Source organism: Suricata suricatta, chromosome 5 (assembly GCF_006229205.1).
Source record: "Suricata suricatta isolate VVHF042 chromosome 5, meerkat_22Aug2017_6uvM2_HiC, whole genome shotgun sequence".
Taxonomy (NCBI): Eukaryota; Metazoa; Chordata; class Mammalia; order Carnivora; family Herpestidae; genus Suricata; species Suricata suricatta.
In genome coordinates, this window is record NC_043704.1 from 144,468,934 (window position 1) to 144,613,112 (window position 144,179).

The following is a 144,179-nucleotide window of genomic DNA, read 5'->3' on the forward strand; positions in this document are numbered from 1 at the left end:
GGCTCTGAGCTGTCAGCACAGGGCCTGACGCAGGGCTTGAACCCACGAACCGTGAGATCTTGACCTGAGCCGAAGCCGGGCGCTCAGCCGACTGAGCCACCCAGGCGCCTCTTTGGTTTTAATGCCGGCCCCAGCTGCTATGGTTGTGTAGCGAGTTACCCCAGAATTTAGTGGCATAAAACCAACCACTTACTCTCTTGAATTTTGCGGGGCTGGGATTTGGGCACAGCGAAGAGAGCTTGTCTTTGCACCTGAGTGGCAGGGCCTCCGCTGGGAAGACTGGGAAGCTGGGGCTGGAATGGGCTGGTGTCTCGCTTTCTCACAGGTGACAGCTGATGCTGGCTGGTGGCGGGGACCCTTAGCCAGGGCTGGTGGCCAGACACCTACACGCGGCCTCTCCACGTGGTCTGAGCGGCCTCTCCAGGTGGCCTGAGCTTCCTCGCAAGGAGGTAGCAGGGTCCCAGGGGTGAGCGGTCTGAGGTGGCTCAGACCGGGAGGAAGTCGTACTGAGGGCTGTGACACAGCCTTGGGACGCATTTAGGGTGTTTCCCACCACATTCCAGGTGGCCAGCGGGGCTGCCGAGTTCAGGGGAGGGGAAACCGATTCTGCTTCTTGATGAGGAACAGCAAGGTTCCGGAAGAGTCTGTGAGACTGGAAATGTTGCTGTGGCCATTTGGGGGAAATGCAGTCAGTGGCAGTGCACAGATGGAGTGTTAGGGGCTCTTTTTACGCCTCGTTGCTGAGGCCAAGGAAATCTGAATACCTCGCTGCAGAAAAGTGGGTTAATGAAGCCTTTTGTGCCAGTCCTCCCAACCCCCCAGACCACTGAATCCTGGGAAAGTCTTTACAAGTTGGGGCTTTGCTGATGAACTCATCTGCTCGGCTCGCAGCTTGGGAAAAACAGAACAGGCAGCAGTATCCTGTGAATAAGAACCATTCTGGGAGCGCCTGGGCGGCTCAGTAGGTTAAGTGCCCGACTTCGGCTCAGGTCAGGATCTCCCAGTCCAAGAGTCTGGGCCCCGTGTTGGGCTCTGTGCTGACAGCTCAGAGCCTGGAGTCTGCTTCGGCTTCTGTGTCTCCTCCTCTTTCTGCCCACCCCCCCTTCTCCTTGTTCTCTCTCTCTCTCTCTCTCTCTCAAAAATAAGCAAACATTAGAAAAAAAAACCACACACACACATTCTGGAGCCTGATGGAAAAATGTGAATCCCACCTCTGTGCTTATAGTTCTGCGGCCTGGGGCAGGGACCTCTCCTGAGCCTCAGTTTCCTCATCACTGGAATGGGGGTAATACTAGAACTTACCACCATGCCTGATGAAATTAGCCATTGTGGAAATAACAATCTTACTAGTGTTGTTTCAGCAACTTCTAAAAAACGCTCCTGTCCCAGCAGGGCCTGCAAGCCCCGCCCCTGCTCCCACCGGTCCTGGAGGAGATTCTTGGGCAATCATAGTCCTTTATTTTGTTAATCACCTCGTCGAACCTCTGAGAAACACTGGCTCCTTCTGCCAGTAAGATCGTGGCTATACAAGGATTTTATGCAGTGTTCTAGGATTTATAATCTTAAAAAAAAAAGGAGCATTTAATAGATTTTCTATGTTTTCCCATTTCTGAATTAATATGTTGGCTTGCCTTGATTCTAAGACTTTATTGACTGTAAGACTCACCACTGATTTGGGAATGTAGGGGCAGGGGTGGGAGGTAAAGAGCAGTAATCTTATGTAAATTACCTTCCAATCTCAGCAGCGTCCACACCAAATGCAGGAGGGAGGTGCTGGGGGGATGGCTTACAAATTAGAATTAGGGAAACACATTATGTTCCTTAGAATTTAGAAATAAGAGGAGAACACAAATGGGAAAATTAGAACCTCATGATTAGATTGAGAGTGTCGTTGAAGGACACTTTTGAGAGCTTGGGCGATGCCAGCCGGCCAGCTGGTCTGGAGCGTGGACTGAAATTATTCTGAACAAACTAGAGCACCTGCTCCCTTCACTTAAAACCGAGTTATGGTGACACTCCCCACAGGCCAGGGACTTGGCTTCGTTTTTCTGTGGGCATCCACGTAAGTATATTTTGACATTGTGACCTTTTTTGCCCTGGCATCTTTTTTTATATTTATTACTGTGTTGGGAATATCTTCCTGTGTGATTTAAAGCAAGATTGCTTAAAACTACATTTGTCACAATTACTAGAGTAACACATTTCAGTGTAGACATTTAAAAAATAGGAAGAAAGCACACAGGGTGGGAAAGAAAATCACCCGTAACACCATCATGCCAAAATATTCACAGTTAACATTTTGTCTCTGGTAGTTTTCTTTAAATATATTGTCTGTAGTTTTATTTGGGTGGTGGGAGGAATTATAGCTTTGTGCCTGATTCTTTTTTCTTAGCTAGTTGGACAATTTTATTCATGTGTACATAGTATTGCATCATGAGGATACGCCATAATTTAATCAACATGTACTAGTTTAGTCTTTTTTAACTTTTCCACTTCTATAGCACTCTGCAAATTTACTCTTGTAAATAAATCTTGGCTTATATTTGAATGTTTTAATAGGATAATTTACTAGAGATGATGTCAGTGACTCAAAGTATATGTATATTTTTAGATATTTGGTAGTCTGGTGTTAAGTCTAGAGGTGCCTTTCAGACCCAAGCTCAACCATCAACCCTGCCTGTTAGTTTTTTGTTAATATTATTTCACTGTTTATTGTATTCTTCTTTTGAGTCAAGCACAGAGCTGAACAAGTGTTATCGAATTTTGTCCTCACAACATCCTTCATAGGTATATGATCTGGGTGAAGAAATCGAGGCGTAGAAAAGTGAGGCCACGCAGCTAGAAAGTGGCACCGGCCACCAAGCTGAGGCAGTTGCACCAAAGTCCAGCTGCCTTTCAGAAATAAAACTGAATTTGTTTAGAATCTGATGGCTGGAGCATCCGGTCCCTTCCAGTGTCTGGGGAAGGTCACCAGCCTCTTTGGACTATATGAACAGTCATTTCTAGATGCCTGATACTTAACCCAAGGAGGGACAAAGGCCTGGTCCAACTGAATAGGACAAGCATGCCCGAGTCCAACTCCAGCAGGTCCAGAGTTCCCCTGAAAGATGGATGGTGTCAGCATGAAAGTGATGGGAATGGGCGAAAGGGGAAGGGAGTGAGAGAGCCATGAAGTTCTTTCTGATCAGCAGGCAGGCATCTCTGCCCTCCAGTCAGGCATCTCTGCCCTGACTGGAGAGTCAGCCTTTTTTATTGAAAAAATATATGGGATACAAAACAGGAGTGGCAGCAGTTCCTTAAACAATGATTTCTGATTGACAAATTCATTGGTATGTAAAAATTTCCCAGAACACAGAGCGTGGAGGACTCATGCATAATCTTTATCAATAGTGGTTGAGGTAGGTGACTTAGATGCTTATCACATGGGAAGGTGCCCTCAGTATTCAAATATAAGGCAATGTTCTTAGCATAGTAAAAGCAAAGGTTACTCCTTTGTAAGCAGGGGTCAATAGCCTGTTTTCTTGAGGGGGAAGAAAAACAGGTTTCTCAGGAAATGTAATATTTGCTCCCATAAACACAAAAGAAGAAATTTCTATAATCTCCTTCATGAGGTACAATTTAGCATATTTTTAGCATGAGAAGGCAAGTCACTCGATGCCAGTTGGCACTGTGTCATAGGGGTTGATGCTCAAGCAGAAATGGCAAAGTGGTAGGCAAACAGAAATGGCGGAATGGTAGACAATGGTCACCATCTGACAGCGGGAGCCTTGCAAACCCGCCTTACCTCACAAGGAGATTTTTCTCAATTTATGAGCCCAGAAAACTGGCTTCCGGCACAGGCACACAGGGAAGTTTCATTTCTCAGGCGCATGAGACCCGGAAGGGGGTGACGGCGGATGCCAGAAAAGGGATGGGAGTGAAGTGCTGGAGGAGGGAGGCGCCCCTTCAGTCCAGGGAACAGCAGGGTAGAGAATGCTTCGTGGACAGTCTAGAACTTTCTGATACGGTAGCCACTAGCCATACGTGGCTATTTAACTTTAAATCAATGACATTAATAATTCAGTTCCTCAGTCACACCCACCACATGTCAGGTGCTCCCATCACCTGTCACGTTGCACAGCACAGGTAGAGAGAGCGTTTCCATCATCACAGAAACCTCTGTTGGGCACCTGGCCCTGGATCCGGCTGGCTGAGCGGGCCATAGGGAGATGCCGGTCCGTGCAGGGCCTGGTTCTGGGAGGGGCCTGGTGAATGGCGGTGCTCCCTGTGGAGAGGGTGATGTGAGAGGGCTGGAGAGAAAGATGCCCACTTGTAGGCTGTGCCTCGAGCAATGAGGAGCGCCCACCAGTGCCTCCCTGGGCTTGCCTGAGAGGGGCTGAGGGGGCTCCTTACAGCAGACACCGTCCCCTGAGGTGACCCAAGTGGGTGGCTTACTCCCTGCAGCCTCAAGTCCGCCTCCCCTAGAGCACCTGCCTTTGCCTTGAGTTTTCCCTTTTCTTTTAAATGTTGATTTATTTTTGAGAGAGAGAGAGACAGAGCACCAGTAGGGGAGGGGCCAAGACAGAGAGAGAGACACAGAATCTGAAGCAGGCTCCAGGCTCTGAGCTGTCAGCACAGAGCCCGACGTGGGGCTCGAACTTAGGAACCAGGAATGGTGAGACTCATAACCTGAGTCAAAGTCGGATGCTTAACCGACAGGGCCACCCAGGCGCCCCTGGAGTTTTCCCATTATTTCCACATCTCAATACTGACCAGGTTAAGGTGCTTCCTAGAGAAGAGGCAAAAATAAACAGGATTTCAGAGAACTGTCAGTGAGGAATGGGCTTAAAAGGCTGTTTAGTTCTTAAAAGCTGGAAGTCAAAGGTGTTTGTGAGATTCGGGCAGATTCAGGCAGAGGAAAGGTTTAAGAAGGAATTAAGCTGAAGTGTTAATGAGCTTCTTAAGGAAGGAATGAGTCTCATCTTCCTGACTTTCTCTTTTTCGTTTCTTCTGCTCACCAGGGATCTTTGGCTTGTAAAACCACACCACGCATTTCCAGACATCTCAGGGTCTTGGATATGCTTTCCACAGCCCACTGCCAAGTTGGCCGAAGCAGCTTGGTTGTTTTTCCAGTCTGGGGAAAACATTGCTCCAGAATGTTCCTTCTCTTCTTGGCAGAGGGTTGGATGCGTCGTGTCCAGTCCACCGTGTACCAAGAGCTGTGGAAAGCTGCAGGCAACGCAGCGCCCCCCCCCCCCCCCAAGGGCCCTGTACAGAGGCCCGTGTGCTTGCTTCCCATGGGCTCTCCACTTTGGTGCTTGGGCTTAGTGACTTCCAGGAGCCCAGAACCTAATCGCTTGGTCTGGCTGTGGTTGGAATGTGAACTGTTACACTTCCATTCGCTGTATCTCAAGAAACCAAAAACTGTTGTCTACTTTTACAGGAAGCTCCCTGCTACCACACTGCTGGGATTACCGCTCTATAGTTAAAACTATAAAAACAACCCGGGCGATGGGGTGGCTCAGTCAGTTAAGCATCTGACTCGTGATTTTGGCTCAGGTCATAAGGCTGATCCTGGCGACGGGCTCTGCACTGGCAGCGCGGAGCCTGCTTGGAATTCCTTCTCCCTCTCTCTCTGGCTCTTCCCTGCTCACACTGTCTCCGTCTCTCTCAAAATAAATAGATAAACTTCAAGAAAACTGTAAAAAATTAAAATAACCATTTCCTAACTTATAATGACAAATCTCAATTCCTTTTTCCCTCCCTCCTCCCTTTTAGTTATTAGTTGTTTGCCTGAGCTTATTGGACATCATATTTTTGGCTTTTTATTATGGAAAATGTCAAACATCCGTAGAAGTAGAGAGAGGAGCACGGTGAGGGCCCCTCGGCGGCCCCTGGTGAACGGTACCCCACCCACTCATTCCTCCGTATTGTTTTTAACAGCTTTACTGAGCTGTAACGTACGTGTTGTAAAGGCGTCTAGTTTTACGTGTGCGATTCAGTGATTTTTAGGAAATCGACATTTAGCTGTTACCATAATCCAGTGTTAGGCTATTTCCACCACCCCCAGAAGGTCCCTTGTGCCCGTTTGCTCCCGAATCGTTGTAGAGCAGACCTTCTCCTGTGTTTCCTCTCTTCCCCAAATACTTTAGTCTGTGTCTAAATTGCGAGGCATCTTCCTTGCTCACCATGTTGGCATTTGCTCAGACAGCATCTCTTCTGCTTCTTAGTAAGAGCAAAGCCCTGCATTCAGTGCTCTCTTTCTATAAACCCTGGAGAACCTGAGGGGAAATGATTACGGCACCCACCCCAGGAGTGCTGCTGAGAGTCCAGCCTCCCTCCAAGCTCAGGTCCGTGTTTACCATTGAGCCGGTGCCCTGGGGCCGGGCACTGGGGGGACAGCAGGAATGAGTGTGGGTCCCTACCTGTGTGCTCAGAGGTCAGCTGTGCCCGCAAGTAGGGATGCAGTGGGCAGGGGCCGGCTGGGCTGGGCTCTGAGCTCAACCGTCAGCTCGTCTCAAACTAAAGCTTCGCTGTGCGTGATCTGTATCTGGACGCGTGCATGCAGGTTGTAATTTTCATGGTTTCCTGAGGCGCCCTTGCTTCTGGGGTTAAAGCCCCTGCTTGTTTTAGGATGCACAGGATAACAGTGGATGTCTTGGTCTCATCCCCCATGTAATATTACATCCCGAGTGATGCTTTTCCCTCCTCCCCCACCCCACCCCCCAGCTGCCATCCATCTCACTCCCCTCCCAGGCATGAGTGAGCGGGAATGCGGCCCAGCACAGTGCCTGGATCACAGATCTCAGGAAATGGACATCAAATTGCATTCAGTCATAGATTCATTCATGTATTTACCAAACATCCACGGATAGCATGTGTACCATTCAGGGTTCGGGCACTGGGGAGTGAATGAAACAGATTAAAACCCCCAGCATCGTGGGGCTGATATTCAGGGATGACAGACAAAAATAGTAATAATAAACAGGTAAAGTAGGGGCACCTGGGTGGCTCAGTCAGTTAAGCATCTGGCTTCGGCTCAGGTCATGATCTCATGGTTCATGGGTTCGAGCCCTGTGTCAGGCTCTGTGCTGACAGCTCAGAGCCTGGAGCCTGCTTTGGATTCTGTATCTCCCTCTCTCTCTGACCCTCCCCTGCTCACGCTGTCTCTCAAAAAATAAATAAAAAAAAAACCAGGTAAAGTAAACAGCTTTGCTGGGCAATGATAAGGGCTCTGAAGCAGAATGACTGAATAAGTAGCATCTACAAATGATAAACGAATTACCTTTTTGGAAGCAGAGTACTACAAAACTATATGTGTAGTATGAGCCAATCTTTGAAAAGAAAAACTAATGCATATATGCTTTAAGTATACCTGTTTGGAAACAAATCCTCCCAAATGCCAAGGGTAGTAGTTATTTCTGAGAAATGGGATGATAGGTGATTTCTCTTGTCTTAAAAAAAATTTTTTTAATGTTTATTCACTTTTGAGAGAGAGAGAGAGAGTGAGAGGAGTGGGGGAGGGGCAGAGAGAGAGAGAGACACACACAGAATCAGAAGCAGGCTCCAGGCTCTGAGCTGTCAGCACAGAGACTGACGTGGGGCTTTAACCCACGAACTATGAGATCATGACCTGAGCTGAAGCTAGCCACTCAGCTGACTGAGCTACCCAGGTGCCCCTGAGTTTTATTTTGTTTCTTGAGGTTTTTTTGTTTTTTTTTTTAATTTCTTTAATGTTTTATTTATTTTTGATACAGACAGAGACAGAGCATGAGAGGGGGAGGGGCAGAGAGAGAAGGAGACACAGAACCAGAAGCAGGCTCTGAGCTAGCTGTCAGCACAGAGCCTGACGCGGGGCTCGAACCCACGAACGTGAGATCTGACCTGAGCCGAAGTCGGAGGCTTAACCGACTGAGCCACCCAGGTGCCCCACCTGAGTTTTATTTTAAGTAGATACTTGCATGAGTTGATTTTCTGTAATGAACAAGTATTGGTAGTATATTTGGTTTAAGCAGACTTGACATGAGTACCGTTCCTAAGAGGCCCTTCCAGAGTCGGAGCCCTGTCTCCAGCATGAGGGAAACTGAGGAAAGAGTAGGACTTCCCTTCCATCCCGTAGAGTCCCAGGCAACGTTCGTGCTTGCTCCCAGCGGGGTCAGGACAAAAGGATTCAAGTCTTTGCTGAAAACAGCGGCCAAAAGCTAGGAGGGGGGCCTGTGAAGAGAAGCAGGTCTGTAGGCCGAGCAGCGCAGTGGTTAGATTCAGGGCCCTGCCCGGCATGCCGGGGGCCCAGCCCAGCTGGCTCCTTTGCCTGACTGTGTGACTTTGAGCAGGTTGCTTAAGCTCTCTGTGCTTCAGGTTTCCTGGAGAAAGGACACCGGTAACAGTACTGGGACTGTTGTGAGGGTGAACTTGTTTAAAAATTGAAGAGTGCTTAGCTCAGTGCCTGGAGAGAGGAAGAGTAAGCACTCAGAAAGCGTTGTACCCGTCATTTGTGGAGCAAGTCAAGGAAGGCAGTGTGACATCAGCGACGGTGACAGAGAAAACACGGCAGAGAGGAGACCACATGTGAAACAGACAGGAGGTGGCTGTGGGGACTGGGTACTACCTGCTGGCCAAGCCCCGTGTCCTTTCTTTGGGAACCAGGCCCTTTATCCCTCCCCGCTCCCCACAGAGCTGCGGGGCTTGTCCCTCCTCCCTCAGTGCCAGCGCTCGAACTGACCCCGCTGAGGGCCAGCTGCTGAGCAGGGCGCGGTGCAGACTTCCCCGGGGCAGGCCTTGAGAAAGTTCCTTAAGGAAACTTTAGAGGTAGAAGGGTGGGCGATGCCTCCCCTCCGTGGTGGGGTCTGGCTCACGTAGCCCCCGCCCGTCACCACCTTTCGCGCATCTCTGCGGGACTCCAGCCTCCTGACAAGGAGCAGACGTGATGACGCTGGGGGGTGAGGTACAAGCTCAAGCCACTGAGGCATGGCAGCCCTTCCCTCTGGAACACACTCTTCCCAGAGTCCTGGGAGTCACGCAGACCTGGGCTGTGTTGGGCTCCGCCATCAACCCTCTATGGCAAGTGACCCACCTGGTCCTCCCCTTCCTCACGTCTGTGAAAGGGCCACTGTGCTGCCTGGCTGTGTCTGCGGGGGTGACAAGAGTCAGCCTCACACCATGGGGCAGCTCGGAGGTGCTCTGCAGGCGGTGGCGCCTGCCTCCTCTTGCCTCCTCACCCCGGGGGCTCCCAGTTCACTCCCTGGGAGTGACATGCTGCTTTGTGCATGTCTGGGCAGTGGGCAGTCACCTGCCCCGAGAAGTGGGTCATCAGGAAGGACCAAGGGCCGCTGTGACAACGTGGAGAAGCCACAGGGAGGGCTCGACTGCAAAGGGAAGAGCCTGTTCCTGGGCACGGCAGGTGCAAGAGGCAGCGGATGATGCTTTCATTCTGGAAATTCAATCAGCAGTGACAGACACTAGGAATTCCAGTCAGATACTGAAAGAGAAACACACTAGAGAAACTATTACTTGCAAACATTTGCGGTTTCAGTTTGGTTCAATATGAGGACCAACCCACCAAGTTTGCTACATAATAAATGTCAGTGGTGCTTCTGATCTTTTCTAATATGCTGATGTTTTTGACAAGGTGAGCGTTCTGGCTTCATAGTCTGAGTGTGCCTGGTGACCTTTGCCAGCAACGAGCGGTGGTGACGGGGGTGACGTGGTGTTGCACGGGCTGCCATCCGGGCTGTGCGGTAGAAAATTGATGAGGGACAGAGGAGCATGGCCTGGTCTCAGTAACAAGCTGAGAATGTTCTGGCTCTGTTGCCAAGTAGGAGTCTGGGAACCCGTACTCACCGTCCCTGGGAGAGCCTGCATGCCAGACCTCCTGGGGCAGCTAACTTTCAGCCAACTTTGAGAGGTATTAGAGAGCAGCCTCCAAAACTCCTTCATTTTTTCCCACATGCCAGGCTAGGGCCCTAAGTGAAGTTTAAACAAAAAGCACGATTGTCTTCTCAAAGCACTTGAGCCCAGTAAGGGAGGGAGACGTGTGGCGTTTTTTGTTTCTGTTCAATGCAATAGAGTGTCATGGAGCCGGCACGGAGAACGGCAGGGTGGCCCTAGGAACCGTCCACTCACCCGGCGTTGAATTCAGTCCCTATTTTGTGCAGGCGCTCTGCTGGGAGAGGCCCTAGAGTAGCTGGGAGAAGGGTGGTAACAAGGTGACCAACAAGCAAATACACATTTAACCAAAAACCAAGTAGATAAAGTACCAGCCACAAAGGTTCCATCAGAGAGAATCCTGGGGACCCGCCTGGGGGGCAGCCCTTCAGGCACTCCGGGAGCCCAGTGTGCCCAGAGAGGCAGCAGGAACTGGGACCAGAACCTGCAGGTAGAGCTTAAGAAACAACCCCAGGGCGCCCGGTTTGCTCAGTTTGTTGATTTCAGCTCAGGTCATGATCTCACGGTACGTGAGTTCGAGCCCCACATCGGGCTCTGTGCTGATGGTGTGGATCCTGCTTGGGATTCTGTATCCGTCAGTCTCTGCCCGTCTTCCACTGGCTCACTCTCTCTCAAAGAAACATTTAAGAAAAGAAGACACCAACCCAGAAGCTATAAAAAATAATGTGTAAATTTGACTGCATAAAAATTTTTAATTTCAGTACAACAAAAGACTAAAAATAAAGGCAGCTGAGAGAATATATTTGCAATATCCAGAACAGGCAGTACGTCAACATTCAGAATATAAATATCAAATCCATAATACACTTTTGAAAGGATATTCAACCCTAGTTGAACACACTAGTTATCAGGGAAATGATTAAACAAAAGGCATCGTTTCCTTTCTTTGTAAATGCTGATGATAATCAATGTGATTATCAATGTGATCCTCTATGCAGGGGAATTCATCTTTTTTTTTTTTTTTTTTGGATAGCATTTTGCAGCAAACATCAAAATCTTCGATGGGAGTATGCTTTCACTTCATAATTACACGTCTGGGAACCTTTCAGTGCTGTTCATACGTGCAGAAAGTAGCACGTCCAAGAATATTCGTTTGGAGGATTGTGTGTGTTAGTAAAAAACTGAAGATGTGACAGATGCCCAACAGCGAAAGATTGTGTAAGGTAGTGCTTCCTGACCAGATGCAGTGCACCGCCCTCCCCCGCCCCCCCCATCTTTGCCAACATCTGGAGACATTTTTGGTTATTGTACCTGGGATGGTGCTTAGCAGCACCTGGCCTCCTGTGGGTGGGGACGGATGCTGCTAACCGTGCTGTATGTAGGGCAGCCCCTGCCAAAACAGTGTCCAGCCCCCACTGTCAGCAGTGCTGAGGTTGAGAAACACTGGGTCAGCTAGAGCCGCAGCCAGTTGGAAGAAAAGGGTGAATCTGTACATGAGCTAGTAAAGGCCTCTAGGACGTGTCATTAGCTTTTCCACAGCTTAATATGTGATTTTTATAATACAAGGAAAGAAAATAGCACATTTAAAAAAACCGCCTAATGATCAGCTCTCCCCAGAGGTGACCACTGTTAAGGTTTCTTAGGGCTCCTTCCAGAAACAGACCCGGCACAGACAAGCGCATTTGGTTTTTAATAAGCTGAAGGTATTTTGCCGCATGGTTAGATTCCGAAACCAGTGCATTCATTAATTAGCCGGCTGCTCACAGCCTGCACCTGGGGACCCCTGACATAACGTCTTTTAGGTTATTTCCCCCCTTTGTGTTTTCAAGGGCATTTTTTATTTTTGGATACAGAACAAAACTGTTTGCTGGGGGTTGGGAGGATGGGAAGGAGCTTGTAACCAAAAGGCTGATACTGGTGTGAAAGGAGGGCGCAGAGGAAATAAGCCACTCTCGCATGTGGGTGTCAGTGAGGTTCCACAAGGGCTGTTTGGGGGCGATGACCGGGGGCGGCTGTAACAGGAAGGTGGGGGTCGATTCCCCTCCACCCCAGGGCAGAGTTCGGCCAGAGTTCGAAACCTATCAAATTGCTCCTCTGCCAGCCCACAGCCAAGCAAAGTCATTAATGGGCCTCCTTGCAGATCCAAGTGCATTTTGCAATCACGGACTCGCCCCATCTCTGACTTTTTGAACAAGCCTGGCTTTCATCTCCTGGGCTTTTCCAGAAAAGCCTCTTAGAATTGGGTCTGAGACCTTTTGATGTTGGCTTTCATCAGCTTCTTCTCGTTCCCCTGCCTGTCTTCCTCGCTGAAACGTTATTCCAAGGTCAGGATGAAAACCCCTGTGAGAAGGTGGGGCCAGGTGCCCTGCCCACCTCCACTGCCGGGTTCTCGAAGCCTAAGGCGTCTGGTGCCATCTTCAGCCCGATGCAGGCACACTGAGCAGACCAGACCTGGCAGGAGCACGGGAAGATCCAGCCCGCCGAGAGAATGTTCCGGGCCACAGACTGCAGGCGACGGGGCCCCCTGAACACACCGGAGGCTTCTGCTGCCCAGCTCTGAAGAAGGCTTGTCCTGAAGACTGCCTCTTGAGTCTTCTCTAGAAATGTTCCATCTTAGATTTCAAAATTCTGTTTCTTCCTTGAGGGACACCCACCCAGGCTGAGACCCTGAGGAAGCTGCGTGGCGCCTACTGTAAAGTTAAGACCAGGATGTTTTAGTGCCAGAGTTGGCAGTGCGGGGGGGGGGGGGGGGGGGGGGGGGGGGGGGCGGGGGAGAAGGCTGGGGTGTGAGTGGGAGGGATCTTCACTTTTCTCAAGAGATGCTTCAGGTGTGAAATTTAAACCCTCTGTGGCTTTCACAAAAATCATCTCTTCTTTCTAGTAAGCATTTTGATAGAATAGAGTCAGAAACAACACTGTTTGGGGGAGAAGGGGGTGGTTTCTAATCTAAGATGATTCTAGGGATTCTGAACAGCTCCACAGCTGGTCTGTGAGACCCCGGCTTTGAGTTGGGGTGCTTGCAACGGTACTTTGAAAACCCTGTACATTTGTGTTAGATATTTTATTTTCCACTGTCATGGCAGTTTGATATAAAAGAACAGATCTTTATCAGAGGAGCTAGAGAACACACCAATTAGTCCTTTGGACGGCATCACATTTAAGATCTTCTACACGGAACTACGTCCGCCTTCCAGAAGCCTCAGCCTTCTTCAGTTAGCCCTGCTGCAGTTTGTCTGAATTCTGCCGTGACTTTTGGTTTGCTTCTCTGGCTGGAAACAAGAAGAAATTTGAGGGGGCTGTGGCTGGGCTGAGGGAGAACCAGCACCCAGGGCCTTTTCCTCACCGTGGTCGTCTTGCTCGTTCTTCATGCTTCACTTCCTGGCTGCCCCCAGCGTACTGATCTTGAGGATTCAGGGGTCTCCGGCATTTGCAGAGGTTACCTGCTAGTCTTAGAACTGAGTTCTGAAAAGATTGGTGTCAATCAGATCTTTTTTTTTTTTCTTAAGCACGTTAGCCACGATGCTGGCCATTTAAAGTAGGAATGAATGAATTATTACACAAAAAGGAAGCTTTTAGTTGCATGCATTAGTACACACCATCTGCGGTCTAAATGAGGTTTTCCGAAGTTGGGATTCCCAGAAGAGCACAAGGTAGGCGGCCTTCGGCCAGTTGAACAGGATCGGGAAGTCTTCTTTCACAAGCGTGTTTCCCAAACAGGTTTGCGGTACAACAGTCATGTACTTCCTGCTTCAAGCCCTGGGAGCTCACTGGGGAAGACCTGCCAGACCCCTTTTGTTCATTGGGAAACTCCCACATCCCTGTGTCACCATGAGAAAGGGGTGACTGTCACAGATGAAGAGTTGTGCAAATTATTCTAATCTTTGCATCCAATTAGGCACAAAATTGCCTCTCTGCCTAGGAATCGTGCCGCACAATCCTGAATTCTCTGCATTTTAAGGCAGGCCTTGAAGGGAGGGGTCAGCGCCGAGTGGGGATGCCCCTGGACCGGAGGCCTGCGAATGGGGACTGATACCCAGCAGAGCCCTGGTGATCACACACAGTCCCCAGTGAAGCAAAGCTCCCCTCGGAGCTCTAAGACAGCCTCAAGGCATGAATCATTGTATCACGAAGGCTGGCTGGCTCAAGAGGAACCGAAAAATGAAAATGACGCTTATTGCTCATTTTCTAAGGGGAATACGCAAACGGAGAGGGTCCCTCTATGTCAGAGGCACACTGCCTTTTGGGTTCGACAAGCAGAGCACTCGTCATGCCAGACTCTTCCCTAGCCTTTGTCCCTGCTCAGAGCAGTTTGACAGAGGCTAGAAATGAGGGGCTTGAGAAAGTAGAGCGTTTTTCTCACTAACCACTTTAATCAGCGTTAGATCCATTTTTGTGATTTGACGCTCATTATAGACTCAAATTTTCTTTTCTTACTTTTCTTTTTCTAAAGTTTATTTGTTTTGAGAGAGACAGAAAGAGAGAGCGAGCGACCAGGACAGGGACAAAGAGAATCCCAAGCAGGCTCTGCACTGTCAGCACAGAGCCCGACGTGGGGCTTGAACTCAAGAACTGGGAGATCATGACCTGAGCCGAAATGAACAGAGACTCAACTGACTGAGCCACCCAGATGCCCTGACTCCCATTTTCTACCGCAGATTTTTCCCTGACAGCACAATAGTCTGGACCCCATTTGAGACCAGATAGTTCTTCGTTGTGGGCACAGCTCTGTTCTTTATGGGGTGCTTAGTGGTGCCCTGGCCTGTGCCCACTAGATTCCCGTAGCACCCTCCCATCGTTGTCACAACCAAACCAGACATTGCCAAAATCTCTCTCTCTCACACACACACACACACACACACACACACACACACACCTTTGCTCACTGTTCTATAGGAAAGAAGCAATAAAAAATCATCTTTGTCCTAAGCTAGTTGTACTTTTAAAACAGACCCTCGGGTGGTACGGACATCTGGTGTGTCAGCGGTTCATTCCCTGTGTGGAGTCAGATTTTGTTCTTGTTGAGTGGCCTTTGCAGAAACCGGGGCTCTTCTCTCTCTTCTTCGCATCTGCTGTCCCCATGGTGTTCATATGTTGCTAGTAACTTACCTGACCTCTGAATTCATTGATAGGCCATTATCTTCTTACTTCTGCACACGCGTCCGTTCATGCAGCAGTGCACTCGGCTCTCGCCACGTGCCCCAGGCCCAGTGATGAGCAAGCGCCACCTCGTGCAGCCAGGGCCCCGCAGCGCCTCCCAGTGCATCCACCTCCCTCACCTGGTCTGTGATGAGGAAGGCGGTTCTGCGCCTGCCATGGAGGAACGGGTCCTTGGAGTCCAACAGACTTGGGTTCAAATCCCACCTCCACTGCATATCGGCGGGGTAGCTTTGCACTACTTCTTGAACCTGTGTACCTCAGTTTCCCAGCGTGAACCTGGGGGGTGATTTTCTCCCCGTGGCAGATTTCTATGAGGCTTCAATGAGATCATGTACATCAGGCGTTCGTAAATGGTAAATTATGGTCTGCCAGCTGCTAAGTTGTGACATACCACCCATCTTTGTGGGTGAAAAACAGTCAAATACTGGCAACTTCCTACAATTCAGCCTACTGTGTAAATAAACGGAACGACTCTGCTTGGTTATTTCCCCGCACACCTGCCCCGTCTCTCAGGAGGCATCCTGCTGGCACAACCTAACTCATCTCAGAGGACAAAGCTACTTGCTACAGTCCTCAGCATTTATGCCAGCATTTTTTAAATTATAAAAAAAAAATTGTTTTAATGTTTATCTTATGTTTGAGAGACAGACCAAGTGTGAGTGGGGGAGGGGCAGAGAGAAAGGGAGACAGAGAATTCAAAGCAGACTCCAGGCTCTGAGCTGTCAGCACAGAGCGCGACGTGGGGCTCAAACTCACAAACCTCGAAATCATGACCTGAGCCAGAGTTGGCCGCTCAATGGACTGAGTCAACCAGACGCCCTGAGCTGGCATGTTTCAAAGGCCTGCACTCTGGCAAAGTGTCCTCTCCCAACCTTGCAGCCAGTCCAAGAGGAGATAAGCTGAATCGCAGCAGTGGCTCAGTGTTCTGTTGTTGGCCGTCTGGGTGGCCGTTGTGGCCAGGCATTTCTCTTACGTCTGTGTATTTCCGTCCCAGGTCACTCTGCTGATTGCCTTCATCTGCGTGAGGAGCTCCGTGTGGAGTAGGTACAGTGCCTACAGCTACTTTGAAGTGGTCGCCATCTGCAACTTGATAATGATCCTCGTCTTTTACCTGGTGCACCTCTTCCGTCTCTACCGCGTGCTCACCTGCATCAGCTGGCCGCTGTCGGTAAGGGCGTGGCCCGGCCCGATTCCGGGCACCCAGAAACCAGGATATTAGCTGGGACACCGAGCCCCAACAGAATCTGTCCCATCTGCGCCCCCCAGCGCTCCCCTCCTCTTTCCTCGCGTCTTCCGGCTGTAGCCCTGCACTCCCTGCTGTCTGCTGGGCATCTTGGCCTCGGTCCGCTGGTTTCTAAAACTCACTTCCCAGCCACAGGAAGTGGCTGCCTCAGCACTTATTTTCTTGAGTGACGGAAAATGGGCCATGTGTGTCTGAGTTGGGAGGAGGAATGTGGGAGGAAGAAGCTCATAGAGGCAATAGGTATTTATACTGTTGTGAGTACTGAATAAGATTCATCAGCTAAAAGGGACCAGCAGAGTCTCAGGAAAGATTTCAGAAGTTTCCAGGGTTTTTTCTACCCACTCTATTATTTTTAAATTTTTAATGTTTATTTTTTGAGAGAGAAAGAAAGAGACAGAGCATGAGGTGGGGAGGGGCAGAGAGAGGAAGACACAGAATCTGAAGCAGGCTCCAGGCTCTGAGCTGTCAGCACAGAGCCCAACGAGGGGCTTGAACTCATGAACCGAGAGATCATGACCTGAGCTGAAGTCAGACACTTAACCAACAGAGCCACCCAGGCGCCCCTCTATTATTTTTTTTTTATAAGCTTGATTGACATACACTTCACATGCCATACAATTGCCCATTTAAAGTGTCCAATTCTCCAGATTTCTGTGTTCCCAGAGTTGTGCAACCATCATCATAGTCGACTTTAGAACATGTTCTTCGCTTCAGAAAGAAACTCCATACCCTTTAGCTGTCACCGCCTACCTTTCATCCCCTCCAACCTTAAGCAACCACTGATCTACTTCCTGTCTCTCTGAATTTTCCTCTTCTTGACATTTCCTGGGAATGGAAGCATACGTGTGGTCTTCTGTGACTGGCTTCTTTCACTTAGCAGAGTGTTTTCATGGCTTTTCTGTGTTGTAGCCGGGGTCTGTACTTCCATTGTTTTAACAGCCAAGGATAGTCCGTTGAAAGGATATAGCACGTTCTGTGTATTCTGGTGGACATTTGGGTTGTTTCCACCTTTTGGCCATTATGAATAATGCTGCTGTGAACATTCACGAACACGCGTTTTGTGCGGATGGGTTTTCACTTCACTAGGGAATACACACGAGAGTGGAATTGCTGGGTCCCTTGGTAACTGTGTCTAGTTGTTTGAGGAACTGCCAGACTTTTTCCCAAAGCGGTTACACCGTTTTACATTCCCATCAGCGGTGCTGTAGGCGGGTTCCGGTTTCTCCACATCCTTATCAATACTCGTTACTTTCTGACTTTCTGATTTTACTCACTCTAGCGAGTATGAAGTGGTATCTCATGGTTTTGATTTGCATTTCTCTGAAGACTGTTTAGGTCAGTCATCGTTTTATGAGGCTTTTGGCCATTTGTGTATTTCCTTTAGAGAAATGTCTACTCAGATCCTTTGCCCATTTCTTGATTAGGTTGTCATTTTATTACTGAATTCTCAGAGATATTTTAATTAGAAGTCCCTTACCAGATAAATGATTGGCAGATACTTTGTCCCATTCTGTTGGTTATTTTTCACTTTCTTAATTTTTCTTAATGTTTAGCCGTTTATTTCATGAGAGAGAGAGCGCGTGCACGCACACGAGCGTGGAGGGACAGGGACACAGAGAGAGGGAGAGAGAGAGAGAAATCCCAAGTAGCTCTGCACTGCCAGCACAGAGGGGCTGGAGCCCACAACTGTGAGGTTATGACCTGAGCCGAAACCAAGAGTTGGATGATCAACCCTCCTGCGCCACCCAGGCACCCCTCGTTTTCACTTTCTTGATAGTGTTCATTAAAGCACACGTTTTTAGTTTTGATGAAATCTAATGTAACTACTTTTCTCCTATTGGTGGTGTTTTTGATATAAAATCTAAAAAGCTATTGCCAAATCCAAGATCATGAAGATTTACCTCGATGTTTTCTTCTAAGGAGTTCCATAGTTTCAGCTCTTACATTTAGGTATTTGGTCTATTTTGAATTAATTTTTTGTGTGTGGTGTGAGGTAGGATTCAACTTCATTCTTTTGAAGGAAAGGCTACATTGAAATGTAAATATCCAGTTGTCTGGGCACCATCTGTGGGAAGACTGTTCTTTCCTCACTGAATTGTCTTGGAGTCCGGCTGGAAATGAGTTGGCCATAAACATATGGATTTACATCTGGACTCTCGTTGCATTGATCTTACTACACTGTTTTGGTTGCTGTAGATTTGTAGCCAGTTTTGAAATTCAGAATTCTGAATCTTTCTATTTGTTCTTTGTCAGGATTATTTTGGAGTTTTGCAATTCCATATGAATCTTAGAATCCGCTTTTGGGGTGCCTGGGTGGCTGTTGTTTAAGCGTCCGACTTCAGCTCAGGTCATGATCTCACTGTTCATGGGTTCAAGCCCTGCATTGGGCTCTGTGCTGACAGCGCGAAGCCTGGAGCCTGTTTCTGATTCTGTGTTCTCCTTCTCTCTCTGCCCTGCCCCTGCTCGCACTCTGTCTCGCTGTCTCTCAAAAAGGAATAAGTGTTTAAAAAAAAAAAAATCACCCTTTTAGTTTCTATCAAGACATCAGCTGGGATTCTAATGCAAACGCACTGAATCTGTGGATCAGTTTGAAGAGTATTGCCGTCTTAACAACATTAAATTTTATGATTTAGGGACCTGGGAGGTTTTCCCATTTATTTAGATCGTGTTTAATTTCTTTCAACAATGTGTTGTACTTTTCGGAGTATAAGTTTTGTGCATTTTGGACGGAGGAGCTTAAACTTGTTCCTAATTTTTTTGATGATATTTCAGATGTAATTATTTTCTTAATTTAATTTTTGGATTGTTCATTCCAATTGGCTAGAAATACAAGTGATTTCTGTATATTGATCTTGTATCCTTAACCTTGCTGAACTCATTTTCGATCCAATACACTATTAGTAGAGACCTTAGACCTTTCTAGATACAAGACTGTGCTGTCTATGAATAGAGATAGTTTTATATTCCTTTCCAATCTGGATGTCTTTTATTTCATTTTCTTGTCTTATTGTAAGAAATTAGTTGAATATTGAAGTGACAAGACCACACATCACTCTCTTGTTCCTGAGCTTAAGAGGAAATATATGTGGGTTTTTATAGATGAGATTTATAAGGTTGGAAAAGTTAACATCCAGTCCTTCTTTGTGGAATGTTTTTATCATGAAGGGTGTTAGCTTTTGTCAAATGCTCCTTTGTCCATTGAGATAATCATGTGAGTTTTGCCCTTAATATTCTGTTAATATAGTGTATTGTATGACTTTCATATGTGGAACTAATTATTTCCATCCCTGGGATAAATTTTGTATATAATTCAGCTTATATGTAGCTGGATTTGGTTTGCTAGCAGAGTATTGAGGATTTTTATATTTGTATTCATAAGAGATACTGGTCTATAGTTTTCTTGTGATACCTTCGTCTGGTGTTGTTATCCCAGTAATTTGGTCTCAAAGAATAATGTGGGAAGTGTTACCACCTCTTCTATTTTTTAGAAGAGTTTGTGAAGAATTGGTATTATTATTTATTTATTTTTAATGATTTTTTTTAACATTTACTTTTGAGAGACAGAGACAGTGTGATCAGGGGAGGAGCAGGGAAAGAGAGGGAGACACAGAATCCAAAGCAGGCTCCAGGCTCTGAGCTGTCAGCACAGAGCCTGATGCGGGGCTCGAACCCATGAACAGTGAGATCATGACCTGAGCCGAAGTCAGACCTTAACCAACTGAGTGACCCAGGCGCCCCTGGTATTCTTATTCAAATGTTTGGTAGATTTCTGCAATGAAGACATCTGAGCTGGGTTTTTCTTTTTCTTTTTTTTTTTTTGAGCCTGGTTTTTCTTGTGGGTAATTTATTATTCTTATTAACTCAAACTCTACTTGTTTTAGATTTTTTCAGATTGTTTACTTTTGCTTCAGTCATTTTCAGTGGTATGTCTTTATAAGAACATGCCTATTTCATGTAAGTTTTCTAATTTACTGGCATACCGTTGTTCATAGTATTCCTTTAAAATCTCTTTTATCTCTGTAAGAGCCATAGTGCTGTCCCCTCTTTCATTTCTAATTCCAGTCATTTGAATCTGGTCATCTTTTCTCTCTTTTTTTTCTTAATCAGTGAGGCTAAACTTTTGGCTGTTTTGTTGACCTTTTCAAAGAACTAGTGTTGGTTTCACTAGTTTTCCCTATTGTTTGTCTGTTCTCTAGGTCATTAATTTCTGCTCCAGTTCTTTTTTCCCCTCTATCTCTGTGTTTTAGATTTAGTTTGTTTTTCTTTTTCCGCTGTCTTCAGGCAAAGATTAGGTCATTAATTTGAAGTCTTTCTTCTTTTTTAATACAGGTATGTACAGCTATAAATTTTTTTCTGAGCACTGCTTTAGTTGCATCCCATAATTTTAGTATATTATGCCTTCATTTTAATTCATCTTCAAGTATGTTCTAATTTCCCTTGTAATTTTGTCTTTGACCCATTAGTCAGGAATGTGTTATTTTCTACATATTTCTGGGTTTCCCAAATTTCTTCCTGCTATTGCTTTCTCATTTCACTCTTGTAGCTGAAGAACATACTTCATGTTGTTTCTGTCCTTTCACTTATTGAGTTTTATTTAATGGTTTAGCATATAGTGTCTCCTGGAGAATATTTTATATGCATTTGAGAAGAATGTGTATTCTGTTGTTGGGTACAGTGTTTTATAGATGTCTATTAGGTCTAGTTTCCTTATAGTATTGAGTTTTCTATTTCCTTGTTGATCTTCTCCCTAATTATTCTACACGTTGTTGAAGGTCGGGTATTGAAGCCTCCAACTATTATTTTTTAATTACTTGCTTCTGCCTTCATTTCTGAGTTTTTGCTTCATGTGTTGCTTTGTTATTAGGTGCATACATGTTTATAATTGTTCTGTCTTCCTGATGGATTGACATTTTCATCATTATAAAATGTCCCTCTTTATCTTTGGTAACATTTTTTTTTGTTTTAAAATCTATTTGTCTGACACTCCTCCAGTTTTCTTCTGGTTGCTATTTGAATGGCACATCTTTTCCTTCCTTCTACTTTCAGTCTATTTGTATCTTTGAATATAAGGTTTTCTCCAGTAGGCTAGTTGGATCCTTTTTTTTTAAAAGAAAAGTCCAGCCCGACAACCTCTGCTTCTTGATTGGATTGTTTAAGTACTCACATTTAATGTTCCTACCTGCTATGCTATTTTGAGAGACCTTTCCGTTGTGTTCCTGAGTTAGAAGGCCCTTTTCAAAGTTATGGCACCTTTCTGCTTCTTTCGAGAACAAGCTCCTCTGATAACGACGCTGACAGAGGACAAGCACCGGAGAGAGAAAAGCTGGGGACAAGAATGGGGTGGGCGGAGAGGAGGGTGAGAACGCTGGAATCTTCCATGGGGCACTGTTGGGGCCTCCTCCATTTAGGAGTCTCTGCAGTCAGTTTTCCCTACCCCATGTCGTATTCCTCTTTCTTTAGGAGTGAGAATCCTGGAGGGAGAGAACTTCACTTACTAACCTGCTCTTCAGTCAAAATCTCTGGTCTACCTTCTGATAGCCTTTTCTGGTCTGCAAAGGGGAAGTGGGGGTGTTTGTTTTTGCACAGCTTTCAGAGAAGCTGCCGATTAAAAGTGGAATGCTTTTCTAGAATTTAATAGGTGACTGCCCTGATGGGCAGAACTTCATGAAGGACTGATTCCTCAGTCCTCACCAATGACAACTAAGAAGGAATACACTCTGGATCCCACGGGAGTCCCCTCACAGCCCTAAGCCCCAGTTCCCCCTCTGATCTGGTATCTAATGGGGAGAAGGAAGGATGAGGTGGAAGTCACCTTGCTGCTCAATGACCAAGTTCAGGGTCACTCAGGGTCTGCGGAGATGCCATCGTAAGCACGGAGGGCGAGTGGGTGGAGGTGGATGGACGCACAGGCGGAGTCTGTCCTGCTAGCAAACTCCGCAGCAGAGTGGGATGAAATGAGGACAAAACCCGCAGGCTCAGGTGCCCGAACGCTCGCTGCTCCTCCCCCACAAGCTGCCCCTCCCCCACAAGCACGTCACAGAAGGGCCCTGACCTCACTCGAAGCTCTGACTCCAAGTGTGAGGGGCCGAGCATCTCTGGTCCAACAAACTGCTCACAGAGTCGATGGGCGCCCCTGGCACCAGAGCCAGCACATCGTCAGACCAGAACTTTCTCAGAAGCCGAAGCATCAGACGCACGTCTCTTGGAGGGGCTTTGCTTCTCAGAGCTGGAGCTGCCTTTAAACTCCAGCCTGGGAGCCGTGAGAAGCTGTTGGCTTTCGCTTTGGCCAGACGTCAGGGTCGCGTCTACAGATCGCTCTCAGGAGTGGAGGCTTCCTTGGTGGATATCTTTCCTCACGCGACAAGTGTCCTTTCTCGCTATTGCGTCTCTGGCTGCCTGCCGGCTCCTTTTCTGGCTTGCGGGGCCTTGTCCTGGCCTGCCTTCCGCCTCCGCCGCCTGTGAACTGACTGCTCCTGTCAGGGTTCCTCTCTTCTGGGCCCAGTTGCCTCTGAGAACCAGGAATGGCCCTCCTCACCCACTGCCTTGCTTTGTTTTTGTCCCCAGGAACTTCTGCACTATTTAATCGGTACCCTGCTCCTCCTCATCGCCTCCATCTTGGCAGCCTCCAAGAGTTACAACCAGAGCGGACTGGTAGCTGGAGCGGTGAGGACGGTCTCGGGGAAACTTCCTGAATGAATTCACGTCTAGTGCATTTTCTTCCTGAGGGGCGGCGAAGGGAGTGTTTCCTGGGGCCTTTCTTTCCTAGAGAAGTACCCATCGGTACCCACCTCAATCCAGCCAGCGACCATCTCCCAAGAGCCTTAAACTTGGCCCACAGCAGAGGGTCTCAGCAGGCGGATTTTCTGGGCTTCCGGTGCACGCAGACGGCCCCGGCGGCCCAGCCCTCCCACTGCTTAACTCGGGGCCAGTCGGTGCTATTGCACACGTCTGTTTGAGTCATTTGCTCGTGGCCACCTCAGTGCTGTGTGGGCGAAGGTTCCGAGGCCTGTGTAGGGCCCAGGGGAAGGGTACAGGACCAGTTAGTGACCCCTGCCGTGAGTCCTGGCTTTGCTGGTCCTGATTTATCACAGTATTCTGGCCAGGAAACACTTCCAGACCTTTCACAGGTGAAAATGGATCGATCTGATAGCCTGAATAGAACCATGGAAATGTATAAAAATAGAGTCTGTGGGGGCTGTCTGTGTGTACCACACGTATACATGGTATGTATTTATTACTTAAAAAACTTTTTAATGTTTATTATTTTTGAGAGAGAGACACACACACAGCACGAGCAGGGGAAGGACAGACAGACAGGGAGACACAGAATCCGAAGCAGGCCTCTGGCTCTTAGCTGTCAGTACAGAGCCTGACACAGGACTTGAACTCACGAACCGTGAGATCACCACCTGAGCTGAAGTCAGACACTTAACTGAGCCTCCCAGGCGCCCCTGTATTTATTATTATTTGAAGATTCATAGATTCCTGCCATCTGATGTCGGATTTAGCTAACTGGGTACAGTTGGGTGACCTGTGGGCCGGTACTGATATGCCTCACTGACGAGGTTTTTGAGTTTTAAGAAAAGCTCCAGGGGACAGTTGCTCTTTCATGTCCACGTTATCTGAATTCTCCAGACTTTGGGTTGGGAGTGGTTTAGTGCCTGGAGCTCCACCGAGGGGTCGGGTCCGGCCTACACAGGTGGGCATGGGGCAGCCCGCCGTCGCTACAGAGGGGGGCAGCCAAGCCTCTCAACCCGCAGGCCCTGCAGTGCCTCCCGCAGCCACCCCTCCCCCCCAAGGACAGGAGTGGGTGCCACCTGTAGGGCCCCACCTGCCCCACTGCAGGCCGGCCGGGGTCCGCTGTGCTTCCGAGCCACGTGGGGAGGTTTCCACTGGGTTTTAGGGTTCAGGTTGCACATAACCGTGTTTCTTAGCCCTAGAATTCCAATGAGCCTCACTTATCATACACTGACTGTGTGCCTAGGACAAAGCCTAGGCCATGGGGGAGCCAGAAGAAATAAAAAGATACAGTCCTTGCTTATGAAAGAATGGTAATCTAGTTTAGGAGTCAAGTCCAAGGCACACGAAACAATTAGCAAACAAGCCATTATTGTCCAGAACGGCATTGTGTAGCGATATAATAAACTGTTCAATTATGCAGCGCAGAGAGTTGGGGACTAGGATAGTATATAATGTGCTAATTGTGCAGAACAGACAATGAGGGGCCAGGACAGCCTCCAACAGGCTAATTATGTGGTATAAACAATCGGTACAAAGGGAGCCAAGGAGAGGGACCTGGGGGAAGGGAGCGGGTGTGGGCCCGCAGGGGCAGCCGCGTGTGTGAACCGGCGGCCAGGCTTGAAAAGAGAAACCAAACCCTGGGAATCCTGCCCACAGTCCGCCTGCTCCTGGCTCTTCTATTTCGTGTCGCAGACCGGAGGCCGTTTGCAAGTCTGGGAACACGTGGGCAAGAAAATAGAGCAGCGTTCAGTTGATTCCTAGAGTTCAGATCCCACGTCGGGCCCTCGCTGGTCTGTGGCCCTGAGCAATCTGGTTGACTTGCTGTCCTTTCATGTCTTCAGCTGCCAATGGGGGCGGCGGGGGCGGGCGGGTAACAGCATCACCCAGCTGGCACTGGGCTGGGAGTTTAAGGGATCAGCACACCTAATGGGCTTAGAACACGGGCGGGCACGTAGCAAGTGGTCAGTAAATTATAGTTGCTGCAGCTGCTGGTGTTCACAAGTAAGGAAATGGCTTCAGGCTTCAGAGTTTCAGACAAAGACAGCAGAGTGTGTGCCTGCTTCTCTCTCCACCATCGGGGGTCTCACACGGGGCCCTTTTCCTCTCTGGGCGCCCTGTTCCTCATCTTTGAATGACGTTGGACTGGGCTAGGTCAGCTTTCCTAGACAAGCTAGGTCCGCCCCTTGAGCCTCAGAAAAGAAAGGTGCGCTGCCCTGTGTATTTTAGGCTAACTTTATTTACATATGTGCAAACATAAGACTGTAAATCGAGGCTTCAGCTTCTGGCTCTCACATGGCTATAAAGCGAGACAGCACAGAAAGCCATTAATGAATGAAACGCAAGGCTACCACATCAGTAAGATCCCTCAGAACATTAGAAATTTTAAAACCTAAATTAAAAGTTACAATTCCACCTTTTCTGCTTTCACTAGCCCAGGATCATTAAAGCACGGTGTCCTGGGCGCAGGTGAGCTGTAGACACAAACCCAGACGTGGGCTGTGAGGATGCCGAGGGTGAGGAGAGCCAGGCAATGCAGGCCAGCGCCCTGCTGGGGGCAGCGGGACCCAGGGCCTCGGTCCTGCACCTGAACAAGGACCAGGTGGTCGGCTCACGGACTCCCCAGGCTCCCTCCTGGCCAAGCTGCTCCAGAAACAGGCGCAGGAAGGGCGGAGGGCCCGGGCGGTTGGCCCTGGGCCGCCTGGGAACTTCCTTTGCTCTCTCTCCTGCGTAGATCTTCGGTTTCGTGGCCACTTTCCTCTGCCTGGCGAGCATATGGATGTCCTACAAGATCTCGTGCGTGACCCAGTCAACAGGTGAGTTCTGGCTGCCTGCACACAGATGGTCTCTGCAAGTCCCCTCTGCTGGGGGGCAGGAGGATGGCGTGGAGGCCCGGGCGGAAAGGTGTGACCCAAGGCTCTCTGCTCTAGCCCTGTTTAGACAGCGCAGGACACCCTCAGAGATCAGCCTCTGATGGTGAAGCATCATAACCTGAGCCGAGATCAAGAGTCGGATGCTTAACCAGCCGAGCCACCCAGGCGCCCCGGTGCGACATTTTCTTTAAGTAGGTTCCCTAATGACAAAACTAAAGTGTAGAGAATCTAGAAAATATAAATAAGAGAAACAAAATATTTCCAATGAAAACCATATGTCAGCACACTGCCCAGAAACAGCACCTGCTGGGTGTCTCTGCTGGAAGTACCTCTGTCTGGTTGGACGGATGGACAGATGGATAGATAGACGGATAGACAAATACACAGATACATATGTTGCTTATATTTAAAGGCTCAGACTTCAGGTATTCTTTATAACCTGGTCTCATTCTCCTACTTAACCACCTATCATGCATTTCCCCCACATGTCTGGGGATTCTTCTCCATCACATTTTTTAAAAAGATTTTATGTATGTATGTATTTAGATTTTATTTTTGAGTAATCTCTATGTCCAGTCTGGGATTCGAGCTTAACAACCCCAAGATCAAGAGTTGGTTGCTCTAGGGGCACCTGGGTGGCTCAAACAGTTAAGCGACTGGCTTCGGCTCAGGTCATGATCTCACGGTTCGTGAGTTCAAGCCCCACGTCGGGCTCTGTGCTGACAGCTCAGAGCCTGGAGCCTGCTTTGGATTCTGTGTCTCCCTCTCTCTCTGACCCTCCCCTGCTCGTGCTATCTCTCTGTGTCTCTCAAAAATAAATAAAAAAACATTAAAAAAAAAAAGAGTTGGTGGCTCTAAGGACTGAGCCAGCCAGGTGCCCCTCACATCGCTTTCTTTTAAGTGTTTATTTATTTTTGAGAGAGAGCATGAGCCAGGGAGGGGGAGGGAGAGAGGGAAGCAGAAGATCCGAAGCAGGCTCTGTGCTGACAGCAGAGAGCCCAGCGCGGGGCCAGAACTCATGAACTGTGAGACCATGACCTGCAGTGAAGTCAAACACTTCACCGTCCATGCCACCCGGGGGTCCCTCCATCACATTTAACGGCTCTGTGCTGTTACATTGACTCCAATGCATGTCTGTGTCATAACTCACCTCCTCTCTGGGGTCATTGTGTGTGTGTGTGTGTGTGTGTGTGTGTGTGTGTGTGTGTGTGAATTCTTTGCTGCTAAACAGTATTGTAAAGAACACCCTTGTAAATATATCCCCATACTCATCCCTGATATTTTATCTCTAGAATGCATTCCTAGAAGGAACACTGCTGAGAGCTTGACTCAGTTATTTTGATTAATCCGCTTCTTTCTTTACCCCAGCCTGTCCTTTCCTGGTTCTTTTTCTTTCTCTTAAGAAAACAACTAAAAGAATATCAGAGCATGTACAGTGCATGTCTGAGTTGTTTTCATCAGTGTCCGTTCCCTGTAGAAGTCACTGACAAAAGGGAACAGGACGCTGACGGGAAGGAGCCCGTCACCAGAGACCACAGGCTGTAGGATTCTGTTCGCACGGACTGGGCAGCAGAGGCACATCCAAGGAGGCGGGAAGGCCAGAGGCAGGAGCTGGGGAGGTGACTGCCGATGGGCATAGGGTTTCTTCTGGGAGGGATGAAATCGTCTACGAGGGTGGCATTCAGTGCCCGCCCAGTCCCTTGAGTACATGAAAACTGTGGAGCCTGCACTTTAGGTGGGCGAATTGTACGGTGGGTGGATTTTATCTCGCTAAAGCTGTTTAAGGAAAAAATCAATGAGGGGGCGCCTGGGTGGCTCAGTTGGTTAAGCATCTTGACTCTTGGCTTCGGCTCAGGTCATGATCTTCGGTTCACGGGTTCATGGGTTCAAGCTCCGTGTCGGGCTCTGTGCCAACCGCTCAGAGCCTGGGGCCTGCTTCAGATTCTCTGTCTCCTTTTCCCTCTGCCCTGCCCCTCCCCTACTCACATTCTGTCTCTCAAAAATAAACAAAATTTTTTTTAATTAAAAAAAAAGCAAAACTCAGTGGAGAAAAGCAGAGAATGTAAAAGTGATTGGGAACATCTCAAGGTGATACAGGACTTAAAATTATGCAGGAAGAGCCAACAGAAACCACTAACACCGTGAACGTCCCTCCGAGGATAGGCCTGGTGGGGGGAAGACCAGGGGCAGAAATCCGCCCTCCACCTTGTACTAATGTGTTTTTCTTTTAGAAATATATTCAGGAAGAGAAAACAAATTCCAAGGACGGTTGGTGCTGGGTGGAGGAAGGCGTGCACTGAGCAGAGCTGCGGGGCAGCCTCCTGGTGTGCGGCTTGGCTAACTTGGCTGTTTCCTTCCCAAGATGCTGCTGTGTGAGGACACCCTACGCCCAGCCCGAGGCGCTGGCACGGAACGTCGGGGTGGCCCCGGGAGGGCCTTTGGACCCTCTGCTCCGCGCCAGAGCCCTGCCCCCACTGCTGGGCACCAGAGGGCCTCTGGCGGCCTCCCTGCCTCCCGGGCCTCTCTCAGCCTCCCTTTCCAGTCTTCCTTGGAACATGGTCCTCCCCGCCTGGGAACGACGAGCCACCTCCGGGGAAATCGGGTCTCTCCCTCCTGCTTTTAGAACCAACCGCCTCAGGGACTGGTGACCCCACTTCCCTACCACCACGGAGGGGTTTCTGAATCTTCCTGCCGAAACCTGCTTTACTCCACATTCCTCAGGGGGGTGAAGCTGCCTTAAGTCCTCTTATAAAAACAAAGCCATCTCCGGGGCGCCTGGGTGGCTCAGTCGGTTAAGCATCTGACTTCGGCTCAGGTCATGATCTCACGGTTCATGGGTTCGAGCCCTGTGTCAGGCTCTGTGCTGACAGCTCAGATCCTGGAGCCTGCTTCCGATTCTGTGTCTCCCCCTCTCTTTCTGCCCCTCCTCTTCTCATGCTCTCTTCCTCAAAAATAAATATGAAAAAAAAGCAAAAACAACAACACCGTCTCCTGTTTTATCCAGCCTGGGAAGAAACCCCTCTTGAGGAGACCAGACCCTCTTTCTTAAGTGAGGCGTGCCTCCTTTCAGGCCTCTGCCTTAATGACCAGTGTGAGCGTGTGTGTGGACGTGGATGGGGGGCACGTGTGCATGTGTGTTGTAATAAAAACATTGACTTGGCCAGTTGCGCTAGGACTTCTTATTAGACGAGAAAGCTGTAAACCAGGAGTTGAGTGACAGGGCCCACAAAGCTCATGGGAAAGCACTTGGTGCATCTCGGGGCCCCTCAGTCTGTGTGCACCCCACCCACCTCCCCAGAGATGAGAGCAGTAAAGGATGCAGAAGACATTGGCCCCTCAAGACTTGCATATTTTCAGAGTAAATGGATGTTAAGGCTGGAAGCCAGTGCTGTTCACACAAGACCTAAGGAATCAGGAGCAGCACAAGCAGCCTTCGAGAAAGAAGGACATTCTGGTACCTACTGCAGCACAGATGAGCCTAGATGATGCTGTACTGAGTGAAATAAGCCAGACACGGGCGCCTGGGGGCCTCTGTTGGCTAAGCATCCAGCTTCGGCTCAGGTCATGATCTCATGGTCATGGGTTTGAGCCCTGCATTGGGCTCTGTGCCGACAGCTCAGAGCCTGGAGCCTGCTTTGGATTCTGTGGCCCCCTCTCTGTCTGACCCCCCCCCCCCGCTCGTTCTCTGTCTCTCAAAAAAAAAAAAAATCTTAAAAAAAATTAAGCCAGACACGGAAGGACAAACACTGTATGATTCCGCTTCCAGGAGGTTCCTAGAGTAGTTAAAATTCAGAGACTGAAAGTAGAAGGCTGGTTGCTGGATCCGGCCTGGGGGCTGGGGGGGCAGGGGGTGGGGGTGGGGGGAGTTCACAACCTCCATGCCGGAAGATGGGAATGTTCTGGAGATGGATGGTGGCGGCAGCTCTGCAGCATAAATGAATGCCAATGAGCTGCACCTAAAAGTTGTGAACATGGTTAAGTTTTATGTTACGCATATAAAAACAAAAATTTTTAATGTTTATTTTTGAGAGAGAACAGAGTGTGAGCAGGGGAGGGGCAGAGAGAGAGGGAGACACGCAGGCTCCAGGCTCTGAGCTGTCAGCACAGAGACTGACGCAGGGCTCGAACCCACGAACATGAGATCATGACCTGAGCCAAAGTCGGCCGCTTAACCGACTGAACCACCCAGGTGCCCCGTTGTGCGTATTTTACCACAGTTTTTTGAAGAAAGCAGTACCAGACATTGTGTCCAGGCACCTAAGCAGCTGAAAGCGCTACTTGGGGACTGGGGGCAAGTCAGGCCACACCCAGCCCGAGGCCCACAGCATGGCCGGCACCATGTTCTGACACGCCAGAGAATACAGGCTGAGGGACACGTGTGTCGAAACCAGGCCCTCTTGGGGGCTGCTGAGCCCAGGCGAGGTGCCCGTGTGTCACCCAGACTGCATACGCAGCGCCTCAGCTCCCAGCCTGGGGGAGAACGACTGGGCAGTCAGAGCCAGGCAGAACCGAGTAGAGACAAGGGAAGACTGGACCCTGGAGGGAGGACAGGCCATGGGGGGCCCACGCCGGCTCACTGTGGCAACCTGAGGCCCCAGGAAGGGGTGTGGGCACCTGTGCCTGGAGGGACACCGGGAGAGGAGGCCAAAGCTGGTCTGCCCACATCCTCTACCACAAGCAGCCGGCTCCCTGGCCAGCAGAGCCTCCCTGGGCCGGGCCCACCCCTTGGGGAGGAAGGGATGGAAGGCGTAGAGTGGTGCTCTGCCTAGGGGAAGCCTCTGCCACCCCCGAGAAAGACCGTTGCTCACAGAGGCCCTCCGACATTGCCCGCCCGCACTTCCCCTGAACGCGCTGGCCGGGCGCAGGGAGGCGAGAGGGGCTAGCCGAGTGGGAGTGAGGTTGGCGATGGAGCTGGGCTGAGGCCGGGCCTGGCCGGGGACAGGCCTCTGGGACGGCCGGGCAGGCCTGGGACCCCCCAACGGGCAGCTGGCTCCGGTGTTTGCAGACAGGCCCAGCAAAGGAAACAAGGGTGCTCCTGAGGTGGCCCTGGCCTCGGGGGCCTTGCAGGCCTGTGCTAGCAGCTTCTCTTCCAGACACGTTTCTGCTCGGCCCTCCAGCCAGGATGCTCCAGTGACCTGGGGCTGGCCCATTCGCTGGGCCACCACCTCCCAGCAAGAAAAGCGCAGGTTGGCTTCGGCCTGTCTTTGGGGCGTCTCTCCTGCAACCCCGCTTTCCCAGCGCGAGGTGCACATCTGTGAATTCTCAGAGGGGCTTCGGGGGCTCACGGGCCTGTGACTTGATGTGCGAAGTGTGTGTTAACACAAACCACACACTCGCCCGTTCTCAGTAACAAACACTGGCACCGGGACCCTCCGCCCGCCAGGCCCCCTCACGGGCTCCGTCGCTGTGGGCCGCCCACCAGGGACACTGGCCCTGCGGCCTCTACATGAGGAAGACGCCAAGCTTGTGAGGCAGGCCGCGGCAGGGCCCGCACAACCCAGACAAAGCAGGGGAGCGGACCTGGAGATGAGGCCGCGGCCCCAGCGATCTTACCTCAAACGGTGGGCTACTCAAATAAATCCTATTCTATGGTCTGACTTTACTTTTATTTTTTAATGTTTATTTTTTGAGAGAGAGAGAGTGTGAGCAGGGGAGGGACTGAGAGAGAGGCAGACACAGAATCCGAGGCAGGCTCCAGGCTCTGAGCTGTCAGCACAGAGCCGGACACAGGGCTCCAACCGACCAACCGTGAGATCATGACCTTTGCCGAAGTCAGACGCTTAACTGACTGAGCCCCCCAGGTGTCCCATTATGGACTGATTATATAATAAGTAAATGTTATAAATGTAAATTGATCGTTTATGTTAACATCATACTTCCTGTTTTATATAATGGCGTTTCATATCATATGATCTAGATTGAAAAAAGGGGATTTCTCTGCTTAAAAATAAAAACACGTTCAGAAGCCCCTGGGAGGAAGGGAGCTGCTGGACCAGGTACCCCGGGGGCCTGGACAGAGCAAGGCGACCGGGGTGGATGCGGCAGGACACTGAGTGGCTTCCTCATGGAGACCACCGGGGAGTGACTGGAGCCATGCAAATGAAAAAGAAAGACCACAGTTAACTCCCCGCAGAGGTGTGCAGAAAACGTCGCGGTGTGACCGAGCCCTTGGGCTCAGTTCTGCAGAGCGCAACAGTCAGAATAATGGTCTCGCTGAATATTAATCTGACCCAAACTATTAAAAACCCTCATTGTGCGGGCAGGGGTACGCGTGGAGGGGCAGCAGCCCAAGGCTGCCTGGTGCCCCAAGTGTCGGAGAGAATTTTTAGGCTAACCATTTCCTGAGTTTTAAAGGTTGCCAAATAAACTTTCGAAAGTTTGCGCCCCTGCCGGCCTGGCGGTTCCGGGACGGGAAGGTGTCTGGCAGCAGGAAGTCAGGGCTGAGGCCGCAGCGCACAGAGGCTTCTCAGGCCAGCACCTGCTTCCTCCCGAAACCCCAGGCCAGTGCGCGGGGCGGGGGCCTCCCCGGGGTCCCCTAACAGCAGTGTCGCCTGTTGGCGTCCTGCCACTCGTCGCAGCTGGCCTCAACTTTCCTTTTGCGAAAACAAAACCCTGATGGAGGCCGCCCTGCGCGCCCTCGCCTAGCGGCGCGCGCCCTCTTGTGGCAGCGGGAAGCAGCGCAGCATTTAACCAACGAACAGAGACTGCTTCCCGTTGCCTCACTCCTCCCCTTTTTCCTCTCCCAGCATAACCTCTGGACCTTTCCATCCACCGCATCTTTGCTTTTCTTAATCTGTAACTCGACTGCAGTTACATGGATTGCCTAGAAAGTGCATATAGTTCTGGTAGTTACCTGTAATTAAATGAAACGGTCAACACACTGTAATCTTTTGGGACTTCATTCACTTACCGTTATATTGCTGTAACAGACACCCGCCCCCCTGTATGCAGGCGGTACATCCTCTTGGCCTCAGGTATCTCTTCCTCCAGCCACCACGCGGTGCCGGTCCTGCGAGGGCCTGACCAACTCCATGCCGCGGTGACCACACAGCTGCGCTCCAGGCCTCCATGGGCGCCTCTTGACTCCTGCGGGAGCTTTCCTGTGGATACTGCCGGGGACCACCCGCACCCACACATGTGCCACCTGCGAGGGCAGGGGAGCCTGCCCTGGGGGGTAATACTGGCCAATGGGACACAGGAGTCAATGGATACATCTGTCCTGTCCTGGGACAAACTGTCCCACTTATCCAAGGACAGTTCCTTGGGACCAGGTCACCACCAGTCACACAGTGGTGGCCAACTCAGTAACACATCCTCATATAGGCTGTCTCCTTCTCAGCTTCACTCCTGGTCCAGATGGTTCAGACGGCTCTGTGGACCCAGACAGGAAACATGTGGCGGCTGCAGGAACAGCTGTACTCGGTGGTGGCTTTGGAAGAGAGGAGTGAGGGGGAATCGGAGGAGAAATGCCCATGGCCAAAGCCCTGTGCAAGGCATCTGATCATCTACTTTGGTGGAAGTGCTCCAATGAGAAAATATACAGCCTTGGGGACAGGTGAATGGCCAGGGGCTTAGAAAGAGAAAGACCAATAAGGCCCCCAAGGGGTAGAGGGGGCAGAAAGGCACTAAAATTCTCAACTATGCAAATCATTTGAACAATCCGTGGATTTCCTACAAAATAAAAATCCTGGGTAATGAGACCACTGAATGCCATGGGAAAAAGTAGCCCAGAGAAAACCTCTGCACATATGCATGTATTTTATTAAAGCTCAGGGACCCACAGAATTAAAGGGCCAGGCAGAGCTAGCCTGGCTAGGGGCTGTGAAGGCACACAAAACAGCAGAAGTGAAAACCTGGAGTGGATTTCACAGCTCCCATGGAGCAAAGACTTACATCGGAGCTGATACCACCCGGACCCCGCTGATGAGCGGCAGGACAAGGAGGGGCAGGAATCAGTCTGAGATCCGGTCTCCAGGTTCAGCCGCACCCTGCAGGAAGCCCCGCGTGTTTCTAAACTTATTAGAACCAGCCGTAGTTCTGTGGCTCTGTGGGCGTTAGGTTTGTTTTTTGGTTTGGACTCTGCTCCCTGCTCTTTTGCAAGAATCCTGCTGGCCGGAAGCACTCACTGCGACCCCTTTCGGTGGCTCACGGAAGGCTCAGAGGCCGAGCCAAAAATGGTGTTTACCCATAAAGCTTGCCAAGCACTAACGATGGAAACAGTGTCTTTCCCTGGGAGAAGAAAAAGCACATTGTCTTCTCACATGAGGTTTCATATGGCCAGGGGTGCCGTGCAAAGCTCCAAAGCTTCAAGCTGAACACCCTTGCGGGTCAGCGGAAGGTGACTTTACTGTAGGCCACGGAGGCTTAAAGAGCAGGGTCACGTCCATTTCCATTGCCAACATCGGAGTGAATGAATGTGTTGCTACCATCATCCCTGGTTCTCAGTGTGTGGCCCAGGGTCCCGCTGACGCTTGGTTTTTAGGTCTCCTGTTGAGGGGTGTGGGCAGGGGTGTGGAGGGGGGATCTGCCTGCACCGGACAGCAGAGAGTACACTCTCATCAGTCTGGATTCTCCAGTGACCGCGCACGTGGATGGGACACAGCTCGTATAATGTGAACTCCGGCCGGCTAGGAAAGCGTTTCCGTAATGGCTTTACAGAGAAAACAGCTTTGGCCGCATCACATGCCACCGAAGCGCAGCTGATGACAGATCTAGGTGTCCTGCCCTCCACGCCGCCATCCTGGAAGCTGCGCCACAGCTCAGGGGGCTACGTCACGGTCAAGTTAGGACAGACGTTGTAGTGGCCACTGTACAAAGGAGTGGCCCCACCCCAGAAGGGGCCACTGTGCATATAAGCCGTTAGAGACGACCCATCCAAACCCGGGGACATTCCCACGGCCTCCACCCCGTCGTCAGACACGTGTCCTTTGCAGTGAGGGCGCTGACAATGACATCTTAGAAGCGATTCAGGCAGCAGGAGATGCCTCGCCCTAGAGCCTCCGTCTCCTTCAGACCTCAGGGAACCACAGGCCTGTGATGGCCGTTGACTGGCTCCTTTCACAGTGAAAACTCCTCCACCTCAAGGCCTCTGACCTTTTGGATTTGACAACTTCCTCTTGCTGCTGAGTCAACTGCTAGCGTTACTGAGCCCTAAATGAAAAGTCTCCAATCTGACATTCTCATCTTGTGATTCTGAACTAGATTCCATAGGTGGGACAAGTCCCAGAAAGCCCTATTGTGAGAAGAAAACAGATCTTTAAGGGCCAAACCCAGCCCCTGGGCTCTAACCCTGTTCACAAACAGGTGGTCGTCCACCCACTAGACAGAAATAGTGCTTTCCGTAATGAACTGCTGGTTTACTGAGGGACTTGCCTATCACAGCGGTCAATGATGACTCCCCTCCGTCCCCTCCAAGGCGAGCAGGTCCTCTGCGATGCTGTAGCCATCCAGGGGTGGTCAGTGGGTCAGGACCCACAGCAGTGGACACTCCACGCAATGGGCTGACCACGTGGGACTTTTGGCCACCCCAAGATTTAGTGAGCAGTATCTGCGCAGCGGCTCATGGGCTGCCACTAATGGCCCAGCCGTGTGGTCAGGTGTTTGGGCCACCCGGGACTGGACGGGTGGAGGCCTACCACACACTGGGTGCACCCCTCCCCCGGGGAACACAGAGCTATTTAACTACGGACACAATATTTATGTTGCATGCATGGTGATGTGAAGTAACCACATCTGAGAGAAGCCCTTAGATGAACGTGTGGAAGGTGAGGGACGTGTTAAAACAAGATAAAGTAAACACTGCTAGGCAGCAACAACGCAGTGGTGGGAAGAACTGATGGCCACTAATCCTCAGGTCTCAGTGTCATTCAGGAGCCGGACAGGAGTACTGATGACCCTTGTTTTTCTAAAGTCAAATATGCATGCTAAAAATGTGAGAGGATTACTGAAGACTTTTAGCTAATGAAAGTGGCAGAATTACAGTCACTCTGATAACAGATTCAGAGAAAGGGCAAGGGATGGAAACTTTTCAAAGGTTGACGGGAACCTTCGCGGTGGGAGGGGGTCAGGTGCCAGCATCGGGCCAGTAGGTGCGGGAGGGCTGGTGGGTGCGCACTGCCTGGTGAGGCGCGGCGGCGCCCCCAGGAAAACTTTGGAAAAAGGGAGAAGACTGACCTCAATTCAAGCAAGCTTTCAGAGCTGTCTTTCGCTTTTCTGATCAGAATACCTCATCTTTAAAATAAAGATCCCACCATTTGCAACAACGTGGAACTAGAGGGTATTCTGCTAAGTGGAATTAGAGAAAAACAAATATCATGACTTCACTCATATGAGGACTTTAAGATACAAAACAGGGGAGCAAAAATAATATAAAAACAGGGAAAGGGACAAGATATAAGAAAACTCTTAAATATGGAGAACAAACAGAGGGTTGCTGGAGGGGTTGTGAGCGGGGGATGGGCTCCATGGGTAAGAGGCCTCAAGGAATCTACTCCTGAAATCATTTGTTGCACCATGTGCTGACTTGGATGTAAATTATAAAAAATAAATTAATTAACAAAATTAAATAGTGTTAGAAAATAATAAAATAAAGATCCAATCCTGGACACATGCAAAAATAAAGTATCTAGGACAAATCTGACCAAAGATTTGCAAGACCTTTATGAAGAAAACCACAAACTTTACTGAAAAACAATAAAAGACCCAAATCAGTGGAGATTTTAGGTTCACGAATCTGAAGTTCAGTCATGTATCATTTCCCTTCAAATTAATCTATAAATTCAACACAATTCCAAGAAAAAATTAGCAAGAGCTTTTTATGGAACTTGCCAAATCAATCTTAAAATTTTATAGTAAAACTCTTTATAGTAAAAACTAAAATAACCTTTGTCTCAATTTTACTGCAAACCTACAACTATTCTTAAAAAGTCTTTAAAATAGGGGCACCTGGGTGGCTCAGTTCATTAAGCGTTAGACTTCAGCTCAGGGCATGATCTTGCGGTTTGTGAGTTCAAGCCCCACGTTGGGTTCTGTGCTGAGCGCTCAGAGCCTGGAGCCTGCTTCGGGTTCTGATCTTTTGGATCCCTTTCTCTCTGCCCCTCCCCCACTCTCACTCTGCTCCAAAGTAAATAACACATTAAAAAAAAAATTCTCTCTCCTTCTGACCCTCTCCCTGGCTCAAAAAGAAAAAAAAAAGTCTTTCAATAAAAAGGTGTCAAGAATACAATTTTGAACGTGCCCTCAGATATTGAGACTTCATCAAGATAGACTGTGGTATTAGCGTAGGTATAGAAAAATAGCCGCCAGAAGCCAGGCCCAGCCCCACGCAGAGGCCTCAGCTTGGTAGCAGACAGAGGCGAGGCGGCACTGTCTGTCAGAGCTAAACGGTAAGCCAGGTGCCAGGAGTTCACAGCACACATGGAAGTCAGGGCACATTCAAGCACTACATGTGAAATGCTCATCTTTAAACATTTTAGAAAGCGGCGGGGAACATCTCTGCCCCTGAGGTAACAAGAATCAGTAAGCTGGGTGACAAAGTATCGAGAAGCAAAGTTAAAATACAGAGCCTTTGAGAAGATACTTCCAAGGCACATCACTAACAAAAGGTAACACCCATACATAATATGTCAAGAACTCTCAAATGAGTTAAAAAAAAAAAACCCAACACTTCAGGGTGAGAGAAAGGCAAAGGATATAAATGAGTAACTCATTGATGTGGGGAAGTGTACAAGGTCAACAACCAAACGAGAAGACGAACAGGCTTCCCGGGAGTAAGGGGAGTGAGTGTAAGATAAAATGAGAGACCATTCCAGCCCCCGACTAGCAAAACTCTTAAGCCAAACTAATACTAAGTGTAAGACAAGACTAAGGAAACGAAGCACCTCCGCACACTGCTGATGCGAAGTCTCCTCCTTGGAGAACTGTCTGGAAATACTTAGCCATGTTGGAATATCACACGTGCTGCGATGCAACAGTGTATAAGTAAACACTCTACCTAGGACTCTTGCATGAGATGTTCAAATATGTCTGTTCACCCTAACACTGGTTCGAACAGTCAAAAACAAACCATATTACAATTTTTCTGTCAACAGAGGAAAAATAAATAAATTGTGGCATATTCGTACAAAGGGATGCCAAAGAGTAGTTAAAATAAATGAACTAGAGCTGTATGTATTGGATAAATTTCAAAATACTACTGACTGAAAGTGCAATCTAGGAAAGGGTAGGTCTAGCATAAACACCACATCAGACATTGCTTATGGACACATCTCTCTCTATATGGTAAAGACAATGACAAGAAGACAGATCCACATTCAAGATCGTGCTTGCCTTTGGAAAAGTAAAAAGAGTTAAGGTTCGAGGTGGTGGTGCTTCAAAAGTGAAACTTCATTTTCGTTTTTAACAAGGGTCTTTGAAGAACTTATGGAAAAAGTTACCATCTACTCAAGCTGGGTGGGGTCTGAAATGGGTGTTATCTTCAGTACGTCCAGTACTCGACAGTTCTCAAAAATTAAAGCTAGCCAAATATGAAAGTCTCAGGAAAAAACAATACCGCATTTTAGTAAACCAATTTTCCATGGTACACAGTACTTGTACAATTATAATTTAGTCTAAACATCAAAACTGTTGGTTTTTCTATTTTACATTGTTTTGGGGTATTCAGGCCTACAGACATTTCTTACACTGGGCATTTCATTGGCCCTAGCTGGGGCCTGACATGCTCACAATAGACCCTGTTGAACCCCACGCCCATGGCCCTTCTCTTACTATCAGAGCCGATCTGTCCGGGTAACAGAAGACTATCCGCTTCAAAGGGGACTCACCACCTCAGGAGAGGGATCTGGATTCCTTTAGGCCAGTTTCGGTAATGCCATTCTGCATGTCGGTAAATAATTTAGAAATGGGCACTGAAAGTCCTTTAGTAAGACAAGTAGGTGAAACCCACCGAGGACCTTCTGTGAAAAAGGAACACCTTGGAGATGGAGGAATACACACTCCATTCTCTTTGGACCTTGGACATGGCTGTGCAAGCGGACGAGGCCTGGAGATGGCGCCTCTGTGCTCCACCAGAGGGGTCAGTCCGAGGATAAAACCTCACAGCAGAAGACAGGTGGGCGGAAAAGCACGGAAGTCTGGGTCCCTGATGATACCGCTGAGCCACTGACCTCGGACCAGCCACAGAACTGCCCGACCGGGGCTCATTACGAAATAACTCTTCCTTACTGTTTAAGACCTTTATATTTAGGTTTTCTGCGCCTTGCAGTTGAGACACACTCCCTCCCCCGCTTTTTAAATTTAAGTAATCTCTCCACCCAACATGGGGCTCGAACTCAGAGCGCTGAGATCAAGCGTCACGTGTTCTCCCGACCGAGCTGGCCGGCGCCCCAACACAAAGCTCTTTATCAAAACGACACAAAACTCTGAGGAATGTACAAATCCCAGTGAGTTCCCGAGGACTAGAAAGGTCTTGTTGCTCTCATACAGGCTGGAGGCAGGAATTCTGCAGACGAACACTTGCCGCTTCCCCACAACCCCCCGTTTCGCACCACACGTTCTCAGTCACCAAAGAGCCTTGAAGAGAACGTGCCTGGGTCGTGTTTAGCACCGCTGAGCCACAACGAGAAGTGTGGCGGAGAGTCCAAATGTCAGTATTTACAGGGGTTTAGTCTGTGACATTCCTTTGTAACTCTTCGGACATGGATCCCCTCCAAGTTCCGTTCCAGCGTGTGTCCTGACCTTCGGCCGGTGCCTCGCGCGCGGGCACCACCGTCCAGGGTCCCACGTGAGCGCTGACCAAGCTTGCCCAGCCCACTCCCAGAACTCTGGGAAAGGGTTCATCTTCAACATCAGGCCTCTGTAGTAACAAAACCACTACAAAGGCGTAGACAATAAAATGGATTTATTTAAAAAGAAAACTACAAAATTTGACATTGAGAGAGATAAAAAAAAAAAAAAAAGACCCACAGGATTTAAGTTGATAAATACAAAAGCTGGCTATAAACAATGTAAAAATACATTCCCCAGCCCCCAAGCAGAACGTAATTTAAGTATGGCAGGTATGAAATTCTTATAATGTGTACACTTTCCCTTAAACTCTTTAATAACCATTTTAAAGTTTATTTGTATAAAATATAACAGATTAAATCTAACATGGCTATTATTAGAAAATTATGTGAAATTTCAGTTTACTGTTTGCCCTTTTTTAGACGCAAAAAGGGTTTTGGTCCCAAGTTTTCCTTGAGTCTTTTATTCACCACATGGTCTTTTTACTCAACGCCCTTCGACAATAGAAGAGGGAGGCCAATCAGTCACGGGTCTCAGGGAAAACAGCATGAAGAAAAGTTCTAGAGTGACCCAAAATACCAGCAAAGATACGCTCTCTCTGCGACGGGAAGGATTCGGTGGCAGCTAAGAGGCCTGCTTCCGCACCAATACACCAGATGGAAGGAAGCCCAGCTTCAGACCAAGCAACACTGAGGCTCGATGCCAAAGTACATAGGAGGCCGGCTGGGACACGTCCACCAGACTCAGCCAAGCCCGTGCACGCGCGGGGACCTGAGGTAGCCCAGATGGTTTGCTGTGAAACCCAGCTGGGTCTAGATGATCTTTAAAATGACAGTGGTAGAGTAAGATGTGAAATTCCAGAACTTGCCGACTATAAGCTAGTTCTCCTCTTGGGGACGGTGTACCCCGGGAACACAGCGTCTGTGACAGGGTTCATTATCCCCCAGGCGGGTAGTGGTGACGGCACCACGGGCATGGCGTTCAAACTTGGGTACAAGTGGACGCGGTCCTGAGTCAGTAAGAGAGTCTGTGTCCAGCCCTAATGGTGAATCCTGACAACCATGTTTGCCACACCCACACACACAAATGAGAAATTTCAAAAGGACAGGGTCACTGGAAACATGATTCCACTCTTTCAGACAGAAAACCCAGCCCCCTTGCCTGGAAGACTTCCGCCAAAGTCCTGAAGTGCCTGACGCATCGGCTCACTGCCTTCACACCAGAGTCCTGAGTCAAAAACCTAACAGTAGGCCAAGAAGCCGATAGCCAGGTCACTCTGCGGGCCATGTGGTCAGAAAGGACCTACCAAGTGCCCTGGCTGGCTGGCTCGGAGGCGTTCTTCCAAACTACCCGCACTCATCTCAAGTGGAATGGTGTGACCACCCCCTACACCATCCTCGGTGTTAACCTGGGCAGGACTTGCTAGATACTCACTTTCTTAAGAAGGTCTCCCCCAAAGGGAAGGCAGAGTAATCCCCGGGGTGGGAACAAGAACCCTAAAGATCCTGCTACCTACTCTATGCAGTTCAAAGGGCCCCATAGTCGGGACAACCTAGAGACAAGGGCCATCGCGCGAGCGCCAGAGCCAGAGGCTCAGTGCCGTCAGACAATGAAGCAGTGGATGGACCATGTGGATAAGAGAAAAGGGAGAATCTCAAATAGGTAACGAAATCGAAGCCTGGGGTTTTAAAGAGAGTAGGTTTCAAAGAAAACACTGAATAGCACCTACAGAGCTGAATTAACTTCGGTAGAAACAGCCACATACCAACAAGGAAATGGACCAATTTCTAGCTCCCAGCATGCACTTAGAACTTATCTCTTCAGACGGTGGTAAGTGGTTAAAGCCTGTTTTTAATAATCACTGTATTGTGCAAGAAGTGTATCTTTTTTAATCTTTGGTCCTTAGCCATAAGAGTCTCTTCCATTTTTCTATGTGTTATGTTACATAAAAATCTTTTTTTCCCTCACTTATCAACAACAAAGTGCAGCATAAACACAGGGTTCTGATGTTGTTTCTGCTATACATATAAAATAACAACGCCTCCCATACCGTTTCTATTGTGCGGGAAAGGGCCTCAGAAAGAGTTAATAATAATTATCCTAAAATGTTACAATATAATTTTAAGGCTGAGTGAGATACAGTCAAGCTTGGGTATTATATTCTAGACCAACATTTTAAATAGTGATCTCTTAAATATACATTAAATTTTATCTGGTCATCAAAAAAAAAACCTACTAAGCAAATTAATTTAAAAATAAAACAATTTCTGAACTTAATCATGCTGGCTATACAGCGTAATTTGAAGCTAGGCCTAGTAACAATGAGAGAATAAAATATCATCAGTTGAGCTATGTGATTTAAAGAAAAAAACTGTCCTCAAAACAAAAACAAAACCATTTCATTTGATGGAAGTTTTAACCGTTATTATAAAAAATTTTTTTGAACCAGAAAGTTCTCTGGCTCATCTGCGGTGACTGACACGGAGCCCAGCATGAATGCAAGTGCCTCCCCGCCCTTCCCCTCGCTCCCCAAACAAGTGGGCTAACAGTTACACAGCTTCAGCAAGAGCTTCCGCCGGGGCGCGGGCACTACGCGGCTTGTACCGTATGTGACACCTGTCCCCTAGGTCCTTAAGCATTAAGTGGCTCAGTGGCCTCTGTCCTCCTTGTCGCCTCAGGTTTTCTCATCTGGGACTCCTGTCGCTTCTCCCAGACCATACTGGCAAAGTCACACAGGAACATAAAGCTTGCTAGAAATCCAAATACCTGGGGAGGAGAAAGGGCAAAGGTTATAGGATAGGAATTTTGGAATATAATCTCACACTTCCTACTTGGCTCTGAAATACATTATTCTCAAACCTTAGTAATGAAAAGCCTTTTAAGGTCATCACAAAACTAGACACTACAAAAAGAAATTCTACAATAATGGTGACGAGCTGAAGTTCCACAAAACCGAGATGTCCTGCCTTGTGTGTACGTGTGGGTGTGTAGGGGGTCCAACCTGGAGAACGGAGGTTAACAGATGAAAAACAAAATCCTACAAAAGGATACAGAACACAGGATGGGTAGCAACGGCTACACTGACCCACAGGTGGGAGGAGAGAAATACACGAGCAGGGAGTGAAAATGGTACAAAGGGGCGCCTGGGTGGCTCAGTCGGTTAAGCCTCCGACTTCGGCTCAGGTCAGATCTCACGTTCGTGGGTTCGAGCCCCGCGTCGGGCTCTGTGCTGATAGCTAGCTCAGAGCCTGGAGCCTGCTTCTGGTTCTGTGTCTCCTTCTCTCTCTGCCCCTCCCCCTCTCATGCTCTGTCTCTTCTGTATCAAAAATAAATAAAGCATTAAAAAAAAAATTTAAAAAAACATGGTACAAATGGCAGAAATTCTATTTTGAAGATACTTTTAGGTTAAATTGCCTAAAAACTATTTTCCAGCTGTCACACTGTAATGACACAGCACCATGACACCACTACCTCCTTCCTCTTCCTTAAATCACTTCCTCATTGCACTGTGCTAACACGTGATCATGCATTCTGAGAATTCGGTTAAGAAGAAATCTTCTTCACCAAACCCTTAAAGAAAGGGGGGCCAGGGGTGCCTGGGTGGCTCAGTCGGTTAAGCCTCCGACTTCGACTCAGGTCAGATCTCACGTTCGTGGGTTCAAGCCCCACGTCAGGCTCTGTGCTGACGGCTAGCTCAGAGCCTGGAGTCTTGTTCCGGTTCTGTGTCTCCTTCTCTCTCTGCCCCTCCCCCTCTCATGCTCTGTCTCTCTCTGTATCAAAAATAAATAAAACATTAAAAAAAAAAAAGAAAGGGGGGCCAAAGAACTGCTTTGTAAAGAGAAAATTGAAGTAGGTTAATAGCTAAAGTCCCTTCTGCCTCTAACATCCTATCTCCATGATTTCTATTTTATTGTTGTTTCTTTTTGTTAGTTTTTTTTTGAACTTCCCAGTTAGTTACCATACACTGGAATGTCATTTGCAGGTGTGCGATACAAGTGCTCTCCTTCATCCCCGTCACCTGTTCTCCCCTCTGGTAACCATCAGTTTGTTCTTTTTCTTTTCTAATTTTTTTAATGTTTATTCAAATGTGTGAGAGAGAGAAAGAGAGGGAAGGAGGGAGGGAGGGAGAGGGAGGGAGAGAGGGAGGGAGAGAGGGAGGGAGAGAGAATTCCAAGCAGGCTCCGCCCTATCAGCACACAGCCCATTGCTCAATCTCATGAACTGTGAGATCATGACCTGAGCTGAAATTAAGAGTCAAGACGTTTAACTGACTGAGCCACATAGGCGCCCCCACTGCTCTTGATTTTACTATTTGGTTCTAACTCATCTCTTGACTCTTCACACCCAATCCCTCCACCCTCAAGAATATGCATTTGGCCTCATTTCACTATAAAGCAAACTGCACTCCAAATTCTTTAATTCACCCGAACACCCAGCATATCCGCCCTAAATTTAATTCTCAATCCGACATCTCTAAACCCCAGTCACTTCTCCCCTCTGGAGTCTTCATTTCGGCTTGATGGCATCCTTCTCCTCATTTGGCAAACATATTACATGCTTCCCGGACAGACCAGATGTCACAGTGTCTGTGAGGCCACCCCTGACCCCTCGAGGGGCCTCTGTACCACAGCATCCAGGCAAATGAGTCCCCGATCTTTGCACACATTCTGTATAATTTCTTCTTCTTTAGTTTTTTTAAAATTTGTTTTTAACATTTATTTATTTTTGAAAGAGAGACAGAGAGAGTGCAAGCTGGGGAAGGGCAGAGAGAGAGAGAAGATGACAGAGAATCTGAAGCAGACTCCAGGCTCTGAGCTGTCAGCACAGGGCCTGACGCAGGGCTTGAAACAGTGAGATCATGACCTGAGCCGAAGCCGGATGCTTAACCGACTGAGCCACCCAGACGCCCCTTCTTTTTTGTGACTGACTCCCTCACTCATTTAAGTCTGTAAATTTTTTCATAATAAGTTGTAAAAGGTAATTTCCAGCATATTATAAATACTGAGTTTTTATTTATTTTTATTATAATATCAAGTTTTTAAACTATCAATCACTCTTAAATATATCCAGTGAAATCTAAATATTGTAATAGTCTAACGTATCACCTAATTATACAAATAAGCTTTGTTTTAACAACTTGGAATTTTATGCCATGCTTTTTTTCCCTCTTCAGCTCAACTCTCCTCAATTCTACTTCATTGCCTACAAGGATTTTATAGTAATAGATTTCGATACCTTAAAACATTTTACTGATCACCCTATCATACTCCTCTGCAATAAGAATACGTATGTAAACTAAAATTAACCATAAGAGTCTATTAAAACCTAGATTTTCCTCTTCATGTACCCATTGGTTCATGTACCCATGCGTAAATATCACTTGTTGGCTCAGCACTGATTTGATTTCTGTTTTGTTCTGACATGTGTGCTAACAAACTGCCCACGTGACCAGGTAGATATAACCTGCAAGCCTCTGAACTCTCGGGTTTTCTATAATTAAAAGTAGTTTTAACGATCTATTAGCTGACAACTCAATTAACCGTAACTTCAATTCCGTTATGAACAAATATTGCTGACTGACAAGAGGACTTGTTACTATTGGTTGTTCACATTCACAAACCCACGACATGCCCCCCGATTTGTAATTCTGAAATCCAAAAAGCTACAGAAACTCAAACGTTTTCCTGATTTACTTGGCTCAAAAGTGACACCAGGCAGAACTATTTACAGTCTTTATCCCCTCTACTGTTGAGCATTCATGCTTCAGAATGTTAATATGCTTGGGTTACAAGGTCTGCCCCAGGCCCTTTGAAGGGGCCGTGAAGTACAGTACATGTGCAGTACTGCCTTTCTAGAATCCAGAATACTCTGAATTTCAAACAACAACAACAACAAAAATCTGGTCCTGCAAGGACTTCAGATAAAAACAGTTCCTTATCAATCTCATCAAGCAGGCTGAACCTTTCGGTCATTTCTCCCGTGAATTCTCTACACCCAGTGTGGCTGTTTTACACCTGGCACATACGTGTGTTTTTGTCGGACTGTAAAACAGAAAGTAAGATAACAAAGTCAGTTCTATCCCTTCCATTAGCAGTAACACATTCGTATGTGGAGTGAATGGGTTTCCATGAACAAAATTCAATCAAATTGTAAAGACAAGTTCTAGGTTGCTAAGGCTATTTATATTTATTTGCTCTTAGGTCCTCCATTCAAAATAATACTGAAAAGTGAGTTAAAAGACAAACAGTGCTCCCTATTGTGTAACCTTTTAGTACTTTCCAAGTTCCATATTTCTAAGGCAACAAAAATTAGTAAGGGTTCAAAATACAAGGTACTCACGGTGGCCGCTGTCTCAGCTGGGGTCCTGTCATGTGTGGAAACGAAAATGATGGATGCCAACAGAAACACACATCCTGTTCCCAAAGTAATATAGAAATCCTACACACGTGCACAAAGAACACAGTAGGATTAGGTTCATAGAAGCAAATGTTTCTGGTTTTTACTTTTAAAAAACTTTAGTGACAACAGCTTTTTCATGCAACCCAAACTTACACTCTTCAGCTTCTAACTTTTCTGGAAGTCTGGCATTCCCTAGTTACCCCGTAAAGGAACGCTATCCATACTCTGGACGGGACATACTCAGTTCGTCACAGGATAATCTTTCAATAAAACAGTTCCACAAAAGGTCATTTGTGTCTATGCATGTGTCTTTTTCTCTAGGACATATTAAAATTTCCAAAGCCATTTATTAAATGCCATCTTACTTCCAGCCAAACCCCCCAAAAACCAGAAACAAAAAAATTTTTCTTCCCTTTCAAAGTATAGATGGTTCCTGACTTAGGATGGCTCAGCTTATGATTTTTAGCTTTACGATGGTGCAAAAACAGTATGCATTCAGTAGAAACTGTACTCAGACTGTGAGTCTGGCTCATCTCTGGGCTGGTGCTGTGCAGGATCATCCTCCTTTGTGCTGCTGGGAGGTGGCGGCAGCAGCTCCAGGACGCCCCCGATCGTGAGGGCAAACCACCGGTCCGCTGACAGCCCTTCTGTATCCACACAGCCACTGTGCTTGTGACTCTCGGTGTAGTATTCAATGACATGAGTCAACACGTTATTATCCAATAGGCTTTGTGGGAAATGATTCTGCCCAAGCGCAGGCTAATGTACGTATTCTGAGCACACTAAGTGATGTTCGGGAGGCTAAGTGTATTAGATGCACTTTCAACTTATGATATTTTCAACTTACGATGAGTTTTATTGGGACGCATCCCCATCGTAAGTGGAGGAAGATCGGTATTCTACGCTAGGATGGCCTCGGAGAGTACTTCAGTGCTTTGAAAGCACTCTGGGAAAGAGAGCATCAGATGAACCACCTGTCATTAACTAAATAAAATTATGCCAATAGTATGTTTTTTAGACCCATGAGCCTTCTGGAATAATATATTGCTTTCAATCGTTCCAAGTAAGTAGCCAAAATGAGCTTGTATGATGAGCTTATGTGCTCTAAAAAAGCGTCCATTGCTCATCATAATGCAGCCCCTGACGCAAAGTTGTCCCTGGGGTCCCGAGGGCTCCCAGGCATTGTCTGGTCAGGCTCCCACTCAGATGCCCGACAACAAACAGTGCTTGACATGCACACTCGATTCAGAGGAGAAACCAGTGAAATGATGGTGATTCCTAAGAGCTGTAAGTCTGACGCTTGCAGGGTTTTTTGAAATGCAATCTCCACTAACCCTAGTATCAATAAAACTATCCAACACAGAATTCCTATACTGTCAACGGTTCACTTAACATTTATAAAATAAGAGATTCCCTTTTTGCTTCTCAAAGAGGTGTTTTTCTGTAATACTTTGTTTTCTCTATTCCTTTGAATATTATTTCAGATCTGTCATCGGGACACGTAAAGGAGCGGTCCCGTATCGGCCGGCCCAAACGCTGCATGCGTGGGCTCATCAAAGGCTTGATGGACATGATTCAGACTTTTTCAAAGCTATTTCTTTTTAACTATTGTGGTACAAATGTTTTGGTTTAAAAATTTTTCAACTTAAAATAATTATTTTAGAAGAAGGGAATAGATCTTACAGCACAAAATTTAAAAGTTTAGTACAAGAGGGTATACAGATAAAAGTAAGTATCTTAGGTGTGTATTAATATATGACCCGATGTTTACTTCTCATTAATTTTTAAAAACAGACTTTTACTGCTTTGTATTTATCTTGGTATCACATTTTTTAAAAATACTTTTTTTAAATAATCTCTACACTCAACGTAGGGCTTGAACCCACAACCTCAAGATTAAGAGTCACATGCTCTACTGACTGAGCCAGCCAGGTATTCTTTATAATTAAAAATCTACCCTCGTTTTTGTCTTTTCCCTCAGAAATGTGAATTCCTTCATAGGTCGACCCTGCCACGTACAATTCTTCACAAACCACTCCTGCTTACTCCACTTCTACTGAAGCAGTACACTGCCCAATTCTTCCTCCCTTACATGCAGCAACTGTGTGAATCACCTCCCGTGTCATCTCACAAAGCCGCAGAATACTCAAATAAAAACATGGGCCAGCAGACCATCTTTAGAAAGTTATGTTCATTGATTTTGTGAAAATAAAATTCCCACGTGTGCTTTTGTTAAGAGGGAAATTTCTGAACAATGAGTTCAACAAATGCCTCCTTAAATCCACTTACAGACAACTTTCTTCATAATGAAAATCAAAACCGTAGGTAGAATTACGTGGTGTTTCATTTTAAAACATTTTATTATTGGGGCGCCTGGGTGGCTCAGTCAGTTAAGCACTGACTCCGGCTCAGGTCATGATCTCACAGTCCGTGGGTTCGAGCCCTGCATCAGTCTCTGTCCTGACAGCTCAGAGGCTGGATTCTGTGTTTCCCTCTCTCTCTACCCCTTCCCTGCTCATAAAAAAAATTTTTAAAAACCCACTTTATTATTATTTTTAAGAGAGTGCACACACACATGGCGGGAGAGGGGCAGAGAGAGAGAGCTAGAGAATCCTAAGCAGGCTCCATACCCAGTGTGGAGCCTGACGTGGGGCTCGACGTTATGACCCTGAGCTGAAATCAAGAGTCGGATGCTTAACCAACTGAGCCAGCCAGGTGCCCCTGTGTGGTGTTTCATTTTAAAAGTCCCAGAAATATGTCACACTAGTTCATCACTCTCGTATCTTAGTCTAATGCCTGGCACAGAACAGGTACATGATGAAAAACTGCAGAGCCCATGAGTGACACACTGAACCGTGAGAAATCAAAAGTGACAAAAATCCTAGTTTTTAAAAAAAACCTAACGTGAAGAGGGTAAACCACCACGAGCTGTAAACTACTGGCAGTGCCTGTCGCTCTCCTTCTCACCCACTACCCCGTCTCCCCCACATCTGGCAGGCCGCAGGCCTGGAACAATGGGTAGTGTCTTCTCATGCTCCTGAGTTGTGCAAGCCTTCCTAGTTTGAATAATACAACACACAGGACTCCAAATAGCTATGCTCTGCAGAGGGACGATATGTCTCCATGCTTACCGATGACTTGACTTTGACAGCGTCGACTCTGTCATATACCGGAGTGCAGTACACGATCAGAATGAGGAGACTCAGAAGAAAGGCACTGCAGCTCACAAACTCAAAGAAGTAAAGTCCTCCACACAAAGTGCACTGTGACACGACTTCCTCGCAGATGAAGGCCAGAAGGGACAGCAACTACAAAAGAAACGAGTCGTTTTTCTTAGGTGTTTTCCAGAGAAACCGACAGTAACCAGAGAACACACCTCTTCACGCAACTCTCTGCAGACTGGAGACGAGAGCAAACACGATTACTAAGCGCAGCTGGTCCTCGCAGAGCATTCGATCCAGGTGCCTCGAAGGCAATCAAGTACACAAATAATTAACTACCAAGTGCTAAAGGCCAAAATGGGCGAAACAGATCGTGTCGCTATCAAAGCGCAGAGGAGAGGCCCTCAACTGGGGGACAGGAAAGGGTTCCCAAAAGACAGGAGGGTCAGCTTCGGGGGTGAAAACCAGGGAAAGAAGCTCGAGGCAGAGAAGCAGTACACAGAAAGACCTGGAGGGGCGAGTGCCTGGCACCCCTCCCCCTCAGTGCACACACAGACCCCCACCCCCCGCCCCCCAGAACCGTGTCAGTGAGTTGAGTCCACGTGGTTGAAGTACCCAGTGTGAAGGAAGGGGACGGCAGCAGGAAACGGATTAAATGAGCCTAGAGAGGTAAGAGAGGCTACACCTACATGTCCTCTTTTACTGATGTAAAACTCTGGATTTTAACGGTTTTAAAGCAAATGAGCACACAATCAGGTGTACGTGTTTAATAGTTCTTGCTGGCTACAACATGGAGAAGAGACTGGGGGAAGGGCAAATCCTAGGGTGGACATCTAGTTAGGAAGCGGATTTGGGCAATCAGGGGAAGATAGTGACCAGGTAGTAGTATCAGAGAACAGTTCCTGAAATCACTGCAAGATGTAGTAGAAGCCCTTATCAGGATGAATTTAAATAGAGGAGAGGGGTGCCTGGATGGCTCAGTCGGTTAAGTGTCTGACTTCAGCTCAGGTCATGATCTTGTGGTTCGTGAGTTCAAGCCCTGCATAAGGCTCTGTGCTGACAGCTCGGAGCCTGGAGCCTTCTTCGGATTCTGTGTCTCCCTCTCTCTCTGCCCCTCTCTCACTCACACACTCTCTTTCAAAAATAAACATTCAAAAAATAAATGAATAAAGTAGGAAGTAAGATAACAAAAAGGCACATTTATTCACCAAACTTTTGAAACAGGGCTTTTCCCGGAGTTTGAGCCTCCTGCCTGGAGTTCCACACCATGTTTTCTACATTCATCACTTTCACTGTCCGTAACTACCACTTCAAGACTAACATTTAGTTGGAGGAGAGCAAGATCTTGGACACGTGAGAAGCAGAGTGCAGAATCCTTCTAGATTTGGACAAGTTTTACTAGCCTTTGACAATGGGTGCCTTACTCTAACTTCATAACCCAGCAAATACTTGAGTAACTTATTTTTTGGACTTGACAAAGCATTCAATTTAGTTTTCACAGGAAACAATCCTTTTCACACTCAGTTTTAGTCTGTGTGATATTTAATTCAATGTCTGATGATAAAAAGTGTTGGGGCACCTGGGTGTCTCAGTTGGTTAAGCGTCCGACTTTGGCTCAGGTCATGATCTTGCGGTTCGTGGGTTTGAGCCCCATGTTGGGCTCTGTGCTGACAGCTAGCCTGGAGCCTATCTTTGAATTCTGTCTACCCCTCTCTCTCTGACCCTCCCCTGCTCTCTCTCTCTCTCAGAAATAAATAAAACATTTAAAAAGAAGTGTTAATTAGTAGTAGTGTGAATAACTCAAGTTGACGGATGGCAGAGGCAAGGGTGCTCAAGAGGTCCTGAAATCACTGTTGCACTATATGTGAACTTGGATGTAAATTAAATAATTCATTCATTCATTCATTTAAAAAAACAGTGCTCATGAGGGGCCTCAACATGCTCGAGGGTGCCAGAAAGGCATGGGTCAGAAGGCTGTGCCCTGAATGGTCACTGGTTCACTCTGGTTAACTGGCAACTCCATTCAATGCAAGCACTGCTGCTGTCATATGTACATATATATGTGTATATATGTATCTACGTATATATATATATATATATATATGTGTATATATATACACACACGTGTATATGTATGTATGTACAGTCCTGGGGCCTCCTTGCAGACAGAAGTGTTGGGTTTATTTGTTTGTTTTTCTAGGAGGCAAGGGTGCTGGAGAGAGAATACATTCAGTTTTAAATATGCTGGGCGGGGGGGGGGCGGGTGGTACCTGGATGGCTCAGTGGGTTGAGTGTCCGACTTCAGCTCAGGTCATGATCTCAATGTTCGTGGGTTCGAGCCCCGCGCCGTGCTCTGTGCTGACAGCTAGCTCAGAGCCTGGAGCCTGCTTCTGATTCTGTATCTCCCTCTCTCTCTGACCCTCCCCTGCTCGTGCTGTCTCAGTCTGTCTCTCAAAAATAAATAAAAAACATTAAAAATAAATAAATAAATAAATAAATATGCCGGGTATGAGGGTTTGTGGGAGAGTGAAGGAAGGTTTCTAGGAGGCAAAAGGGTATACTGGTCTGCAGCCCAGGGGAGAGCTCTGAGGCGGAGATGGAGACGTGGGCCTCAGCCAGCGAGGTCACCCAGAATAAAAGCGCTAGCTCAGTGCAGAACTCAGAGCAACCCCAAGACTTGAGGGATGTGCAGAGGTGGGGACATCAGCAAAGGACAATTAGGAACAGCAGTCCAAGGAGGTGGGAGGATAAGAAAAAAGGATTTCTACCAAGAGAAAGTAATGAAGAATGATGCATGCGACTTAAGGTCAGGTAAGAACAACACTGTAACACTTACATCATCCTGAGCTACAAGGCGGCTCTGGGGACATCAGGAAGCGCCCCCCGCCCCCGGCAGTGAGGTCAGGCACGAAGGCTAAGATTACAGTACCTCGCAGTGAGATAGAGCCAGCACAGTCACGAGGTATAGCTTGAAAAGAGTGGCCAGATAGGGTACTTGTGGATGAGGTCAAAGGGACGGGAATTTCAAGATGGGAGAGAACTGAGCATGTTTAAAAATAGGCAGAAACCAATAAGATGGGTGGGTCTCAGGACATGGAAAAAAAGAGGCTCTCTAGAGGTAGGATTCGGGGCTCATGTTTGGGACTAACTCTTCTCTAGAAATAGGAAAGAAGAGAAGAGAGGTTCACTTGGGCAGGTTTGTGTGGGTTTTGTGAAAGCTAGGGGCGTTCCTTTAAGCGTTAAGACCATCAAGATGGCTGGTGACCTAAATCCAAGCCTACTGGGAAATGCCCTTCTGCCCCTCGGGCCGGGAGAGGCAGCCAGATATATTAGTGGCACCAGGAGGGCTACCCAAAGCAGCAGATACATTTCGCGGCACAGTATAAAAATGCTAGCCTGCAACATGTTGTCACCAAGAGGAAGTCAACGGCCCAGCCACTCTGGAAGACAGGTGACCAGTTTCTTAAAAACTAAACAGGCGACAGCCATGTGATACAGCAACTGCGTTCCTACCTTCTCCAGGAGAAATTAAAACTCATTAGGCAAAAACCGATACATGAACGTTCGTAACAGTGTTGCGTGTATAGTTCTGGAAGCTGGGAACCACGCAGATGCGCTCGCACCACTAAGGACACTACACTGTAACATGGCACGCTGCCGAGCAATAAAACAGAACAAACTTCAGACACACAACAACTTAGATGAATCTGCAAATTACGCAGAGTGAAAAAATTCCAAGACTCCAGGGTTCCCTGCGACACGGTCCCACTTACACAGCATTCTTCAAATAACAAATTACAGAGCCGGAAAACTAATTCGTGGTGGCCAGGGCTGTCAAGGGGTAGCATGAGGGAACCCTATGGTGACAGGACGTTTCTGGAACAGTTGTGGTAGCGACTCTAGGAAGCTACACGTGATAAAACTGCAGAGAAATGTACACACACACAGAGTGCAGATGACCTCTCTGTACATTTTGCTTCACAAGTTCCTGTGAATCTCTAATCTCTTCGAAATAAACAGTTAAAAAGAAAAAGGTCAAACCTAAATTGGTATGAAGGCCTCTAAGGGATTTCCCCCCTCCAACGAAATTCTGAAACGAATCTACAGATGGATAAAAACAGACCTTACTGCTATGATTTCCTACCAGTTGGTGAGACATAAACTGGTCCGGTCTACCCCAGACAGCCTCCTCAGAGAGAGGTCAGGTAAGGCACTGCCGATCACTGCCCCGGGACACAAAGTGCACATCAAGGTAAATCCCAGAGAGTCATGGTGTAAAGGTACTTCCCTGGTCTCCTGAAATTATAATTACAGGATGAGTTTTTAGAGGACTACAGTATAAGAAAATACTAAATGTCTAATACTCCATTTGCTTTATTCTTGCCTCTATGTTAAAGCTCTCCCAACTTATCAGAGTGTCTCTATGAGAAATCTGCAAAATATACCTCAGGTGTATAAGAAGTCAGTTAACTGTGAGAAGATCTCAGCCTCAAACTCTCACCGGGGTCTGAGAATAGCTGATCGAGAACCATCCTTCTTACAATGATTAGGTTACCGGGAGCGCTCCATCCGTGTAAGCTACACGACAGTAAAATCTTCACGGAGCTCCAGCCTGCTTGTCTGTTCCTGGCAAGGCCGTGGCAGGGTCTGGCTCAGTGAGCAGCAGTCAGTGTCTCCACGACAAGTCCTGTCCCGAACTCATTCACATGAGTCAGGCTCATGGACCGTAAGCCTCAGAATCTGCACAGACGTCCTGAGAGACTAAAGGGGCACAATACCAAGTTTGGGCATTTCCTAGTTCCTATTCCCAGTAAAGGCCAAGAAATCAGCACCACAAACCATATTCAGTATGAAGTTTTCTCCTGACTCCCCATCTGTCGGGTGCTCCCAACCTTCCTATATAATTTCCCACAGTACTATATAGTACCTTCAGGCTATACACCTGAAACTAAGGTCAATTATACCTCAATTTAAAAAAACTTCCTGAAAAAGTGTATTTGAGTATTATTGATCCCACACTGTACTATGTATAGGAACATGTAATGACAGAGCAACAAGATCAGTGTATAAGAAAACAACACGCCTCATAACTGAGCATCCATTATCTGGAAACTCAGGGAAATCTCAGGAGAATGTGGGGATCCACCGAACGGTAGTGGCTAGAGAAGGATAAGTGGAAAGGCGAGACTCAAAGCAGGGCCAAGAGACAAAGAACAGATTCATGAAGGCACGAATTTGCATGGTAAGCCCCACAGAAATGAGGCAACTGACCTAACTGGGTGGGGACTGATGATAAAAATGCTGAAGAGCCAGGCGTGGCTCTGTGACCATCTGGCGGAGAGTATGAACTTCTGGATGAAAGCGACAGGGACCGCCCGCCTGGTTGATCTGGTTAGAAGACCGGAGGCACAGAGGACTGGGCGGGGTGTGAAAGAATCTCTCAGTTCAGGAGCAGGAAGGAAAAGAGAAACTAGCCCCTGACAAACAAGTCACAGGAAGTCTAATACTTCTTAGGAAAACTCAATAAACCAGTAAACGGGGTGGGGTGGGGGCACCCGGGTGGCTCAGTCGGTTAAGCGTTTAACTCTTGGATTTCAGTTCACATGATGATCTCATGAACCTTGAGACTGAGCCCTGTGTCCGGCTCTGTGCTGACTGCGTAGAGCCTACTGGCAATTCCCCCTCTCTCCTTCTCTCTGCCCCTCCCCGACTTGCGCACACTCTCTCTTTCAAAATAAACAAACAAACTTAAAAAAAAAAACTATAGGAGCACCTGGTGGCTTAGGTGGTTAAGCGGCAGACTCTCAATTTCGGCTCAGATCATGATCTCACAGTTCCTGAGGTCGAGCTCCGCATCCGGTTCTGCGCCCGTGGCTGCTTGGGATTCTCTTTCTCCCCCTCTCTGCCCTCTTCAACCTCACACACATGCACTCCCTCTCTCAAAATAAACATTTTAAAAAAGCAAAAACAAAAAAACTATGTACGTATACTCCAAATCATTAATCAAACAGTGAAAGGGGCGGGGTGGTGGCAGAGTGTGGCTTATTTTATTTTAATTGTATTTTCTAATTTATGTCTATTTTTTGGTAAATAAACACTTTTTGTAGGAAAAGAGAAAAAAATTTGATGTGAAAGTTAAGGGAAGTAATAATTTCAAGAAATGGGTAGTCACCAGCATTAAATACCAAAGTTAAGGGATAAGAGGTAAGGTCGCTGAATTGGGGAAGGGAAAAATGATGAATGTTAAAAGTAAGTTGAAAGGCTCAATTATTATTTTCTGGTAAACAGTTTTACTGTCAGTAGCGCGAAGACCTCACATTAAATACTGCTTAAATGAATACTAAGCTAAGTGCCCAACAACAGTATGCCCAGCGCAGCTGCTTCTAATGACGTAACATTTTACCCAAAGAGAACTACAGGAATTGCCAAGTTTTCGGAGCTGAACAGGCACAGTCTCCCACTCTTGTGTCTACAGGTGATGGAATGAATCTCCGACAGGCCAGGTCCCACGCTGGCCAGGCACAGCCCAAACTCCAGGTCTCCTGACTCCCACTCTGTGCTTTCTCCCCCCCCCCCCCGCCGCCCCCATAAAACAGTTTATTAGGTTCACTATTGTAGATCTGTGTAGGCTTTCCCTGTAAGACTGGGTTTTCGAAGTTACAATCAGAGTTTTGTGCATTTCCCCTGTTGCTGTTAACTGTTACATTAAAACCAATGTGCCAGTGTCAACACATTTGGGAAATCTTAGTGACTAAAACATGGCTTACTCACAGTTCTAGCGATTCAAACATTCAAATAATGACTACCCGGTGTCTCTCTCCATTTCAGTTTCACTACCCTTTCTGAAACTTGAGTCTTCCTTAAAAATTAACAGTTATTAAACACTAAGTCTCTTTCATTTAACAGACTACAACTAAAGCATTTCTCATAAGAAGAATTTTTTTTTTTAATTTTTAGAGAGAGAAAGAGCATGAGTGGGGGAGGGGGGCAGAGGAAGAGAGAAAGAGTCTCAAGCAGGCTTCTTGCTCATCAGGAGCCGATAGGGACTCGATCACATGACCCTGGGATCTTGACCTGAGCTGAAAGCAAGACTCTGACACTCAACGACTGAGCCACCCAGGCACCCTAAAGAGGACTTTTTAATGTTTGCCATTCATTGTAAAGCTCCAACTACAAAATTACATTAATTTGTGAATTAATGACCTTGTTACTAAAAACCTGTAATCATGTGTAAGGTCCAAGTAAACAAATCTGTCAGCCTGAAGTTACGCTAAGCCTCCCTTGACTTAGGCAAATATTGACTCTCACAAAGGTTCAAAGATAAAATCTGCTGACATTATGGACCTTCCTCAAGGTAAAAATAGAGCATTTCAATTTAGTACAGATCACTTTTCGCATTTAATGGTGAAAAGGACACCATTATAAGATGAACTGCTTCTAGGTGATTTGTTTCTTGGCACCTACAGAGTGTAACACTATTTTATAACTTGATAGACTTAAATCACTGGTGAATTCCAAGTCAAACTGCTTGCTTGAAGAGTCACTATAATCACAGTACCGTGCAGCTCAGGACACTCAACTGGTACCCTGAACACAATGTCAGCCTGTTGCAGAGAGAATACTGCACAGATTTAGATCACTGCACCCGCTTACAAGCAAGGAATGAGGTGGCCCAATGTCAATGTTCCCCTTAAGCCTTCAAAATTAACAACAAAAACTTCACGCACACACACATATTAGCATAAGGACCAATCTAAGGGTAAAATAAACCGATAAATAAACTGCATAAATTTAGGACTGCGATGACTCCTTACACTGGATTCCCAGCTGAGTCTTTCTTTCTTTTTCAGCTCTGGAAGAGACAAGCCTTTGACAAAATAAAGGTTTTACATGAATGGTAGTAGACACAGCTATGTAACTCCTAAAGTACGTAACTCAAGAGCTAGTCATGCTCTTTTATCTTTAACCTCTCCTTCATCTTGTAGGCTCCACTTTTCTATCCCTTTCTGGTGTCCAGCTCTGTACCAGCACCCTGCTCCCCCCACCGCCCCTGCCACGAGACTGAGATTGATAAAAATCTAACACAGTGAAAAGAACCTCGGAGGAAATCCAAGTCAGTCTCCTTGAACTCTAGGAATGTCCTAAGTACGCAGAGTCTGACTTTTAAGTTTTAGAGTAAGAGTCCTTTCTCTGTTGGGGTTTCAGAACCTGATAATATTTGGGGGTCTAGAATAACGTACTCAAACACAGAAATGCCCCACATTTTGGATAAAATGTCCCAGGATTTCCAGGTCCTTTGTTAAAGTACTTCCTCTTCCGATTATGGGGTGCTCCAAGGAAATAGCAGTTTCCTTATTGGAGCCCAGCAAATCTACTTAAAAAAAAAAGTTACCTAGGGGTGCTTGGGTGGCTCAGTCAGTTAAGCATCTGACTTGATTTCAGCTCAGGTCATGGTCTCAAAGTTCATGAGACTGAGCCCTGAGTCGGGCACTGCGCTGACACTGCGAAGCCTACTTGGGATTCTCTCTCTTTCTCTCTCTGTTTGCCCTTGAGCTGCTTTCGTGCGCACCCCCTCTCTCAAAATAAATAAATAAATTTTAAAAAATTAAATAAGTTATCTAAGGTAAAACAACCTGAAGGCAAAATGTGGCTTTTAAGAATGTGCTTTTGCTTTAGCAAAAAAAACTCTGCCTGTTGCCTCAGGCTGGATGAGTTTTATTTCACATATAACTTCCTTGGGACTTCCTGTGTAACTCCTATAGTACATACTATTGTGAAAAGAAAAAGGGCATTATTGAAACAAAGCAGGAACTAAAAGACAACAATCAAAATAGAAAGCAATAATGAAAGATCTTTTTAAATGTATATTAAAGAAAGCATTTTTGGAGCGCCAGGGTGGCTCAGGCGGTTGAGCCTCTGACTTAAGCTTATTAGGCCATGATCTCGTGGTTCATGAGTTGGAGCCCCGCATCAGGCTCACTGTGGTCAGGGCTCTCTCTCCCAGCCCATATGCTCTCAAAAACAAATATTAAAAAAAGAGAGAGAGAGAAAGCACCCTTACAGCATTACATTTCCCATAAATAAATAAATGCATAAGTCATTTTACTGCCCTTTGCTTTTACTGCACTTGGCAGATACTGCATTTTTCAAATTGAAGAATTGTGACATCGTGGAGTCAACCAAATCTATTGATATCGTTTTTCCGACAGCATTTGCTTACTTTAGGTCTCTGGGTCACACTGTGGTAATTCTTGCAATATTTCATTTTCATTATTATTATATTTCCTATGGTGACCAGTGATCAGTGAACTCACTGAAAGCTCAGATAATGGTTAGAATTTTTTGGTGATAAAATATTTTAAATTAAGGAATGCATATTTTTTTTAGACATAACGCGACTGAACATTTAATAGACTATTTAATAGTATAGTGTAAACTTAACTTTTATATGCACTGGAAAACCAAAAAATTAATTAGACTCGATATTCAGTTTATTGCAGCAGTCTGGAACCCAACCTTCTGTACCTGAGATATGCCTGTAAATGGATTTCAAAAAGAGACATCACTTTTTATTCTTTCCCTCTTTCTCCAAGCTGGAATAGTCTACCAACTTTTGCAAGGCAAATTCATCTGCCCCTCTTCTCCACATCCCAGTAAAAAGTCTACCACCAAAATCTCTGGTTGGATTCTTTTCTGGGGATATGGAACTAAAGTTTACTAAAGTATAAATGAGGTAATGAGAAATTTTACTGCAGCTCTGCCATTTCTGATCAGAAAGGAAAAACAGAACTAAAAATAGGAGATTTAATAGACAGGACACCAATATTGATGATGTCTTTAGAGCAGCAAGAATATTTCAGATGAATGCTAATTCTTTTCTGTTCTAAAGAGTTCTATTTATGTAGAAACATTTTAGCTCTACTGCAAAGGAACCCAGCTGATATCTAATAGTCACATTAGAACTGACAGAAGAATAGAAAGAAACTCTTCTGGTAGAAGGTACAACTGATACAAAGAAACAATGGCAGGAGGGAGCCCCTGCCTGGTAAGAACTGAAAGGCTGCCAGTGTCCAACAACCTAAAAGGAAGCTGGAGAGAGAGCGAGCCAGACCTTGCGTTCCAGAGCCACACTGTCACCTGCCTCGAAGTGATTTCCAAACTATTCCCAGATGTAATCGTTCTGACGATGAATAAGCAGCGCCAGTTTTCTGACAGCTATTTTTCTCTTTAATAAAAATAGGCCATCTGAGTTCCAAGAATGTAAGTTCTGGTTATCAGAATTCTAAGAATTTAGGTTCTTCCTAAGGAAACCAACCGGCTATTTTTACTTGAGATGATTAAACCAAACAAAACCAACTTACAAACATTCTAGGCAGTCTGATTTTTCCCCTTCCAGAAAATGGTCATCTTGGTTAAAACAGAACTTGGGATGTCAGTATGTGTGTAATTTGAATTAAAACTCAAAAGTGTTTTGATATGTTCACTACTAGGTTAAGGCACTTCTACTGCCTCAAGTAAACGGAAACTCCGTGAAATTGCAGGAGAGGTATACCGTGCCCTACTTCTGCTACCTGCCCACGAACACAAGCTGTCCCTTTCACTTGGTACTTCGTACGTACACACGTATCGCTCCTTCAGAAGTAATTCTTTTCCAGTCGATATAAAACATCGCGGAGACGATTGAATACACTCGTCTCAATACCGTGAGGAGTAACGGAAGACTTTGTTCAACAAATTAAACTGCCCCCATGGGCCCGTACCAGGAAAACCGCAAGAACCGGAGAAAGATAAACACACAGCACTTCGTAGTCTAAACCCAGGCACTCTGGGCGATATTGCAGAGTAACAGCTGGGAGAAGAGACGAAGGTCGTTAACAGAAGATGGAGTGAGAGAAGGCTAAGCGGCTGACTTGGGTTTTCCGACGCATTTCCTGGACCCGCGCGCCTAACACGCTCCGGGGCCCTAGGTGGTCGTCAGGGAGCCAGCCGGGGAGATTCCGGGCTGGGAGGCCGCCCGGCGGCGGGAGGTAACGCCCCCCTTTCCAGCAGAGAAAGAAGGAACCGGAGGTGTGGAAACCGCCGCTTCCTGAACCGCCAGGTCGAGGAGAAGCAGCTCGGCAGCCTCCCAAGCCCGCGGGCCGACGGCCCCGGGGTCAGACCCCCTCGGTCCCGGTCCGGCTGGCCCGCTCCGGCCGCGGACTTACCAGCTGCAAGACTTTGAGCAAGCGCCGGTGCAACCGAAGCCGGCCTAGAGAGAAGTAGGCGGCGAGGCCGCTCCGGGCGCCCCTGGCAGGGCCCGGGTTGTCCTCCGTGGTGGGGCTGTACACCGCTCCATTCTCCATCGCCCAGGACCGCGGTGGCCGCACAGGTGGCGCCGCGAACTACACCGACTCCCAGGGACCACCGGCGGAGCCGTCACTTCCTGGGCCTCCGCCCACGCTTCCGCCCCACCCCGCCGCGCCCCGCCCCGCCCCGCCTCCGCTCTGGCCCCGCCCCTTCCCCGCTCCTCCCCTGCCGCCCTAGGCCTCATCCATTCACCAGACTTCCTAAAGATCTGGGGACTTCCTTGCAGAGAACAGTTTGTCCTGAGGACCGAGGAAGGGAGGAGAGGAGATAAAGTTGGAGATGTAGGCAGAGGCCGCATAACGGAGGGGCCTTGCAGAGCAAGGAGAGAAATTAGGTTTTATTTTAAATGCAATGGATTGTCTGAAAGGACTTTTCTGTATTGCTGCCTCCTTTTAGGCTTACTTGTCAAAATCACTGAGATTACTTGTGTCTTCTTTGGTCACCAGCTCCAACAGTCATATATTTTAATTTTGTGTGAACTTAAGGAAACTCGTCAAGGAATGTAATTATATTTCACCACCGTAGGTTGTTTGAGTTACATGACAGGCACACATTTTCTCAACAATATAATGTAGGTATTATCAGTACTTTCATTTAACAGATCAGCCAACTGAGGCCAAGAAGCAGAATGTATCCAAGCTCAAACAGCCTGGGGTAGCTGGAATGCAGGTCTACGCAGTCTGACTCACAACCTTGTTGCTAACCACGAACCCAGCAAACCTCAGCCCCTGACTCGTGTCTCCGTTAGGGCCTCAAAACCCACAGAAGAGGAGGGAGGTCACTGCTGCCGTCTACTTCCATACTGAATCTGCTCTTCTCTACGGCCCTAGCCTCCCCTCCTTCCAGTTGTAGAACAAAAGCTCCTATTCAAATGAATGGAGACAGGCAGATACTACTCCGCGGGGGCTGCGGCCAGCCATGCCAAAACTACCCTTGTCTTTGATTAAACGCATTCTAAATGTCCTGCCAGGACCAAACAGCCACCAATGCTGTTCAAGCAGAGGAGGCCGCTGTGTTTTCACCAGAACGACAAGGACTCACTGCCCTGTTATTCTTCAAGTTACCATCATCCCAAATTAGACACTATCCTTGCCTGAAATTTACTTTGAAATTCATCCCCCAAAATAAGACGGGTTGATGAGCAGAGAGATGGATAAAAGGACAGACGTGTGATAAAACTGACGCAGTAACACATCAGTGGTGTAGTCTATGGGTGTCCACTGTCCTTTTTTGTTTAATTCAACTTCTCTGTGTGTTTGAACATTTTCAAAATAAAATATTTTGGGCAAATTATATTTAAAAAACAATAGCAATAACAACTTAGGGGCACCTAGGTGGCTCGCTCGGTTAAGTGGCTGACCCTTTATTTTGGTCCAGATCATTGTCTCGCAGTTGGTGGGATTGAGCCCCTCATCGGGTTCTACACTGACAGTGCAGAGCCTGTTTGGGACTTTCTCTCTCTCCCTTTCTCTTTGCCTCTCCCCTACTTGTCCTCTCTCTCTCTCTCTCTCAAAATTAATAAATAAACCTAAAAAAAAAACCCCAAAAACTTTGAGCAGGGAAAGAAGATGGACAGATCTCTCAACCCTTGTGGTTTATTTAAGATGCATTTGGGGAATGCTATAAGGTGTCTGCTTCTCTCTGAATTTAGAAGAGGATAAGAATTAGGCCTGTGAGTCACAAACTTCGGATGCATAAGAATCATCTGGGAGGTTAACCAAAAATAAAGATTCTTGGAGATCTACCCCCCACCCAGATTTCTGAATTTGACTGGGTCTTGGAAATATAATTTTGTAACAAGTTCTCCAGAGGATGCTGGCAAGAAATCCGGAGACACACTGCTTTATAATGTGATAAGAATGAAAGACATTAGGTAGGAGACAGTCGATGTACCATAACTCCCTTTGTCCTGATTGCTTGGGGGTGCCCAAATCGATTAGATTAAGGCACTAATATCCCTCCCACTTAAAAAAAAAGCCCACAAAACGTGCGCATCATTTATGTTTTCTTAATAGAAGACCAACCAAAGAGTTTAGGGCTTCATGAACAAGTGCTTGTGTTAGAGAGCCCATTTGATGGGCACACCCACATGGAAAACTGTCATGTTTGTTCATGAATAAACAACACTGAAGAGTCAAATGCTGAGTCTTGCCACACTGAACTGAGAAAGCTTATTTATGGAGAAAAGATATACCAAAGAGAAAAAAGAAAGACTCATTTCAATTTTGAAGACTATTCATTTTTCTCCTTTCATATTAGTTAACATTTTTTAAAAATGAAGAATTAGGAAACATTCACAAAAAGAGGTGGATGGGAAAGTATAGTTTGATGAGATTTTAGACATTCAAAAAATAATTTGGTGCTACTTTTGTCAGCTGAGATTTTGATTTTTCAGGAGCCCCTACTCAAAAACATTTACTGTCCCTCTTGTCTATATAAGCACAGTTAGGCAATAATGTGGATACAAAGTTGGATCATAGATGAAGTCCTACAACAAGGCCACAGAAACATTCATAAAGGACCATGTCACAAAATAGTGATATGGGCCATAAAAGAGAAACAAATGTGCTGAGAATTGAGAGCAGAGAGAAATCAATCACTTGTGGCTGAAAGGATCAGCATGCTGGAGCTTCAAGCTGGAGGTTAATGAATATTTACATTTGGGGGGCACCTGGATGGCTCGGTTGGTTAAGCAACTGACTCTGGATTTCAGCTCAGGTCACGATCTCATGGTTCATGAGTTTGAGCCCCACATCAGGCTCTGTGCTGACAGTGTGAAGCTTGCTTGGGATTCTCTCTCTCTCACTAAACAAAAATTAAAAAAAAAAAAAAAGAATACTTACATGTGGACATGCAGAAACGGGACAGAGGGTATTGTAGGCAGAGAGGCAATGGGAAAGAGGGCAGAGGGATGCACACAGGCACAGAGAATGGAAGGGAGGAAGGAAAAAGATTAGTCAAGGAAGACAATCTTGGAGTCAAATTTGGAGAGTCTTAAAAATCAGGCTAACGAAGTGGGGCTTTCCTTTTATTAGTTGAATACTGAGGAACCACCAAAGGGGTTCGGGTTAACGAAGTGAAATAGCCAGAGCTCTTCCTTGGGGATCTTTTTCTGCCAGCCTTATGTACACTGGATAGGTTACAAAGAGCCACATAGGGGTTGTTGTAAAAGTTCAGCAAAGAGGAAACAGGGCTTAAACTCAGTAGTCATGGAAATAGAGGAGAGGGGCTGGCTTGAAGAGAAGCTGTGGGAGGTAAAACCAGTGAGATCTGGTTTGTCTGAAGAGGAGGGAGGAATTGAAACAGGTGCTAGGGTTTCAAGCCCTTGTAACTAAGAGACTGAAGGAAGGGTGATGACAGAGACAGAGAACCTACGAGTAATTAATTCTTGTCAAGTGTCAAAGTATAAATTTCAAAGAGTTAAAAAGATGACTCTCATACAAGCATGCTTGAAAGATTTAATTTATTAGTAATTAGAAGGGGCGCCTGGGTGGCTCAGTCAGTTAAGCGTCTGACTTCGGCTCAGGTCATATCTCATGGTTCGTGAGTTTGAGCCCCATATTGGGCTCTGTGCTGACAGCTAGCTCAGAGCCTGAGGCCTGTCTTCGGATTCTGTGTCTCCCTCTCTCTCAAAAATAAATAAAACATTAACAAATATTTTAAAATAATTTATTAGTAATTAGGACAATGTAAAAGGTTTCAGGGGAGGATATGAGACCTTGATATGTACATATATGTATATATATGTACATAGGTATATATATGTTTAAAAATATATAATTAGGGGTGCCTGGGTGGCTCAGTGGGTTGAGCACCAAACTCTTAGTTTCGGCTGAGGTCATATCCCTGGGTCGTGGGATCAAGCACAGTGTTGGGCTCCGTGCTGAGCATGAAGCCTGCTTAAGATTCTCATTCTCTCTCTCTCTCTCTCTCCCCCCCATGTTCCTCTCCCCTACCTGTGCACACATTCTCTCTCAAATTAAGAAATATGTGTGTGTATATCTACCTATCTATCTATACACACACGTATATATAAACAGTGAAAGGGAAAAAATGCTAGAAATATGTTGCTAGGTTAGATGCAAAACTGGCTATAAACATACAATAAAATTGTTGCTTTTGTGATTGACTCTCACAGAGAAAAATCATTTTCATCTCTACCAGACAAAAATCCCTGTAGCTAATCAATCTTCTTTTTTTAAAAAAACTTTTCTTTATTTTTGAGAGAGACAGCATGCAAGTGAACGACAGATAGAGAATCCCATGAGGTGCAGAGACAGAGGGAGAGAGAGTGAAGAGCCCGGAATGGGACTTGAGAGCTCAAACCCCAAAGTGGAGTTTGAACTCACCACCTGTGAGATCATGACCGGAGACGAAGTCAGATGCTTAACCAACTGAGCCGCCCAGGTGCCCTTAGCTTATCAGACTTCTGTAATGAATACCTAACTTCACAGACCCTGGGCTTCACTCAATAATAAATAGTCACATAAAATTATCTTTCCTTAGATAAACAGTGACCCTTTTTCTGGGAAGGGCCAGATAGTAGGTTTCAGGTTATGAGGGACATGCAAATCTCTGTTACAACCTCTCAATTCTGCAGTTGTAGAGTGAAAGCAGCCATAACTGATATATAACTAAATGCTATAATGCAGCCATATTTCCATAAAACTTTATGAAATCAGGCATTGGGCTGGATTTGGCTCATAGCTTGCTGGCCCTGTTCCAGTTCAGTATTACTCGAACTTGAATGATGATCATCAGTCTCCTGGAGGGCATGTCAAACCACAGACTTCGGGGCTCCACCTCCACGGTTTTTGACTTGGTAGATCTTGAGCAGAACCCAAGAAATTGTACTTCTATTAAGTTCCCAGTGCTGCTACTGCTGCTGGTCCAAGATCACACTTTGAGAACCACTACTCTAGTGTGATATATGGCATGTAAAGGATCCTCAATAATTCTTTGGTCTCAGTTCCAGGTTTTGGATCATTTGTCTTAACCAAAGGAGAATGAAAAACTCAGGTTAGAACAGAGGTTTCAATGCTGGGGGGCATCAAGTGGAGTTCCTTGAGCATTGGAAGAAAGAAGTCATTTGGGAGACACCCATAGAACGGACAGAAGCATACAAATGTTAAAGGGAAACACCCCTAGAAAGAAGAGGATTTAGGCCAGAACTCTGAAGGGAGTGGGAGAGAAGGTAGGGAGGCGGCAGAGAAATAAGAGTGTTTAGACAGGGAGAGAACACAGGAAGTGGTGTCGTAGAAGGCAAAGAAAAAAAATCTTACGTTTTCCTCGCCAACATTTCCAAACACCCGAGTGGACATGGATGCCGGATATGCAATAAAAAAGTTTGGATCAGAGATCTTCTAGGGGTAATAGCTTATCAAGCTCCTTTCCCAAGAACACTAGAATAGAGAGGATAAGCCATAAATGGTCAATCTCCACATTTCATTTATACCAGCAGAGGGCTGCAAGGCCAAAGGAATGCTAATAATGCTTTCTGGTCCAGGATTTCTCCCCTCGGCAAACAGTTAATTTCTCAGTAGTGTTTGGGGGTGGGGGGGGCGTGTGTGTGTGTGTGTGTGTGTGTGTGTGTGTGTGTGTGTATAAAAAGTTGTGGATCACTTAGCCTTCTTGCTCTCATTTATCAGTTGGGTATTTTAGTATAGGACAGTTTGATTCGTTGGGTGAGAGATGTGATGAAGACATGTGGCAGTTTCTGATTGCTGGAAGACAGAGCCTGGAGGCCAGTCTGGGATTTGGATTACAGGAAGTCCCTGTCACCACAAGGGAACCCTTAACACAAAAACGTGTCTCACAGTGTCATTAAAGATGACAGAAAATTGTCTTAGGATCAACATTGAGGATGTTGATTAAAGATTATTTTTTGTAAATGTGAAACATTAACAAAAACCTCAAAGGAAAAACCTACAAAAAGGTACACTTAGAGAAGCGTTGCTAAGTCTTTCCAACTCATTCCCACCCCACCTCCCTCTGCAGGTAACAAACTGTGATGGTTTCCGGTTATGTTTCCTGTGTTTCTTCAGTGGAAAGAGACGGATACTCTCCTGGAAGTTGATCCATATCAGTTCATGGAAATCAGCTTCGTCGTTTTTCCGAAATAACTGCGTGGTACTCCATTGTGTGGCTGTACTACAGTTTATTCATCTAATTTCCTATGTACAGCCATTTGGGTTGTTTCCAACACTTTGCAATTATAAATAAGACCACATGAATAACTGTGTACTATTTTTGTGTTGTCAACTATGAACGTTTAAGGTTAAGTTCCTAGGTATGTGATTGCTGAGTCTGAGTGTACAGTTTCATTAAATACTATGAATATCCCTTACTTAGAGATTGTATTGTTTTGCACTTCCAGGAGTGGTGCATGAATACACATATTTCTGCATCGTCTCTCCAGCAAAGCATGGTCAAGCTTTTGAATTTTTTTTTTCCAAATAGGGAGGAGTAATATTTCAGTGTAGTTTTGATTTCCATTTCTTCCTAAGGAAAGTTAAACAGATTTACATGTGTTCAAGGACTATTTTTATATTCTTTGACTTGTCTGTTCATGCCTTTTGCCTATTTATTTATACTCTAGGGGGATTTTCATTCTCTCACATCTATTTTAAGAGCTCTTTATATAGGAGTGCCTGGGTGGCACAGTTTGTTGAGCATCTGGCTTCGGCTCAGGTCATGATCTCACAGTTTGTGACTTCGAGCCCCACATTGGGCTCTGTGCTGACAGCTCAGAGCCTGGAACCTGCTTCAGATTCTGTGTCTCCTCTCTCTCTGCCCCTCCCCCGCTTTCACTCTCTCTTTCCCTCTCTCTCAAAAATAAATAAACATTAAAAAAGAATTTTTTAATAGAGTTCTACATGTATCAGGGGTATTAGCCCTTTATCCATGATAAATTACAAATATTTTCTCTCTACATTTTATTTGCCTTTTGGCTTTGCTTATGGTGCTTTTTGTCCTTATGTTTTCTTCAATCATTTTTATGTACTTGAATTTAAAATTTTTATTACATGTGGATTAAGTTAAAGTTAGAAAGCCTTTTCCCACTCAAATACAAAATAATTTTATATTTTCTTTTAGTACGTATACGATTTCATATTTTATACTTAGGTCTGATATGTAATTTGGAGTTTATTCTTGTAATTGATGTCAGGTATAGATCGAATTTCATCTTTACAAATAGCTAGCAGTTGATCTAATGCCATATATATGGCTTTTTTTTTGGTAGAAACAAGCATACAAAGTAGTCAGCTTTTCAGAAATGGTCTAATTACACTAATACATTAAGGGTAGTATCTAAAAATGCTTGCTTGAATACTTTATGCATGGGACGAGTATTTTAAGAAGCTTATGTAAATTAAATTTCCTCCCCTTGTGGCTATAAAAACTTAAATTCGTGTTAACACTTCACAGTGTATGAAGCGCCTCCACCGCCTCCATCTTGTTTACCCTCACTTGTAAGTCTACACCTGGGCGCGTTGTCCTCACCACGACCCAGATGATGAAACGCAGGCTACAGGACAACAAAGGGCTCTTCCACAGTCATGTGGTTAGTAAATGGCATAGCCTGGCTCTTCTGGCTCCTTCTGCCCTATTCCAGTGTCTTGGCACTGCGGGCCTCGCACATTTAGATTCCCATACAGCTGGTGGCCAAGGTGCTCAGACATCTTGCAAGGCAGGGCTGAAGGAAGTTTTTCCCTGCAGGTTAACGGTGTGCTCCAAATATCAAGCATTAGGAGAGCAACAAAAGATACGGTCGCCATCTAAATAGTACTTAAGTCTGAGCGAAACTTGGAGAGCGGAGTGCACGCACACAGAACACTGCAAGACTAACTCTGCTCACTATGGCAAAGTTGCAGTGTTACAGACAGGAAATGTTTTAACAAAAAATGCTTGGAAGAGTCACATTCTACGGTACATCAACCAAAATTTTTGAATCAAAGCCTTGTTTTAAATTCTAAGTCAAGGGGCACCTGGGTGGCTCAGTCAGTTAAGCGTCTGATTTCGGCTCAGGTTGTGACCTCATGTTCGTGGGTTCAAGCCCCGCATCAGGCTCTGTGCTGACAGCTCAGAGCCTGGAGCCTGCTTTGGAGTCTGTGTCTCCCTCTCTCTCTCTGCCCCTCCCCTGATCACACTGTCTCTCTCTGTCTCTCTCTCAAAAATAAATGTTAAAATGTTAAAAAAACATAAAAATGAACATTAAGATAAAAATAAAATAAAATAAAATAAATTCTAAGTCAATGTGGGGCCAGAATCCAAAGAGTAATGTAGCTGTTGGATTATAACAGCAGCTCCTGGGGTGAGCAGAGGTCTTGAGACCTTTGCAAGGGCTCTGAGAGGTCAAAACTATTCTCACAAGACTACAGAAAGGTCATCTGCCTTTCTCACTGTGTGAACACTTGTTTGTCCTGCTCGTGGAGTAGAACTACTGGCGTTCCAGTACGAACGAGGCAGTAGCACAGAGCTGAACTCGTGGTCATTATATTCTTCACCACTACGGGTACAAAAAAACCAAACACCAATTTTGCTTAAGAATTCCCTTGATGAAAATGTGAAAATTATTATTTTATTAAATTGTAACCATTTAGTACCAGTCCTAAGTGTACTCTGTATGAGGAAATGGGAAGGGCACACGCCTTACCTCTGCTCTACTCTGAAGTATGGTGGTGTCTCAGGAAAAGACTTTGTGTTACTGAATAGTTATATGCTGAACTAGTCACTATATTTATATACTTGACAGAACTACTTAAGAGGCCAACTGGTTTTTCAGACTTCAGTATTTGGCAGGTATTTTCCCAAAAATGAAGAAGTGAGCCTGTCAGTGCAAGGAATACAACTGATAGTATTCGTTGCCTTGGTAACATTTGAATGTTCCAGAAAAAATGAAAATATTGAAAAACTTATATCTGTCACTGAGCCTGAGAGTTTCCCATCATTTAAACTTTTCTGAGAACAGTAATAGTATTAAAAATGTGATTTGTTTGATATTTTATAAGATATGTCAATACCTGGAAGACCTCTGTAACTGTGAACTGGTGATTTCTAAAAGACCAATGAACAATGTTATAAAATCACATGGGGGAAAATCCATTCAGAATGCAAGATAGATCAATGCATTCCACAGTGCAATTAACCTTAAAAAAACTTAAGACTTGTTGAGTTTTAGAAACAAAAGAAAATCCACAATTATCTGGAAGAGCTATTAAAATACTCCTATCTCTTCCACTTATATATCTGTGAGGCTGCATTTTCTTCATAGACTTCAACCAAAAAAACATCACATCAGATGTAATACAGTAGGTATTAGAATCTAGCTGTCTTGTGGTAAGCTAGACATGAAAGAAATTTGTAAAAATGTAAAACAATGACACTTTTCAGTGCATTATTTTGTTTTGTCAGTTATTTTCTATAAAAAAGTTATTTAATATGTAATAGATTTAGTATTATTATTTATAAGTATTTAAAATTTTTTCAGCTTTTATTTATCATAGGGTAAATATAGACAAGTATGACTAATATTATTTTTAATATGACCCACGTTATTGATAATTCTCTGGGGTCTCCTTAATAAGTACAAGTCTAAAGAGTCTTGTAATAAAAAATTATGAGAATTGTGGTATTAGAATTTTGGAAAAAAATCTTTTTTTAACTAAACAAATTTTTTTAGTGTTTATTTTTTGAGAGAGAGACAGAGGCAGCACGAGCAGAGGAGGGGCAGAGAGGGAGACAGAATCTGAAGCCGGTTCCAGGCTTCAAGCTGTCAGCACAGAGCTCAATACAGAGCTCAAACCCACGAACTGGGAGATCGTGATCTGAGCCAAAGTCGTATGCTTAACCGACCAAACCAACTAGGCGCCCGTAGAAAAAAAATCTTAACCCAAGAGAAGACAGAATTAGAAGACTAATTCTACACAGAGTTTGGTGACAGAGTGGGATCAAGGTACTGCTCTGCCCCAAATGCACACGTGTGTACATATGTGTGTGCATATTTCCCGCTCTCCCTCTCTCGAGTCATATTTTCAGAAAATGGATAGCAACAATTTTTGTTTCTCAAAGTGTGATTTTTTCCATCTATATTCTAGTTATCTGATTGAGAAATATCTTGAAAAATATTCTTGAGTTCCATGTACTTCTTCATATTATGTCATGTATTTTTTATTGTATTCCATTACATGTTTCCCTAAAATTCCCTAAAATAATTATGACCGCAGGATAAGCCTATACATTCAGCAAGAATTCCCTGCTATCACTGACTATAATCCTATTTCAGCATAGAGAACAACTATGTGGTAAGGACAGTAAGAAGGTGTTACATGAAGGAGCTCCCATATTCCGGCATTTTGCAAACTGAAAGAGTAATTTTTCTTAAAAATGAAGCCCAAATAAGAAAACTGTAATGGATATTACCATTTGGGTTATTGTTAAGTTCCACAAAAAGCCTTGTAAATTGATGTCTCATACTTCTGAGGAACAAAACTGACAAGTATCACACCAATCTTTAACAAAGTCTTTACAAAGAATACAAAAAGAGAATACTTTCCAACTTGATTTATGAGGTCAACATAATCTTGATATCGAACACTGACAAAAACATGATGGGAAATGAAAAGTACAGGCCAATCTTTCTCAGGTGCAGAATGCAAAATCCTAATAAAATATCAGCAAACCAAATACAGCAATATAATAAAACTAATACATCAGGATCAAGTTAGATTTATTTCAGGAATACAAAGTTGGCTTAATATTTTTAAAAGGTAATGTAAATGATACCATTAACAGAAAAAAAAAGAAAATGATTCTCAATAAAGAAAAAAGCATTTTATAAAATTTAACACTCACTCATGATAAAACTCATGATATAAAGTAACTAGGAAAGAAGAGAACTTTCTTCCTTTGATAGTGTCTACAAAAAGCATGCAGTAAATATACTCAATAGTGGAATATGAAAAGCTTTCACTCTGAGATGGGGAACAAGATAAAGATGCTTCCTCTCATTGGTTCGATAGGGTTCTACACTGGTGCACAGGCATCATAAAGCAAGACAACATTAAAAAGGATTAAGACTCATAATTTACAAATGACATAATTCTATGTAGAAAAATACATAATAAATTACACATGAACCATTACATTGATGAAGGAATTTGAATAAGGTTTCTGGATAATATGAAAAGGATGTAGTTCCATACACCAGCAACAAATAAAATGAAATTTTAAAAAGATGCCATGTACAATAGTATCAAAAAAGTTCAATGGAAAAACTAAACTACCAACAGGAGGTACAAGATGATACATTGTAAAATATAAATATTGCTACGAGATATTGAAGAAAACCTTTATAAGTGGAAGGATACTTCTGTGTATAGTCTGGAAGACGTTTTAAAGATGACATTTATCCCCAATTTATCCCCCAAATTCAAGGCAATCTCAATCAAAATGCAGGATGTGTATGTGGTGGTGTGTGGGTGGGTATGGCAACGGGCAGTAAACGGAAATGCAGCGTGTCAAGAATAGCAAAAACGATCTTACGGGGAAACGATACTGGAGGGCTTAGGTTACCACATAAAGGACAGAAATTGAGACTGTAGTGCCGGTAGAGTCTAGGCCAACTGGCAAATAGAAGAGAAGAGAATGCCCAGAACAGACGTACCTGTAGATGGACAAATTATGACCACAGGGAACTACAGTGAAGTGAAGAGGGATGAGTCTCCCAACAATGGTACTGAATTAATTGAGTACCCACAGTTAAAAAAAAACAACCCCAAAACACCTTGTCCCCTACTTCATACCATGCACAGAAATCAATCCTAGGATTGTAGAAAAGTAAAACAATAAATCTTTTACAAAAAAATTATAGAATACCATCTCCTTGAGAACAGGCAAGGATTTCTTTACAGCAGATCATAAAAGCAAGAGCCATGAAGAAAAGCAGACAAATGAAACATTAAAATCAATAACTCCTACTCATCAAAAGATACCAGAGAGAAGATACAGAGAGAAAAGGCAAACCACAAAATGAGAGAAGATATTTACAATACATATCTGACAAGAACAAGCATCCTATTAGGTAAAGAAGTCAGTAAGAAAATGTCAGATGGGTTCCCCCTCATTTTTCCCCCTTCTCCCTCCCCCCCTAAAAAGAAAAAGGACAAGATTCTTAAGATTCTTAAAGCGGTACTTTACAAAAGAAGGTATCTATATGGCCAATAAACATAAAACATGCATAAGTTATCAAGGAAATACAATGAAAACCACCACAAGATCCTACTGTATACGTGCCAGCATGTCTAAAATGAACAAGAGACCACTCGTGTTCTTTCTGTTTTAGTGGATTTGCCTATTCTGGACATTTCCTGCAAATGGAATCCTATATCGTGACTTTTAGTGACTGGCTTCTTTCCCTTAATAGTATGTTTTCAAGGTTTACCCTTATTGTATCATGTATCAATACTTCATTCCTTTTTGTAGCTTTTTATAGCTGAAAAATATTCCATTGTAGGATATGCCAAATTTTTTCTATCCATTTGTCTGTTGGTAGATGTTTGGGTTGTTTGCACCGTGCTGCTATTATGAGCAATGATGCTGTAACAATTTGCATACAAGTATCTGTGATGCCACATGGTCTCCGGGGCACTGCTGGGTCATATGGTAACTACGTTCAATCTTAGGAGGAGCAGCTACATTGTTTCCCGAGGTGGCTGCCAATTTACATTTTACATTCCCACCAGCAATGTATGGAGGTTCTAATTTCACCACATCTTCGTCAACACTCCTGTTTTGTTTTGGCTGTGAAGTGGTACCTCATTGTGGTTTTGATCTGCATTTCCTCACCTGTTAATGAGAAGAAGCATCTTTTCTTGTGCTTGTCATTTGTGTATCTTTTTTGGAGAAATGTCTTTTCAACTCCTTTGGCTATTTTAACATTAGGTTACTGGTCTTACTATTGAGTTGTAGGAATTCTTTATGTAATCTGAATACTAGACTCTTTAGACATATAATCTGTAAATATTTTCTCCCAGGAATGGATTTTTAAAAAAGTTTTAGTTTTAAGTAATCTCTACACCCAGTATGGGGGGCTTAAACTCACAACCCAGATATCAAGGCATGCTCTACCGACTGAGTCAGGCAGGCAACCCAGGGATGGAAATTTTTATAGCCACTTTGGAAAAACTGTTTGACATTATCTACTAAAGCTGAATATACACAGAGCTTATGGACCCAGCAATCCAAATCTATGCATATACTCAGTAGAAATGAGAACTTATTTTCCACAAGACACATTTGAGAGTGTTCATAACAGCACAATTCATAATAGCAATAGAAAATCTGAAAGCCACCGAAACACCCTGTAGGTAGGCTTGATGACAGTCCTACCTCGATGTCCATAGACTAATGCTTGGGACCTGTGAATGCTACCTTATTAGGCAAAGGGACTTTGCAGACGTGATTAGGATTTTGAGAGGGGGGAATCAGACTTCCAGTTTCCAAGCTATCAAGTAAGGAGTTTGGAACTGAAAATTCAACAGCTCTTTTTAGATTTGTCAGAGAAGTGATGTCCCAGGGCCAACCCCTGGCCCCTAAATTGGAGAGACTGGTGAGTGGACACAGAACAACTTGCTTAATTAGAAACTCCCAAGCAGAAACCTCCTAGGGAGACAGTACTGGGGTAGGAAAGCCTGAACTCTATAGTTGACAAGTTGCTGGTGGCTCAATCCTGTAAGCCACAAGTCCCTAATCATAGGAGGATCCCCCACTTCTGTGAGGAGCTCTATTAGGATGTCGAAGGGAAAAAAATCAGAGAAAATCCCTGGGTGTTCCCCATCCAGCCATCCGGTCCCACCGAAGGAGCAGGAGTTTGTGGGTGGAGATGGGGACTGAGAAGCACTTACGAAGTTAACAGCCCAGGGGCACAGGCCCAGTGAGACCTAATCATAGGATACTGAATGCGTCCCCTCTCCCCAACACCTTACCGCCACATCACTAAAGGTGTATTCACTGGAGTTCTTTTTACCCAGGACATCATGTCCGGCTATCAACAGAAAATTATAAGGCATAGTAAAAGGTAAAAAGTAGTTTGGAGAGACAGGGCACAGCATCAGAAACAGATTGAAAACAACTATGATTAACACACTAAGGGCATTAACAGAAGAAGTAGGCAACATGTATAAGCAGAAAGATGGAAATTCTAAGAACCAAAAAGAAATGCTAGAGATTAAAAAAAAACTAACAGAAATGAAGAATGCTTTCCATGGGCTAATTAGGACATGACTATGACTGAGGAAAGATACCTCTGAGTGACAGTATATGTTAACAGAAACTTCCGAAACTAAAAAGCTATTAGATGAACGACCAGAGATGTGAGAGTGTGTGTGGGGGTGAGGGGGTAGGAACAGAATATCCTGTAAGGCTGCAAAGATGTAACATACACACAATACAGAAAGAAACAAAGTAAATCTTTGAAGCAATAATGATTGAGAATTTCCCCCAAATTAAGGTCAACACACTGAACCACAGATCCAGAAAGTTTATGGAACACTAAGAAGGATAAATCCCACAACACTACACCTAGGCAGAACATACCAAGTTGCATGAAATCAAAGATAAAAAAAAAATCTTGAAAGAATCAAAAGGAAAAAAAATATCTCTGGAGAAGCATAGAGAAGAATTCTATCTGATTTCTCTTCAGAAACCAGGCTAGCAAGGAGGGTGAAGTGTTGAGGAAGCTTACATTGGATTGCTCAGGCCGGCCCCAGTTAATCACACGGATGCTGGTGGCAGGGAGGAAGCAGGTTCAGGGCGAGAAGCGACGGGACTGAGGCACAGAGTTCAAGATGCTACGCCTTGAAGATGAAGGGACCAGGAACCCAAGGAATGCAAGCAGCCTCTAGAAGCTGGAAAGGAAGGAAACAGATGCTCCGTGGAGCCTCCAAAAGAAACCAGCCCCGCTGACCCCTTAAATTGAGCCCATTAAGACTGATTTTGGACTCTGACCCCCAGAATGATAAAATACTAAATTTGCAGTGCTTGAAGCCACTAAATTTTGGTAACTTGTTACAGCAGCAATAGGAAACTGATATACCTCCATCAATAGCAAATTATAGTGTATTTGCACGATAGAATGTTATGGTGCAATGAAAATGGATAATTACGGCTACATGTATTTGTTGATGTGTCACAGAAATAAAATACTGAAGGAAGCCTTACACAAAAGGAATATCAACTCTAGGATTCCATTTACATAAAGAGTATAAACAAAGCTTATCTACAGCTGTGGAAGCTGGGAGAGTGGTCACTTGCCAGTAGGGGTGCTGATGAGGGGCACACAGGAAGCACAGCTGATCCGAGGTATTTCAAACCATATAACCTGAATTTGCACACTGTACTGAGCACTTCAATAAAAAGTGATTAAAAACAAACAACAAAAATTAAGTAGTTTATAAACAAATTTCCTTGCAAAAAAATAGGGACAAAAATTGGTTTAACGTTTAAACATGGTAAACATGAGGTTTTAGATTAAACTGAATACATTACAAAGTGAACAATTTTACAGTTATTTCAGCTAATGACTGTGAATTCCGAGGATGTTCTAGTACATCTCCAATGTCACACAGAGAAAAATGAGTTGGTCTTGACAAGCAGACACAGCAGACATGATGCCCAGGCGGCCGTTTTCCTTCTGTCATTAGCTTCACTTACTTCAAGTACTCGTTTAGAAAAATTGGTCTTTATAACACCATGACCGCAGAACCCTTTCCAGACTCAAGATTCTATCAATGGCATTTTTCATCTCCTATTTCCTCAAACAAAATGTTTTTACAAATTAGTTTTTCCGTGCCCGTGAATAGTCTAAGTTTTTCCTACCTTGAAACAAATCATTACCCTCTCATGTAATTACAACATTTATATTCAACTATTAGGAACCAAATGCTATTTAAAAGTAAAGATTTTAAAGTCCTAATGAAAGGCTTATGTTAGATAGAAGGGATATTGTCCTCAAACATTTTTGCTGAAAAAAAAAATTGGGGGGATATATATTTTAAAGTAATAACAAGGGCCAATTTAAGGGCGTAGCCATTTCCCCCAGTTATCTGTAATGATTCAGTAAGTTAAATGTGCATGGGTTCCTTAGTTGAACTCTAGCAAGAAGTCACCTTGTTCTTATGAAGGTTCTAAAACAAGCATTTGAAAACAGTATTGAAGATTCAGGGGGAGCGACTAACAACAGGCGGTCCCGCCTGTAAGAGATGGGCTGTGTCAGTGCATTCGCCAGGCTTCTAAAACAGCTTCTGCCCAAAAAATAATGCAAAAGGCTATATTTTTATCTACCAGAGATGCTGACATAAGATTCTGTAGTTCAAGACATGCTTGTGGGGGAAGATGTGTGGATCAAGGTAAACTCCCAACTTAAGGAAACTTATAAGATAGTGAATCTTACATAGTTGCTTGTCTCCTACAAAGATCAGAATGCTTAATAATCCTATTAAGTTAAATACTTTAAAATACTAATGAATCTTATTCATGGTCTGATAAATACAAATTATATATAAGAGAATGCAACAAGTTATTGGAACTTGAATGCAGAGAATAAATACTTTATTAACTGATTACAGTTGAAAGTCACAAACAAAAAAGGGGTTGATTAAGGCAGAGCCATTATATATATCTATATCTATGTATCAAAACAGATATAGATAGACAAATCCAAAGATGGTTACCTCTTTACATTTTAATAACCTCTGCATTTTTCTTTTATGCATTTAGGCAGTGTGCTTTCCTTCTTCTCAAATAAAGAATGAATCTTGGCCAATATTTCAAAATCCTACTTTGATGACAACTTACAGGATCATGGATCGAGACAACGACTAGTGTATCAAATGCTATCTGATCGTTTCCTCAGCATATTCCACGTGTGGTGGTGTATTTACGTTGGTGTGGAAAATCTAACAATTGATCATTTTCTCTTTTCCATCAAAACTAACACATATCTTTTCAAAAGATTTTAATAGTCTTAACTAAATAAGTTTGGACTTCCAAGTCAGTCAAATGCCCAAAGCATATTATTTTCTGCCTTTTCCTAAACCCTCCTATGTTTTAAATAGCCTTTAGAGTATGATCATATGGCTGTAGTTCAGATCTATAAATTTTGAGTTTTTCAAAATCCAAAATTATTTCCTAATGCAAAGTGGCAATGCAAACAGCAATCCTACATAGTGTAGAATAATTCTTCTGTGTAGCTTCCTTTTATAAAAACGGGCAACCACAAAAAAAAAAAAGAATGAAAAAAAAAATTTAGTCCATCTGAAAAAACAATCCAGTTCCCTAATTCCACTTTTGAAGGAGAAGGCAAAGGCAAGTTTACATTATCCCAGAAAACTGAAGAAATGGCTTTATTTGGTATCTTCAAGAAGCTTCTCCTTCTGTAGGAGACGTAGGTGCTGCAGGGGAAACTGTAACTGGTTTGCGGGCAATTCTATCTAGTTCCGCGTGAACATCCGACAGGACAGGTTTCTGGCCTACATTGAGGACAAGAAACAAGATTTAGATAGATGTCAAAGTATATCTCTTCATTTAAAATCTGCCAACGGTTTCATTAACTTTATCCAACATACTAAGTTATATAAACATCCTTAATTGAAAAATAAGTCTGCTCAAAAAAAATCACCTCATTTTATTTATTAAGAAAAACTTTTTTTTTTTTTAAAGTTTACTTACTTATTTAGAGAGAGAGAGAGGGAGAGGCAGAGAGAGGATCCCAAGCAGGTAGGTGGGTTTGAGGCCTGCATCAGGCTCTGTGCTGATGGTGTAGGGCCTGCTTGGGATTCTCATTCTCTCATTCTCTCTCTCTCTCTCTCTTTCTCTCTCACTCTCTACCCGTCCCCTGCTCAAGGTCTCTCACGGTGTCTGTGTGGCTCTCTCTCAAAATAAATAAATAAACTAAAAAAAAAATTTTCAGCTGCTTAACTGATGAAGCTACCTAGGCACCCCTAAATACCTTCATTTTACATTTTCGGGTCTGGTACCAAATGCAAGTAAAACTAGTACCTATCATTTAATCTCGTAAAAACTTGTTTTTAAAAAGGCACAGGACAATAAGAATAGTAAAATAGAAAACAGCAACAAAATTTTGGAATATAGAGAGAAGATGAATGAGTGGTAACCAAAATAACAGTCTTGAGAAAGCTTAATCTTTTACACTGGCAGTGGGAAAAGCCAAGAAGTAATTTAGTTTACAGTTTACAGAAACCTGTAAAAGTTCCAAAAATGGTAGCTGTACAATAGTATTTGTGGAAAGGGTCTCAAGAAGATGAGATTAAAAAGTAGAATAGGTTAAAAAGTTTGTTTTTTTAAAATGCTTATTTCTTTAGAGAGATTAGGAAGGAGCACATGTGCAGGGGAGAGGCAGGGGGCGAGGGACAGAGAATCCCAAGCAGGCCCTGTGCCATCGGCCTGGCGCCTGATGTGGGGGCTCCATCTTGCGAATCACCAGATCATGATCTGAGTTGAAATCAAGAGTCAGTTGCTTAACTGACTAAGCCACCCAGGCACCCCTAAAACGTGTTTAAAGAGCAGCTGCACAAGCAACAAAAGAAAAATAAACAACTTCATCAAAATTAAAAACTTCTGTGCTTCAGAGAAAACCACACCACTGAGACTCAGTGAAAGGACAACCAGCACGATGGGAGAAAACTTTTGCAAATCCTGTACCTGGTAAGGGTCTAGTCAACAGCATATAAAAACAATACTTAAAACTCAACTTTAAAAAGACAAATAACCCAAGTTAAAAATGGGCAAAGGATTTGAATAGCCATTTCTCCAAAGAAGATCTCCGAATGGTCAATAAACACAAGAAAAGTTTCTCAACATCATTAGCCATTAAGGGTATGCGAATCAAAACCACAATGAGCTTATGACTTCACAGCCACTAGGACGGCTCTAATCAGAAAGATGGATAGTAACAAACGTTGTAGAGGACACAGAGGAATGAGGACCCTCATTCCCCACTGCTGGAAACATAAAATGGTGCAGCATTTTGCAAAAACATTTTCTCAGTTCTTCAAAAACTTAAACGTAGAGTGACCCAGAGTGACCCTATGACAACAGTTCCACTTCTGGGTACAGACCCAAAGAGATGAAAACATGTCATTTGCCAAACATGTGTCAAAAACCCATGTTCATAGTGGTACTATTTATAATGGCCAAGAATGGAAACAATCTAACATCCATCAACTGATGAGTAGACACATAAAATGTGTCTGCACAATGGAATTTTATTCAGTAATAAAAAGAAACGCAATAATGGTATCTGCTACAATATGGATGGACTTTGAAAACATTATTGAAAGCATTAGACAAGGCACATACTGTATGATTCCATTTTTATGAACTCTCCAGATAGGCAAACCCACAGAGACAGAAAGCAGATCAGTGTTGCCTAGCACTGGGGATGCTAAGGGACAAAAGAAGTTACTGCAAACAGGCAGGTTTCTTTTCTGGGAGATCAGAACGTTTTAAAATTAGATTATGATGATGGTTTGCACAGCTCTGTAAATATACCATAACAACTGAATTGTACACTTTAAAGGAGTAAACCTCATGGTATATAAATTATATTTCAATAAAGCTATTAAAAAATAAAAGCTCTGGGTGACGATACCTGACTTTTTGGCGGACGGTGGTAGAGCACCGCCTCCACCCGCAGCCCCGGCCCCAGGGCTCCCAGCGCCCACACCGGGGCCTCCTGGAGAGCCGGTCTTCTTACTCAGCAAGCTATTGAAGAAATTTGCCAGGACACCTTCACTGGTAGCTCCAGCTATTAAAAACCACAAACCAAAAAGCTTTCACTCAAAACATTAGATTCTTCTATAAATTTTTATTATAGTAATCACACACAGAAAGCAATTGAAACTTAAATGTGTTCCAAATCCAAGTCTAATTTTTCTTTTGCACCTGGGTAATTTACCTGCAATCTATTCATATAAAAACAAAATATGAGTAAAATTTAAGCGTATAAAACACTGGTTAAAAAATTAGAATATTATTTTTAAAAAAAACCAAAACCATTTAAAACAGATGCTAGATGCTACTGTACCTCCCTTTGAAAAAGGTTCTTCAAAAATGTAACTTGAAAAATATTTGCCTCAAGTATTACAAAAAGTTACCTAATCCTGTATGAAAATCAGCAGCATTTCCAAGAGATAAGTGAGTACAGGATAACAAGAAATGATTCTCAGAAGAGAAATACAAAGAGGAAGGAAATACTAGGGAAAAGCTCTTACCAGTATTTAAAGAATGCTGATTAGGTCGTGGCAAAACTATAACACTCAAGGTTGATTAAACGTAAATTAAGCCATTTGAAAAACATTATCAAAAGGCACAAAAATGTACAAACTCTGACCTACACATCCCACTTAACGGCAATTATTCCTATTAAAATAACTGTCATGCATACAATTTTTTATGTTAATTGCAGATAACCTATTAACAGATGAATTTCTTCAATGACCTATCCTAGAAGGATTAAATAGAACACAAACCTTTCATAGAGTTTACCTCATAGATAGGATATATTATCTGAATAGCCTGAATGACTATGAGATTGTATCGACAAAGATTAGAAGCTACTGCACAAAAATGAAAACAGTTATGGAGAAGGTAGGAATCTAAGGAGGTTTCTTTTTAGTGTAAAATACACTGTGTTGTTTTCTCCCAGAAATGAGAGAAGTGTACCTTTCATGTTTGGATCGATCTTTTTGGATCCAGCAGGGATGGGCGACACGCTGGCAACATTGGATGACACTGATCGATTTGGTGTTCGAGGGGAGCCTCCTGGGACTCTTGGTGAGGCATCCTGCGTAAAAATTAGGAAAGCCATAATTACAAAAACCTGAAACTTCCAACTTCACAGAAGTTATTTGTATAAAATAAAATTACTTTTTAACTGTCCCCCACCTACTCTACTGGTACTTTTACCCGGCAAGTCATTGCCAAAAATGTTTAGCAACTATGTCCTCGGGATCAGAGAATGTCAGAGACCTATCACATTTAGAACACAAATTCCCCTTCGGTGGAAAAAGAATGTACTCGTAATGGGGTACAGTTATGAGCAGAGACTTAGGGGTCAGATCTGGATTCTAATCTGGACTTGCATCCTACCAGCTGTAAAATCTCAGGTAAGCTGTAACCTCCTCCAAAGCCCCCATTCCCCCCCTGCAAAATGGGGCTCGCAGTACCTGCCTCACAGGGCGGTGGGGACAATTTATAAATTGACACATAGGAAGGGTTCCACACAGTAACTGCAAAATAGTTCTTCATGATTTAAATATTCTAAAAAGGACTACAGTATATCCTTTAGAATTTCACAAATTCCAGGAGAATTCTTAACTCAAGTTTATATCAAAGCACACCCATACAAGACATGTATACAATAAAAAAAAAAAAAGGAGCTAAACCAATAACGTGTTGCACTTTAGTAATTTTGTCCAAATCTGTAATACTGACCACAGGCCTTCCAGCTGCAGTTGGTGGTTGCTTTGCTAAAAGGGACTAAAAAACACAAAAGAGTTCTAGGTTAGACACTCAGCATATATCGCTATATTTAAAAATACATATGCATGAACAGTTTGCCCTTTAGCCATATAAATCTGCTTCTGATGTAATTTCATACCTGCAGCTTCATAAGAAACACCTGGTCATCTTCTGCCACAATTTCCTTCTCATGTACAAACTGAAATGAGCAATGCATAAATGCGTGAGTCTAATGTATTATGCTAAAACCATTACTAACATACTCTCTAGATTAGACCAGTTTTTAAGAAAATTCAATATAACATTACCTATATTTACACGAGTGCCTGCCCTGCCCGAGCCCTACAGCGGAATGTCCAGTAACCATCTGCAATAGTAGGAGTGTCCCTGGGTCTGCTGTCCAATCTAGCCACGAGTTACCTGTAGCGACTGAGCACTTGAAATGTGGCTGTGACAGAGGCACTAAAACTTTAATTTTATTTAGTTTTACTTAATATGTACTTAAAAGCCATCTGTGACGAGCAGCTACTGTATTGGACAGCACAACAGGTACATCAATCATGCTCATAAAATATGCTAACCAACACTGGTGTTTTAAGAGGGTCACTAATATCCCTGCTGAGTGAAAAGTAACTTGCCCCTGGTTTCTCTGAAACAAAAACATGGTGACTCTTTTACCTGCTGAATAATTCGGCAAAAAGAAGTAGCAAATACCTCCTGCTTCTACTATCTCTATACAAGGCACGCACGCCGTGGTGTTTTCCACCCAGTGGTCAGAGGGATCCTTTTAAAAGGTTAGGCAGATTACGTCACTCCTCTGCTCAACACCCCCACCCAAACGCTCTCCATCCCACTCAGAATGAAATGCAAAGTCCTGACTGTGGCCAAATGAGAAGACCCTACAAGATGTTAACTCTGCTTCCCACCTCCTATCACTCTGGCCCTCCTCTTCACTCTTTTCCAGCCTCTTTGCCCTCCTTACCCATTCCTGCCTCAGGGCACTTTCTGCAGGCAGCACTCTCCTCTCTTTTTATTTTTTTATTTTTTATTATTTAAAAAAAATTTTTTTATGTCTTTTATTTATTTTTGAGAGACAGAGAGAGACAGTGCGAGCAGGGGAGGGTCAGAGAGAGAGGGAGACACAGAATCCGAAGCAGGCTCCAGGCTCTGAGCTAGCTGTCAGCACAGAGCCCGATGCGGGGCTCGAACCCGCGAACTGTGAGATCATGACCTGAGCCGAAGCCGGCTGCTTAACCGACTGAGCCACCCAGGCGCCCTAGCACTCTCCTCTCTTATCAGAGCCATTCCCTACTGTTCCTGCAACTGCATGCTCCCCCACGCCACTGCTCTCAATCACTCTTCCCTTACTTGGCTTTGCCTCCCCAGGACTTATCACCACTTGAGAACTGACAGGTGCAGGATTTATTTTTGCATCACCTTCCCATTTAGCATCTACTGCCTAAACAGTGGCCCAGTAGTTGTGGGATGAATAAAAGACAACTTATAGGACAATTCTGTTAGTCAAAGAGAATGGGAAAAACTGTTGCCTTTTTTTCCCTTCTTGATGCGTGCATTTCTTTTAATAGATATCCAAACAAATACCATGTCAAGTGATTTTTTAAATTTATCATTACTTTTCTTATTTCTAATTACCCACAAAGAAGACAGATGCTCAATATCAGTGTTTAGATTTTTAAGAAAGAACCTTATTATATGTTAAGTCAAAATTATTTTTCCTGAAGCAAGTCCAATCACTGAGAAATACTGTACATAAACACTTGCTTTTATACAACTTTGCAGAAACATCTGTAATACCTAAGTACAGAACATCACATATTGGTTCAAATGAGATCAAAATATGTGAAAGAAGAGTACCTTCTGGAAGCAAATTTAACAGTCATACGAATGACATGTAACAGTTAAGACTAAGCCAGAAACTCCCGGACAGCTGTGGGCTAGCACAGGTAACTAATGGCTACGGAGAAGATCCCAGATCTGCCTCAACAAACAGAAGCCACTAGTTACCCACCAGTTTTCTTGCCTTCTGGCTGAGTTCTAGGTTGGGGGCTCACAGCATCAACCTATTCAAACTCTTCAAGATTCATATACTCACTCACACCAATCCATGATTTCCATTAGAATGTGGAATCTGCACTAGTATTTTCTAATACTCCAAAGGCTCAGTAAGACTTCTGTAACCAAATAGCTGATTTGTTTTGATAACACAGATCTTTATTTTGAATTGAACATTAGAAACACCCAAATTATACTTAGAAACCCCCTTGAAAGGAAAGCACCCCCTTACCCTTCTGTCTATAATCTTAAAATTATGGACTGCCCCCTTCAATTTAAAGGCTAAATATTGAGTCTTTATATTAAAAGTTACCTTTCGGACAGGTGGTTTGGTTATAATGTCTTCAAAATTATCTTCTGCTTTTAATGTTTGAAAATTTTCATGTAATATTCCTATTTTCTTATCATTATCCCAACCTGCTGGACTGGAAAGAAATGCACATGATAAATCTCAAGCATTTATATAGTCATTCCTTCATTAAATCCATAATCATATTAAAGGGAACAAATCTGACCAATTATGAAAAATTAATCAGCTTTTTATAATGCTCACGCTACAGTTTACAAATTTTTACTTAAAAAGGTTCTCCATCTTCCTGATTTTAAAAATGCAGGTTTTTTTTCCTTTTTTTTGGGGGGGGGTGTCAGGTCATTATTATCTCTCAATGTATTCAAAGAACTTTTAAAAAGCATGTCTAGATTATATACAGGGTCCTTTATCTATCAAAACCAATCAAAGAGTAAGTGAATATACTGATATATGCACTCAACAGTTTAGCTATATATAATAGCAAGGTCTTCTAAAAAGGGCTCAGGCCAGCAGTAAATCTAAAAGGCAAAGATAAATAGATCAAGGTGGGTTATAAATAAAATAATCTAGGAACAAATTCTCATCTACGCATCATGGAAGGGTCTATTGGTTTTACCTCAAAACTCAAAATGAGGAATCACCATGAAATTGCAGCATTAACACATGATAAAATAATACATTTAAGAGCATACTTACATAAATACTGCATCTTTTTCCACAACAACAGCAGGAATCTTATAGGGAAATCCATACAATTTCTGAACGATATATTTATATACTAAATCTATATTTTTGTTTTCTTTTACTGACGTGTAAATAAGTGCAGCACCGTCTGATAATACCATTAAAGAAAGTTCTGGACAAATTCCATGAATTACCATAAAATTCTGTGTTCTCAGTCAAACATTTGCATTCATATGCATATTAGTTTCAAAAGTAATTCCCAAGGTACATTATAGGGTAGTCAAGAATTTCAGAAGTATTAAAAGAAAGAATTTCTGAAGTATAAAATACATATAGGCTCAAATGCAAATAAAACAATCTTTACACAACTGACTTAATTTGGGAGGGCAAAAATCTCGTTAAGCCAAGAAAGTAAAGGTGAATTAAATAATCCTGATACTACTACTACTACCTCTGCATGTAAAGCAAAAGAAGAGGTACTGGTTTTGTTTTTAACCTTTCTGAACTTCATGAAGGACGGATATTACTCATCAACAACTGTTTGGCTTGCATTTTCAAAAAAGATGGTTTGTACTAGGGTGTCTTGTGGTTTTCACTAGTCCTGAGAATTAGGGCTTTAGGGACAAAGCTGAGGAGACCTACTGAAGAGAAAAGACGAACTAATAGAGACCACTGGGAAATTTTCAGGAATGATTCAAGGCAAAGAGATTTCATGACCAAAACTTGAGGTAATACAACCTCACAAGGATTAAAGCAGACCCTAATTTCGACCTTTTATCCAGATGATACAGTAGATCCACAGATCAAGAAAGGTCCCTGGAAAACAAGGGGTAATGTGACTAGTGACAGATGATATGGTCAGAGAGGCTATAAGAAATTCAATGGCCACAGCTAAGGATCATGCTCTAACACTGGCCACTGCGTCCCAAAAGAGATGATAACAGACCAAGACGAGATGCTGGGAATGGTCAAATTTCTACTTCTGAACTGGGAGACTCATATTTCTAGTGCATGAACCAAGGCTTATGAATCTAAAAGTAGTATTGCTAAACATGACTTGTCATAAAACTTGGTAGAAACAAAAATGACAACCTTAAGTAAAAGCTTCACTGTGTGAACTTTTCATTAATGAATGATCTTTTCTCGTGAGAATCAATTTATGATAGAGCTGAAAAATCTGCATTGCAATTAACATTTTAAAAACTTAAAAGTGATTTTGAACTGTCGTCTTCTCTCATGCATAGACATGCACCTTGCTACCTTGAAGTGATTTCTCAGTTTGTATTTTTAAATTTTTATTATTTATTTGTTTTTTTTTTAATATTTATTTATTTTTGAGAGAGAGAGAGGGAGACACAGAGTTTGAAGCAGGCTCCAGGCTGAGTTGTCAGCACAGAGCCCAATGCGGGACTTGAACCCAGGAACTGTGAGATCATGACCTGAGCCAAAGTCAGACACTCAACCGACTGAGCCACCCAGATGCTTCTGTTTTTTTGGTTTTTTAATTAACGGGCTCTACTAAAGGTCTGTGACTATTTTAGTGGTCAGTCTCCTTCCTGATTACATTTCTGTACGTATATTTTGAAGAACAGCATTAAATAAATGTTTAAAGAGACTACTTCTTAAACTTGCTAATTTTCAATAACAAAGTTTTTAAAAGACTCTCTATATAGACAAATGTCCTTTGATTCAACCCAAGTCAACCATTATGCTACAGGAGAAAAGAAAGGGTCACAGAGAAAGAGACAAAGAACTGAGGAGAAAGGAGTGGGAAAGTACCAGTGTCAAGAGATCTTACAGCTCTCCTCTGTGCAGTCAGGCTGTGACCAGTTTGCAACAGCCAATGATCTTAGAAGCATTCATATACAACCCTCATTTTATCCTTCTTTTAGTGGTGTATGTGATTCAGTGGTTCCTCTCATCCTTGCAACCTAGACAAATTCCTTATAGGTTTTCTAGCCTTGTGACCATCAAAATCTCCCAGAAAGCTTTTTAAATGTACAGATTCTTCAGCCTCGCCCTGAGATGATCCAATTTGGCAAGCCTGAGCTGGGCACAGCCAGATTTAGAAACCAGAGCTTTAGACTATGTGTGGAGATGGTAACATACTGAACATATTAAAAATGAGAAGACACAAACCTAAATATTGATCTTGCCCCACCACCACTCCCAATAAATGAATACTGCATTGTAATTGGAAGGTCTTCAATGCCAGTTCATTAGAATTTTCCACAGAAGACTAATAATTATTTTTCTTAAGCACAGTACTTTAAAACACAGCAATCCAAAGTTACAGATTTCAATACTTATAGCTCAAAATACCCAGATACATATGATTTGGGAGCTAAATCAAAATTCCTAACCAGAGCAGGAGGAAAAGGTTTATGGGATTTCTAAAGTTCATCAATTTAATTCCCTTAACTGAAAAAGCAAACAAACAGGAAAGGTACACCGCACCAATCAATGCAGTTAAAGGATACACTGTAAACAAAACTTCCGGATATGTGACTGAATAAAATCAAAATGTTCATCTCTGTAGTCATGTTCTTTCTCCAACACACTAATGGCATCACACTGTGGAGAAAATTAAAAGAAAAAAACAATAACAACAACATTAACTTTAAAGAATCAAAGTTAAATATAATGATTTAAATATAGTTCAGTTTTGAGTGGGGGAATATCACAAAACTATCACTCTGATATGGTGACTTTCAGAATATTAGAGTATCAATTACTCCTGTCTAAGATTCTTTCAGTTGGAGACAAGACTAAGGAATAATTTTATATCTTTAAAAAATATTAATGTCCATGTTAAATTGAATAAACACCAACTTTACCAATTTGGTAAAAACACCAAAGAGAAAGTTTTAGTACGTTAAGAACAAAGGCTAACAGGACAAGCAAATAGGTGTTCATGCTTGCTGACTCAACTATTTATGATCTAAACCAGGGTTTAAGATCTAAAGTCTATTCCAGTCCTATAAAACACTCTATAGATCCAGGAATCTATACTTTTCCCTATTTCCTTCTTTGTTCCCGTTTATCTGATAACTCTCAATTGACTTTCATTTCTTTTCTGGTTCTTTTGTTCACTCTTAACTATAATTTCACCAATAGCAAAAAAAAAAAGGGGGGGGAGTGGGGGATTACAGTCTATTTTTGAGTTGTCACCTATACAATCATTGAGGCAATTCTGAATTCTGCTTGTTATAGAAAAATATTACAAAATAAACATGGTATCCAAATTACTTCACCAAAACTTTCTGAATTTAAGGTATGAAATCTAACAATAATCATCTAATAATGTTCATTGTATCTAATATCAGTTTGGGGTCAGATTTGATACACAATCTTTGGCTATGCACATACGCATCATATAAAAGAGTCTGTGCATCATCATGACACAGCAGGTCAGCCCATTTTATAAAGCACAGTAATGACTTCAAATTACTAAAAATACTTGTAGTATACTACTGGCTTATGACACTTTTGGTGAAATACCACTGTTTAATAAAAACATTTTTTTAAACAATTGTCTTTTATTTATTTTGAAATGTTTATTTATTTATTTTGAGAGAGAGTGTGTGAGCTGTGGAGGGGCAGAGAGAGAGGAAGAGAGCAGGCTCTGCTCTCAATGCAGAGCCTGAAGATGTGGGGCTTGATCTCGCGACCATGAGATCATGACCTGAGCAAAAATCAAGAGTCAGACACTTAAGCAACTCAGCCATCCAGGCGCCCCTAGTAAAAACATTTTTCAATGAAATATGAGGGTCTAGACTAAGGCAAGAAAGACGCTTAGACTCTCTGAATCCCAATTTCCAGAGTCTAAGTTGAGGCGTGCCACCATTGTTTCTCCATCCCGAGATCCCCACATGTTTTTAAAAGTTCTTAAGCTAACATACAACTCTTAGAGTCTGAGAAACATAGTAGATAATCTCCTCTGACTTGAACATTTTATATATCTATGACTCATCTGACACTAATTCAGGTCCCTTTACTTTAAGCTTAGCATTTTTCCTTTGAAAATAAAAGGTTTTTATAAGAGGCACATTGCGGTGTAAAATGGAGTATCTGCCAACAAACAGCTCTTTGTCAAACAAATAAGACAAACCACACACAAAAGGATTCTAGTGTGAGAGTTTAAAAACAGTTTTTACAGAAAAGGTGTAACAATTAACTATATCACAAGCTCTATTTAAAAAGTAGATACCAGACTTTAATTTAATTTAATTATTTTAATTATCCCCATCCCTTTGTTGTTGATAATTTTTTGTAGTTTCTAAAGTAAAACTTAAGCTAGATTAAAATTTTACCATTTTTATTCTAAAGATGAATAAGTTCCATACCTTTCTTCAATTATATGTGCAAATTTTTATGTTATAAAAACCAGTAATTTTTAGATTTCAAAAACGATTCTACATTCTATCATTTCCTTAATTACTGCATGACTTACAAATAATAAAGATGTACTACTTAGGACCAAATGGGAAAAGGATGAACTTGAACTATAAATTATTTTTAAAGGAAATCTGATAATAAAGTGTATACAGTGACAGAACTAAGTAACAGAATTTTGATGACAGCAATTCTATCAGAACGTCTCGTAAATAAAAAGCTCTTGATAACTGCATGTCAACTTTACATAATGAATGGTGGTAGATATTGATGTCTATTTTAAGTACATGATCTTCTGACATTAGGATATCAGTGTATCACAATTTAATGTGGGAAAATACATTATTTTATAAGAATTAATACGGAAGTTATCCTTTTACCTGTATTATTTCTACTCAACTGACTCTATAATGAAGTCTAATTGAAATCAGGAATATGAAATTCAATCACAAATAGAATATGTGAAGTAACATTTTCTTTCAAAGGAACTATGATTAAGACCACAAAAATCTTAACTATGGTAACTTATGCTAAATTAACTGATTCGATCACAAACAGAATATGTGAAGTGACGTTTTCTTTCAAAGAACTATGATAATCACAAATGGGTTATCATTCCATATTTTAAACTATTGTTTCTATTTGCTAAGAAAAATTATCTAGGAAAGCTAATGTGCCAACTCCAAAAGGAGGCTGGAGAACAAAACGGTTGGCTGTTCACCCGCAGTTAAGACCAGCAGTAGAATCTCCAGGAAGGAAGCTAACCTTTGTGCAAACTACTAGTACTGGGACGCCCAAGTTATGTGTAAGTGTGTCCGCACCCAGAGGTAAAACCACACTGTCGTCTTTATCTTCCTGTGACCCGGTATTTCTTCTCTGAGGAGAGGCTGGAAAATCTTCTCCCGGCTCTACATATTCTTGGAAGTCTCTAACCACTGAAAATCAAAGTAAACAATTTGTCATTTAGAAACTGCTTTATTGCAGCAGGTAGCTTTTTCTGCCCTAATCTAAATATGTATTTTATGAGAGTTTATATTTGGTCTTATGTAAGAGAAGAAACATAAAGGGTTTGAGAAATCTGTCTCAAGACAGAACAGAAACACCAACTCACATTAATTATGAGGAGGCAGAGTACAACATGGAGTGCACTCCAAAGAGTGAGGTTCAGTGTAAGCGGGTTCTGTCTTAGCAAATTACTTTGGGCAAGTCACAGTCCACCTTTGCCTCCTATATTCTCTAATTCACAAAGGTCACTGAAAGGATAAAAGAAAAAAATGGGTGTGCAATGTGTGGAGGGGGGGCGCTCCATGATTTAAAAGACCTAGATGACTTTCTAATATCACTTTCCTTTCTCTAAAGCCTTTTACTCAGGTCTTCTCCTTCTTACCTAAGTGCTGGGCCATATTCATTCTGGAACCCTGGTAAAAATTAATGCGGTATTACCAACACTGACAAACTTTTAGAACTCATTTGCAAGATTGTCAAAACTTTCACTTAACAAAAAGTCAACGTGAATGTATAAAGAGCCTTCACAATGTATACTTTGACTCTGAGATTACTCTTAAAGGAATTCTCAAGGAAATAATCAGTGATACAGGATTCCTATATAAGGCTGCTCTTCACGTTTAAAAGCAAAATAGCAAATCTGGAAACAAATGATTCACAGCGTAGGATTAAAAACTGTATATGAGGGAATTCTTTTTTTAATTTTTTTAATTTTTATTTTTGAGAGAGAGAGAGGGAGGGAGAGTGGGGGAGAGGGGCAGAGGGAGAGACAGAAAATATCAAGCAGGCTCCATGCTCACACAGAGTCCAATGTGGGGCTCAATCCCATGACTGTGAGTGAGATCATGATCTGAGCCCAAATCAAGAGTTTGATGCTCAACCAACTGAGCTACCCAAACACCCCATGTACATGAGAGAATAGGGAATTCCATATAGAATCATAAAGGAGGAAAACTCTTAAACTTACATGGGGTCAAGGAAGAGGAACCTTGAACAACCATTCAAGAGTGTGGTTCCTCCAGGAACACAGGGGCATACACACAACCTTAGCAGATCAGTAGCTATTACCCTTCAAATCAAAGGGTGAAGTCTAACAGTGATTCTCAAGTTTTAGCATGCTCCAGAGTAACTGACTCAGTGGTCCGGGGAGGGGCCCGAGAATCCCAGCTGTACCGACACTGACGCTGCTGGTCCTGGGACCACAAGTGGAGAACCACTACTATAGCATAAACTGAGGGGCTGAGGGGAGACCTACAGGCAATGGCCAACAGGGAAAGGGAGGTATAGATTAAAAGCAGTTAGACATCTTTTTCAGTAATTTAGGACACAGATTCTCCTAAGTCTCTACTATTTTCTTGCATATAAATTCCAGTAAGCTGTCAATCTTCCCCTACAAATTATAATCAGTTAACAATAACAAATAAAAGCAGATTCTATCTGCATATTTTAAGCAAAGGACATTGGCAACGAAGAACTCTCAGTAAAATTAAGAACTGTGACAAGTGACTGATTTGTTGGAGATAACCCTTTCTATAATTTATTCGAAAACTTCCAATTTACATGGGTATGTACAAAATATATACTTTGTAAATCACAAAACCAGTGTCACATTTTTATATTTACATTGTTAACATTTTTGGGGCACATTTCATGTTGACAAGTTGATAAGAGTGCTTTACTTACCAAGAAATGAAACTGCTGAAAATAAACAGCTGAAGAAAGATTCAAATTTTTTTAATCCTGAAAATCTACTTCCCAAACGAACATTTATGTCCCTTTGGCAAAGGAGAAAAGGTGCCTCTACTAAGGAGTCTGCCATTATGTATAGGTTTCCAATTTAAAACTACGTGAAAACCTACATCATCAAATTGAATTTCAAAAACAGTAGTCACATTATGTTTCCTTCATTAAATCTTATTCAAAGTCAAAGATTGCTAACAATTACAGTAGCTAGGACATCAGGTGTTTGAAATCTATATTTGTATTTCCAGACTACTCACACTTTTGTTCCATTTCTTTCATTTCTTCAGGAGGAATTTTCAATTTGTCAATGTGTTCTCTAACAACACTTGCCCATTTCTGTAAAGAATCCAAAGCAGTCCAAGGCTTTGACATATCAACAACCAGCATAACTAGAGTGTCCTTCAGAGAAATGGCATCCAGTGAAAATTTGAGGAGGCCCTTGTGATACAGGTCTCCATCTAGGATCCATACATTACATCTTGTTTGATCTACAAGAGACAAAAGAAAGTTACCAAGGCAACAAGATTAAGTTATTTAATTACCCAACTAAGAATACTACCTGGTATTTTAGGGCATCTCCACAAAGGGTATCTCCTTTGACAAGGTTCAACTAATTAGGTCACATCTATCAATTTAATAAAGGCTTAACAAATTTTCAGAGAAATAATTTAACTACCAACACAGAACACTAGCAGCCTCTGATTCTTATTTCTCAATCCCAAATCACAGGCTGAATAGCATGTTTCTATTCTTACCATCAGCATAGAGAGCCATGCATATTCAAGATATTATACACAAAATTGAGAAGGCAAGTGACGTAGACAAGAAAAGAACAGCTGATCAGACTGAAAACAGCTGGGGAACAGATGGCATTTTTGTGTCAAAAAATGAGAAGGTGGAAAGAGACTGGCAAAACAACCATAGGATACTTCACTATTTGAGGGGAAATGAACTGAAAAATTGAGATGCTTGAAGGATAGCAGGAAAGCTAACGTCTGCACACCAGAATATTGTAAGGTGTTAAAAACATGTAAGAATTCCAATCCCAAGCCACAACACTACGTCCACACATAACTGGCATGACATAGCAGGACCCCTAGTAAAAGAAGACACACTAAGAAAAGTCAAAGACTAATATAAGCAGGCAGTGCACCAGAGAACGGCCTCGGACACTTGGTTTAACACAAATGACACTCACCATCTCGGTCTTCATCATGAACATTTAAGTACAAATACTCCAATCCTCTTCCTTTCTTATACTCTTCTATTCCCTGAATTTTTCTTATTAAGCTTGTTTTTCCAGCTCCATCTTCACCTGTAAAAAAGGACAATCCTTTTTAATTATAATATGGGTTCTTTAAGGAAACTTTTAGTGTCAAGTGAAAAACTCCACTAGACCTAGCTTCAATCAAAAAGGTAACTTGAGGGGCGCCTGGGTGGCTCAGTCGGTTAAACCTCTGACTTCGGCTCAGGTCAGATCTCACGTTCGTGGGTTCGAGCCCCGCGTCAGGCTCTGTGCTGACAGCTAGCTCAGAGCCTGGAGCCTGCTTCCGGTTCTGTGTCTCCTTCTCTCTCTGCCCCTCTCCCTCTCATGCTCTGTCTCTCTCTGTATCAAAAATAAATAAAACATTTAAAAAAAAAAAGGCAACTTGATGGAAGATGTCTAGGTAACTATAAATTGAAGATGCTGACTTCCCCTCCCAGATTCTTTGTCCTGGTGTCCCTGCTCTTCCTTTTAAGTCTGGTTCTATCCCATTACAAATGGCTTCCTCTATGGGTATCTTTCAGGAAGTTCAACTTTTATGTCATTCCAGTTTAATCTAAAAGGAACAAAAGGCTCTCTCTATTGGCTTTCAGTCTGAAGAATCTCAGGTAAAAACTCTTAACTGGCCCAGTTTGGGTCATGTGCCCACCCACAGGCCACTCGGGAAGGATGGAAGGTACATCAAAATTGACCAGGCAGGGAACTGTGGCTATAGCCTCACCAAAACCATGAAGTTGTCATAAGAAATATTAGTAAGGGAGAGGGGTGGGGGTAGCAAATTGAACAAGAACAAGGGTACAGGGACTGCACAACAGACAAAAATACATGTAGACTGAAAAAATATTAATAGCAGAAACACAAGAAACAGCAAGTATTGGTAAGGATGTGGAGAAAAAGTAACCCTCATGCACTGTTGGTGGGAATGCAAACTGGTACAGCCATTGTGAAAACAGTATGGAGGGTCCACAAAAAGTTTTAGATGGAACTACCCTACCACCCAATAATCACATACATGCACCCTTATGTTTACTGCAGCATTATGTACAATAGCCAAATTATGGAAGGGGCTCAAGTGCCCATTGATAGATGAATGAATAAAGATGTGGTGTGTATGTATATAATTCAGCCATGAAAAGAATGAAATCTTGCCTTTTGCAGCAACATGGATGGAGGCTGCAGTATAATGCTAAGTGAAATAAGTCAGAGAAAGACAAATACCATATGATTTCATTCACATGTGGAATTTAAGAAAGAAAACAAACAAGCAAAGAATAAAAAACAGAGATAAACCAAGAAACAGACTCTGAACCACAAAGAACGAACTGATGTTACCAGAAGGGAGGAGGTGGGGGATGGGTGAAATAGGTGATGGGGATTAAAGAGTACATGTATCATGACAGGCACTGAGTGATGCACAAAATTGCTGCATCAGTATATTGGACACCTGAAACTAACATAACACTGTATTTAAAAAATTTTTTTATGTTTGTTTATTATTGAGACAGAGAAACAGCATGAGTGGGGGGGATGGGGGCAGAGAGAGAGAGGGAGACAGATTCTGAAGCAGACTTCAGGCTTTGAGCTGTTAGCACAGCTAACGGACTGAGGCACCCAGGCGCCCCATAGCATTGTATGTTAATGATACTAGAATTAAAATAAACAACTTAAAGGGTGCCTGGGTGGCTCAGTGGGTTAAGCTTCCACTCTTGATTTTGGCTCAGGTACATGATGATCTCATGGTTCGTGGGATTGAGCCCTATGTCGGGCTCTGCACTGACAGCACAGAGCCTGCTTGGGATTCTCTCTCCTTTTCTCTTTGCCCCTCCTGCTTGAATGCCTGCTCTCGCTCTCTTCAAAATAAACAAACATTAAAAAAAATAAAGGACTTAACTAGGCTGGCTATTACTCAATGTTTTGGTGAGGATTTTTTAATATTATAAATCTATTTAAATACTACATATTCCTGTCTCATGGACTTATTTTTTTTTAATGTTTATTTCTTTTTGAGAGACAGAGAAAGAAACAGAGTGTGAGTGCAGGAGGGGCAGAGAGAGAGGGAGACACAGAATTCAAAGCAGGCAGGCTCCGAACTGTCAGCACAGAGCCCGACATGGGGGTCAAACTCAAGGACCGCGAGATCATGACCTGAGCCAAAGTTGGGCGCTTAACTGACTGAACCACCCAGGTGCCCCATGAACTTGTCTAGTTATTAGCAATATCATGTTAATGGTACTTATAAATGTGAGTTTCTTAGATCTAAGGACTTATTCCTGAAAAACATTCATGAGTTCTCTGAAAATTTAAAAATTGTTTTCATGTTAAATTAAAAAAAACTAGGGGCGCTTGGGTGGCTCAGTCGTTTAAACCTCCGACTTTGGCTCAGGTCAGATCTCACGTTCGTGGCTTCAAGCCCCGCGTCAGGCTCTGTGCTGACAGCTAGCTCAGAGCCTGGAGCCTGCTTCCGGTTCTGTGTCTCCTTCTCTCTCTGCCCCTCCCCCTCTCATGCTCTGTCTCTGTCTGTATCAAAAATAAAAATAAAAAACATTAAAAAAAAACCTATATAGGTCTTGGATCTTCTGAATGACCGTCTTTATATCTAAGTGCTGCCACAAGACTGCAGTAGTCACTTCTGCATAGGTGTCATAATCCTACTGGTGACAAGCTGTGGCCAAGCAATGCAGACCGAACAGAGAGAAGACATGAGACCTGTCAAACTCAAAGCAAAGTATCCCAAAGTAGACAGTCCTATAGTCAACGGAACTGGCCAGACTGGTTCTTTTTATGAACTATTTTCCAACACTTCATAGCAATAAGTGCCACCATAAATAGGCAATAAAGAACTTGTCATTAAAAAAGTACTTCTTTTTCAGCACTATTTGCAGTGTACTATTAAAACAGTCCATCAAAATAACAGACTGGGTTGAAAATAGTAGTATCCATGATAATGACAATGATTATACCCATGATGATCCATCATGAGTTAACCAGTAAAAAATAGAATATAGAAATACTTCTGCTATTAAACCCAACACTGGCATTTAATTTCAGTAGAAAATGTGTTATAATGATTGCTAATTTGAATTTTATGAATTCATTTCACTGGACTAATGGTTCTCAACATGAGTTTGAGAACTCACCTGGGGGGGCTTTTCAAACACACATTCCTGGGTCTCTCCTCCTGGCTTCTTCAGATCCAGCAGGTTTGGGGTGGGGTCCAAGAATCTGCATTGCTAACATGCAACCAGCGCTGCTGCTGCTAGTGTAGGGACCACAGTGAGGAACCACTCCATCAGACATTCACTACACTACGCACAAGGAATACAAAGTTCCTTCCATCAAAGTCACTGTCCTTTGTGAGACTTTGATTGGAGAGGGAAAACAAATAGCAGAGGGTTTCAAGGTTCTGTCATTAGGTCTACACTGGAGATATGCAACGACCAGGAAGCCAGCCCTAAGGGAATATCCTGCTCTTGCCTGGAAGTCAGAAATTTTGTAGCGTTAATGAGCCATGGACAGCCAGTCATTCCAGGAAATAAGGCAAGCATATACAGAGGCCTGGAGGCAAAGAAGTGTCCTTCTACAAAGGACAAATAGTTTGAATGAATGTTAGGGTGTGAGGGGAAAAGGAGCCAGAAAGTGAGAACAAGTACAGAATGGCAGATCGTGAAGGGCATCTTATGCCAGGCTGAGGTCACACTTTATTCTGAAGAAAATGGGGAGCCACTGGCAGTGTTGAGGTATTTTAGAAAGACCTCTATGGCCAAATTGACAAGTTTAGGGGTAAGGAGACTAGGTAACTAGGTATTACTGGTATTGCTCCTAGCAAGGAATGAGGTAGGCCTGAACTAAGGTAATAGCAGTGGGGACAGCCGTACTCAAGGCAGACTTGGTTGGGGGGTTGGCTGAGAGAGGAGGGGGAAGACACAGATGTCAGCGAAGGCTCTCTCTTCACTGCTTCAGACACAGTGCTCTCTCCTACTCTACCACTTAGCTTCTGAGGTGCCTGGTCCTGCATCTTCCTTGCAGGCTGCTCTTCCATCCTCACACAATGTTGGTATTCTCCAGGGTTCCTTCCTCGGCCTTCTTCTCTTCTCACTCTGCATGTAATTCCAGGAGAAGCTCCAAACACAACCTCCTACCCCCTATGATCTGGTGACCCGTGGATTTCCTTCCAGCCATAGCCTCTCCTGAACAGCTAACTGGTCATCACTACTTGGATGTCCCATATACCAGATATTTCATTTGCAAATATCTTCTCCCATCTGATAGGCTGCCTTTTGGTTTTGATTATTTCCTTCACTGTGCAGAAGCTTTTTATTTTGACATTTATTTTTGATTTTATTTTCCCTGCCTCAGGAGACATATCTAGAAAAATGTTGCTACAGATGCCGTTGTACAGATGCCTGTGCTCTCTTCTAAACATTTTATGGTTTCAGGTCTCACATTTAGGGCTGTAATCCACTTCGAGTTTATTTTTAAAGAAAGGGTCCAGTTTCATTCTTTTGCAGATAGCTGTCTGGTTTTCCCAGTATCAGTTGTTGAAGAGACTGTCGTATTCCCGTTTTATATTCTTTCCTCCTTTCATGAAGACTGACCATATAATTATGGGCTTATCTCTGGGTTTTCTACTCTGTTCCATTGATCTGTATGTCTCTTTTGGTGCCAGTATCATATTGTTTTGATTACTACAGCTTTGTAATAGACCTTGAAGTCTGGAATTGTGGCACCTCCAGTTTTGTCTTTCTTTTTCAAGATTGCTTTGGCTATTTGAGGTCTTTTGTGGTTCCATACAAATTTTAGGACCGATGTATTCCAGTTCTGTGAAAATGCTGTTGATATTACAAAGATATAGTCTTGTTCTACTAATACATATCTTCTAATCACATTATTTGTTAGGTTTTTTCCCACCCTCTCTTTTTAGATCTTTAATAGTTTAGCCTTTGGCCTCTGCCTGGTTCTCTTCTCACTATATAAACATGCTACTCAAAAATGAACATTAACTGCATCTTTACCACACTCCAATCCATTCCCCATCCTGCAGCTGAGTGATCTTCCTGCAACAATTTCCTCATGCTACTTCTGCCTCTTAAGACCCTTCAGGGTATTCTAGTTAATGACATATGAAAGCTGAAGTATTTAGAGTGAAGTAAATTAGTATCAGCAACTTACTTTGTAATGCATAAAAAAAAGGGTGGAGCAGTGAAATATTTATGTGATAAAGCAAATACAGTTAACTGTAAACGGTAGAATCTAGGTTTGGATATATGAATATTCACTTCAGAATTCCTCCAACATGTGTGGAATTTTCATAGGATGTCAAAAAACCCTCAGGGTCTTCCTGCTGCCCTTTAAAAAAAGTTTGTTTTTTTAAATATTTATTTATTTTTGAGACAGAGACAGACAGAGCTAGAGTGCAAGTGGGGGAGGTGCAGAGAGAGGAGAAGAATCCAAAGAAGGTGACAAGGCTCTGAGCAGTCAGCACAGAGCCTGAAGTGGAGCACAAACTCATGGACCACAAGATCATGACCTGAGCCGGTTAGACGCTTAACTGACTGAGCCATCCTGGCCCCACTTCCTGCTGCCCTTGCAATAAGGCCTAATGTTCCTTACAAAAGCCACCTAATTTTTCTGCCCCTCTCTATACCCCATATCCCACAGCCCACATGCTAGGCTCCAGTTCTTGCAGAGCCAGAAAGGGTGCAGTCTCTCAACTCTAAGTCTTCACACATGCTGTCGCTTCTTTCTGGAATATTCTTCCCTTTCCCTCACACCTGAGAGAACCCCAGCTTATCCTTCTGGTCTCAGTTTAGTTTCCTCTAGGAAACTTTCTTTGCCTCCACAAGTCTGGTTATGTACCCTCTCTCATACTCCCAAGAACACACTGCACACTTAAAGATACTTTAATATAATGTGTCAGCTCATTTAGAGGTTTCCTCAGGAGAATGGAAGTCTGCCAAGTCTGTCCCCTTCATTCAACAAATTTTCTTTGGGCAAGTTCTCTTAACATTAGGCAGGATATAAAGTCTTTGATTTTAAGGTGGTTAATCATCATATTCTTTTTTTTTAAAGAGTATTTATTTTGAGAGAGAGAGCAAGAGCATGAGGTGGATAGGGACAGAGAGAGACAGGGAAAGAGAGAATCCCAAACAGGCTCTGGGCAGACATGGGGCTTGATCTCACGATCTGAGCTGAAATCAAGAGTCAAATGCTTGCTTAACTGAGTGAGCGACCCAGGTGCCCCGAAATTATCCCATTCTTAATAGGCACTGTCCCTGCTTGTTTAACAAAAATACACACCATGTTGCTTTAGTCTCTTTGGGCTATTAAAACAGAAATTCCATACGTAGGCTAGGTCCCTTTTAAACAACACAATTTATTTCTCACAGTTCTGGAGGCTAGGAAGTTCAAGATCAAGGCACCAGCAGATCAAGTGTCTAGTGAGGGCTTGTTTCCTGGTTCATGGACAGTTGTCTTCTCACATGGCAGAAGAGGTAAGAGAGTATCCTGGTGTCTGTTTTATGAGAGCCCCATTCATGAGGCCTCTGGCCTCACAACCTAATCATCTATAAAAGACCATACCTCCTCATGCCATCGCACTGTGGGGGAGGATTTCAACATCTTCATTTGAGAGGTACACATTCACTGTATGGCACCCACCAGAGAGTCAGAAGATCCTTTACAAATATTCATTGTCTCTTAATCACAGCTATAGTCTCTACTTTTATAACTATACCCCATCTATAATTGCTTGTCCTGGGCCCTTACCCACAATTTATTGCAATAATTTACCCACTCATACCTATAAAACTGAAGTGGTTACCTCTCGACAATAACAGATCAAGTAACTGTGTGAGCTCCTAATACACATCTCCTTCAATAACTTAGAAAAGCTTCCTAGTCATTGGAGCTGGCATAGTCAGCTGCCTTGCCACAACCAAGATATACTATGTCTGACAACTCTAAGAAGTCCATTACAAACCCTTTCTCTTTATTCTATTATGCAATTAGAAGGATTAAAAAATGTTAAAATTCAGGATACCTCTGTTTGGCATTGACAGACATCTAAAAACCATCTTTACTGGCCAAATCATTCAAAAACAAAACTCAGTAAATTCCAAGGTATTTTTGAAAAACAAAACAAATAACCCTAAGAGTTTAAAGAGTAAAATAAAACAAAAGAAAAATAACTATATACAAACCTCATTCCAATAATTAATATATCTTTAAAGTGGCAAGTAGGGTTAATGGGGCCTGTGTGGCTTTAAACCTAAAGCAATCTACAGATCCAATGCAATCTCTATCAAAATTCCAGTGGCATTTTCCACAAAAACAGAACAAACAATCCTAAAATTTGTCTAGAACTACAAAAGAACCTGGATAAGCCAAACCAATCTTGAGAAAGAACAAAGTTGGAGGCATCACACTCCCTAACTTCAAACTGTACTACAAAGTACAGTCATTAAAACAGTAAGGTATTGGTGTAAAACACAGATCTATCAACGGAACAGAATAGAGAGCCCAAAAATAAACCTAAGCGTATATGGTCGATTCATTTATGACAAAGGAGCCAAGAATATACAACAGGTAAAGGGTAGTCACCTTAGTAAATGATGTTGGGAACAATTGGACAGCCATATGCGGAAGAATGAAACTGGACCACTATCTTACACCAAATACAGAAATGTACTCAAAGTAGGTTAAAGACTTGAACATAAGACCTGAAGCCATAAAGCTACTAGAAGTAAACACAGACAGTCAGCTCCCTGACATAGGTCTTGGCAATGATTTTTTTTAAATGTGACTCTAAAAGCAAAAGCAACAAAAGCAAGAATAAACAAACTAAAGGTCTGTAAAAGGTTTTTACACAACAAAAGAAACCATCAATAGAATAAAAAGGCAACCAAATGAATGGGAGAAAATACTTCCAATTCATAGATCTATAAGTGGTTAATATGCAAAATGTATAAAGAATTCATACAATGCAATTAGCAAAAAACCAAATAGTATCGTTAACAAAATGGACAGAAGGCATGAACAGACATTTGTCCAAAGACCCAAAAGGCACATGAAAAGATGCTCAACATCACTAATCATCAAAAAAAAAAATGCAAACCAAAAACACAATTGGAGTATCACCTCATACCTGTTAGAATGGCTAGTATGAGACAAGAAAAAACAAACACTGACAAGGATGTGCCCTGATTAGTACAGCCACCGTGGAAAATAGTAGGAGATTCCTCAAAAAAAAAAGAAAAATTCTGGTATTTTGACCTTATGATCCACCAAGTCCGTTCTTGGGTATTTATCCAAAGAAAATGAAAACACTAACTTGAAAAGATACATGTACCCTTATGTAAATTGAAGCATTATTTATAATAAAGATGAGAACATAGTAAGTATCCATTGATGGTGAGTGGATAAAAGAAGATGTGAGACACACACACACACAATATTATTCAGCCATAAGAAAGAATGAAACCTTGCCATTTGTGACAACATAGATGGAACTTGAGGGCATTATGCTAAGTGCAATAATTCAGATAAAGAAAGACAAATGCAGTATAATTTCTCTTATACGTGGAATCTTAAAAACAAACAAACAAACCCCAAAATCCCCCAAGCTCATAGATACAGAGAACGGATTGGTGGTTGTGGTACCGGGGGTGGGAAGGGTGGGGGAAGATGCGGGGGGGCATCAAAAAAGTGAAATTAAAAAAAATGTATTCAGGAGTGCCTGGGTGGCTCAGTCGGTTAAACATCTGACTCTTGGTTTCAGCTCAGGTCATGAACTCACCGTTTGTGAGTCTGAGCGTCAGGCTCTGACCTGACAGTGCAGAGTCTGCTTGGGGTCTCTCTCTCCCTCTCTGCCGTGCCCTGATCTCTCTGTATCTTGTCTCTCTCAAAATAAATAAACTTAAAAAAAGAAAAGTATTCAATGCTAATACATAAAGAGTGAAGACAAAAATCTCTCCAGAAATATAGGAATATTCAGGTGACTTTTATGACACTAAGGGGCATTACAGTACCTGCATCAAGGATACAAACTATTAAAATCGCATAAACATGTCTTAGAATCACTTAAAATGAAAGCTTAAAATTCTCCTATGTTATCAAAACCACAAAGAGCCATGGAGAGCATGGAGAAAAATAATAAATAAAATAAAAATTCTTTCTCATGACCAAGCCGTTCAGGAAACAAAAGGCACTAAATTCCAAGTTATTTTTGAAAAAACACAGAGCCAAATGGTTTAAGTAGCAAAATAAAAGTAACTACATATGTACTTCACTCTATGCAAGTAATATATCTTTAAAGTGGCAAGTAGAGCAATGGGGCCTGTGTGACTTCAAGAAATGTTGGAAGAATCCATCTACATGTCTCAACTAAACTGGAAGGAAGCCTTATCTCCGGTTCCTCGGCCTTCAGCTGGCAGTGAAACAGGCATCCTGGCTTTCAGCATGCCCGCCAAACGGTTACCCGTCTGTAAACATACACTTACCCAGTACTGAGAGTTCCTGTTTAAGAAGACGAAGATGCAAGTCCTTCTATAAAGTGCCCTTTAGTGATGATGTTACAGTTACTCTCTAAATATTTTATCTAAACTTGTGTTTTATATTAGATTATCTTAAAGAGGGCATATTTGAAAGATGTGTTTTAAAGCAAACTGAAATATTTCATTAGATCAAATTATATTTAATAGAGTTATTTTCATGTCCTCATCTAGGTGCTGGGAAACTTTTTATGTAAAGAATTAGATGGAAGGGCACCTGGGTGGCTCAGTTGGTTAGGCATCTGACTTCAGCTCAGCTCATGATCTCATGGTCTGTGGGTTCAAGCCCCGCATCAGGCTCTGTGCTGACAGCTCAGAGCCTGGAGCCTGCTTCCGATTCTGTGTCTCCCTCTCTCTCTGCCCCTCCCCTGCTTGCTCTTTCTCTCTCTCAAAAACAATAAAAACATTAAAAAGATTTAAAAAAAGAACTAGATAGCAAATATTTTAGGCTTTGTAGTTCACATACGGTCTCTATCACATATTCATCTTTAGTTTTTTTCTCCTTCCATCTCTTTAAAAACATAAACAAACAAACTATTCTTGGCTTGTGATTATACAGAAATAGTCTATAGGTCAAACCCTGTCCTAGTGGATGAACCAAAGGAAGAAAGATCTGTTGATTTCATTACAGTGAAATTCCCCACAGCAAAAAAGCCCGTATTGCAAATTCTTTGTCTGAGAACTGTTCAAAAAAGTCACTCTCTGTGAGCCAAGTATAAGATCCAAGTACCAAAAGAACCCAGTTTTATTTTTTTAATTTTTTAAGATTTTATTTTTTTAAAGTTTATTTATTTTGAGAAAGAGCACATGTGCAAGTGGGAGTGAAGCAGAGACAGGGAGAAAACCCCAAACAGGCTCCTTCCTGTCAATGCAGAGCCTAACGCCTGACGCACAGCTTGATCTCACAAACTGTGAGATCATAACCTGAGCCGAAATCAATAATCAGCTGCTTAAACAACAGCCACCCAGGCACCCCTTAATCCAATGTGGGGCTCAAACCTACAATCCTGAGATCAAGAGTTGCATGCTCTGTCAACTGAGCCAGCCAGGCACCCCAAAAGAACTTCAGTGTTAGCATAAAGCAAGAACGGCCATACAGTCTTACTTCTTTTGAGCTCATATTTGAAAACCAAATTGATTATAAAAGAATCTCCATAAACTCCACTGAAACAGTATACGGGCAAAGATGTGCTCATGATACTGTTTTAACTCAAAAGATCTCTAATTCAACACCAGATGTAGCATCCATAAACTTTATAATGACAATTTAATTAACAGATTTAGAAATGGGAGGAGTCAGAAGATGTGATTTCTAACTAAAACAGTATCATTAGTTGTGTAAACCTGGACAAGTCAAGTATTTCCATTTGTCCATCATCTTCTAAACAGAGGTGGCCTAAACCAAACAAAATTTATGGTGATGGATTTAAAGTTCTGTGACTATTATCATTTGTTACTTCTTAGTGATACACTAGAAATAAAGTTCTTTTATAAGACATCAACAGTGTTTAAAAGATAACATGAAAACATGAATCACATGAAAATGAGCTGTCAAAGCAAAACAATGAAGCGCTCACAACACATTAATAATAGCCATCTTGAACACTTCCAGTGTATGCCACTGTTTGAAGCAGTTTACAAACATCATCTCATAATCCCCACGATAATCCTAAAAGGTAATCTGAAAAATCAAGCAGTTTGTTAAAGAAGGGTCAGGATTAGAATCCAGCAATGCTCCTAAACACCACGGACATTGCCATTGTCCCGGGAGCAGCTTCTGGCCTTCTCCACTCAACGTACACAGGAAAGACGAAATCTAAAATAAGCGATCCTCTGCCTCCCGCCCTCCCAGTGTCCTCTCCTGTTGTCATAGAAGGCCGAAACACTGTGCTCGCTCTTCTTGCCTTGCACAGGTTGTGCGCCGGATCCTGCTTTCTATGTAGAGCTTTGCTGCAGATCCCCGCACCTAGACTGGATCCATCACGGTCTGCAGCATCATGATAATCAGAACAGAAGGAAATCTAGCCTGCCATGTTCCTTCTTTATGCAGGTGAGATATCAACATTGTGAAGTTAACTTTTGTTTTATTTGGCCTTGCATGATGTAAAACAAATCACCCTATTTTATCTGAAAGCTCTGGCGACAAGAGCCATGAGGGGTCTTCACCAGTTATCTGGACGACCCTTGCCAGCCAGGGCCGGCAAGGAGATGATGCTGAGCAGCTGTAGCAGCTGCACCAGTGGCTGTAAGTAAACATTTACCCATGGCTGTTCAATTTTTTTTTAAATGTTTTATTTATTTTTGAAAGAGAGAGAGAGAGCGAGAGAGAGCGAGAGAGAGACAGTGTGAGCAGGGAAGGGTCAGAGAGACAGGGAGACACAGAATCTGAAGACGGCTCCAGGCTCTGAGCTAGCTGTCAGCACAGAACCTGAGGTGGGGCTCGAACCCATGAACAGCAAGATCATGACCTGAGCTGGGAGCTGGATGATGCTCAACTGACTGAGCCACAGGCGCCCTACCCATGGCTGTTCAAGACGACATCCCTCTAACACGTCAAGGAGTACATGTATAGTGGAAAGTTAGATAAACCCAATCTTGAATCCTAGCTCGGCTGTGACCTGGGGCTCAAACTTCTCTTCTGTAAAAAAGTAAGCATGATACATAATAAAGCAGAACACTCAATTAACAGGCATTAACATATGATGTTCCCATCCATCTGTTGGCCAAAGCCCTACTTTTGAATATCATCATTCAGTAATTCACGTTAAAAAATAGAATTTGCGGTACCTGGATGGCTCAGTCGGTCAAGCATCCGACTCTTGATTTCAGCTCAGGTTCTCATGATCTCACAGTTCGGGAGTTCGAGCCCCACGCAGGGCTCTGTGCTGACAGTGTGGAGCCTGGAGCCCACTTCAAGTTCTGTGGCTCGCTCTCTGTCTGCCCTTCCCCTGCCCCTGTGCTCTCACTCTCTCTCAAAAATAAACATTAAAAAAATTTTATAATTTATCCTTTATCATTTCCCTCACTTTCACACTGACTAGACATAAACTGAAAACCACTGAGCTTAATTCAATAAACATTTACAATAGTCAATAAATGCTAATCCCAATGGCTATGTTCCTATGCTCTGCAAGGTCAAAAGTCACACTGAAGTAATAGTTTTTACTCAACAAATACGATATATATAAACTATAGTTAAACTGCCTTTAAATTAAGATGCCAATGTATAACTTACCTACCTAATAAGTGAAGATTAAAGTGAATAATCCTTAGTGTTAGCAATGGTACTAGACAAATAAGAACTCTCGTATACTGATCGTAAGAACCCAAAATGGTACAACTTCCCTGAAAGACTGGTGTAAAAAAAAGAAAAAAAGACTCAAAGATAAATACTTTTGACCTAGCCATTCAATTTATAGGAATTTATCCCAAAGATAATACTGGGCAAGTGGAAAATTAGCTATAGCAATAATAACCTGTCTTTTCATCAATTGTAATTATGGTATAGCTAAATATATTATTCAGTCACTAAAAGGAAGAAACCTGTATCTATTGTCATAAAATACATAAAGTATTTTAAAAATCTGATTTTTCAAAACAGTATATAAGGTATGAGCCTATTTGTTTAAAAAACAAATATAAAGGGGTGCCTGGGTGGCTCAGATGGTTAAGTATCTGACTCTTGGTCTCAGCTCAGGTCTTAATCTCAGGGTTATGAGTTCAGGCCCTGCAATGGGCTCTATGCTGGGCGGTGAGCGTACTTTAAAAAAATAAAAAAAAAAGGAAAGAAAAAATCCCACACATACATACACATAGAAAAAATGAACGTGGTATCTCCAGGCAGTAGTATCACGTTATTTTCATTTTCTTACCTTCATAATTTTTTCTTTACTTGGACAAGAAACATGTATTACTTTATAATTTAAAACAGTGACTTTCAGGGATGCCTGGGTGACTTGGTAGATTGAGCATCCAACTCTTGATTTTGGCTCAGGTCATGGGACTGATCCCCAAGATTCTCTGTCTCTCTCTCTCTCCCTGCTAGTGCTCTCTCAAATAAATAAAATAGTGACTTCCAATTTTGAGAAGAAAGTGCTTTAAGATATAACTTCTTTTAGTTCTTTTTATTTATTTTTAAATGTTTATTTATCTGAGAGAGAGTGAGTGCACGGGAGGGACAGGAAAGAATCTCAGCAGGCTCCACACTCAGAGCAGAGCCTAATGCAGGGCTTGATCCCACAAACCGGAGATCATAACCTGAGCTAAAATCAAGAATCAGACACAGGCTCCTGGGTGGCTCAGTTGGTAAGCGTCCAACTCTTGATGTTGGCTCAGGTCGTGACCTCGGGGTACCTGAGTTCAAGCTCTGCATTGGGCTCCTTGCTGACAATGCAGAGCCTGCTTAGGATTCTCTCTCCCTCTCTCGCTGCCCCTCCCCTGCTTGTGCTCTTTTTCTCTCTTTTAAAAATGAATAAACATTAAAAAAAAAAGACACTTAAATGACTGAGCCACCCAGTGCCCCTCTTTTAGTTCTTTTAATCCAAGTATTAAAAAATCTCAGTTAACAGATCAGAAGGGTGTACTTTATCCAGTCTCACAGCTTCAAATGGTAGACAGGGCTGACTCTGAGACCCGGTGCCTCTAGGAAGGTTCCAACAACCTGAGCTGTCTCGGCCTATTCCACTAGCTTGCAGCTACTGTAACTGCTTCCTCAGTCTGCAGCCCCCAGTGTTCTTTTCCCCACGATTCTCAGCAACATTTTACTCAGACACCAGCTTTCCTGCAAAATCTTAAGTGACCTACTTAAAATTATTTCATACTGACATATTTGATTTTACTCAAAAGTCTTTCCCCACAGGAGTTTATAAGCTCCTGGAGGGCAGGGATGGAGTCTTATTTGTCTGTTTTCCACAAATGATTCAGCAAAGCATTTTATGCATAGCACAATTTAATAATGTTTGATGAACAAATGAAGGAAGAGATGATCTGGTTTTATCCCTGATTTTATAAGTAAAATAAAGGCCAAAAAGATCAGTCCACGGTCACTCACTCACTGGGTCCTTCCTGTTTCCTAACTCAAGCTGTGCCCTTGTTCACGCGTGCTCGAGCTCTCTCAGCGCCGGAGGAAATACATGAACTCCTCCTAACACCCCTTCCACCTGTGTTCAGACTATACATCTAGCTGGAGTAACAATGATACCTAAGTAAAGCTGGTCATCATTCATTCAACATTTACTGAGCCCCTGTCATGACCAAACATCATATTCCATTAGCCAGAAACCTCTATTAACTGGCATCTGTGCTTAGTGACAAAACTGATACCCGTTAACACCCCAAAGCAGGGGTCTACAAACCTCCGCTCACAGGCAAAATCTGGTGCCACCTGTTTTTATAAATAAAGGTTTGGTTAACCACACCCATTCATCTATATATGAATTATTTATAGGTGTTTGGGGGCTTTAAGTGCAGAGTTGAACAGTTACATCAGAGACCATAGAGCTCGCAAAGCCTAAATTATTTCCTACCTGGCCCTTTACATAATAGGTTGCTGACTCTGACCACTGTAAAATGTCAATATGCCCCTGGAGTCTCAAAACACTTTATATTTGGCAATGTTTAACAGTAGTACCACATAACACGCAGTAAATAATTTTGTTAATTCTTTAAAAATTACTAGTGCAGTATTATCCATATCAGCATCCAAAATGTGCTTACATTCCACTCTTTGCATCATATTCCCATAACCAATCATTCCTCAAAAGAGCACTGACATACTTCCGACTGATAAAAGTCTGTGTTTTCCAGAAGTCCTGGAACCTTGATGATCTTTAATCCCAGCTCCTCACAAGTTAAGAGCTTCAGACTGAATAATCTCATTATTTTCAAAGTTAGTCCTCACACAGAAGTTACTTCTCTGAACAGATCTCTAGTTCCACCGTGTATCTTGAGGTTTCCCACCAATAATTCAAGCATAACAGAAGCTATTTTACACCTGAAAAGAATGACTATTTCAAAATACTCCCTGAAGCTGCTCAGCATTTTGTGGGGCTTTATCAGCTGCACACAACCCTGGAAGGGCACCTTCAGGGAAAAATATAGCGTCTCTAGACTTCTTCCCTGGTGGAATCAAACAGCCATGTTTACAAGGAAATTTTTTAAAGATTTTATTTTTAAGTAATGTCCACATCCAACCTGGATATTAAGAGTCACATACTCTACAGAATGAGCCTGCCAAGGTGCCCCAATACTTTCATTTAAGCCCAACTGCAGTAGTCCTCAAAATATTTTCTTAAAAATATTTAAATAACCTGGGGCACCTGGGTGACAGGTTCGGCTAAGCATCTGACTCTTGATCTTGGCTTAGCTTGTCATCTCAATGCTTGTGAGTTTGAGGCCTGCACTGGGCTTTGCACTGATGGGGCAAAGCCTGCTTGGGATTCTGTCTCCTTCTCTCCACTCCTCCCTCATTTGTGCTCGCTCTCTCCTTCTCTCAAAACATATAAATTAAAAAAACTTAAAAATATTTAATAACCCAAGATTTGGAATTAAAAAAAATTATAGAATGTGGTATCAGGTAAGATTTCATAGATCACTATGGGGTGCCTGGGTGGTTCAGTCGGTTAAGCATCTGACTTCATTCAGCTCAGGTCATGATCTCACAGTTTGTGGGTTCAAGCCCTGCATGGGGCTCTGTGCTGACAGCTCAGAGCCTAGAGCCTGATTCAGATCCTGTGTCTCTCTCTTTCTCTGCCCTCCTCCAATTATGCTGTTTCTGTCTCAATAATAAATAAACATTAAAAAAAAAAAGATTTTACAGATCACTAAATCCAAATATTTTAATGTATAGATGAGAAAGATGAGGCTTACCTGATTTACCAAAGGGCCAACTAGTTTTCATTAATTTATGTTGGCCTCCAATCATAAAGTTATACTGATGTTCTATTTATAAGCCAGGTACTGTGCTGGGGGCCAAGATTACACATGTATCTTAGTAAAACAATGAATTCATTTAATCTAAATCAATGAGATATTCTGTAGTGAAATAGATACATCAGAGAACCAGATAAAATTCCTTTAACATATTAACTTTTCCTACAAAGAAAGCTCTCTTTTCTTTTAGGGAGACAGTCCAATGTATAGGTTAATATTGGCTCTGGAGGACTGTGGGTGGCTCAGTCCATTAAGCTAAGTGTCTGACTTTGGCTCAGGTCATGATCTCACAGCTTGTGAATTCGAGCCCTGCGCCAGGCTCTGTGCAGGGAGTTGTAGGAGGTGAGCTGCCCTGCTCCTTCCCAGCCCCATCTCACCTTCCCCCTTGAGCCAAACTTGGGGGAGGGGGATTCTCTAGAGTGGAAGTCATGGCCACTGCCTTCCTCCCTCTCTGTGCACAGATGCTTGGGCTCCCAGCTGGAACACAACCATTGCCCACGATGCCTCCAGGTCTGCCCATGCTCTACGAAACCAGTGAGTGCAGGGGACCGAAGGTGGCTACAGGGTGAAAATCCTGCCCAGACAAGTTTCTTTTCATTTATGTTCCGAGTATGTCCAAAGAGTAAAACTAAATAGACCCTTCCTATCCACTGCTGTAAGCAGCTCAAGTGCGACATGTGGAGAAGCCGTCGGGGCTCCTCAGACAAAGCCCTCCAGCTCGGCGGCCCTGCCCAGGGTCTCCGTCTGCTCAGAGCTGGGCCAGCATCGCACCCCGCTCTTCATGTGGCCCAGGGCTCTGCTGCCGCCTCCCAACCCTGGCACAACCCACGCCCCCCCCCCCGCCCCCCGCTAAGCTGGCTCCGAACTTTGGGTCATCTACCACACACAGCTCATCTTCAGTGTTCGGGTTCTCTATATGCAGACTGCCTCCTGGCTAAAATGTGGTACCCCAAGAATCAACACCTGCAGCATTTTCATGATCCCACGTGGACACGCACAGAGCAGCAGAAATGTTGAGTCGCCCGCTATGCAGGTTCCCAGTGCAGGCTGAATGAGGTGACCCTCGGCCTCCTGTATCAGGATCTGATCAAGTATCCTTGTCACCGTCTATACAGCACCACGTATGCCACATGCCCGTGCTTTTTGTTGGTGATTCGGCTGTCTGAAATAACCCCTACATGTAGCGCTCAAGGGCTGTCTGGCTTTCCGAAGTGCAGGAAGGCTGTGCGGTGCCTCTTGGAGACAATACCTGTGTTGGTCAAGCTCCCATCAGGCATCAGTGAGAGTGCTCCTGACCATGACTTACAATCCCTCAAACAAATATATGTATCGGTCAAAAATAAGTTAATTAGCCAAATATATATTTACGCACACACACCTAGGAAAGAGGGTGTCTTTAAACAAAACCCAGTTAGGTTATATATTGATCAGTTGATGAGTATGTTGGGAGCGGCCGCCCACAGGAATAGAACAGTGTGTCTCCCCAGCATTGGTTATTTCAGGGTTGTGGTGACTTTCTTGGACATAATCACCATGAATAATGAGCATCAACTGGGGTTTTATTCTCACTGAAGGTGGCTCAAGCCTGTCAAGGAACATAAACTGAAAGGAGGTATATATAGAGGGCCAGCAGCGAGTGTCAGTACTACTCCTGCAAACTGTCTTCCCAGACTAGAACCCTGTCCTTCATCATCATGTTTAAAATAGTAGAAAGAGAGGAGTGCCTGGCAGCTCAGTCAGTAAGCGTTCAACTTCGGCTCAGGTCATGATCTCAGGGTTTGTGGGTTTGAGCCCCGTGTCGGGCTCTGTGCTGACAGCTCAGAGCCTGGAGCCTGCTTTGGATTCTGTGTCACTGTCTATTTGCCCCTCCCCCATTCACACTCTGGTTCTCTCTCTCAAAAATAAATAAAAACTTAATATTTTAAAAAAATATGGGGCACCTGAGTAGCTCAGTCAGTTGAGCATCCGACTTCAGCTCAGTTCATCATCTCATAGCTTGTGAGTTCGAGCCCCGTGTCAGGTTCCGTGCTGACAGCTTGGAGGCTAGACCCTGCTTCGGATTCTGGTTCTCCTTCTCTTTTTGCCCCTCCCCACCTCAAAAATAAATAAACATTAAAAAAAAAAGTACTGGCTCTGGAGGTAGGCTACAGGATTTAGATTCCTGATGTTGATTCTGGCTGTGTAAACTTACAGCAATTTACTTAACAGCTCTGTTTGTTTCTTGATCTTTAAGGGGATAATCAAATTCTGTAAACAATCTTAACATGGCTTGTCCTCATAAGTGCTCTATAAATGTTAGGTACTATTATTTTCCTTACGGAGTTTTCTTAACAAAACACAGAAAAGTAATCAAGATATAGAGTAAATGCCCTTTCAAAAGCATCTATTAAAATATACTTGCCAATGCAGTAAAAATTGATTAAATATTAAGGGTAAAAAGGAAAAAATAGTTCTTCAAAGGACAAGTTATAAGCTAAATCCTACTTAAAATACATGCACTAAAAGTTTTATCTTTACTATTAAAAACTTCATTGAAGCTCATTCTCAAAATCTTTCAAGAAAGAAAATGGTTAAACACTAATGCCATAATGTTTCTGGTTTTCACTAAGGGTCCGGCCTAGGTAGATTAAATGACCCCTTAAACACAAGTGTCGTGGCCCAGTGGTGTTCCTCAATAAGCTTCAGCCTAGAATCCAACAAATATATGGATTTTACAAAACAATTACTAGTGTTCTTACTCAAAGATAGCTTTTTGAAAAAAAAGTTATGCAGTAGGAAGAATATGTGGCACTTTCCCCCTTGCGAAGAATTGTATCAACTTGGAAAGCCACGCCAGAGTCACAGAACACAGGGTCTGTGTGACCTTGGAAAACTCACTTAAGAGGTCTTTAATTCATTATCTCATCTACAAAGTGGTGCTAACATCTACCTCTCAGACTTGTAGGTGGGGAAAGAAGGGGGGCGGCAGAAGAGATAAACTAAGATTTATATGAAAATACTTAGAATGGCCTATAGACGTGCATACATCACTGGTCCTGATCCTTCTCACCCAGAGCCAGAGGGACAGGAAACCATGTGGCAAGCTAAGGTTAAACTGCAGTTTGCATTGCAGTAAATGAGCCTTGATCATTGCTCCTATTTCAGGTTGTTTTTGGAAATGTAAAACCCTGTCACAGTCTCAGATTTTGCTTTTTAAATACAGGATTCTAGAGATGGCCATAATTCATGAAAAGCACATTAGAGCCAAGCATCCTTTTCTGCCTAGCATCCTAGTCTGCCCTCAAACTCCTAACAAAGAAAGCCACAATCCCTATTTATATATTTCTTCCCTCCACCAGCACAGACTGAATGCCGCCTAACTTGTGATGGTAAAATATCTTTAAGAAATCTTTAGAGATATTTTATTTATTTATTTAACATTTATTTATTTCTGAGAGACAGAGACACAAATCATGAGCAGGGGAGGGGCAGAGGAGAGAGCGAGACACAGCATCCGAAGCAGGCTGCAGGCTCTGAGTGATCAGCACAGAGCCTGACGCGGGGCTCGAACCCACAAACTGTGAGATCATGACTTGAACTGAAGTCGGATGCTAAACCAACTGAGCCACCCAGGCGCTCCTCTTTACAGGTATTTTAAAACGTTAATCCTATTTATGTAATCTGTATAAAAATCTGCTCTTCCAACATTGAAAAGGACTTTGATGAAAATCCCAGTAGTACTCAAAGAAAAATTTTAAGTTTCAAGTTTTATAACCTGACACTAGACAGGGAGCCTTACAAACTATTAAGCTCATAAGGAAGGAAATTTAATCTATTCTAAGTATGGAAGGATAGGAGCGTCTGGGGTCTGGGGCCTCTAAGTACACTCAGTCACTTACTCTGACCCAGTGTCAGAGTCAGGTTAAAAAAGGGGTTAATGGGGCTCAGTAGGTTAAGCGGCCGGCTTCAGCTGAGGTCATGATCTCACGGTTCGTGGGTTCAAGCCCCGTGTCGGGCTCTATGCTGACAGCTAGCTCAGAGCCTGGAACCTGCTTCCAATTCTGTGTCTCCCTCTCTCGCCGACCCTCCCCTGCTTGCACTGTCTCTGTCTCTCAAAAATAAATAAAAACCACAAAAAAAATTTTAAAAAAGGGGTTAAAGGAAAAGCCCAGTGCAACTTCAGCACAAACACGGAACATCAAAAGTGAACGAAGCTGTCAATTTTGTTTCACAACAAACAGAACCATCTAATGGTATTTAACACACACGAATAATTAGGAGGAACTTACAAAATGAAAACACAATGCAGGAATCTTATCCTCACAATGACAGTATTTGAAGAGAAGTCTTATTTAACTTGGAGTAATTAAAAAATAATCCACTTCAATGAGGTCACAGTAAGTCCATTTAGGCTTATAATTAACAGTAATTTGTTTAAATTAGTAAACCTAAAACACTTTCTGGGATTTTGTGTTTTTGTTTTTTTTGTTTGTTTGTTTTTGCTTTCGGATCCAAATCTCTCTCTGCCCTAAAAATATCACTTATGTGGACACTAATTCAATATTTAAAAAGAGAATTCTGATAAAACATTTTCTAATTGAGAGAAATCCATCACAAAAAGCCACTGTGCTGTTATCACTTTACAAGTTTATCTCATTCAGTCTTCCCCATAACTCTAAGAGGGAGGCTTTATAAGTTCTATAATACCCATTTTAAAGATGAAGAAATCGAGGGTTGTAGGTATCAAGGAACTTGTTTAAGATTATAAGGCTGTGACTGAATCCAGGTTAATCTGCAGTAGGTACCTTCAATCACATTAAAAACAAACTAATTTTTCAGCTAGCTCCATGTCACTTTAAAGAGCAAGAATCATACACTCAACATTGGCAGTATTCATGAAAAATAAGTAATTTGTTTCCACCAAAACATTTCTATTAAAAGCAGGCCCTATCAAGTAGTATTTGACTTCTTTGTTTCCTTTCCTGTTTTGGATGTACATAAAACTAGACTTAGACACCAATAACCAAAGTTTTAAATTTTAACCATCATTTTACAAGCCAAGCATCAACATCTCACTTTAAGGAGTATGAAAGAAATGGCTTCTGTAACTGAGTCAGGAGCTAAGCTTGCAAAAATGTGAATCTGATTTATTCTCTCAAGATCCTCGATGCCCACCCTGAGAATCAGTAAAGAAACAAAACACATAACTTCCAGAGAGCAGAGAAAACACAGAACAGAATAGAGCCATTAGACCATTTCTCCTTATTTCAATCATTTGGCTCAAAGGGACTGGACTAGTAAGGTGTTCTATTGCCTTTTACAAATATCAGAATTATAAGTGACAATGAAAAAGGCATCTGCAATGCTAGTCCATTGTACCCGAAAGGCTGAATCAAATAGGAACATTTATCACGATTTACAAGGTCTCAATTTCTAGCTTCCCTGTCAATTATACAAAGAGTCAGCTATTAAATATTAATGGCATGCCATTTCTACTGGAGCTCTCGCAAAGGGCCTCCTGCTACTAGTTTTTGTTATGAAAGAAAAACCGTCCTTATTTTCTAGGGAAACCCCAAGCCTCTAGAATCCCTCAGATGGGATATCGCTTTCTGTCCTTCCCAGAGGAGACAGTCAGGGCCACCTCCACATGCGAGGGAGGAGGAAGGGCTCTGGGGAGGGCGGTCCCCACAGGTACCGGGGTTGGGGTCCCCCTTCCCCAGCTGTCAGCTACAGGTCCGGCGGCGGGGCGGGGCCAGGTCCGGCCGTTCGCACAAAGCTAGCGGGCGAGCGGGCGGGCAGACCCGGACCCGGGCCGGGATGGGGTGGGGTGGGGTGGGGTGGGGTGGGGTGGGGACCGGGCGGGGCGGAGCGAGGCGAGGGACACTTACCCAGCAGCAGTACGTTCTTCCCTGCGGGGAGCTTGGAGCGCGAGCGGGTGGAGACCTCACTGAGGATGCAGGACCTAGCGGGGAGCAAGGCGCACTCTGAGGCCGGGGACCGGGACCCCACCGCGGGAGGCACCACCCGGCCTCGGCGCGCTTGAGCGGGGGCTGCCCGAGAACGCAGTGGCCTGGGCCCGGCGCCGAGCTTCGGCGGGCACGGGATCCCGCGGTGCCCGCAGGGCCGGGAGTGCCAGCGGGGATCCAGGGAAGGGTGGGGTCGTTACCAAAGGTTCTGCCCGTCTTCGTCGTCGCCTGCTGCGGCGCCGCCGTTGCCGGATGTTAGCTCGTTAGCCAAGGGGCCGCCTGTGTAAGTCGAAGCTAATCCCGGCGGAGAGGAACCGAAGGAGCCGACTCGCCCCACAGCCGCCATCTTGGTCGGGAATCACACCGCTCCCGGCAAAGCTGAATGAGCGAGGCGGCGGCGGCGGCGGCGGGAACCCGGATATGGAGCGTTCGGCACACGGGAGCGGGGCGGGGCCTGCGGGGGCGGGGCCGCGGGCCTTGCAGGGACGGCCGGGGCGAGGGAGGACGCACTGCGCGTGCGCTGTAGTCTGGAGGCCGCGCGGGAGGAATGCGCGTGCGCGGGCGACCCGGCAGGCCGTGGTGCTGAAACCCCGGTTCTACTGAACTCAGCGTAGTGAGGAGCCTCCCGCCGCCCCACCCGCAGCTTTTGGCTGCAGCAGAGCCGGTTGGGGCGTGTCAGGTGAGCAGTGCTCCCTCCCACTCTTCGGTCAGGTCTACAAACCCCGCAGCCGGCGTGTAATTCCTGCACTGTCATTGCTGTCCCATCCACCTTACCCCCCTAACCCCCGGACTCAGGCTGAACCCCCGGTCACCCGCCTACACAGACACTTCACCCGTGCCAAGATGGAAACGGGCCGCCCCCCCGCAAAAGAGGCTTTGTGCAGCCTGTGTCCGGAGAGTCACTGCGGTCCGGATTTCTGGGCTCTTCACTTTGCAATCTCACGTGGCGCCGCGTTCCTCAATCTTGGCCTTACCTCTGAAGCAGGTTCTCGCAGCCCCTGAGCCGCTGCGTGACGGAAAAAGTTTTGTCGGGGCTTGCTTTAATAATAGTCTCGGTTTCGTATGAGATGCTCCGCGTGAGATTTGACAAGACCCACTAGGTGAGTCGTCCATACATTCAGTCAACAGACGTTTATTCAGCACTTTCTATGGCAGGCACAGTTGGCCCTGGACATATACAGATGGAAAAGAACCTAAAGTAGCCCTAAAATAACTCCCTTTCTATCATAACTTTCCTGGTTAAATTTATTCGAATGTTTGAGCCCCACTTCCAGAAAAATTTGGTGGTTTTAAGGCTCTGTCCTGGTATACCTTGTCAGAGACTTTGCTTAAAATAGTTTGGCTCTTTGTACATTATTGCTGTCATAGTTGACGATCACTTGCTACGCAATCTGATCATTGCTCTTAGGCTAGGGAAAAACTCCACAGCTAAAGACTGCATTTGTTCTACATTAAGTACAGTTAGAAGCCTAGAAGGCTTTGGAGACAGGGTATCAGTAACCATAGGCCATTTCCTTAACCTCTCTGAATCTCAGTTTCCTTATCTGAAGATGGGGATAAAAGGACCTAGAATTCTTATGAAGATCAGATGGGATGATTCATGTAAATTGGTTTGGAACAGTGACTGACAAATCTTAAGTGCTTGATACATGTTTATTTTTAATGACTAATGTTTTCCTTTACCATTCAAACCATTCCTATCTGACCAACCGCTAGAGTTGATGGGCCTGATGAACTCCAGCAGCTAAAACTCTTCATTTTTTGTTAGTTACTTAGTTTATACGGTTGAGAAAGGAACCAGAACCCAGTCTTGGGATCCTAGGCTTTTTCTGGTAACAAGCAGGACAGGGACTTCTGGGGAAAACTGGGCATTAAGGTCACTGCTATAAGAAAGAGCTGTATACTGTTCTTAGCCCCTCTGAGAATTGATTCACTCTGTATTTTACTCCTCAGTCATCTTTTCTTGTCAGAGCATTTTTTATTTCCTCCATTTTGTTTGTATACAGAGTTCCATATCTTAGTTACTTAACCTGGGTAACCTGGGAAGTATCAAGTTTATAACAGTGACAAGCTTCTGATGCCCCATGACCTCTAGATTCCCAATTACCCACTTACATTGAGGTCAGAGTTGTGTTTGTTGTGGTTTTATAATATCCCTATACAGTATTTTCCCATTAAGATGGCTGACAAGAGTGGTCATTTATGAGTGCCTACTGTGTACCAGGCACACTATGTGTTATGGTTTGCAATTCTCATACTTTGTAAAGAAAGAATTAGTGAAATTAAGTAATTTACCCCACAGGTTGGAGGTAGATAAACTGAGATTTTGACTTTCCACTCACTCAAATGGTTAGGTCAAATTATGTTAGGATAAATGTCCTGGCAACTTTAGATGCGGTCATGGTAAATACCCTTTATAGAAATCTCAACATAACAAAAATAAAGAACCTTTGTAATATAAGGAAGACTATAAAAGGGAAGAAATCCCTTGGGATGTTTTTTACACGAATGGTATTTACAACTGAGCTATTTTTACTATGATTACTTTTCTTTCTCACCCAACTTTTCATTACATGTAATATTTGGATTTTCATTTACTTAGATTTCTATGCTCTTAACTATATTTCAGTTTCAAATACCTGTCCCAGTTGTGTAAAACTTCTCATTAGGTATTCAAACAATTTCATCTTTAAGACATCTTTAAGGATTTTCTGGCTTGCTTCAATTTGAATTGGCTGTTCTATGTGCCTAATACACAGCTGTCATCTTGCGATCTTCTCTTCCCATTATTCTGGGGATTCCCTTTGCCTCATTCCTGTGTTCTCTTCTTATTTTGTTGTGAACTCCCTCCACTAGTTTTGTGAGAAAACGTGTATGGAGACCTGTGTATCCAACCAAGTTCTCACCAGGGGTAAAAATGGCATTCTTAAGGCAGTGCTAGAATTACTAGAATCCAGAAAGAGCTGCAGCTATAGGAAAGGATCTCTCAATAAGATCTGTGACTTCAGTAAAGGAACACAGTGCCAAGTTATCTCTTTCTGTACCGTGGTGTCTTGCCAGTGTCGTATGTTGGCCAAACCTAACCAGAAGCAGGAGGACAAGAGAATTCAAGTGAAGCTGTCCATGCAAGTCTACCTCCCAGAGCACAAAGAAGGGTAGAGAAGGGTGGACAGTGGATCTGGAGGGGCAAATGGAAGATATCCAGCACACCTTTTATGTTTGAAAATGTATTTAGTCTTATGTTGTAAATTATCTTCCCTTAGGTTTTAAGGGCCTTGACCCCTTGTTTGCTGGATTGTAACTTTTTAACATTTACTAATTTTTGAGAGAGAGACAGAATGTGGGTGGGGGAGGGGCAGAGAGAGAGAGAGGGAGACACAGAATCCAATGCAGGTTCCAGGCTCTGACCTGCCCTCACAGAACCTGATGTGGGGGTGGAACTGATGGGCCATGAGATCATGACTTGAGCCAAAATCAGACCCTTAACCAACTGAGCTACCCAGGTGCCCAGTCTGCTAGATTCGAATGTTGCCACTGGGCAATTCAAACCCATTCTTTTTCCTTATATTTTGTTGTGTGTTCTTTGTTTCTTCCCTTTTGTTATGTGTTCTTTGGAGGCCTCTAGATTTCCACTAACACATTAACCCCTCCATCAGCTATCTGCACTTTCATACCAATTTTCCTGCCAATTTCATAGGAAGAATAATTCATATTCTTACACTACACCACTTACATACTAGATTCCATCTCTTCTCAACTCTAGGACATTGATCCAACAATTCTCCCCTCTTTATATAATCATTGTTGATCTCCACTGGATCATTCCATTAGCATTCTCTCATTTAAAAGAAAGAAAAGAGGTGCATCTGGGTGGCTCAGTCAGTTAAGTGTCTTGATATGGGCCCAGGTCATGATCTCATGGTTTGTGAGTTAGAGTCTGAGTCAGGCTCCATGCTAACAGTGCAGAGCCTGCTTGGGATTCTCTCTGTCCCTCTCTCTCTGCCCTTCCCCCACACTGTCAAGTAGATAAAAAAAAAAAAAAAGAAAAAGGAAAGAAATTTTTTAACCCTACTTCTTCATCAGCTACTGCTACATTTCTTTCTTTAACAGCAAAATTCTTTAAAATAGTTGTCTTTATTTGATGTCTTCAATTCTTCCTCCTCTTTGCCCTTATAACCCACCTTAATCCAACTTTTGCCCCCTGACTCCACAAAGACTGCTCTTATACTTCTGATCAATAACCTCCTTTTTGCTAAATCCAGTGGTAAGTGCTCTATCCTTGTCTTTCTTAACCCATCAATAGTACAGGTCACTCCGTGTGGATATCTGTCTTCACATGGCTTCCAGGTCACCATCTTCTCCCTTGTTCTTTCCCTGCTTCACTAGCTGCTCCTTCTCAGTCTTCACCATTTCCTCATTTCCTGACCACTTAATGTTGAAGGCTCAGTCTTTGTTTCTCTTCTCCAGTCTTGGTGACCTCATCCAGTATCAAATGTATGATACTTTACTTCAATTTTTTATGTACTTGAATACTCAAATATATGATAAAAACTCCCAAATTTATCTCTGTAGCCCAGGGCCTCCATGTGGAACTCCAGACTAATACATCCAGCTTCTCATTCCACATCTTCACTGGGATATCTAATAACACATTTCAAACTCAACATGTTCCAAGTTGAGCAATTATTTTTCTTTTTTTAAGTTAAAAAAATTTTTTTAATGTTTATTTATTTTTGAGAGAGAGAGGCAGAGGAAGAGGGAGACACAGAATCCGAAGCAGGTTCCAGGCTCTGAGCTGTCAGCAGAGAGCTGGACACAGGGCTCAAACCCACAAGCCATGAAAACATGACATGAGCCGAAGTCAGACGCTTAACTGACTGAGCCACCAAGTCATCCCTTTAAAGTTTATTTATTTTGAGAGAGAGAGAAAGCATGAATGGGGGAGGGGCAAAGAGAGAGGGGGAGAGAGAGAGACTCCTCTCTGAGACTGACTCGGGGCTCTGTGTCACAAACCACGGGATCAGGACCTAAGCTGAAATCAAGAATCAGACACTTAACTGACTGAGCCACCAAGGTGTGCCCCCCCAAGCTGAACTTCTGTCCTACCCCAGAAAAAGTTCCTCAACCCAAGGCCTTCCCACTGGGTAGGAATTCCTTTTTGCCCAATCATTCTTGACTTCTCTATTTCTCTCACATCCCACACTTAGGAATCCTGTAGTCTTGGGGCGCCTGGGTGGCTTAGTTGGTTAAGTGGCCGACTTCGGCTCAGGTCATGATCTCAGGGTTTGTGGGTTTGAGCCCCGCGTTGGGCTCTGTGCTGATAGCTCAGAGCCTGGAGCCTGCTTCGAATTCTGTGTCTCCTTCTCTCTCTGCCCTTCCCCTGCTCATGCTCTCTCTGTCTCTCAGAAATAAATAAAAAATTTTAAAAATTAAAAAAAGAAAGGAATCCTGTAGTCTCTTCCTTCCAAATATACCCACAGTCACACTTCTTGTCAGTCATCTACTGATGCCTCCTTGGGCTAAGTTATCATCTTTTGCCTAAATTACTATAAAAAGCTCTTCAACATGGCAGCTAGAGGGAACTTTTAACAATTTAACCCAGATCAGGGGCACCTGGGTGGCTAGTCAGTTAAGCGTCCGACTTCAGCTCAGATGATGATCTCACAGTTCATGGGATTGAGCCTCACAATGGTCTCTGTGCTGACAGCTCAGAGTCTGGACCCTGCTTCAGATTCGGTGTCTCCCTCTCTCTGCCCCTCCCCTGCTCACACTCTGTCTCTCTCACAAACATAAATAAACATAAAAAAAAAAAGTTAAAAAAATATAAGCCAGATCATGTCACTTCTCTACTCAAAGCCCCATTAGTGGCTCCTCATTTTAATCAGAGTAAAAGCCAGCATCCTGACACTGACCCATAAAGTTGTCCAGGATCTGGCCCCTACTGCCTCTCCGAACATCTCTGCTCCACTCCCTCCCTCGCTTCTCTCATCTCGCCACACTGGCCCCCCTGTTGTCCTTAAACATGTTGTTTATCATTTTGCTTTAGCTATTTCCTCTGCATTGAAAGAGGTAAGGAGTCAACCAAGCCAGTATCTTCCCCTAGACAGCCACGTGGCTAACTCCCACTCCTTTGTCTCTGCTCAGGTCCCAGCTTCTCGAGGTCTACCCTGATCTCCTTGTTTGACAGCACAACTTGAACCCTGGCCCCTGCCAGTTCAGATTCATCTTATCTTACTTGCCTTTCTGTTTACCATAACACTTGTTACCTTCTAAGATAGCATATAACATTTGCTTATTATTTGTTGAAAGTGTGAATAAATGAGAAGATTTACTCCTTGTCACCAGGGTTCTAAAATTTCAGGAGGAGGAGGAGGATGTCGTGTATGTGTGTTTGAAGAGGGTACAAAAAATTCTGTGCTCCAATACTTGAAAATAGGACCTCTCTTTTGCAATACTTTTATCATTTTTTGATATAAATCTTTCTAAAATGTATTATATATACTCTTGCTGTAACAGGTTATGTGAATACAGATTTACCTTTTCTTGGAGGCTCTGGACTCTGCTAATTGTAGGAGGAAGTGCTTAGTTCCTAGTGGGATGCCCCTCGGTGTACCTCAGATGTCTTCTTTCTTCTGGTTTCTAATTCAGCTGAGCCTTGAGGCCTGAAAGTGGGAAATGGAACACTGCCCAGAAGAGAGACAGCTCCTCCTTTCTCCAGCTTTCTGTATCCCAGGAGCTACAAGTCTCTCTTCTTTTTCCATTGATCATCTCCCCCGCTCACTCATCAGCCTCTTAAAGGCCACAGTTAGGTATTTCCTTATCTTAAGAAAAAGGATCATTTGGCAGGGGCTAGTGGTCTGCAGAAAAGCAGTTTGGGAGAGGAGCCTTCTGTGGGGCTGAGGTGAGGTGATACAGGCCGCTTCCCCTTTGTGTTGGGGATGCCTTCCTCTGTGTTTGAGAACCAGGACAAGGCAGTCACCCCTTGAGTCGCTTCCTGTTGCACCATCTCCCACAGACTGCCTTCAACAGCTTTTCAGATAAGACTGGATTCCTCCACTATGCCAAATCCTGGCAATCACAGTTGATAGAAATGCCAGATGAAAAGCCGAGAGAAAAAAAGGAAAGGAAAGAAATAAGCAAGATGAGTAGACTCTTGAAGTTTGACTGTCAGCAACTCAAATAATAAAATAGCGTTGGAAGAATTGCAGAGATTAAATAGTGCCCTAACATTACTCAGTATGTGTGTGTGTGTGTGTGTGTGTGTGTGTGTGTGTGTGTGTTTTTAATAAAATGGTAATGTTAGAACGGGCAGAGTCCTTGCTTACAACCTCTCCCAGTTAGGGGATCCAGGGGTCAAATTAGAGGGAAAACGGATGCCCAGTGTTGCTTATTTTTGCTTTTCTTTGAGTCATGTTTATCTCATTGTAAGTATCTACATAGAATGAATGAAATGATGGGTATCTGATTCATTTCTGAGTCACCAGTCCCTTGAATTAAGACCTGAGCTCCCTCCTACTCCTTATGTACGATTTTTATCAAGTCCACCCTCACAGAGCTTCATATCTTAAACAAAGAAATACTTGGGGAAATAAATATCTGACAGGAGAAATAGACTCTCTTGACATTTTTATTTTTCTTACATAGAAAACACTAGAAGAGGTGCCTGAGTGGCTCAGTTGGTTAAGCATCTGACTTCAGCTCAGGCCATGATCTCACAGTTTGTGGGTTCAAGCCCCATGTCAGGCTCTGGGCTGTCGCTCAGAGCCAGGAGCCTGCTTCAGATTCTGTGTTTCCTTCTTCCTCTGTTCCTCCCCCACTCATGCTCTGTCTCTCTCTGTCTCTCAAAAATAAATAAACGTTAAAATTTTTTTTTAAATATAGAAAACACTAGAAAGGGAATTTCCTCTATTTCTAGGTCTAAAGTGAAACCCACATCCCTTAAAAAAAAATAAATACTGTGTTTGTGTACAAGCATACTTTAGGATTAAATTTGATAGAGAAAAAAATTTTCATTTGTTCAGAAATTTATCACTGAAAAAGAATACCTTCTGAATATTTTTTAAATTCCAGGGTAAGGTAATAGTTAGAATTGCCTTTTCATGTCAGACTCAGCTCCTCACCTATGCATTCCTGGAAAATGGGTGATGAATGAAAGAGGAACAAAGTGTAAATCAATTCAGATTCATGGACAGTGAGTGCAGTGCACAGGGACAACAAAGAAACTTATATCCTAGGCTAGAAGAATGTTTATTCTTCATCTAAGTTTTGTAATTAACTACTTATACATTTTAAAATACATAATAGGTAGGATTTTTAGAATACTAATTGCCATTATTGTTTTAATCTGTTCTTTACTACTGAGAAGAAAAAAAGGTTCACTGATTATAGTTAGTTGGATATTTATTACATATATTTTTGGAAGATCACATTTCCTTGTAATTAAAAACTCTAATACTCTGAAGTTCAAGTCCATTACCTTTTTTAAAAAAAAATAGTGATTTTAATGGCACTTCTTAGATTTCCGGTGTTACACTCGGCCACCCTCCCTAGTTCCTACAGGAGAAGGTGTCTAGTAACTGATTTTAATAGATTGAGATCTGCAAACATTAGGCGATAAAGATTGTTGAGTTTTTTGCTTTGGTGCTCCACATGAGACAAAATAGGGAAAATCTGAAATTCCGTGGTATTTTCAGAAATATGCTATCTTTTGTAATTGCAGGTGGTATATTCATAACAATTCAGTCTGCTAGAACTAATTACACTTTCTTAGTGCTTTTACTAAAAGTAAGCCTAGAAGTATAACCTATTATATTCTGCACCAATGAAAGCATAGTATATGTTTCTTTTTTCCCCAGATGGCAGAAAATGAAAGAGTTGCACAGTGGGAAATTTCTGTTAAGCAAAATGAATCAGTTATTTGACACTATATAACATCAAAGAGTTGTTTAAGGAGAGTCACTTTTTACTACTGGAAAACATAGAGTTGCCTAGTAATATAAAAGTGAAATCAAGAAACAGAATGTCCTTTCTGATCTTTCCTCAGTAAATTTCTGTGAACCTCATCTTATATTTCAGTTCATTTATAGGTAAATGAGGAATAGCCAGATAACCCACTGGAATTTGCACCTTGATATATATAAATCTATCTATCTAGGTGTGTGTGTGTGTTTATGTATTTTTGTTTATATGTATATTTCTATATGTGTTATATGTGTATTTATATATATAAACACACATATATTATTTTTCTATGCTAGCTCTAGTCTAGGAAGTGTATTAACCATATGATCTCATGGTTTAAAATTTTAATTTTTTGGGGGGTGCCTGGGTGGTTCAGTTGGTTAAGCGTCCATCTTTGTCTCAGGTCATAAAATCACAGGTTGTGAATTCAAGCCCCATGTGTGTCAAGCTTTGTGCTGACAACTCAGAGCCTAGATGGAGCCTGCTTTGGATTCTATGTCTGTCTCTCGCTCTCTGCCCCTCCCCAGCTCGTACTGTCTCTCAAAACTAAATAAACATTAAAAAAATAAATTAAAAACATTAAAAAATAAGATTTTAATTTTTAAAAAGTGTTGATTTATTTTTGAGAGAGAGAGTGAGAGTGCGAGCCAGGGAGGGACAGAGAGAGGATCCAAAGAAGGCTCTGTGCTGAGAGCCTCTGATGTGGGGCTTGACCTCACGTAGCCGTGAGATCATGACCTGAGCCAAAGTCAGATACTTAACCAAGTCACCCAGGCACCCCATGGTTTAAAATGTTAAATAGCAGCAATATCATAGTGAGTCTGACATTTTAGACTCTGTCCATACCGTCAAACCTAAGTAGTAGATTAAACAATGTTAATGATAAATTGAGTGAGATAGACACCTTATTTGCATCATTTCGGTGAAATACAATGGTTGGACTCCATGTTTAGGGTGAGGCAAATGGATAATAGGGTATAGTCCAGGCACCAGAAGCAGACCAATCCGAGTTCTGATCTTGACTCTAACACTTCTAACTGTGTGACCTTAAAGTTGTGTAAACTTTGAAGCCTTAGTTTGCTCAACTCTAATAGAATTGTCAAAAAAGCAAATAAGGAAAATTTGACATATAGTGAGGACTCTATAAATGTTAGCAGGAATATTTACTCTTTTTTGTGATATATTTATAAGGTGTTTTATAGAACATAGTTTCTCAGCTTTCAGATGGTTTTAAGTGTACCCCAATTCCTCAGGAGCCTTGTTAAAATGCAGATTCCTGTTTAGGAAGCCTGGGTGGGACCTGTGAATCTGCATCTCTAACAGGCTTCCAGATTGGTCTCTGTTCTGCTGGCCCACAAACCAAGGGTATACGGTGGAAAGAACACAGGCTTTGGATTTATCCAGTTATGCATGGAATCCTGGCTGCATACCTGAGAGCAGTATGGCCTTAGCAAGGTCAAGGTCAGGCTTCCTTACCTCTGAGATGGAAATAATAATATGCATTTCTAATTAAATCACTTTTCATTAAATAAAAAATAGTATACTCACACAATGTCTGATATATTGTAGGTACTTCACAAATCTAAATTCCATCCATGAGAAATGCTTTCGTGGTCCTTCCAGTAGGGGAGACCGATTGTTTCCCTTCTGAGATAGCTGAAAATTCAAATTTTCTTTAAAAACCTATTAGAATCCTATCATTATGAAATCAACTTCAACATTGTTTTAAGTCTGTCATTGTATGACAAGCAAGTCAGCGCATACCGGGTGTTGTGGGAAGAGACTGGGAAAATGCTCCCAGGCCAGTAGTGGGCCAACCCTCACAGGACGTAGGGTTCCTGGCCGGCTCAGCGCACAACTCTTCTTGGGGTTGTGAGTTTGAGTCCCACGTCGGATGTGGAGATTGCTCAAAAATAACATCTTTACAAATAAAAAATAAAGTCACAGTGGGTAGAATTTCTGCAAGTATAGGTAACTAAGAAAAGTAGCTAGCTCGTGAAGCATTGTATCTTACTAGTATGACTTACTTTCTTCAGTGTGGAAAATATAAAACATGCATCACAACAGAGACCTTTAATGGACACCACATACCCATCACTAAGCTTCAGTAGGTATCAGCACATGGCCAGTCTTAGTTTGACTTTCACCCTCTTCCTCCATCTCTGAATTATTTTAAAGGAATCTAAGACATGGTATTGTTTCATCTGTAAATATTTCAATATATAACTTTAAAAATAATGAGTCTTTTTCTTAAAAAATAACCATAGTATCTCTGTAATAATCATTTCAAACAAAAATTCAACTCATGAATTTATATCTAAATTGCCATACAATTTTTACAACAGGCAGTAAGATATACATAGCCCTACACTTAAGAACAAAGTAAATACACTTGTTCCCTAACCAGTGCTCTGTCAAGGGGGGCAAGCAATCATTGTCTGATCTGCAGGACTGGCCTTCTCAGTCAGTATCCCTCCTCTCGGCTTCCACTGGGTCCTAATCAATCTGCCAAGTCTAGGGGTTGATTTCCACTCTACATTGTCCTCTGTACTTGAGGCTTCCCTGCTTAATTCTTTCTAGCTGATCAGGAGTGGGGGGGGGGCGGGGGGGCAAGAGGAGGGGGAGAGAGAGAGAGAGAGGCTGCTTTTCACTGTAGCCAGGAGCTGGGCACTCCTGACAAGTGATCTGAGGTCGAGGCTCTCACAAAAATTCGAAAACGTTAAAGCTGGAAGGGACTTCACAGTTCAGCCACTAGATCTGAAAACTCAGGGGCTGAGGTCTTAAGGGACTTGCCCTGTCTCATGACTACCTAAAGACCTCTCAAAATACAGGTAAATTATTGCACATCTAATCTGCTATGGTGATAAAATTTCAGAGCACGAGCAAGGGAGGGGCAGAGAGAGAGGGAGACACAATCAGAAGCAGGCTCCAGGCTCTGAGCTGTCAATACAGAGCCCGATGCAGGGCTCAAACCCATGAACTGTGAGATCATGACCTGAGCTGAAGTCGGGCACTTAACCAACTGAGCCACCCAGGCACTCCTCAGTCAAGGAGTTTAATCTCTTATTTTACAAGATTTGGTTAGTCTCTCTAACTTCCTGCTAAGGGCAAAACTTTCTTTTTTGGTTTGGACATTTAAAAATATACATGATAAAAGTAAAAATTAAGTTATTAAAGAAGATGAACATCTTTTCAATGTTATCTCATTGAAATCTTTCTTGAACCCATATGAAATTTCCATTTTAATTTCTAATTATAACTAAAATATATTTCAGTTATAATAAAATATTTCAAGTATATAAATACCAAAAATAAAGTGTATCTATTAACCTACTAGAATGTATTAATAATACAATATATACATGATATAAAAGTAATGTAATAGCACCACAGAAAGTTTTTCCCTCTTAGAATTTCCTTTTATTGAATATATTTGACATGTAACGTGGTATAAATATAAGGTGTACGATTCGTTTAGAATTGTTTAAAGAAAGCCCACTCTACTCCCATACTTTTCCAATCCTTTCTCATTACTTTTTATCTTAAAAATAGGTGAACTTAATTCTCATACAGATGTCTATTCCTACAGTCAATTGTGTGTTTTAAATTTTTACATGAATTATATACTATGTGTAAATTTGGCAAATCACTTTTTTGACTCAGTGTTATATTTTCAAGATATAGCCATGTAGATATATAGGTGGGTTTTGAGTCATTTTATTTATTTATTTTAATTAAAAAAATTTTTTTTGTAATTTATTTTGAGAGAGAGAGACAGACAGACAGACAGTGTGAGCAGAGGAGGGTCAGAGAGAGAGGGAGACACAGAATCTGAAGACAGGCTCCAGGCTCTGAGCTGTCAGCACAGAGCCCAACACGGGGCTTGAAGCCATGAACTGTGAGATCATGACCTGAACCAAAGCTGGACGCTTAACTGACTGAGCCACCCAGGCGCCCCTATTTATTTTAATTTTTTATTGTTTGTTTATTTTTGAGAAAGAGACAGAGCACCAGTGGGAAAGAACAGAAAGAGAGACACAGAACCCGAAGCAGCCTCCAGGCTCTGAGCTATCAGTACAGAGCCCGACAGGAGGCTCAGACTCAGGAACCGTGAGATCATGATCTGAGCCAAAGTCCAATGCTTAACCGACTGAGCCACCCAGGTGCCCCATTGAATCATTTACTTTAATTGCAATATAGAATTCTGTATGAATAAGCCACAGTTTATTAATTAATTCACTGCCCCTCAGAGGAATAGTTGAGTTGTTCTTATTAGACATCTTCTGTTAAAATTATCATCCTGTAGTTTCTGAAAATAAGCTAAAGGGCATCCTTGTAAATATATATTGATTCATAATTTATTTATGTGTAATAGTAAGGTTATGTATGTATGCATGGGCATGCTATTGGTCTTTAAGTATTGATCCTATATCCACCGATTTGCCACACTCTTTTATTCATTCCAATACCTTATAGATTTTCTTGTAGGGAATCAGGTTATTTTAGCTCACTGTTTTCCGTAATATATTTTACTGTAACAAGATAGAGATTTTTGGATTTATCAGAATTTTAGGGGAAAGACTTGCTGAAAGCTAGAGGAACAGATGGGTTGGTGGCTATTTTGTTTGAGAAAAGCAGCTAGACCTGGGGGACTTCCCACCAAAAGCTCCCTCATAGAGGGTGTTAAGGGTTTTTGAAAAAAGTGTGACCTGCAGAACTGGTTGGGGCCTCATGAGATGACAGATGGCTGTGTAATCTGTGATGTGATCCTGTGATCCCTTCCTCTGTGTTTTTTTTTTTTTAATTTTTACTGTTTATTTTTGAGAAGGAGAGAGTGTGTGTGTGAGTGGGGGAAGGGCAGAAGAAGAGGGAGACCCAGAATCTGAAGCTCAAGGCGCTGAGCTGTCAGCACAGAGCCTGACAAGGGACTCGAACTCACAAACCATGAGATCATGAGCTGAGAAGCTAAACTGACTGAGCCATCCAGGCACCCCTCTTTTTTTTTAATTTATTTATCTAAGTAATCTCTACACCCAATGTAGGGCTTAAACTCACAACACCAAAATCAAGAGACCTGCTCTTCTGACTGAGCTAGCCAGGTCCCCCCAACTTTCTCTGTGTGTTAACATGCTTGTAGTAAAAATGATATTTTTGTGGGAACTTCTAAAGAAGTGGTGTTTTATATGTAGACATGAGGCAGGAACGATAGTGCTGGAGCTGCCTTGTACCCGCTGGAGTCAGGATCCAAACAGGCATGAGGCGGCAGAGCCTGAAACCCTGGAGGAGGACAGCCCGGCCTCCACAGGAGGACTTAAGCCAACTTGCCTCCCCCTCTTACAATGGGAAAGCTCCAAGGTGGTTTTCATTGACCCAGTGTGTCTTCCCCACATGCTGTCAAAAGACAGGATTCACTGCCCCCCCACCAAATTTCTTCTTTCAAGTTTTCAGTTTGCTAATTCTTTGGCTTTCTTTCATGTAGAGTGTTTGTGACCATGAGAAAAAATATCGCCCTCAAATCATCTCCTTAATGGCTTGTCATAGGGGCAAAATTCCATCATTAGATTCATTTCCTCAAGGCCCTCTACACACATAATGAATTATGGCCTTATGTTAGCTGAGGAAATAATAAACTAGCATTATTGGATAACAAATTAATGTTAATGTACATTAGTTTATCCATTTAACTCATCACTATGGGAGAAGGACAAGACAATGGGGGAACAGTTTGGATTCTAAGGGCAAACTACCTGAGTTGAACCTCACTCTTCCACTCACTCTGCACAATTTGGGACCATTACTTTCCTGCTGTGTGCCTCAGTTTATTTATCTATGAAATGGAGATATTAATAGTACTTATCACATAGGGTAGCTATGAAAATTGAATGAGTTAAATTTTGTCAAGCACTTAGAACAATGCCTGCCACATAGAAAGTACTGTTTATTATTAGCCTTAATTATTTAAAAAATTTTTTTAATGTTTATTTATTTTTGAGAGACAGAGACGGACCACAAGCAGAGAAGGGACAGAGAGAGAGGGAGACAGAGAATCTAAAACAGGCTCCAGGCTCTGAGCTGTCAGCACAGAGCCTAATGTGGGGCTTGAACTCACAAACTGCGAGATCATGACCTGAGCTGAAGTTGGGCACTTAACTGACTGAGCCATCCAGGCACCTCTATTAGCCTTCATTATTAATTTCATTAGAGAGAAGGCAAAACTGGAGGCATGGCCCAAAGGACAGATCATTTTGAAGGAATAATGAGATGGGGAAAATCTACCTGCAGTGTTTGACTAAAACTCAATAGTTCAGGGCAATGGAGAGAAGGGGCATCTAAATGGGGGCTTTGGAGAAGAGGGACCAAATAGAAATGTTTTCTCTTCTGAAGTTTCACAGAGAACAATGTCTAGATGCCTAGTCCTAGCATTTGGGGGATTAGAAAGTTCTTCACCACATACACCTTCCGTAAGTGGTGAACTTCTGCGGCAGTAAGGCAGCATAAAAGGTCTTCCCAAATTCAGTGGTATACACCATTGAGCCCATATTTATTGCCGTGGGTCTGTAGGCCAGTGGGAATTGGATCCAGACTGTGTATCTGTCCATGGGGCTTATTCTGTGGTGTAGGATGAAGGCTGGAGCATGCCAGTCTCCTGTTGGAGGTCAGAAGCTTCCAGAGGCCACATTCTGGTGGCCAAAACAAGCCACATGGCCAAGTCTAACATCCATGGGATGGGGAAGTGCTATCTTCCCATGGAGGTGGGCAGGGAAAGAGGTCAGGGACTATATACCGAACAAGTCTTCCTTTCTACACCTTCCATCTAAGACTTCATAGTTTTGATCATGTCTCTTGTCAAGCTTTTATTTTTTCAGACTGAGGAATTCAGATCTCTTTCTTCTCTCTTGATAAAGAAGTCATTCCCTTCCTGCTTTGCTTTCCCCCTCTGATCTCCTTACCTTGTTGGAAGTGACCCAGTTTGTTGGTCTTCTTGATTGTATGTACACATGAACTGTTGGGCTTTAGAGTAAAGTTGGAAATAGATTCCAATATTTTCTGCAATCAAGATGAATAAACTAAGTGAAAGGAAACTAACATTTTTTGGAGTCAGCTACATGCCAGGCTGTATATTCTTCATCCATGTTACGTATCCTGCATGTGTTATCTCCCCTTCAATCCTCAAAATCCAATGCCTCTAGGGACTAGGCAGGCAAATGAATGAAACAAATAGGGTATAATTTTCTCACTTCATGTGTAACTGTAGTTCGCAGCAGTATGTTTATTTTATTCTCAATCAAAAAGAACCTCTGTTGAAGTTTAAGCCCCATATTTTTATTAGTAAATTTTCAGCAGGCATTTTTGCTCTACCCAGCTCTTCCCATAGGTCGCTTCAGAACAGCACATTAAATTGCCTTCTTTTGACATGGCCACACTTTGCACATTAAACATTTAACAATGTTCTCTCCTCTTCCACAAAGAACATTGCTTGCTTTTAATTTCATTTGAGTACATAGCCCTCATGATCTCTATTTAATTTTCCCATTTTTGTTAGAATATGCACACACAGACATTTCACTTTCCTCTTTAGAAAATGACCATAAGAACTGTAGGGGCTTATTAAAGGAAATGTTTTCTACAGGGAATGGTGAGGACGGGGGAAAATGAACCCAAGACAAGAAGACATCACCCAGCTCTCAACAATTATTGCTGTTTAGGAATTCAAGCCCAGCATTGCCAGATCTTCTCTTTTTTTTTTTTTTTTCATAATATTTTATTGTCAAATTGTTTTCCATACAACACCCAGTGCTCTTCCCCTCAAGTGCCCTCCACCATCACCACCACCTGTCTTCCCCCCTCCCCCCTCCCCCCTCTTTTTTTTTTCTTTAACATTTATTTATTTTTGAGAGAAACACAGACAGCATGAAAGGGGAGGGGCAGAGAGAGAGGGAGACACAGAATCTGAAGCAGGCTCCAGGCTCTGAGCTGTCAGCACAGAGCTGGACACAGGGCTGAAACTCTCGAACTGTGAGATCATGACCTGAGCCAAAGTTGGACACTTAACTGACTGGGCCGCCCAGATGCCCCTAGGAAACTGGTTTTGTGTCTACAGCTCTGTAGAGTAAGATTTATGTCTAAAGCTATGTGATGATTGATTTTAGGCATTTTTCAATATAAATTCAAGGTAGTTCAAATGTGCTGATTTAAGACCAAAGCCACTGTGGCTTCTCAGCGGACTGATTCCCTTACTAATACGTGTGTCCCAGAACAGCTAGTGATTCATTTGGTGTTAATCAATGCAAGTCTGGGCCAGACTGAGCTAGCAACCAGAGTTGCTTCTTGATATACTAACCCTACTAAACCAAGGATACTTCTGTATTTTGGTCAAAACATTGCTGTGGTAACATGAGCTCCTCAGAATTTCCTGGGAATCATGGGGATGTTTTTGGAGGAACATTCACTTTTCTGGAGGCAAGGAGTTTGGGGCATAGTCTAAGAACTGTATCTAACTAACCCTGAGATCTTAGATAAAATATTTAATTTCTCTGGATCTTCATCTGAGGGATGAGTTGTGTAAAGCAGATCTCATGCCCCTTTCAGCTCAGGAAGAAAGGAAAGATTAAGCCAGCGTGCAGCCAGTGTATATAATATACAGTGTATATAAACATGCAAAGTCTATATGGTGTCATTAAAGAGGATACTATCTGCCATTTACTTACCCAGTATATCCCCTCCACATATCCTCTGGCCCCGTCAAGTGAGTCCCTGCATAGGATTAGAGTAGTCTGGCACCGTGGCCAGGAACCTGAAGAAATAATTACCGCTTCCTAGCTGTATATCTTGGGCACATTACTTAACCTCTCTGAGTCTTAGTTTCCTTATCTATAAGCAGATGGATCAAATACCTTCTTACAGAGCTATTGAAGATTAAATGAAACTCCATATGTGAAAAGGATATGGAAGGTAGAAAGCATGAAACATATATCATCACTGTAGTTTGGAATTTAAGATATCAAAATTACAGTGAAATGCTCCATGATTAATAATAAGAATACAAGGGCACTTGGGTGGCTTAGTCAGTTGAGTATCTGACTTGATTTTGGCGCAGGTCATGATCCTAGGGTCATGGCATCAAGCCTTGTGTCATGCTCCACACTGAGCATAGAGCCTGCTTAAGATTTTCCCTCTTTCCTCTTTCTCTCTCTGCCGATCTCCCCTGCTCACTCACTCTCTCCCTCTCTTCCTTAAAAAAAGATTAGAACAGCAGTTCTGTTTAGAACATTGAGGTATATACAAAAACCACTTAACAGATGGATCAGCTGGCCTTGACTGGCACCCTTACTGCCCTGTCCCAACACAGTCACCAGATCATTTCTCAGGGACAAAGTCACATTGTTAGAGTTCAGAGAGACTGCTGTATAAAGCAGAATCTCATTTTATTAATTTACCAGGAGAGATTTAACTCGTGAGGGGCTGAACATTTACTCTTTAAAAAAATTTTTTTTTATGTTTTTTAATTTATTTTTGAGAGACAGAGAGAGACAGCACAAGCAGGGGAGGGTCAGAGAGAGGGGAAGACACAGAATCCGAAGCAGGCTCCAGGCTCTGAGCTGTCAGCACAGAGCCCGACTAACACGGGGCTCGAACTCACGAATCATGAGATCATGACCTGAGCCGAAGCTGAGTCGAAGCCTGACACTTAACCTACTGAGTCACCCAGGCGCCCCACCCTTTTCTTTTTTTCTTTTTTTTTTTTTCTTCAGTTTTTGGTCAGTAAGTTCTAGACACTTACAGAAGTTACAGCACCACATAACAGAAAATCCCAAAGTACAGTGGCTTAAACCAGACAGTTTCTCTTTTCTGTAGAGGAAGTCTGCACGTATTCAACTCCAGGCTGATATAGTTGTTCCAGTGTATCATCTGGATATAAGCTTTTATCTTTTTATTCTGCTATCCTCAGCTTGTGACTTCCGTGCTCTAGGTCACTTCATGTTCCAAGATGACTGATGAAGGCCAGGCTGCTAGCAGCAGTTAGAGGAAGGAACAAAGAATGATATGCCGCCTGTTTTTTAGACTTCCATTAGGCCCATAAACATTTCCATTTACATGTCATTGGTGAGAATCTGGCCTCCTCTGGCTGCAAGTGCAGTTGAGAAGTGTCTTTTAGAAAGGCACATTGCTGTCCCAAATAAAATTGGGGTTTTATTATTAAAAAGGCGAGGAAAAGGATGTTGGGATGCAATTTCCATTGCAGCAGTCAAATTGTAATCATAAGGTTGGCTGAATGAGCAAAGAGAGCTAGATTTATGATTTGAGATTTAAGGTGCTAACATTTAAGGCTGGGCTTCTCAGATTTCACTGTGAACTTGGATCACCAGAGATCTTGCTAAAATACCATTTCTTATTCAAAATATCAGAGGTCAGGGTGGAAATTGTGTACTTCTAAAACTCTTTCAGATGATGCTGGTCTGTGGACCACACTTTGAGTAGAAGAGCCTTAAAATATCATTTCTAAAATCATTGGCATTTTCTCTAACAATTGGAGGACAGGATGAGCTGATGCAAGCACAGGGATAGCAGTGACTTTGGTGTCCAGATTTGGAGTAAGTAGGAACCGGCTAAAGCTGAAGGCACAGTTTGCTTTAACTAAACCTACTACAGCAATTTTTTGTTGAGAGCATCTGCCCTGCAAGCAGACAGACTGAAATCCCCTACAGGAAAGAGCTGAGGAAGATGGAGGAGTGAGAGTGGTTGGGGGAAGGTGGGCACCTTGGATGTCACAGGTTTGACTCAGAATTCACCTTATTATTTATTGCCTGCCAAGAGAACAGACCATGGCTAGACCGAAGCAGGAATTTACTTTTGCACTGCCATGGGAAGTGTCTATGGCAGTTCCTTGGACAGGGTCAAGGCCATCAAAATGGATATCCACTTTTCACCACCCATTGGAGAGACCGAAACTACAACATCCAACATCTCTTGCTCTGCCTTTCTTCTATTTAGCCCAACAGCCTTCTCCGCATCATATAAGGTAGTTCTTTCTGTTGTATGTAGGGGCCCATATTTCCATCAATGGCCCATTATTACTAATTAAGCCAATGCAACAGAGTCAGAAAATGGGAGACACCAGGGATAGACCTATATTTTAAACTCCTGACAACATTTTTTGTGTGTGAAGAAAAGTCAAAAGAGAATTGTAAAAAATGCACTCTTTATCTTAAATGTTTATTTATTTTTTATGTTTTTAATTTATTTTTAAGAGACAGAGAGGGTCAGAGTAGGGGAGGGTCAGAGAGAGAGAGAGAGATACAGAATCCGAAGCAGGCTCCAGGCCCTGAGCTGTCAGCACAGAGCCCGCTGCGGGGCTCGAACCCACAAACTGTGAGATCATGACCTGAGCCTAAGCTAGATGCTTAACCAACCGAGACACCCAGGCACCCCTTAAATGTTATTTTTAATAAAGTTATAACATAAAGTTAACCCTTGAACGACACAAGGGCACTGACACTCCCCCTCCACACAAAGAAACCATGTATAACTTTTGACTCCCCCAAAACCTAACTACTGATGGCCTACTGTTGAGAGGAAGCCTTCCGAATAACACAAACAGTTGATTAACATGTATTTTCATGTTATGTGTATTATATATTGTATTCTTACAACAAAGTAAACTAGAGAACAGAAAGGGTTAAGAAAATTAGAAAAGACATAAAGATATTTACAGTACTGTAAATAATCTGCATGAGTGGCCTCATGCCGTTCGAACCCATGTTGTTCAAAGGTCAACTGTATACACAATGCAGTGATTGGACATATATAAGGTCAAAAGACAAAACTCAAGGTCCTTTGTGACTGTGAGGACAAAGCCAGTGGCTCCCTGTGGGCTCAGGTGGGCTCTTTTGTATGTCTATCTGATATCCAGGCCTCTCTTCTTCCTAGCTAACAAAACTGCAGTTTTGCCTGAGGATCAACATGCCAATTGAAATCTGTAGTCTCCCAGGCTCCCTTACACTTGGGACAGGCCACGTGACCCATTCTTGGCTGATAGGAATTGGACAGAATGGGGCTCCAGCTAAATTATTATTTTAATGATAGAAAAGGGGAGACTCATTTGGCATGTGGGTTTTGCCCTTCTTTGCTTACTTCTTTGAACACCAATGTGCTGCCTTGGAGGTACAATAGCCATTTTGCCATCAAGAGTATGGAAGTCAAATGCCAAGGATAGAAGGACAGAATGATGCAAGAGATCTGGGTTCTTAAGGGTATTGTGGATTTGATATTCGGCTTGAACTACCTTCCTTTGGACTTTCTGATATATGAGAAAAATAATTCCTTATTTGGGACTTCTCTTTGAGGTCCACTTTTTCTTCTCCACTTTTTACTCTTTCCCCCTCCACCTTCCAAATACTGTTATACTTTAAGATCCATCCTGATGCAAATGTGTGATGAAGGTAGACAGAGGCACCTGTGTGGCTCAGTCAGTTAAGCGTTCGACTTCCGCTCAGGTTATGATCTCATGGTTTGTGATTTTGAGCCCTGCATTGAGCTCTGTGCTGACAGTTCAGGGCTGGAGCCTGCTTTGGATTCCATGTCTCCCTCTACCACTCACACTCTCGCAAAAATAAGTAAACATTTAAAAAAATGTTTAATGTATGACGAAGGCAGACATGACTGAGGAACGAGAGGAAGAGCCATGGCTTCTCACCATGGTGAGAAGTCTTAGGCTGATGGCATTTGTAAGAGTGGCTTGATTAGTAAACTCCAGATGCTTTGGGCAAGAGGCCTGGAGGAGCACTTTTCAAACTTTAGGATACAAACAAATCACCAAGGGATCTGGTTAGAATGCAGTGTTTGATTCAGTAGGTTGTTGAGAGAAGCAGAGTGCCAGGGCCCTGAGTGCCCTGTGTGTTCTTGCTGGCTGTGCTAAGTATGCAAAGCCCTGGACTCCTTGTTACCTGGGCCATTTTTTAGGGTTGTTTTTGCAGCGAGTAATGTTGAGGGATGAGGTAACATCCCTCTGCACCCCCCACACCCAAAAAGAAAAAGCAGGCTTGCTTATTGCTCATTATGAAAGCAGGGAGTTCCTAAGCTAAGGGTTCCTCGGCTGTGATGCAATCAGTATCACAATCAGTGTCACCTGGGCCTCTTCTTGGTGGCACCTGAAGGGGCAGTTGGAACCAGTGCAAACCAGCAGCATTGTTGCTCATGCTGCTAGCTCTGCTGGGAGTAAAAAATCCTTTCTCGCTAACTTAGGAGTCTTGTGTCTTCTGTCATGTCTGTGAGAGTAACAGACTCATTTATTAGCTCGACAGTAGGGTAAAATCTCCAGTCCTTCACAGACGTTGACAGGAGCTTTGGGTGGGACCTGAGATTCTGCCTTTCTATAAGCTACCAGGTACTTCTGTTGCTACTAGTGTGCTGACCATGCTTTGAATAGTAATAACCTTGAGATTTCAAGTCAGCAAGCTACTTTATAGTTCTGACTGAGCTTCCTCACCTACAAAGTAAGGAGTTTGAAGGTCTCTTTCCATCCTAACTCTGTAATTCCAGGCCATAATTACCAGCAGCAAGTAGGGACTCCTCCCATTCATTCGTTCCTTCAGCCAACGTCTTTATTTACCCGTCATTTGTAAAGTCCCAGGGATAAGATGTGCTCCCAGAGTTGGGCAATGGACAGAAGTTACCCCAGAGATATACATATGGATGGTACCAAATAAATCAGCTGCCTCTTTGAGCTGTCATTCTTAGGTTGAGTGTCCATGTAATTTATTCCAGACCAGGGCACTTTTGAGCGTGAGAAGAGATGTTATTAATAGTTACAATGGGGTGACAAATGTAAATCTGCTCAGTCCTGGGTCACCATGTGCTTAGGGCCTTAGAAAGCTTAGTTCGGTCCAGACTTTCTTTCCTTTTCAATTCGAATGAACAATTATCAAGCCCATATTAAATGGGACATGGTTAAGAAGTACCCCTCCCCCATCCATGTACAATTCCCTCCACCTTGCTGTTTCTCCTTAGTTGGGTACATCGTGTGTCTACTAGTTTTCTACAGTAATGCAATCCATAATCGGCACTGTCCGATAGTGTAATGGCAGGCTTGTTCAGAAGTTCAAGACCTTTTTAGTAAGTGATGGATAGCAGAGTGATGGTCACAGCTAATGGCGATGTGTTTCATTTTACACAAGTTCTGAGAAGGACTTCCCATGGAGGTGCTGCTCTGGTCTGGTGCTCCACCGTCATGATACACAGCAGTGACATCTGGAGCAGAATTGTCACTCAGAACACTTAGTATGAATTGAATTGGAATCAACTGTGGCCTCTGGCTTCTTCCACAAAGCTGATAGTGTTTGACTCCTTATCAGTAGACAATTCAAAAGCCTGTGTGTTCTCCAAATACAGCCAGTGGTTGACTCCAGGTCAGTGGTCAAGTCTAGGTCAGTGTTCCGTTCTGGGTGTGGTGTGGGGAAATTCTCAGCCAGGAAGAGCCAGGCAGAGGGGACCAGAGCCTTGCAGAGCATGGTGCCAGTAGAGAGTGTGCAAGAGGCTCGCCAAAGCCAGCAGGGAGGTAGGCAGGCCCTTGTTGTGATCCAGAATTTCTAATCATCTCTTCACCGCTTCCCTTCCCTCCTTGCACAGATTCTCAAATGTCCTGTTGCATTACCTCCAGAGCCCATCACAGAAGAGTGATTTGTTCTGCTCAGTGGGAGACAGCAGCAGTCATTGCATAATCCGTCCCAATGCTCGGAGCCCCTGAGCAGCTGCTCTGGAGGTGGTTGGAAATAACCGCCATTTCAGTTTTTATAACCCATGCAGGAGTGAGAATGTTATTTTTAGGGCGCAGTAATTTAAAAGCTCTTGCTGGCCTCGGGGGAAATGTCTTCAGCGCTCTAGGGAAACGAAGTGGGTTCTGTCTTTTCTTTTGCAGCCGGTGTCCAGAATGAGTTCTCCCTTTGTAGTAACAGGAAAGAGTTCACTGCTTACTGGCACCCAGGGTTGTAACTGGTGCTAAACATAGCTAACTTAGAGACTTTCAAATTGTAGGAATTTAGGGCACTTTCCTGCTTTGTGGCCTATGCAGTGGACATAATATCCTTAATTCCACATTAGTTTTCGTGATCAAGATGATGTATTTTTTTCAAAATGGCCCAGAGCATTGTCAGGTATACCAAGTGTGAGTTTTCCTTAGTTTGGATTCCCCCAAAAGCAGACCCCAAGGCAAGGATTTGATGCAAGTAGTTTATTCAGGATCATAGTGAGGGAATGGATGAGGGAAAAGGGAAGGGTGGGGGGCCAATAACACAGCTGATTTCTGTTGCCAGCAACTGGGGCTTGATCAGCCCAGGCCTCTCTGAGAGTGTGCTAGAACATGCCTCCAGACTGCCCCACTGTTTGAGGAGGAGTTGGGATATTTATACACCAATTCTTATTCCTCAGTGTCTGAGGGTTGCTACAGGGTGTCAGCGCTCTTACACTTCTGGCCTGTCCTAGAGTGGACCAACAGCACCCACTTCCAAGGTCAGAGAGTGTCCTTCAGCAGGGAGAAATGGGCAGTCCCTCCAGGGAGGCAAAGAACATAGGGGCAGGGCACTGACAGCTATCAAAGTCAAAGTCAGATTCATAAAAGAGCTGCGTGTTCCACACTTGAAATATGCAGAGTGGTCTTTTGAAAGACCCACTTTTGCCTTGTAGGCAGGATCCATTTGCCTTTAAGAAAAAGTAGCAGAAAACCCAGCTGTAGCTCTAGGCTATGGAGTAAAAGCAAATTGGAATTGAAGCCTTCGCTATTTGCAGTTCCCCACCCCCTTCTACAACTATACCCAGAATAAATGAGGTTACCCTCTCCCTGTAGAGTCAGCACAAGTCTGGGCAGAGGATGACGCCGTTGACACTCAGCTGAAAACTGAGACAGCAGCGTTTGCAAGACACAGGAAAGAACAGGGTATCAGACTCCATCATGTGTATGTAGACAATGCAGGCGGCAGTGTCAGATACCCATGATGACCCTGACAATGAAGTCCAGTGAGTTCAAGATGCCCAGCAGAGTGCCAGTGCCCATACTAGAGCTCCTGCAGACAAATAAGAGGGCCCAAGTATGTTCTAATTCTTCTTCTGAAAAGAGAAAACACTTTTGTCTTCTTTTTGTTCACAAAAATAATACATACTTCTGGTAATTGTAAAAAACTTAGAAAATACAGGAAAATGAAGAGACAGATCAACTGTAAGCCCATGTTCCAATCTTTTACAAATATATAAACAAAATAGATAAACTTTTATGAATCCAATTTATATCTTTTATAATATAATCATATTGGAATCTGTGTGATCCTTCTACATATATGATTTGGTGTCTGTTTTTCATACATGTATCACGGGCTGTGTGATTCTTTATGTCACTGACAGCTCTTCAGAATGTTTCTGTTATCTGAATTCTATTCCATCACCTGGATATGCCATAAACCATTTGACTGTTCTTCTATGAATGTGTGCTGACCTCTGGGTATTTTAGCAGAATGTACTCTCAGGTGTGGGATTACAGAGTTGAAAGGGAATAAGAACAGAAGTCTGGTGACAGGGTTAAGGGGAAGGCTCATACCAGCAGTCCCTGGTGGAAATCTGTGACATATGATTTGTCTGTGTCTGTGGAGTTGTAGGCCAGGCCTGCCAACATCCAAATCAGAGTCCCTGAGCTTGCAGTAACCCTAGAGATAGCCTCCTCCCACACCCTTTTTGTTGTTTTTCAGATAAAGAAACTGAATTGCAAAGATTGGCCAGATTTAGCCAGGCCATCAGGCTCCAGACTTAGGTTGTTTTTAGAAATTAAATTACATCATGACACAGAAAATGGAATGGCCAGACGACTGGTTGCCCAGCCAGAAGGGAGACTATGTTCTTCTGGTGCTTGGGAGGCTGAAAGAGCACCTCCTTCCCCATCAGCTGACTACACATAATAGGATAAAATATCTCTTCCTGCATTTGGAAGAGCCACAAGGTTTGGTGAAGCGCCTAGGAACAAAAATAAACCAGAAGGCTCGCAGTCCATTGAATCAGAGCGAGTGAATGAAACTCATACTGGGAGAGGCAGAGCATTTTGAGAGGCGGGTAGTTCTTGCCTTGTTTGTTGAATGGAGGCCGGGGTCCCAGGTATAATGTATTTTGCAGACATTGCTGGAGTCTTGCCCATATTCCCTCAGCACGCACCACTCCCAGATATGTCAAACACTTCCTCCTGCAGGCCCCTGTGAAGTGTTGCCTGACGGCTTTCACCGGCTAGTGCAGCTTCGCTCAGGCCCATCCAACCGGTATCTTCTGGAGCAACCCTCAACCAATGACCAGTGGGAGTCAGTGTTTAAATATCCCTGGTTCCAGGGCGCCTGGGTGACTCAGTTGGTTAGGCAGTGACTTCGGCTCAGGTCATGATCTCATGGTCTGTGGGTTCAAGCCCCGCATCAGGCTCTGTGCTGACAGCTCAGAGCCTGGAGCCTGCTACGGATTCTGTCTTCCTCTCTCTTTGTCCCTCCACCACTCACATTCTATCTCTCTCTCTCAAAAATAAATATACATTAAAAAAATTAAATATCCCTGATCCCTTGACCCTGGGAAGCACATCTTTATTCTGTGTCATCTCACCCGGTTCCCAGTGGGAGTGGGTCCCAAATGCCCATAGCAATAACCTGCCCTTATCCCACCCTGGATGGGCTTACTTTCCTTCTCTGTCTCACTTTCCTACTCACCTCCTGGCTCTGGCATCACCTACAACTCAAATCCTTATATCAGTGTCTGCTTCTAGGGGAGCCCAACCTAAGACACAATAGGGCCCTTTCAGAATTAATTGTAGGAAATCCCAAAAAGGGAAACCACAGTTAGCAGAGTAGACACAAACTGATACAGATGTTAGAATTAGCAACAAGGATGTTAAAACCATTATTATAACAGTATTTTCAAAAAGATATAGGAAAGATTGAATCTATTAAGGTGAGATGTGGAAGATACTTTAAAGCCCAACGGACCTTCTAAAAATAGAAGCAACCCAAGATATATATGGGTGATGGCTGCAGTGGAGGAAGATCCTAGGCTGACAGACAGAAGCCAGATTATTATAGTTAGGATTAGGTTCAGATACATCAAGCAGGGGTGTGTGTGTGGTGTGTGTGTAGGGAAACATGGGTAATTAGCAGTACCTTAAACAAGAGAGAAGCTTATTCTTCTCTCATGTAAAAGAAATCTGGAAGTAGGCAGTGCATAGTTTAAAGGGCAGCTCCACTGTATCATCAGAGATTCAGTCTCCTCTTCAGTCCTACTACCCTTTGTGCATAACTTTCATCCTCAAAGTCATCTCATAGTCCAAAGTGGCACCTAGAGCTCCAGCCATTACATCCCCATTCCAGGCAGCACAAAGAAGGAAGAACAGAAGACCAAAAAGGGCCCTGCCTAGCAGTTAATATACATTTAAGCAGTCTGGAAATCCTATAGAACTCTTCCACTTACATCCTTTTTCATGTGGCAGCCCCTCGCTGCAAGACTTAGAAATATACTGTTTTAGCTGGATGCATTGCTAAAATCAGAGTTGTGTTACTAAGTGGGGAGGGGTGAATGGCTGTTGGGTCAGGTGGCCAGCAATCTCTCACTTACCAAAGCTTATAAAATGTTGGTGTGAGGGCTGGAATGAGAAGGACGGAAAGCACGGGTTAGTTGAATTTATATTTTCAGAATAACTGAACCAATTAGATCTTCACTTTGTATCTACCTCACACATGCAGAACACAGGCAATCCAGACAAAAACAAAAACGAAAATTTTAAAGTTCTGTATCAGCTATCATGGCTGCATAACAAACCATTACAGATTTTAATGGCTGAAAATTTTTTAAAAACCATTATTTCTCACAATTTTATGGTTGGCCAGGCTCTTGCCTAGAGTCATGTATGTAGCTACAGTCATTTGGCAGCTCTATTGGGGTCTGGAGAGTCTAAGATGGCCAGGACCTTAGTTATGGCTATCATTTGAGTGCCTCTCCACATGGTGTCACATCATTCAGTTATCCAGCTCAGGCTGTCTCACATTGTGCTGGGAACATTCTAAGACCTGAAAGGTGGAAGCTGCAAGGCCTTTTAAGATCAAGGCTCCAGAACTTGCATAATGTTACTTCTGTTGCACCTCATTAGCCAAAGCAAGTCACAGGCCAGACCAGATTTAAGAGATGAGAAATAGACTTCATCTTTTGATGGGGATG

At 43.4% G+C, this 144,179-nt stretch overlaps 3 protein-coding genes and 1 long non-coding RNA gene across 7 annotated transcripts; 1 reads left to right on the forward strand and 3 right to left on the reverse strand.

The window, feature by feature from the left end:
- Window positions 1-10,973: 10,973 nt before the first annotated feature.
- Window positions 10,974-28,716, forward strand: CMTM7 (CKLF like MARVEL transmembrane domain containing 7). Of its 3 annotated transcripts, none has more exons than XM_029940387.1 (5): window positions 10,974-11,087; window positions 16,016-16,189; window positions 22,829-22,927; window positions 25,737-25,818; window positions 28,238-28,716. In XM_029940387.1, the coding sequence occupies exons 1-5, from the start codon at window positions 11,061-11,063 to the stop codon at window positions 28,249-28,251; spliced, it is 396 nt and encodes a 131-aa protein (XP_029796247.1). In that variant the 5' UTR covers window positions 10,974-11,060; the 3' UTR covers window positions 28,252-28,716. The 3 variants fall into 3 exon arrangements, with proteins under 3 accessions (XP_029796247.1, XP_029796246.1, XP_029796248.1); XM_029940386.1 differs by lacking the exon at window positions 10,974-11,087 and adding an exon at window positions 14,976-15,245; XM_029940388.1 differs by lacking the exon at window positions 10,974-11,087 and adding an exon at window positions 15,355-15,374.
- Window positions 28,717-31,717: 3,001 nt separating this feature from the next.
- Window positions 31,718-33,953, reverse strand: LOC115292891. 2 transcript variants are annotated; one of them, XR_003909209.1, is made up of 3 exons: window positions 33,769-33,953; window positions 32,786-33,304; window positions 31,718-31,960 (listed from the first exon to the last, which is right to left on the reverse strand). It is a non-coding gene; the product is annotated as an uncharacterized LOC115292891 (long non-coding RNA). The 2 variants fall into 2 exon arrangements; XR_003909208.1 differs by having other exon boundaries at window positions 32,786-33,953.
- A 4,490-nt stretch (window positions 33,954-38,443) lies between these two features.
- On the reverse strand, window positions 38,444-60,646 carry CMTM6 (CKLF like MARVEL transmembrane domain containing 6). Its single transcript, XM_029940389.1, has 4 exons — window positions 60,422-60,646; window positions 49,188-49,364; window positions 45,997-46,095; window positions 38,444-42,423 (listed from the first exon to the last, which is right to left on the reverse strand). Exons 1-4 carry the CDS (start codon window positions 60,557-60,559, stop codon window positions 42,289-42,291), a joined length of 549 nt encoding a protein of 182 aa, XP_029796249.1. The 5' UTR covers window positions 60,560-60,646; the 3' UTR covers window positions 38,444-42,288.
- A 10,427-nt stretch (window positions 60,647-71,073) lies between these two features.
- On the reverse strand, window positions 71,074-116,435 carry DYNC1LI1 (dynein cytoplasmic 1 light intermediate chain 1). The gene is made up of 13 exons (XM_029940390.1): window positions 116,201-116,435; window positions 115,923-115,996; window positions 93,512-93,628; window positions 92,571-92,801; window positions 90,331-90,500; window positions 87,651-87,744; window positions 85,183-85,318; window positions 84,490-84,601; window positions 82,243-82,302; window positions 82,077-82,121; window positions 81,306-81,426; window positions 80,233-80,388; window positions 71,074-78,091 (listed from the first exon to the last, which is right to left on the reverse strand). Exons 1-13 carry the CDS (start codon window positions 116,344-116,346, stop codon window positions 77,979-77,981), a joined length of 1,575 nt encoding a protein of 524 aa, XP_029796250.1. The 5' UTR covers window positions 116,347-116,435; the 3' UTR covers window positions 71,074-77,978.
- Window positions 116,436-144,179: the final 27,744 nt, after the last annotated feature.

Coding starts and splice junctions, on each gene's coding strand:
- CMTM7 (XM_029940386.1), top strand. CDS start 15,030: ATGCAGCAGTGCACTCGGCTCTCGCCACGTGCCCCAGGCCCAGTGATG. Junction 15,246..16,015: donor CTCCACTGCATATCGGCGGG/GTAGCTTTGCAC, acceptor TTTCCGTCCCAG/GTCACTCTGCTGATTGCCTT. Junction 16,190..22,828: donor GCATCAGCTGGCCGCTGTCG/GTAAGGGCGTGG, acceptor TTTTGTCCCCAG/GAACTTCTGCACTATTTAAT.
- CMTM6 (XM_029940389.1), bottom strand. CDS start 60,559: ATGGAGAATGGAGCGGTGTACAGCCCCACCACGGAGGACAACCCGGGC. Junction 49,365..60,421: donor TGCTCAAAGTCTTGCAGCTG/GTAAGTCCGCGG, acceptor TTTCTTTTGTAG/TTGCTGTCCCTTCTGGCCTT. Junction 42,424..45,996: donor CAGCTGAGACAGCGGCCACC/GTGAGTACCTTG, acceptor TCTCCTCCCCAG/GTATTTGGATTTCTAGCAAG.
- DYNC1LI1 (XM_029940390.1), bottom strand. CDS start 116,346: ATGGCGGCTGTGGGGCGAGTCGGCTCCTTCGGTTCCTCTCCGCCGGGA. Junction 92,802..93,511: donor TCATGATGAAGACCGAGATG/GTGAGTGTCATT, acceptor TGTCTCTTGTAG/ATCAAACAAGATGTAATGTA. Junction 84,602..85,182: donor GAAAAAGATGCAGTATTTAT/GTAAGTATGCTC, acceptor ATTTCTTTCCAG/TCCAGCAGGTTGGGATAATG.